This window comes from Pituophis catenifer, unplaced genomic scaffold, assembly GCF_029215685.1.
Source record: "Pituophis catenifer annectens isolate HBS135680 unplaced genomic scaffold, rPitCat1.0.hap2 SCAF_6, whole genome shotgun sequence".
Taxonomy (NCBI): domain Eukaryota; kingdom Metazoa; phylum Chordata; class Lepidosauria; order Squamata; family Colubridae; genus Pituophis; species Pituophis catenifer.
The window spans coordinates 54444744-54588922 of NW_027256886.1; the positions used below are offsets into that span (position 1 = coordinate 54444744).

General features: G+C 36.0%; 3 protein-coding genes across 8 annotated transcripts; 2 read left to right on the top strand and 1 right to left on the bottom strand.

Moving 5' to 3' along the window:
- Positions 1-7332: 7332 nt before the first annotated feature.
- Positions 7333-44661, top strand: INPP5F (inositol polyphosphate-5-phosphatase F). The gene is made up of 20 exons (XM_070946504.1): positions 7333-7429; positions 16129-16209; positions 22015-22151; positions 23010-23138; positions 26379-26546; positions 26752-26808; positions 29021-29219; positions 29804-29983; positions 32516-32583; positions 33759-33883; positions 34417-34494; positions 35106-35226; positions 35864-35992; positions 37083-37200; positions 37993-38191; positions 39440-39511; positions 39622-39695; positions 40276-40404; positions 41032-41119; positions 42165-44661. Exons 1-20 carry the CDS (start codon positions 7333-7335, stop codon positions 43315-43317), a joined length of 3402 nt encoding a protein of 1133 aa, XP_070802605.1. The 3' UTR covers positions 43318-44661.
- A 1312-nt stretch (positions 44662-45973) lies between these two features.
- Positions 45974-70422, bottom strand: MCMBP (minichromosome maintenance complex binding protein). The gene is made up of 16 exons (XM_070946505.1): positions 70163-70422; positions 66771-66856; positions 65488-65628; positions 64718-64759; positions 63135-63236; positions 61348-61477; positions 60244-60395; positions 59389-59489; positions 58285-58460; positions 55814-55937; positions 54974-55091; positions 53342-53507; positions 50424-50557; positions 49786-49950; positions 48667-48755; positions 45974-46343 (listed from the first exon to the last, which is right to left on the bottom strand). Exons 1-16 carry the CDS (start codon positions 70218-70220, stop codon positions 46217-46219), a joined length of 1911 nt encoding a protein of 636 aa, XP_070802606.1. The 5' UTR covers positions 70221-70422; the 3' UTR covers positions 45974-46216.
- Positions 70423-70530: 108 nt separating this feature from the next.
- SEC23IP (SEC23 interacting protein) lies at positions 70531-107766 on the top strand. Of its 6 annotated transcripts, none has more exons than XM_070945392.1 (19): positions 70531-70713; positions 72989-73527; positions 74232-74418; positions 76882-77075; positions 77834-77923; positions 79768-79888; positions 80728-80817; positions 81454-81595; positions 83317-83525; positions 83806-83918; positions 85919-86089; positions 88368-88463; positions 89196-89387; positions 89787-89942; positions 91786-91888; positions 92998-93183; positions 94354-94516; positions 99873-99981; positions 107111-107766. In XM_070945392.1, the coding sequence occupies exons 1-18, from the start codon at positions 70548-70550 to the stop codon at positions 99952-99954; spliced, it is 3000 nt and encodes a 999-aa protein (XP_070801493.1). In that variant the 5' UTR covers positions 70531-70547; the 3' UTR covers positions 99955-99981; positions 107111-107766. The 6 variants fall into 6 exon arrangements, with proteins under 6 accessions (XP_070801493.1, XP_070801496.1, XP_070801495.1 ...); XM_070945395.1 differs by having other exon boundaries at positions 94357-94516; XM_070945394.1 differs by lacking the exon at positions 107111-107766 and adding an exon at positions 104741-104825.
- Positions 107767-144179: the final 36413 nt, after the last annotated feature.

Consider the following 144179-nt stretch of genomic DNA (forward strand, 5'->3'; position numbering starts at 1 on the left):
TGAAGGTATTTGGCACCTTTCCAGATAGATCATAAATTAGAAATGATGTCATTCTTAAAATGACAAGAATAAAGAATGCAACCAAAGAGGTTTTCAAGGAAATGGAATGGTAGGAATGGTAATTTAGAAAATTTTGGCACCGGTGGGTTCAATGAAACACACACACACACACACACAATTTTTATTATAGTTTGTCCGTAGAGTAAAAACAATACAAATTTTGAGTTAAAGATAAGAGAAATTGGGAAAAGTATGTTAAGTCATAAATACTTTACACTGATTAGACTATCAATCTTGTTGCCTGCCAGCAGTCTATGAGTGTATATATATCTAATAAATAACAGGCAGTTCTGCTCCAGCTTTTAGTAGCTCTTGCTCATCTTTATGAAGACTGTAGTGCCAGATCTTGCAGCAATTAATCTTCCTTTTTTTCAGTCAAGAAAGAAAAAGCTTAGAGCCCATTATTTATGGTCTGGTGTCTGATCCTGGAGCTCTCCTGCAAAGATTTATTGCTTTATATGCCAAAACCTGTGTTAGTAAATGCTAAAGTGCAAATGTACCTTGAAGAAATAGGAAACAACATTACCTTCTTATACTAATCTCATCAACACCTGTACCTTAGCTTGACTGGAACTAGCAAGTCAAAAGGATTTCAGATATCCCCCCACCCCTTTCCAGCCCCCCCCCCCATGTAGAATGTCAGCAGCCACCCACCCTCCTAGAGAATGAAATATTTTGGGGAATATTAAAAAGGCAAGATAGAATATTTCCCTTAAAGCAGAAATGGGAAAAAATCTTAAGGCAGAAACCAGCCTCAGTCTCTCTACAAGAAGCAGAAACTGAGGAGGCCAGCTTTTAGAAATGCAGTTTTGGTAATCCATTCAGAAAGACTGGACAGATACTCCAGATAAGCAATACAATTAGGCAAGCTAAATATTGACAAGATTAGCTCAGACAAACACCTAGGATTTGCATTTTCCCTTCTGCCTTTAGAGCAGGGGTGTCAAACACGTGTCCTCAGGGCATCGTCACCTGACTTATTGCGACTTCCCACCTTCACTAAACTGGGCATGGCCAGCACATGATGCTTCCAGCCCGCGGGCCACGAGTTTGACACCCCTGCTATAGAGCCAGCCATGACCCCATAGGAATCTGACAACAGCCATTAGAATATTAAAGGACATGTTCTTGCACAGGAACAGGAATCTCAAATACAAAGTCCACAGACGGTATAGAAACCCACCCACTCTTAATTCCATTTTGCCAGCTGCCCCAGAACTGCACACTGTGTGGGTGTGTTGATTCTATTCACCAATAAACAGAATCTTTCTTTTCAATTAGCCTCCATTTTATTCCCAGCTTGGACCTGGAGCTGGATATTTCTTCCAACACCTGCCACTGCTTAGGTGATTTGAGAGAAAAAGTGCAAAATTAAAATAATCTGCTCATAGCATTCCGTGTGGAATGCTATGCTTCCTCTGCCATTGCTATACACACCCTCAAAATTATTTTTAATTGAGTGATTTGATGAAGACTTTGCCCTTTCTGCATTTAGTTCTATACATTGGTTTTAGCTGCAGCTGCTCAAGCAGTGACTTGCATTGCCAAAATATCATTCTATTTCTGATAAGAGTAGCAGAGTTGCTTAGCTGATGTGTTGAATGTGTACCCCTTAAGGAAATATACTTCAATAAATATGCATTTGTTTCTCCCCTTGCCTATTGAAATACTCATGGCTAGAGGAGGGGGCTTTATTCTATTATATTGCAACATGGCTGAGACTTTCACACCACTTCTATAAACTACAAGATGTATTGTTCATGTGTGCTGGAGTGTACTAGAGGCACATTTTAGTTAATGTTTTAACAATTCAATATTTACAGAAGTAAATTCTTTGTAGCTTTCTATTGTGTATTATCATGCAAGTTTCGGTAAGGACACAGGTTATAACAGGCTCCTAGCGAAGGGCATTACCAAACAAAGTGACCCAGCCTCTAAGATTACTAGTGGTTTTGAATTTCTTTAAAAGGAAGAGGATGCCAGCTGAGATTGCTCTGCATATTTGTAGCATATGTTTTGGAGGACAAAGGACATTAGCAGGCATTCTAGGGCAATCATACTGTAGTTGGCTGCAGGAACCTTTTCTCAGTGGTAGCGAGAAGATACTAAAACAGCCCACCCTTTACTGCCATTGAAGTTGTCCATATTAATTAATATTTATTTACATTTATTACAAGTGCAACTCCAATGAACTCTGGGTGGCATAGAAAAATACATAAAACAGCTAAAATATTAAATCAGACAACCAAGTCTAAAATTATTTAATAAACAACAAAAGCAGTTTGGGTCTTAGACAAATAATAATAGTCAGCCCTAGGCCTGGAACTAAATAGGTCAACTGCCCAATACTGTATAAAGGGCTGCTACAGGGAAGTCGGCCATATTTAGTAATACTTTCTCACTGTTTCCATAATGGTACTGTGATTACTGCAGATTGTAATGGTATTACTATCCTGCATTTCTTAATGAAAATCTAAGATCTGAGCTTTGGTTGGTATTTTATTACTTATCTTATAAATCTATCTTCAGCTACTGTTCTTTGTATTGTAGGAAATTAGCACCCACCCCTCTCCTAGAAGAATGAAATATTCTAGGAAATATTAAAAAGGCAGACTATTTTACTTCCCTGGATGAGAAAAGGAGAAACATACTCTTGGAAAGCTTTGCTAATAACCCCAGAAAGGCTGGGCCAGCTTATCTACAACACAAAAGACCTTCACCTTCAGGACATAATAGGAATAACCCTCTACCCATCTCACCACATGACACCTGAGAAGATTACATCACCCAGCAAGATTCAACCAAGCCTGGAACTCAAGACAACCTACAAAGTTACCCCTGCATGGCTCCATGGGATTCTGACAACCTATCAGGATACATTTCTTGCTACAGAAACAGAAAGCAAGTTCAAAACCCAACAGAGGATATAAATCTCTCTCCCTCTCTCACCCAGGTGCTCTTTTGCCCAGGACCTCAAACCATGTGGTCCTGTCCACCATTAAACCATCTTTCCAAGCAGTCTCCATGTTTCCAGTGTCTTCCTTCCCACTTGGAAATGAACCCAGATGGACATTTTTTCCAACAGTATTATCAAATAGCAAAGGTTTTACTCTCTCGATATGGAGGAAAATTGCCTCACATTCAATACCTTTATTTTTATTTTTGTCAACAGAGAATCAAATGTTGGAGCTCAGAGTTTGCATATATTTATTTACAGGCTCCTGCAATAACCTATTGGCAAATATTCATTAAATGTACCAGGTGCCTACAAAGACAGTCTGGTGTGCATATCATCTTTGAACTGACTACTAACATTGCCTGAAGCTTGGTGAGCCTTTGGAAACATCTGTAACTTTGACCTGTTCCTGAATCTTGATTCATTTGAACACCAATCTCTTTTTTCACAGTATTATTCTACTGAGAAGTTAATTAGAGAATGCAATTAGCTATTAGCCTTTTCAAAGTAATCAAATGTTATTATTTTTGTTATGCATTTCAAATTATAAGATCCTTTCCTTTAAATATCAAGGTTTAACTTTCCAGCACTTGAAATATTAAATCTGACTGCATAAACAAAATTGAAAGATTTTTACATTGAATCGCAACTCATGTTAGTAAGGATAGTATTTTTAGCAAAAGTGGGAAAACATAGAATAGCTGTCATAATCATGTCTATTTTTGGCTGGAGACAAATTCATGTTTGCATGATTAGGCAATTTCATCATATTCTATACAGATAATAGACATTATTAATGGGTTGGTACTGCTAATTAATGAAGAGAAGGATTAGGAAGCATCATAAGCTGGGAACTGCTGATAATATAAGGAAGTTTCCATTTGTGCCTGAAGATTGTGGAATTTCCTAACTCGGTGTATTGAAAACAAGGAATGATGTTGAAATCTCACAGCTAAAGATAAGTGTCAGCTGCAAATAAGCCTGGTCCACACATGAAGGTCCAATTGAATTGATTTATTGCTAAAAGTCTTACACGCAGGAATATTGTCAGCTAACAGCCTCTGCTTTAAGTTAGATAAGGGTCAATGGAATTCAAGGGGGGGGGGTTAGTTCACTTGTGCTAAGTAGAGACTCTAGGCTGATATTTTAACTCTGCTCCCGCTTCTGCCATTCCTTCTCTTATGTTGGAAGAAAAATCCATCTTGTTCAGTTCCAAGCTGGGAGAAAGGCACCGGAAATAAAAGGGAGGCTGACTGGAAAAAAAGTTTATTGATGAGCAGAACCACAGCGTGCAGTTCTGGGGTAGCTGACAAATTAGCTTGATGAGTGCAAGGATTCTTATACAGTTTACAATATTTTGTAATTTTGAGATTTGTTTGTGTGCTTTTATTATTTGATTGGTTTTACTTGTTTAGCAAAACTCATGATGTGTCTTAATTATCAGCTTCAGCTTCCTGTCCAAACCCAGTCAGGCATGTGTAATTGGATTTTATCCTGTTATCTATTGCCTCTAGCCTGCCTTTCTTAATGGACGGGTATTGTTTCCACCTTTCTCAATCAATGGGGTTAAAGTCATGTCCTGTCCTTTATCCCATCACTGGAGGTGAAAGTGTTTTATTTGTGAATAGGCTTGACCCAGGATTTCTTAATGGGCATCTGCTTAATAAGAAAGACTGGGGGCTGCTTTCTGCCTCTAAGAACATGTTTCTCTACATTTCCTTTGGGGAAATATAATATTCTATCTCTTTTAATATTCCCCAAAATATTTCATTCTCTAGGAGTGGGGGGGGGGGGGGGCTTCCCACACTTATAATAAACAAACTTGAAGGAATTAAAAATAAGTATGTAAAAATAGCTGAACAGGAATGTTCAGGGAAGCATTATTATAATGCTTATAATATTACAGATTATATGACTATAATATTACAGATTATATGATTATAAATATGTATGGCCAAGGTGCTCTTAGAGCTGGAAAGCAATAGAGTACACCTGGTTCATTTCTTAATATATTACCTTTACACTTTAGCTCTTGTGTTCATGCTCTTAAATTTTATCTTTATATTATTGTTTGCCCTGATCTTTGGACCAGGAAGTAACATTTGTTGTTGTTGAGAGGACCAAATATTCAAGGACAATGCTATGTAAAATTTGAAAGAGCAAAGAAGTGTTGTATAAAGGAAATATCCAATTGGAATACATATGTTTTTGAATAAATTAATATTACATATATGAATATGCAGAGATTTGTGCTGTACATTTGGTTTTAGTTTCTAGTGTCATTGTTTGCAGTGGATTCAATTCCTCAAGAATTCTCTGAGAATAAGCATCATTTATTTCAGGCAATAGAAAAAGATTTTAATCTTCAGATCTCTCCTCTATTCCAGCTGAAATAAACAAACTATCCTTTACTTTGCTTTGCTTGCTGAGAAGGAAAAGATTAAAGAGATTATTTCCAGTAAGGAACATATGACTCAGACTGAAAGTAAAACGGAGTAGGGAGAATGGAGAAAAGGGTCTTATTAAATGAAAAAAACCAGAGAAGAATAATGAAAATGCTCAATCTTTATGTATTTTTCACAGATACCTATGTTGTTGATATGAATCAATTTCACTATTGTACCAACTAATTCATGTTCAATAACCTTGCTAATATATGTATTCTGCAGATATATAAATTGACTTAAACATGCATAATTCAAGTTTATAGGAACACGTTCAGTTGTGGCAAAAAGAAAAAAAGTTTTCCGAGAAAAACTGCATTTTAGACCTTCTGAGAATATAAACTCTAACCATGACTAGATAGCAAAATTTGTGTTTTATATGGTTTCTATTTGAAAATCAATAACTGGCAATTTTGTTTTTAATTGGCAAAAGCAGTTGATTTGGGATAAGGAAAATAGAAATCAAAAGGGTGCTGATTCATTGTTATTCCAAGCAGAGTCTGAGGGGCAGGGTGGGGCTTCAATCGCAAGGTATAACAGGTAGTCTTCAACTTACACAGTTCATTTAGTGACATTCAAAGTTACAACGGCACTGAAAAAAGTGAGTTATGATTGGTTTTCACTTATGATTGTTGCAGCAGTCACATGATCAAAATCTAGATGCTTGGCAACTGGTTCATATTTGTGATGGTTGCAATGTCCTGGGCTCATGTGATCAGTTTTTGCGACCTTCTGATGAGCAAAGTCAATGGGGAAGCCAGATTCACTTAACAACCAGCTTACCAATTTACCAGTTTAGCTACTGTGACAAGAAAGGTCGTAAAATGGGGCAAAGCTTACTTATGTCTCACTTAACAACATAAATTTTGGGCTCAATTATAATAAAGTCAACAACTACCTGCAGTAGTCGCTGGATTGAGTTTTCCGACCTCACCCAAGTCAGCCCACCTACCTCACGGAGCTGATATTCTGAGAAAAAATAAAAGCAATGGAGCTCTACCTACTCCGCCTTAAGCTCCCCAAGGGAAGAGGGATACAGATAGTCCTCAACTTACCACAATCAAGCCCAAAATTTATGTTGTTAAGTGAGACATTTGCTAAGTGAGTTTGCTCTATTTCACGACTTTCCTCATCACATTTGTTAAGTGAATCCCTGCAGTTCTTAAATTAGCAACACGGTTGTTAAGCGAATCTGATTTCCCCATTGACTTTTGCTTGTCAGGTGGTTGCGGAAGGGGATCACATGACTCCCGAACGCCACAACGGACATAAATATGAGTCAGCTGCCAAACGTCTGAATTTTGATCAGGTGACCATGGGGATGGAGCAACGGTCGTAAGTGTGAAAAACGGTTATCCATCACTTAACACCCCCCCTTGTAACTTTGAATGGTCACTAAATGAACTGTTGCAAGCAGAGAACTACCCTTAAGCCCCGCCTAACCAATCAACCAAGACACGGAAAAAGATCGATTTATTTTGTCCCCCGCCTCCCCTCCCCGTCCGAATTCTCTTCACGTGAAGCCGCTCGGCGAGTAAGACGGCGCTCTCTCTTTAAACGGAAAAAAAAGGGGGGAGGGAAAGGGACGGTCACGTGTCCACCGGTATGCGCGCGCCGGAACCCGTCCGGCCGGAGGAGAACCAACAAGCTCGGCGGCGGCGGCGGTGGCGGCGGCGGCGGCGGGTGTCGCGCGCGTCTCCGCGGCTCTTCCCGGAATAGCCGCCCTTTAAGAGGGCTGGGTCTTGCCCGGTTTCGGCGGCGGGGGAGGTCCGGTTGGGTTTGGCTGCCGTTTCTCCGGCAGCGGCTTGCCTGAGCGCGGCGGTCGTTGTCTTGCCTTGCCTTTGCTTCCTGCCTTCCATTGGCTGCCCCGCCATGGAGCTTTTCCAAGCCAAGGATCACTACATCTTGCAACAGGAGAACCGGTCGCTCTGGTGTAGCCGCGTCGACGGCAGCCTTCAGCTCCGAGCCGGTGAGTTCGTGGGCAGACGGGGGCCCGGACCGAGCCACCCCGCTGGGCGAAAGGGGCGGGGAGTGGCAGCGGCAGCGAGAACTCTTTACCAGGAGATAAACCTGGCATCGGCGGGACTTTGCCGGCTCGAACAAGGGGAAGAGAGGTCGGGGTGGCTACGGGATAGGTGGGAGGAGGAAGGGCATCTGTTGAGGGGCGCCCGAAGGGAGGGAGGGCGGTTGATCCCCTGGGCGAAGGAGTGCAGGGTGACTCACCTGGAAGTGTCCCGTGTTACCTGAGGGAGGAGGGGGAGGGGGGAGCCTGGTGACAAGTGCAACACCTGCAAATAGAGGAGGGGGAAAGTCCTCTCTGCTTCTCCTGAAGTGGAGAAATGACCACATACAGGGATGTTCAGGGGAGGCCATGTTCGGTCCCGAAGGGTTTTTTTTTTTTTTTTTAATTCCTGAAGTCCTCAACTTACGATCACAGTTGAGCCCAAAATTTATGTTGCCGAGTGAGACACTTGTTAGGTGAGTTTTTACCCCATTTTATGACCTTTCTTGCTACATTTGTTAAACGGATTGCTGCAGTTGTTGAATTTGTAACCCAGTTTGTTAAGTGAATCTGGTTTTCCCCATTGACTTGGCTTGTCAGAAGGTTGCAGAAGGTGATGACATGATCCCGGGACACTGTAACGGCCATAATTATGAGTCAGTTGTCAAGCGATCAGATGACCGTGGGGATGCTGCAATGGTCATAAGTGCAAAAAATGGTCATAGGTTACTTTTTTCAGTGCCGTTGTAACTTTGAACAGTCACTAAACAAACTGTTGTAAGTCGAGGACTACCTGTACTTTACAGAGTAAACCAGTAAAGGGCCTTGGGATACATTGGATCTTGCGGAAGCTGTGGCAGTTTAATCCTTCCCTAATACCTTCTCTCAGGATGGTAACATTTGTCCCATCCTATCCTGCCTTTTTCTACTGTGGGCTGTGGATTTCCTGTGCAAATATCTCTGGGCTTGTTGAATTTGACATTTAAGAGAGTTAAAGGAAGTGGGTTCTGGGGTTTAGTGTGGATATATCCAACGGCCTGTTCGAAATATTGGTATATGGCCTTTTTTTCTTTCTTCTTCCTGTTTTAGTGCTTGAATTGTAACAGGTTATTTCAACAACGGGATTAAAGTTGAGACCTGGTTTAATGGATGTAATGTTACATCAAATGGTTTGGCTTACCGATAATCAGTTCAATATACGCGTAAGAGATTTTGCACACCATTTGAAAAAGATCTGGGGGTGGGGGCTATGCTTGTAGCAGTGATAAAGTGCTATCCACCCGTCTTTGGGATGATAGTATGCTGTACCATCATAGGATTAGTTTCCATTGCTAAATTGCTAATTCTGCATTCTTCCTTTTATTGCCATATGGTAGTGTGCTGTTTGTGTAACTGTAGTGTGTCACTATAAGCAATGTAAGTAAAATCCTCTTTTTCTTGACATCATCAGCAGATGGAAATCCATCTATCAATCAGACTGATGTGAAAATGAGTTTTGAAAGATGGCTGATCCACGTCTTCTTCCTATGTAGGTCAAAGCAGGAGTGAAACCTGGGGGAGATGCCTAGTAAAACAGAAGAACCAGTTCTCTCAAAACCCAGCAGCTCTCTCCTGTGATGATCAGCTCTGCTGCTTTAGTTAGAGCTGCCCAGCTTTTTGCAGGGCTGGGGTTTTTGAAAGAGTAATCACTTTTCATTTGCTTCCCAACTTCCCCCACTGCTGATCAGCTATTGGCAGGCTGGTGGGTGAGGGAACCTACTGGATTTTTAAATAGGTGTCTCTCTCACTTTATCACACATCTTCTCTGTATAATGATATATGGGGATGACTTTGGGAGGCAGAGCCAAGATATGCTGCCTAGGGAATGGTTAGATAAGAGACAGCGTAGTCTATAGATGTATAATGGGCAGGGTGAGAGACTGAGAAGAAACCCTCCCTAATTTCTTGGGTTGTAAAGGAGAGTGGCAGAATTGCATAATAAAGTAGAATTAGCTCATCTGATCATGTTTTCTTTGTGATCTACTGGTAAGGCTGACATCAGCTGTGGTTGATCAGCTGTGGTTCTCCCCGCCCACTGGCCAGATATAAAATGGGAGAGGGTGCCCCACTGCACTTTCCTCATTGTTTTGATCAGCTCTTTTGCAGACTTCTTTACACAACAGATTTAGTGCTCAGCCATTGGTAAACTGACAAAGCCAGAACAGTTAGCCTACTTACCGTCATACAGAGAATAAAATTAAGTGTTGGTGAAGAGTATGAAGTTCTAAAAATATGTTCATTTAGGAGAATTATGGTGATTTTAGTATATTAATAGCAAAATCCTTTGTAGAACAAGAGGAAAGTATGCTCCTGGAAAATGATGTAGCCACATAGTTTATTATTCTACTTTAGGGATGAAGTTGGTTAGAGAAGGTTGATAAAGAAATTGGGGTACTTGACACATAGTAAAATGGCAAGATAAAGTCTTCAGATAAGCCTTGAATGGATTATTTCATTTTTCATGGTTTTTTTAAAGGTTCTCAACATACAAGTATACAGTTGTGTTTTTTTAACCTTTTATCTCTGTTATAATTCAGATAGGTGAGACCTACCAGTCTCATGATTTGAAGAAGTGCCAATAATGGATTGCTGATATGCCATACAAAGAGCTCTTGACGGTAGCTTTGCTGCTCTTTTTCTGACATTGTTCCAAGCTGGTTTCTGAACATTTTAAGAAGAATCATAGCTATATTGTCTGTGACAGGAGATTTGACTAAGCATTGAATTCCTGCTGATTGAGCAGAGTCATGAGTAAGAGAGTGAAACACATATTGAAATGACAATATGCTCGTTTTTTATTATCCTTGTCTGAAGATATTTTTTACTTCAATGACAATCTGAATGACAATCTGTTCACATTTTCTATTTTTGAGTTTAGAGTTTGTGTTAATGAAGTAACCAGAGTGAAAGCTAAAATGGTTGGTTTGTTTATTTGTGGCATTATGTAGCAAAGTTTGCTTTCTTGGCTTTTTCAAACTGTGTAAGCAGTTTAACAACTATGGCCAAATTTGCCAGTTATATACAAGTAATCCTAGACTTTCATGACCGTTGCAGCATCCCCATGGTCATGTAATCAAAATTTGGATGCTTGACAACTGGTTCATATTTATGACAGTTGCAGTCTCCTGAGATCAGCTTTTGCGACCTTCTGACAAGCAAAGTCAATGGTGAAGCCAGATTCACTTAACCATGTTAGTAATTTAACAATTACAATGATTCATTTAACAACTGTGGCAAGAAAGGTCATAAAATGGGGCAAAACTCACTTAAAATTGTCTCAGCAACATACATTTTGGGCTCAGTTGTGGTGGTAAGTCAAGGCTTACCTGTAATTTATCCACAACAATTTTAAGTTGATATATTTGGGGTGTATATTTTTATTCTTTTTTTTCCAGGTTTGTCTAATTAAATTTGTGACTAAAGAAAGAATTCCTAATACTGTAGATATTCAAACATTCCTTGGTAATAAGTTATTAGAAAAAGTATTTCTTGAAGGTAATTTTTTTTTTTTTAAAATTTGATTTATATGCTGCCCTTCTCCGGAGACTCAGGGCGGCTTACAATGCACTAAGCAATAGCAATATTTTCTAAAATATTGGAAAATCACGGTCAAATTAATGCATTTGCTAGAATTTTAAACATACCTTGAAGATTGAGTTTTGAAATTCTGTAATAAGAACTACATTGCCATTTTCTTTGAAGGAAATACAGCATTAGGAAGTTTTTTTGGTCTTCTCTGATGCCTGGAAGGATTTTCTTTGATACTATACTGATTTTGGAGATACTTGAAAAGTAGCAGAACCTTCTGATGTATTCTTTCCAGTGTGGATAAAAATTGATGATTTTTTAAAAAAAATAAAAAAAATCAGATTTTTAAAATTTAAATCGGATTTTTTTTATTTTTATCAAGTTTATTTTAATAAAATGCTTTTGGAGTAAAAAATCTAAAGAATTTCAAATTGCATAGGGATCCTCTTTCCCCTTGGTTTCATTTTGGAATCCCTTGGATTGTCATTTTTAAGAGGTGTTTGAAAATGTGGAAAGCTATTTACATTGAAACAGATAATTTCTGTAATTATTTGCCTTTTGTGTTTCTGCTTTCAAGTCAGTCTTGACTACTGAGAACTATATGGACAAATCCATATATGGACACTTTTTTCAGCAATCTTTTCAGAGGTGGTAACTGACCTGAAATTGTCCAGTTGGCTTAGTGCCTAGGTCGTAGTCTTCTTCCAGTTGGCTTAGTGCCTAGGCAAGACTAGAATTCTCAGTCTTCCAATTTCTAGCTCTATGTCTTTAACCTTAACTTCAAAGTAGCTTTCAATTTGCTAGTGGTTGAAATTAAATCAGATTCCATTTCTCCCTACTTTTGGAATGTGTCTCTTTGACTATTGACCATGACCCATAATTTGAAAAAAAATGTGTATTCCTGCCATAGGGTATCATGCTGTGGCCAGTTTATTTTACATTCATGAAGTGAAACATTTAAAACTAGATGATTATGAGTTCTCTTGCTGTGATTCCCATTTATCACATACAACTGTAACTTCTGTGTTCTCTATCAATCATTTCTTTGCCAAATGTCTAAGACTATATCCAATCAACAATTTTTATGTTACACGTAGTTTGGTCTGAAACATATTGACATTTGTACCTTGTCCTTCTGATGGTTCTTTTGGTTTTACCTTAAAATAAGCTATGGGAGTTTATTTGAACTGTGTATGGTAAAAGCTGTAAAGAAGGTACAGTGCTCTGTAACTCTGTAAGGCTACCTTTGTAATTAAGTTTAAGTCTGTGTTAAGTGGATTGTTTAAATGAGTTTTCAGAGCTATTTTTGTGCATTTACTTTTGTTGGAAATTCTTTTTCTAGATTGAACAATTATACTTCTTTTATAATGTAGTTTACTCCTGGGCTTTGAATTAAGTAAAAATATCTTTGTTAATCTTAGTCAACTTTAGTCATATGTGTCAAAAGAGCAACTTGTAGAAATTTCTTATAAGGAATCTTAAAATCTGAACATAGAGGGAGTCCATTTTTATGATTCACATTTCAAAGTAGTGAATATTTGGTACCCATTTTCTTCTTCCTAAAAATTTCTTGTCTCTGTTGTATCTCCCCATTGTGGACACACTTCAAGAGAATTAAAGATCAGCAAGGAACTCAACAAAATCTTTCTGTCCTCATAGTATAATGATAAAATTTGTGTTTGACCTACAACTGTTTGATGGCTTCATAATTGGCTGAATGACCTCAGCTACAGTTCTTATAAACGGTTCTGCATTAGCTGAATAGCAATGAATAGGGTGCTTAGGGTTCTTTTCTTTGTTGTTCAACATTTGTATTTCAGTCATTTATATGCCTTCTGACTCCCAGCAACTCTAGGAGATTTACAAATAGTTTTAAAATATTTTTTAAAAAATAAGAGTACAAAAATACAAACAAGACAGCAAAGAAAACCTGGATGGAACAAGGGAAAGGATGAAAGGAAGCATAAATTATCCTTACCAAATAGCTGGGTGAAGAGCCTTGTCTTCAAAATATAACTGGGTGGGGGATTTTTGAATCCTGAGGTGAACCCTTCCAGAAGGGTTTTGCCATGTTAGGCTTCCCTTCCAGAAGTTCTTTGCCATGTTAGGCTTTAGAGATAATGACCAGCTCCTTGAATTCACATAGAAGCAAAGTGGCAACCAAAGCAGGTGTCACACTTAAACCATTAAAAGGAAAGGGAAGGTTGGACACTGGTTAATAGATATTGAAGACTAATTTATTGGATTTAATGGTGGGCTCTTGAGAAATATACCACCACCTCTTTTAAGACTGGGGCACTGCCCCTTCTGTCAGAGAGGCTGCTATTATGACCCAGAAAGCAGCTGGATCAGTGAACAAATGACAGTATAGGGAGCCATGATCATTTCCTCAGGAGTTACCATCATAAACCTATCCCAGATCACACTACTAGACTGTACTTCAGGCACACTGGCTTGACACAATCAGAGTCCAAGGCTGAGTGAATCTGTGTGATTTTATCTTACAGCCAGCAGAATAATCTAAAAAAAAAATGCCTCAGATGTTCTGGATGGGGCCCTCCTTACCCAGTACGACTGGGTTATCAGCAGATGCAATAAGAGTGGAGAAATACTGGCATTTTGCCAAACACATTGCGATGAGGTAATGCCTGATATGGCTCTTTACACTGTGGCTGGTCAAATTCACTTTGAGTTTTCTTCCAATTGCAGAAGACTTCCTCCTACTGGCATCTCTTCTAGCACTTCATTTCCCAGAGCTGTTAATAAACTAGTTGTACTTGAATTGGCATACAGGAAGAGGCCATATAGGAGTGATACAATCCAAGGCTCCACCCACCCATCTATTGCAGGCAGCAACTTTATCAGATCCTACAACTAGACTAGTTGATTTCTGATCATATTTTCCAGCTGTAAGATTCTATGATCTCTCTGGCTGTGATGCACTGTAAGAAAATGTTTTCTTGTCTTATTACGTACCACATTCATGATATTGACATACTAACTTTCACATACGAGCTTTGAGAAATTTGGAGAACTAGCAAAGTGCCAGGAGGAGAACAAATGCCCCTATCTTTTAACAATAAGAAAAGGAAAATACAGAGAGTTATATACCAGTCAGTCTGACAATACTGTTTGGGAAGATTCTTAAGTAAATCATAAAATGGTTGATTAAAAGCACCGTGAAACCATTCTGTTAATTACTAGAAGTCAGTGTGGATAGGAAAATAATAATTCTTGACAATTTTTTTGCTTTCTGATAAGGCAATTTCCTTAGTTAGTTGTAAGCATAATAGACAATTGATTTTAAAGCATTTGATAATGTGCATCATATGTTTCGATTAGCAAGCTAGTTAAATATGGACTGCATGATATGAGAATTAAGAGGATATATAACTGAGATGAAAATTATGCTCAAAGAAAGATTTCTTTAAACTGGAGCAAAATATTGAGATGTCACAGGCTTTAGCTTGCTATCCCCAGTCTTTAATATTTTTATTAATATTTTTAAGGGAAGGGAATGCGTTCTCAAGTTTCACAAAACTTTGGATGGAAAACAAATTCAAAATACTTTTGAGAAGTTAGAGAAATGGTATAAACAACAGAATAAAAATAACAGAGGCAACCAAAGTTCTTCACTTAGGAAATTATGCATAAGAAAGGGTTTGGAAATATGTGGTTCATTAATACTGCTTGTGAAAAAATGGGAATATTAGTTGATTACAAACTGAATATGTGTCAGCAGGATGATGTGGCTATAAAATAATCAAGTGCAGTTTTTGGCTTTATCAAGAGGAGCACTATTTCCAAACAGCTCAATTTTATTCCAGTTTGGACAGACCTAATCATGAGCATTGTGTTCAGTTGTGGGGATCATACTTGAAAAATTAGGAGAACTTGAAACAAATTCAGAAAAAGACAATGAAGATGATCAGGGGATTAGTAATTAGGTCCTATAGAATGAAATGGAAGAATGTTTAGCCTTGAAACAAAGGAACAATGGAAAGATAGCACTCTTCGGGTATTTGAATAACATGGAAAAATGGATTTAAATTATGAAAAGGCAGTGAATGTAGGTAAGAGAAGTTTGACAGTAGAGCCAATTACCTGGAGAGGTAGTTGGCTCCCTGTCACTGGAGGGGTTCAAGCAGAGATTAAAGAGTTTTATAGACATCTGTCTGTGATGTTGGATTTCTGTAGTGGGCAGGATGTTAAATTTGATGGCATCATTCATCTCTATAATTCAATAATTCTCAAGAGCTGCTTGTGTAAGCTGGTAATAACTATTGATTTTATTTAGATTCTCTGAAGTGCTGTTTTTCTTGGTTCCCAATAAAATGCACTTTTATTTCTAGAGTTTGGGCATCAATGGTTTTAAAGAATATTTAATTAAACTACAAAAGTATAGTGATAAAAATTAGGGGAAACTTTGCCAATTGAGTATTGTTTCATCATGTATTGAGTTCCTTGGAGCCACCTGAAGGAAGAATTCAGAACTCAGAATCACCCACATATATGATTTCTGCTAGCAATATTAAACATGTTAGGTGGTAAATAAAAACATTGGCAGAACTTTTATAGACAATCTAAAACTTGTTGGTTCTCCAGGTATCTTATTTTGTTTAATATTTTGTAGAAATTGTTGAATTCCATTTTCTTTATTCTGAAGAGGGCGGCCCAGCCAGGAAACAGTACTATGTACATTTCCTCATAACAGAATTAGGAAATAATGAATATATTTTCTTATTATGAAATTGAACTTTCCAAGGAGTTAATCCTACTTTGATTAAGAACCACTATCTTGTTGGTAAAGGGATTTGGAAGCTTTTGAATTGGTCTTCCTAAGGTTTTGGCTGGGGAAAAAAAAATCAAACTTAATTTTAGTCAGGGTATTTCCGGTAGATCAAGAAATATATATTTTCTTAAAAGGAATTGTTCTTAACTAGATGGAGTAATATGTACCTAGCATGTTTACACGATCATCTTGCCTAGTAGAAACCCAGTTTTTCCAGATAAATAATAAAACAAGAAATGTGAATTTGAATTATATGGCTAAAACAGTTTATCGTTACGTGTCTAACTCACCTCCTCTTCCTCTGCAGCTACTGATCTTCTTTTGGCTTGGAATCCAATTTGTCTGGGTTTGATCGAAGGAATTATTGGCAAAATTCAGCTTCATACAGGTATGGACAATAAAATCTTTCTATAGCTTGAAGAAATAGTTAAAATAATGCTCAGTTTGTTATGCCTATTGGGTTAGGAACCTCCACTCTAAAATTACCTATGACTGACAAAATATATCTGATCTTTCCCAATGCTTCTATCAATGTAATGTGTCACTTTTTTGTTGAATTAATAAAGAATTGGAAAGCAAATGGCTGTTTAAAACTATGTCATAGTTCTTGATGAATTGTGTTTTTGTGATTTATCAAATGACATTAGGAAAGAAAAATATACATATATGAATGAAATATATACACATTCACAAAAGTACTATGAAAGATTGAAATGGTTTAAGTTCAGCCATTAGTAATTTATGTGTAATGTATTAGTAATATGTGGCTGTAAAATATTAATGAGAATTCTTATAACTGTAAATTTAGTTTGGAATTATAAATAAAACTGCTGAATTGAAAATTCTGGAAGAAACATGGGAATATCACCAATATTATATGAAAAGGCAGCTTTTCGAAGAGCCGGGGCTCTATAAAGCATTTAAAAGAGATGCCTTACAAAGTGTGAGTATAGTACTTTTCTTGAGAGCTTTATAGCTTTGAAAGGTGTTTCTGGATTTCTGCTCTGTGTTTATATACATATTCTTTGCTAGTAATCACATCAGAAGTGCCTAGGTATGCACATACATGCAGAGGTGCTTTGGGGACAACTTTTGAAACTTTTGTATGATACTCCAAAGGATAACAATTGCTTTTATGCTCTGAAGAAAGGTGCTTCATTTGTGCTAGCATGCTTTGTGTATCACTTTTTCCTCCAAATGGTTTGCACAATCTTAGTTACTACAATTTATTAAAGATTTCCTTCTCTTAAGTGGTTTCATGTGCTTTATGTTATTGTAAAAGCTAAATGAGTTGTCTGTGGTAGTGGCCCCTAACCTTTTGGGCACCAGGGACTAGTTCCATGGAATGAGGTTTTCCTGCTGACTGGAGGGTATGTGGTTTTGCATGCTGCCTGCATCCCACTGATGGGGCTTCACTTGTTTGTGCGACCGGGTCTCTGGCATTCCGCGGACCAGGGCCAGTCTACAGACTGAGGGTTTGGGACCCCTGGTCTGAGGAGATTCTCAATCATTCACATCATGGTTGTCCCAAAGATGCTTTTTTTTACTCAAAAGGCAATTGAAAAGAAAGTCCAGTTGCCTTGGTGGTGGGGGGAGTATCTTTCGGAGCTAGGCAAGTTTGTTCTTCATTAAGGAAATAACGTTGGACGTACTGCTGAAAAAGAGAGATAATAGTACTGTATGCACAATTTAAATATTTCAAAAGTAAAGTCAGCTTGTTTTAGATTCTCTTGGCTTGTCCTCTGGCTTTCTTTACCTCATTTTTAAATAAGACTTAGACAAGCAATATTTTTTATGAATTGGTTTGTGGTGATTATTACAGATGGGTTAATACAATTATTTCTCACAAACCAAATTAAGGCATAAAATTCAAGCTAATCTCAAATAAAAAATGGTCTACACATTTTACTTTCATTTGTCTGGCTTGTTCCAGTATTTTGAAAGAAAGATAGTTATGAGAAACTACAATATGCTATATTTGTCATAATATGCTGCTTAAAGTTTATTTTTTTAGCATCAGCAAGCTAGATTTTATTCTAGAACCTGAAACCTGTATATAGGTTTTATAATTTGTATTTTATATCCATAAAGTACTGATTACTAATATTGATGCTATGTGGAAATAAGTTTAAATGAAATCTGAATGTTGGTGTCTCATGTATAGCATTTTACACAGGTATGAACTTGTGAACAAGCTTTCATCGATAATTGGCTTCAGTACCTCCTTTATCCTGTTAGACAGCTATAAAGAAAGTAAGAATAGTGGAGTGTACCTAGAGAAGCAATACAGAATTTTAAGATACTCCCCCCCCTTTTTGGGAGTGTTCGTGTGAGGCAATTTCTCCCCACCCCTCACAATCTAGTCCAATTTTTCTGCTGTATCCTGCAAAAACCTAATGGGAATGTAACACTTTTTAGAGATAATAGAGCCTGTTTCAGAAAATGCAACAGGGAACTACTATTGACTGTTTTTGTAAGTCTATTTTGCAGAGATAGCTTAGTTCTCTGTGGCCTTAAACTGAGCAAGCTGTACTTTGTGAACGTTTCCTCTGCCAGTTATGGGTGGAAAATCTATCCCACTGTTGTTTCTTCATCCTCTTTCTGAAAAAAACCTAAGAGGATAGTGTTACTTCCTTTAGAATTTTAGAAAAGCAAAGAATTGCTGCTGCTACTATTTTTTTTTATAAGTTCTCGTTCATAAGAAAAAAATTAAAGGAAGAAAGGAAACTTTATTTTTAGATAAGTATGTTTATTGTAGCAAAGAGGTTTGTTGCGTAAGGATCAGTCAGAATCCCCAGGAATTCCTGCCAATGGAAAAGTAGGACTGTAGTCGAGGATAGCATTGGGTACTTTGCAAAGGAAGAATGGTGTTACACACTATTTTATAGGAAGTATATGAGAATTCTATGGGATAATCTAAAATATTCCTTGATATTTTAAAGATTTATTATGGAAATGTAATTGAGAGTTTGAAGCTCTTTCTAGCAGCAGAAATTGAATTTTGTAAAGTCATTGTGTGTATATGGTTTAAAACAGTTCTTCAGAAATTTCAGTTTACAGCATGTTTTGCTGTAAAAGCAAGTATTCAACTGAAAGAGAGACTGTTTTTCAAATAATTTACCTTCAAAATCAAATAAAAATTAAATACTTCACAATTACAGTAACATAGTCACATATTTTTGAATATATGAAGTTTTGAATATTTTAAATATCGTACATTTATATATAATGAATAAATAATAATCTAGGTACTATCGTATTCGAAATCTGTTTGAACAAATTACTTCTGAAAATATATTCATATCTGTTTTTCCCTTCCTTTCTGGAAGCAGATTAGTAGAAGGGACTGCATTGTGATTGGATACAAAGAGTATTTAGTTGGAACATTAGAGATAAAAAGGGTTTTCATTTTTTTTTTTTTGGCAGCAAAATTGTTTTCTAGATGCTGCAGATAAAATACAAAAACCAATTGTCAACACTGTCATTGAACTGTGTATATAAACAATTGTAGCATTAGTAACAGCTTGCTTCATCTTGCCTGGTATGGGGTTTGCTCCTATCTTTGAAAGATGGGCATGTATTCTGGCTATTAGTCAAAACAAGAGAAATATCCACTGTGTTTTGAGGTGGGTGGAGCCGTAATTTTTTTTGCTTGTTTCTTCCTGGCTGTAAATACTGCTTTCTCCCAGACCCAGCATCATCCATGATTATGAGGAATACTTTCACTTACATTTGAATGAATGCAATAAAACAAGGTCTAAAACAGAAGAAACAGGAAGCATGCTTGAAGAAGATCTCATGAATGGTTCCATTGTTCTTTTAAGATCTTCAGATACTTGAGAGAAGGCCTGAACAAAATGCTCAATGGGACACAGCAGATAGATTAGTAGACTTGTTTTTATGTAACTTATGCCATTCAAGCTGGATCTTTCTTTTATTTGTGCAATGACCTATTTTTGTTAAAAAAAAATCTTGCTTATGCTTTGTAATATGTTTTTAATCAGATAAGCAGAGTTGCCCAGTAGAAAATTAGATATTTTCTTTATCCTCAATAAAAAATAATTTAACATGGATTTCTCAAAATAGGCAAGTAAATAATAAAAAAAAGACCAAAAATCCTTTGAAATACCTATGTATAAATCTGGTTTTCTGTCTCCAAATGAAAACTTGGAGATTTTACCATTCCAATAAATCTCTGTGTATGGCCATGTAGGTGTAGACACAAACACACATATACAGACACACACCTGACCTGAAACCCTACTCCAGAAGAAAACAGGGCCAGAACAACAGCAAACTGGAATGGATATTTACTCATCAAAATATTGCCTATAAAAATGAAATGATAAAAGTCATTGATCTTTCTTCCTCTTGCCAAATACAACATTTCTCTCATACAAACCACTGTCATAAAGGAAAACATGTATAGAAACACCTCATCTTTTCTTCTTCAGCTGAAATTAGTTATGAAACAACATTACATAAATGGAAGTCTGTTTGCATGATTGCGTTTTCTTCACCTCACAGGAACTGCAAAGAATATTCTTCTCCCAATCCCAACAGCAAATTTGAGAACATATAGGCTGGTTGATAGATTGTGATGTCATAAAGCATTTGTAAATGCAACACTTGGGGAATCTATTTCTTTTGTGGATGGAAGGGTTCTTTTCATTTGTGGAAGACCCTGAGATTAAGTTGCTTCCTTTTGAAAGATGTGATGGAACTATTTTTCACCAATTCCCTATTCAGCCCCCTGCCATTTTCCATTTTTTTTTTGAAACAGCTTGTCACAGGCTATAAGAAGCTTAAAGGGCAAGGGGGAATTATTCTTCCTGTAGATTTTTTTTCTTTTGCTGTTAGAGCATCTCTTAAATGGAGTTGTACAGCTGTAACTATGGATATACGCTGTTTGAGATTTTTAAATCTTATTTAACTCAGCATTGAAACGAACAAATACATTCAGCTACTAAAATAAAGCCACTATTGATGCTGACCATGACAAACTAATATTAGCATAAAAATTATCTTTTAGTAACAGTGTATTTTACTGTTCAATGAATGAAGTTGTAATTACACGAGTTATCTATTCTGATTCTGGTTTTGGGCTGTATTACAATGATAGTATGCTACAGTATCACTCCCTTTTAAAATATTTGAAAAAAAGTAAACTGGAAGTATTTAATTTTGAATCTTCAGAACAAGTTTAATGCTTATTGGCATGCATTGTCATTGAATGTTATATAGTCTTCATAAGGACTGAAAAACATGCTGCCTTTTTCTACAAAAATCATCAAAATATGTTTTTGTTATTGTATCCTTTGATTCAGTGGAATATTCAAGATAAGTAACAGTGATTAAGATGCAGACCATAAACTAAAACATAACTGGAATCGGCAATAACAGATATAGCAAAAGAGCTATAGATAATGTTAATCAGATGTGGCTCTCTTGAGAGTGTATGCTGTGGCCTGGATATTATGCAGTAACTCTGATTTTACATTTCAATTTAAAAAATCCCCCTACCTGGTGAATAGGTTGCTATTTATTGGATTTAAATCCCATTTTTTGGGGAGCTCAAATCAGTGCTATATATGGTCTCTTTCCTCATTTTATCATAGCCTGGGTTAAGAATGATTGGTCCAAAGCTCCCCAATAAGCAACATGGCTCCATAGGATTCACAGTCTAACATATTAACTTGATTAATAAGTTATCTAATAGCATTGTAAACCAGATTCTATATGCAGTGTTAGCATGGTTAGGCAAGTGTCAGGGCACAAGAAGAATAATTAGGATGAACTTAAATTAAAATTGAAAAACATAAACATTTTTTTTTAAAAAGCCTATTATTTGGTTATGGTAGTGTACTCTTTCTGCAAATAAAATGTTTTATTTTTTATTTTAACCACCATGTTCATTATTAGAAAAATACCAAAAATTAAATCTGTCTTAGGAAGGGACAGATACTGGATTGTTCTAGTGAAAGAAAAATGTTCCCCCCACTTTCCCAATTTTTCCATCTCTGGGGTTCTGTAACCCTAATTCCCTACTGAGAAGAGGCTTTTTCTCTTAAGTGTTAGGCTGTAATTTTGTTAGCCTGATGAAGAGAATATATAAATTGAAAGGTTGCTATTCATGTGGTTAAAATTACAATTGAAACTTCTCTTTCCAAACTTAGATTTGTATTTCTTACAGATTTGCCTTGGTGGTTGCTTCTAATTCGCCAAAAAGTAGTTGTTGGCAAGCTTCCAGGAGATCATGATGTATGTAAAATTACGAAAATTGTCGCAATACCACTTTCTGAAGCAGAACCTCAGGATCTGGACTTGGAGGTAAGATGGAATCCCAGCAATTCATAAAAGGAGTGCTCCAGCCAACTTAATATGATTGGAATGATATTTAAGTGGAAATGCAGGTTACATGATCAAATCAGGTAGCCATGCTGAATAACAATTTTTAGGTAAACATTTATCATGTGATCATTAACATCAGGGTTGACTCAGCCTTCCATCCTTCCGAGGTCAGTAAAATGAGGACCCAGATTGTTGGGGGCAATATGCTGACTATGTAAACCACTTAGAGAAGGCTGTAAAGCGGTATATAAGTCTAAGTGCTATTGCTATTATTTGACCCAATGGATAACTGGATAGTAAGTGGATGTAAACATTTCTTATCAAACATTTGGAAAAATTCTTTCTTTCCATCTCTCAATTGCTCTCTTTTACTGTGCGGTTTATTTACTGCATTTATATCTTGTTTCTTCTGTACAGACATTTGCATTGTATCAGATATCTTTTTAATGAGATGTCTCTGCTGTGATTAGATATACAAATGACAATTAGTTTTGCCAAAACTCTTACTCCAGCTGACTAGTTAATTAAATCTTTGTGACCTTTCTCAAGGTTAGACAGTAGATGGGGTAGAAAAAGCTTTTTAAAATGTGGAACCTTATAATTTTTAGCAGATACTAGATAATACTTCAGTGATAGCTAGAATGAATTCTATACAACTTTTCCAGGTTTTTTTTTTTTTTTTTGCTATTTATTATCCTTGTTTTATTGTAAGTATATAGAATACGAAGAACAGTTAGCTTTTATTTAATGTTCTTAGAAGAATATTAATCAGTGAATTCATATTTTATATAACTAAATTCATTAAGCATCTTTTTAACAAAATATATTGCTTTTCAGCCCTGTAAAAAACATCATTTTGGAATATATAAAACAGAGAAAATTACACAGTCTCCAGATGATTCTAAATTTCTGCTGAGAACCTTCACTCAGATAAAAACAAATGTTTCCTCTTCTAATAAAAAGAAGGTGAGAATTATTTATTAGATTTTTAAGAATTTTTGATGGTAGACACCGTAAACACTATTCACCTATTTATTTAATTTTGTACTTTGCTCCAGTGAGTTGATTAATATAGTCACAAATATTTAAGCATATTTTTATTTCACTTGTTTTGGAAATTTCTTGATTAAATTGTCCCTTTCACGTTGTCTTCCACTGTTTATTTCTGATGCCTTTTTTTTTCCTGTTATACTTCTGAACTTTGCTAAAATTCCCACAAGCATAATCAAGGGCACTTTACTTTATCTGCCAGATCAATTTTTTATCTCCTATTTTCACCCTGCTTAGATACAATCTACCAAACTTTACTACTTGAAGCTCTTTATGCCTTTATATGATTTGACTGGTTCCATCCCCATTTGTCAGATTCAGTTCTAATAGAGTCTTTACCTTTTTCTTTCTTTCTCCTTGGGCCGCCAAATATATGTGTTTACTATTCTCACTTGGAATTTTATGTGCACTGTCTTTTAGAATTTCATGTGAGTTTGAAACTCTGCTCTATTCCTCATAATTTCTAACTGGACAATTGTATAGCTCTAAAGATATCTTTCATATTACTACTTGGACATGTTATCACCATTTCAATCAATATGTTCAATACTGCTTCTAATCTCTCTTCTAAAATTCTTCTCCAAATATGCCCCTGTCTGCCTGCATCTGTTTTCCCCATGAAAGAATTTCTAGGAACACTTTAAATAATGTATTGTTTTTATCAGTTGCAAAACCTTGGATTCATTTGCCTTTTTTGTTTCCTACATTCAGTTTGTGATTGACTTCCCTATGTTACTATTGAACTTTGCAACAAATGTTTAGTTCCCCCCCCCCTCCCCGTTCTCAGAATTTCAGCTTTCTATTTGGTTTTCTATAGTCATATTTTTGTCTTCTTGTGTCTGGCTACAATTGTATGCTGATATTCATATGGTCATTCATGCTGGTATCAACAGTAATCTCAGTATTGTTTCCCCCCTGTGTTTTAAAATACAGATTAAATTTATTATCCTTAATTGCCATAGGTTTTATATGATTTTAACCCACAAATTTCCAGCTTTGCAACTCAATCATGCTTTTCTCATAAGTGGCTATATTATTTTGTCTTTTTAAATTAGCTGTACCTGGTTTGCTGTCAGTATGCCCGGGTGATTCTCTGTTGTTTTTTTAACTTAAAGGAGGTCAGTCCACATGAAAAAGAAATTAAAAAAATAATTCCCTCCTGATTGTGTTTAGGAACTGAAATATAGTGCAAATATAGTGCAGTACAGAATATGATAACATTTACTACTTTATGTTTCAAATGACAATTAGTCTGATTCTGCACTAATTTTGTCTACGAATTAGTGTTTCATACATTAAACCTTGTTATGAAAAAAAATATATACAGAATTTCAGGATACTAGTTTCTAGATAATGAACAGCAAGGGCAATAAAGGACATCCTACAATTAACTGGACGCCCTTGTGCAATATAAGATGCTGATACTTTGCTGATGATGTGAAACCAAAAGAAATATTGAAAACGTAGTAAGGGAAAGGGTGAAAATCAAATACTAAAACTATTACTGCATACATAGTAATTAGTAGCATCAATTCTTATAACATCAATTCTCATTCAACATCTTCCCTATTAAAGCATATAACAAAAACAAAATGTTGACTACTGAAGAAAAAAAATACAACTCATGATACAAATGCTTTGATATGCACATCAATAAATATTACATACGAAACCACATTAATAGCCATGGTCTATAGAGCATATAAGAATGTAGACTAAAATGTTATTTTGAAACACAAATGGGTTTAAATCAAAGTTGCTTTGCCTCCATTATTATAGTTCCTCAATAAATACAGTTCTCAACATAAATTTATAAGCTGTAGTTGCTTTGAATACTTTCCAGTAATGCTGATGTAGAAAATGTTTTTAATGCAATATTAGCATACATCTTACATTTATATGGGACTTTCCTTGAAATGTATTCAGAAGCTTCAACTGGTACAAGTGCAGCAGCACAATTAGTCTTTGTGACCCATAGAGTGACCCAAGTTGCACCACTGTTTCGCAGGCTGCCAGTTTGCTTCTGGGTGCAGTTCAAAATGTTGGTTATGATTTTCAAAACCCTACATAGGCTAGATCCAGATTACTTGATGAACCATCTTGTCCTTCTAAGACAAACCCGTTGGTCAAGAAACTCCAACTGATAGGACCAGGAGAATGGGATCTCTGCTGTAGCCTTCTGGAACATTCTGCCCTCTGGGATGAGGTTTGCCCTCACCCTATTTTTCCACAAGGGCCTGAAGACCTGACCCACCTCTCCCCTGCACTTCTTGTTCTCCCCCGCCCATCTTTTTAATTTCATGTTATTGTACTTCCATTATTTACTGTTTTATTCCTTTGCTATTGTTTACATTTTTTATTTTTCCCCCCATTTTATTGTTGTAAACTATCCAGAGTAGTCCCATGGCAAGATGTAAATTTAACAAATAAGTAAATAATTAAATACCAACCTCACAAGTGATCTTAATAGATCATGTCTTCACTTATAAAGTCATCAATTAAATATTAATTGCTGTATTTTGAAGCAATAGATTTTGTGGTTCAGGAGAAGAAATTATATTTACAATTGGAACTTTTGAAGTGCTTTATTTATGAATGGCCATTTGCAGTAAGCATCTAGAGATTTGTCTTTTAAAGTTGTGTATACAAAGGATTTAAAGCTTATTATGAGCAGTACTTTAAAAAAAAATAGGAGATGTGATGCCCTTTCTTTCATTAAATAAAAATAGTACCTTTTACATTTTTTTATTATTTAGGACACTGTTGGAATATGTTTGAGTTACATTATGTAATATGTAGAACTAGTACAATCCTATATCTAATGAAGATTCTGTGCAGCATGTGGTCTTTCCTCCTGTAACTCTAGATGTTTCTTCATTCTATTCTTGGTCATAAATTTGGTAGGTAACTTTACTTGAAGTGTTATTTCTCAGCGTTGTAGAATATAATAATAACAGCATATTTTATCTGGAAAACGTATCTGCAAAGTTGTAATTCTCGCTGTGTTTGTTTGAAAAGACCTAATCTATGAAAGATTTATATTGCTTTTATTTAAACAAAAGCAAATGGTTGATGGTACATTATGAAAAATCATGTTTAGGTTTTGACAGATATCCAACTCACTGTACTGAAATAGAACATTCTACCCTTTTGTAGGTTAAAGAAAGTAAAGAGAAAGAAAGACTGGAGAGACGTCTATTGGAAGAACTGTTCAAAATGTTTATGGATGCTGATTCTTTTTATTATAGTTTGACTTATGATTTAACAAACTCTGTACAAAGGCAAAGTGCATGTGAGAAGACTAACTTGCCCCTCTGGAAAAAGGTAATAATATGTCTCTTGAAAGATCAGCCATAGGTACATATGGGCATCTATTTTAAGGAAAGAAATATTAGTGTTTTCTTATCTTTCACAAATGAAGTTCTTGTTCCTGAACTGTTCTGATCAATATAGATTTTTCTGTAGTCTTCGAAATTTCAGAGTTTTCTGTAATATTTGGATACAAAAAGTTTACTTTTATATGTTTCAGGTTGATGATAGATTCTTTTGGAATAAGCACATGATTGAAGATCTGATAAACCTTGGAGTAAGTAATATTCCATATACTTATGGTTCCTTGAGAATTTCAATGAATTAGTGGTGTTTTCTTGATACCATTTAGTCTCAAGAGATCATTATTGTTTCATGTAACTTATCCTAATTTTCTGTGACACAAACATTTAGGGTTCTACTATTGCTTCCATTTAAGTCACAAGTGGAACTGTTACTGACTTTCAAAGACATTCCTCCATGATTTCAGCTTTCTTAAGATACGTGATTTCTGATGTTCCCTGCTAGCTTTCCACAAGGAAACTCAATGGGCAGGCTGGCAGGAAGTTGGAAGTTGCTCTTGCTCCAACTGTTTTTTTGCCCGCCCATGTTCATTGTGTTTCTTTGCTTAAGTAAGGAAATACCTTTGAAACAATGACTCAGTGGCACACAGGTTGTCTAGTAGAATTATATAGGCTAAAGTCTGAGCAAAAAAGAAAATATTGCAATAAAGCATCAAATAGAGAAATTGTACAGTGTCTAAGATTGGGAATATCTTCCAGCTATATAAGCCTATAGAAATAAAGAATCTAACAATCATATAGTTTTTATCGTGAAGCACAGTATATTTTTTATAAAAATTTATTAAATTAAAAAAAAAATCTGAAGAGTTGGTCTGGTTTTTTTTCTTGGGTTTGTCATCATCCATGAAGTTATGATACCTGGATTAGCAATAAGCATTACCACATGTTATTTTTTTTTGTAAACAAGTTTTATTAGAATTTTTCTTTCATCATACATATTTTATGAACAGAGTGTTAACCGGGCCACATCTTATACATCTTATACATAATGATCTTTATAATCTATTCTAATCTTCCCATTTTTTCCATATTCATCTCTTTTATATAATCCTTTATCACAAATTAATCATTTTTCACCATATCTTATTATTTCAGCTTCTGCCATGTTGTTCTCTTTTCAAATCCATTTTACATCATATTTCTGTTTCCAATTTCAGCCGTAATATTCTTTCCATATTTTCTTTATCTTATCTTATTTTCTTCTTAATACATAAATATTACTAATTGCCCTTAATTCCTAATCTCTTACACTAACATCAGTTATCTTATTTCTCCATTACTAGATTTATTTCTCAAATTCCCCATCCCACTTTTTAACATTTCAACTTCATCTCTCACTTTAAATTGTCTTCAAAATTAAACCAAATTGCCATTTCACATTCCATCTGCTGTTCTGTTTTACTGTGAGCAATATACATCATCATATTCAAATCTTGCATAAAAACCCTTTAACTTGGTTGACTATCCACAGTTAATAATATGAATACAATTCCCTTAAATCTACTAATATATACCTTATTATCCTTCCTCCTTTCCATTAATCTTCCCTTCTTTAACCATTTTCTCTTGGTCTCCCAAAAATTCCACTTCTTGATGATTTTCTCCTTTTATTCCATTCTCTTAATTTGAGGTGAATGAAAACATCATTCATCTCAAGCAGGAAAAAGTAGATTAAAAAAAAACAAAGTTGGTAACACTTAAAATTACTTTGTGTAGAATTGTGTAGAACAAAAATATTTCCACAGTCCATCTAAAGTACAATTTATAAAACTATATGCAAGTTTCATTCTGTCTCTCTGTTGCCATCATTTGTTGTACAACTTGGTTGGAAAAGGGATATTGAATATTCATTATTAATCTTCACAGTTATTCACAGTTTCCTTTAGACTGAGGAAGAGAAACTTCCAAATAACTCCTTTTTATGACCCTGTAATCCCTTATAAGCATTTATAATTCCCACTAAGCGGTTGCTTGGTGTTTTCCATCTAATTTTATTAACTCATATTGGTAAGCTTCAAATTGTCAGCTATCCAAGTAAACCTGGGTTATTTTGAATTGTCTATTAAATTTGTTTTCTTAATTTTTAATTGTTATTTTAAGTTTAGCTATGTAGTAAAATTATTATTATGCAATATAATTTCATAATATATTAAATATAGTAATAAATGAAACTGCCCAGAATTGCTGCAACAATAAGATGGGTGTCATATAAATTAAATAAATATATTAAATTAAGGAGCAAAAAATTGCTTAGCTATTTTATTGTAATCTATAGTAAGATATTTATTAATTTGACAAATGCAAAATTTAAAATAAGAACTTTGTATACTACTGCTGCAGCTATTTTCATTTATTTAATTTTTGGGTTCTATAAATGGCATGTATATGTCTTTTAATGTCCTGCAGCAATCTGAGGTGGACTTTTGGATTATCCCAGTCATCCAGGGATTTGTACAAATTGAAGAACTTGTAGTTAATTATAATGAAACATCAGATGAGGAGAAAAGCAGCCCTGAAACACCATCTCAGGAGCCTGTTTGTGTAGATTACATTCATCCAAGTTTTCTTGTGGCACTTATCTCACGGAGGAGCCGTCACAGAGCGGGTAAGTTTATTCAGTATAGTCTAGAGACCAAAAAGCTTTAGTGATTATTTTTATGGAAACAAGTACTTCCTATTTGCATTTCTATACAGAAATTAAAATACTCACTTAAGACCATAAGAAGCACTTGAAAAATTGGACAAAACTTGACTTCTTTCAGACAATATCCCTTCCATCCCATATATTCAGAAAGCAGGACTTACTTCTTTCTTTGTGGGATGAGGGTAGAATGAAGGGAATGTTCATGCTAAGGATATTATATGCTTGCCTATGTTGTAATGAATTTCACCAGTTAATTATAAGTGTATGTATTGAAGCAATTATTTCCTGTTCTACATCTATAAATCAGATTTGTCCTATAAGAGAAAGATAAGTACTAAATTTCTCCTTGTCCATATTTTCCATGCTTCTATTACAATCCATCCTTAGACATTTTTATCAAACTCAAGAGTCCCAAATATTCTAAGCCTTTTGTCATATGGAAGATATTTGAATCCCATGATGATATTGGTTCTACAGTTGTGATGTGAGCTTTTGAACATGCAAATTCAATTTCTTTTCTGAAATTCTTTGATTTTTCTCCCTAGGGATGCGTTACAAACGAAGAGGAGTGGATAAAAATGGGAATGTAGCAAATTATGTAGAGACTGAACAGTTGATCCATGTTCATAATCACACACTATCTTTTGTTCAGACAAGAGGCTCTGTGCCTGTTTTTTGGAGTCAGGTTGGTTATAGATACAACCCACGGCCACGTCTTGATAAATGTAAGTATTCATATGATATATAATGCAATTACAACATTATTCAATCATCTTTCAAATTAGTGTGGTAACTTTTATCACAAAGTGATTTTTAAAAAATATTTTCTGCTTATGTTTCCCTAATGTATCTAGGCGGTCATTGTCATGTTCATGGTTATTTTTATATCAATGTAGTTACATGATAAATAAAGATTTTCTTGGTTTTTTTATTAAAAAACCCAACTGTATTTGATAGAAATACTATAACCTGAATTTGAATTTAGTTGAATGTTTTACAAATATTTAACTTTATTTTCTTAGAATGACATGATATTCCAAGTAAATGTACATCTATTTATGTTGGTGTATATATTTGTAGCCTTCATGTTTTTCTAGAGAAGTAACCTTAACAACTACTTAACCTAGTCATAACTTCTAGTAGTTTTCTTTCCTTTCTGACAAGATATGAATAGGGTTAAAAGGCACTATTTTGGTACTACATTGTCTTCACCCACTTTTGTCAGAAAATCGCTATTGAGCAATTTACTGGATATGACCTGTCCCTTCCTCATTCCTCAAACAAGTGGCAGTGAGAATGGAAAGGAAAGGAAAGAAAAAATGGTAGTTCCTTAAGCCCTGATTTACAGAAAACCTGCTTATTCTGATTATCAGACTTTAGTCCTCTTTTCACTGTTTCTTCTTTTCGAATACCTCTCTTCTGTTCCCAACCCCACCATGCTATATTCATTTCTTCAATCTTATTCAACAGCCAATTAGGAATAGTGGTAAAGACAACAGGCTAGAAAGGGGGGATTTTTTTTCTCCACAATAACAACTCTGTGAAATACATTGGGCAGCCAAAAGTCACCAATGACCTCACATGACTTAGGGTGGACTTGGATTTGTGTCTCTCTAGTCCTAGTCTAACATTTCAGCTTCTATACTACAGTTGGGTTATTGGGTTAATCCGAACTACAAGAAAACGTATGCCTGTTGTCTTGACTTTATTTGATGTACTATTCTTGAAATGTTATAAAGAGTCACTTTAAATAGGGTATTAGTGTGACTCCATACAGTATATCTTAGTACAGTCAAATCTGGAATTGAAATTTTATGGTTGTTTGTTAAGATATGTCAGTTTATAACTTGCTATTTTGGAATACTATTGAGATGTGTTGAAAGACTGAATCTGAATTACATCCTCTCATTGAATATTGCATTACCATCCTCTTTTCTATAAATTACAACCTTTAGAATAATTACTAAATTCTTACATGGTCATTTGAAGATCTTATTTATTTATTTGTTTTAATCTCAAGTAATTTTGGATGGATAGAAATACAGTCAAATCTCCCCCCCCCCAAAAAAAATTGATAATTGGCAGCCAAAATAAAAACAACAGTAACAAAATCAATTATAAGTAGACATATAGTACAAATATTTCAATAAAATTAATATAATTCCAAATCTGGGAACCCAGCCATTTCTTCAGGACCTTGGGAAAGGCCAACAGGTTTTAATAAATGTTAAAATATATAAGACCTTGCTGAGATTCATTTTTTAAAAAGGTTCTTGTGTATTGGAAAGATGAAATTGCAGATTTGTCTTAGAGGATTAGATATAGTGATTTAATGCATCTGGTTTTTACTAACCAACGGGTGGTGAAGATGGATTTTATTAAGGGTTTGAAAGGGACCAACGTAGTAATATAAGACCTTCCATGGTTCTTCAATGATAGCAGCACATTCTTTGTGCTCTCCGAAGAAAAAGACGCTCCTCCAAATGTTTTCTTTACTCTATCTCTAACATTAATGGTATGAAATCAAACACAGTCCCTTCAGTGTCATTTTTTGGGTGATCCTAAAGATTGAATGATCTTAAACATTTGGAAATTTTGCTTTTGGGGAGGTAGGTGAAGTTAAGAGCCAAAATGGCTGCTTTAAGCTTTTCAAATGTTTAAGGCAATCATTTAACTCCTTAAACTATGAAAGTGCCACCTCAAATGTGTCTTAGTCTTGTCCAGTGTTTGAATTGTGGCTGTTGATATAACTGTGCCTGAAAACCTCTTGAAAAGATGATATTTGTGCAACGGTATTGTATTGGGTCAGAGGACCACATCAACTTCCAGCCTGCTGGGATGCTGCTGATGTCTCTTTCTGCTACTATTTTTTTAAAAGAAAAAATTGCTTTACTATAATATAGTTATTTTGCTGAATTTTGGCAGAATGTAATTGTTGTCAAGTGATTTGGCAGTTGTAATTGATGTATTCAAATGGCATGCTGCTCCATAGTCTCATGAAGACTTATACACACAGATCAGCATTTAAAAAACTGCAGTTAAAAATGTGTAGCTACAAAAAGATCTCCCATTATTTATTTGCTGACATACATTGCTTAATGATTATTTGTAAATGTTATTGCATTGAATTCTAGAATCTATAATAATTCTTTAAAACATTTTAATTACATCTCTTAATTCAGTCCAGTGATATGCTGTTCCAATCTAATACTGCTGCTTTTCATGGAGCGGTCAACCAATATATCTTTCTTTTGTAGGTGAGAAGGAAACTGTTACTTACTTCTGTGCACATTTTGAAGAACAATTAAACATTTATAAAAAGCAGGTAGGTTTCATCATCTTATAAGACCATGTTAAATTATTGACAGTTTGGCAATTTTATACAGTACAGATAGTCCTTAATTTACATCTGTTCAGTTAACAACGATTCAATGTTCCAGTAGTCTCAAAAAGTGACTTTATGACCTGCTGTCCAAGTTACAACTATTGCACCACCGCCATACTTACATAATCGTAGTTTGGGCGCTTGGCAACCAGCTAACATTTATGATAGTTTCCCAGTCTTCCAATCTCATGATTGTGATTTGCAGCCTTCTGAGTTTGCTTCCAATAAGCACAGTCAATTGGGGAAGATGAATTCACTTAATGACAGTGTGATTAAGGTAATAATAGCAGTGATTTACTTAAAAACCTCAGTAAAATTGGTTGTAAAATCAGGTTGGGTCACATGATAACTCGCTTAATGACCACATCACTTAAGTAATCAAAATTTCAGTCCCAAATGAGGCTATAAGTTAAGGACTACCTATACTGTGCTTTAATGTTTTGAAAAAAAGCAAATAAGATTTTGGCAATATCTAGTACTTTGTGAATTATAAAAATTTGCTTATCATGTAATTCTGGATTTTCTCTAATGGTGGTTTTGTGTTAGTGGAAAGCATTTTGATTTATGTTTACTGAGGCAGCAAACATTGCTGAATATTCCCGTTTTTCCTGCATTTACTGTCTTATGTGAAATAGGAGTTTTCTGGGGCAATCTTTTGGGGTGAGGAAAAATTTCTAGAAACTGAAAAGGCAGCTGAGTGCCTCATGTTACATAAGCAAAAATATATCCCTTTAAGGCAGTGTTTCTCAACTCTGTCACTTTAAGATGGGTGGACTTCAACTCCCATAATTCCTCAGCCAGGGTGGATGGGTTCACCCATCTTAAAATTGCCAAGATTGAGAAACACTGGTTTAGAGTGAAGCATTTAGTGAACATAACTATCCATTTACTGCATTTCTTCTGACTGATAAAAAATGGGGGAGTAAATACTATAGAATGATTTTTAAGAAACTAGTGAAGCTTTTAATATTCATTGACTGAATGCTTCCTAGCAATCATTTAGAAAACAAGCCCTTAAAAATTAAAATAAGAACCGCTTCTGTACTTCCAAGTGGAATTAAGACATGTACATTCATATTTTAAAACATGTTTTATATTTTCCTATCTTTAAACAGATTATCATTAACCTAGTGGATCAGACTGGACGAGAAAAAATTATTGGTGATGCTTATCTTAAACAAGTTTTATTGTATAATAATCCAAGCCTTACTTATGTTTCATTTGATTTCCATGAACATTGGTAAGACTATGAAAGAATCTTAACCTAACAAATATTGGAATGTACAGTCTATTGCTATATTTGATATTATATGATACATGATGACAGAAATTCTTCATAGCTAAGATTTGGGGGTTTACCACGTGAGTTTTCATGGGTGAAGGATTATAAGTTTTTTGTAAACTTTCAATTTTTTCAAAAAGGGCCTTAATAAAAAATGTATTCCTGTATGTGTGTGCATGTATGTCAGTGGTGAAATCTAAAATTTGTTACTACCAGTTCTGTGGGCGTAGCTTGGTGGGTGGGGGGTAATGTGACTGGGTGGTGTGGCCAATTTTTTTTTAACTTTTAAAACCATTTTTTCTACAACCTCTTCGGCGAAGAGGTTGTAAAAAAATGCTTTCAAAAGGCTCTGATGTATGTGTATATTAAAAATGTCTGTCTTGATTAATCTGGGTTATTTGGTTGCAGATTGTATAAAAAGGAGGAAAAGTAGCATATTCTTTTAGTACAATAAAAAAATTACAGCAAACTGCCTTCTTTCTACTTTTTAGCCGTGGAATGAAGTTTGAAAATGTTCAAACCCTTACGGATGCCATTTCTGACATAATCACTGATGTAAAGTGGTGCTGGTAGGTATCCTTTGTTTGGATCAGGAATGAGGGGAAAGCTTGGCAAGTAAAAGGCAAAATGAATCCAAAACAATTTTCATTCAGAGTTTTCTGTTTTCCATGAGAGATTCTGCAAACAGAGATACGTTGGGCATTGATATGATTAACAGTAACTCATTCTGTATATAAGCACCAAAAACTTTTTATTTTATACAATAAGAGTATGAATATATACAGTGGTACCTCGGTACTCATCATTGATTGGTTCTGGGAGGTGTGATGAAAACCAAAAACAATGAGTACCAAACAGATTTATCCCATAAGAAATAATGTAGTGAGTCGCAAAGCAGCTGACATTGACAAGTTCTAACTTGTGTGTTGAGTACCAAACAATCAATGAGTACTGAGCCAAAATGGGTTGAGTACCAAACTCAATGAGTTTTCAAAGCAGTTGAGTACCAGTGTGTGTGTGTGTGTGTGTGTGTGTGTGTGTGTGTGTGTGTGTGTATGTCAGGGTTCCACCGATAATAAAAGCAGGAGCCCCAAACCATTTAGCAAGAAAAATATGCATGTAGAGAATAGCCATTTTAAAAAAAACGTTTTTCAATTATTTTATGTTGCTTTTTTGGAAGGGTGGACCAAGCTGGTGTTATTTGTAAACAGGAAGGAATTTTCCGTGTTAACTGTATGGATTGTCTGGATCGAACCAATGTTGTTCAAGCAGCAATTGCTCGTGCCATTATGGAACAGCAGGTATAACAGTGTAAACTATAGTGATTGCCCTTAAAGAAAACACTAGTATAGGGATTTGGAAAAGTCTGCTTATCTTTAAGTTGCTTCTGAATAATTCATATAGAAGAGCTGAACTTACTGAAGAAAAATAGCTATAGTAATAGCTATTTTCTGGAATTTGTTTTCTAAAAGTTGTATAGATAATGCTAAAATTCAAAATTTAAATGTACCTTTACACTGATGCTTTTCAGTAAAATGATTTAAAATGCCTTTTTTGATTTTAGCCTGGTCATGCAAATTAAGTACAAAGTCATAAGTTCCCTGTTAAAGAGGAAAACGAATAAGGAACTTGCAGCAGTGAATACACATTCTCAGTAGCAGGATCTTATTATTTCTAGAAAGTACCGGTAGTATAATTTGGATTATTTGGGAGATTTCATCTAAAAATTGTTACAAGAACACAGAAAGCTTTCCCCCGTTTGGTGCTCTCTGTATGTATTAAACTATAACTTTTATTATATAAAGAGAATTGTTATCTGATACATTTTGAGGTAATTGGATAAGAGAAGACTGGTTGGAAGTTTTCATTATTTTATTTTTCATTTTATAGTTTTCAGTAAAACAAATGACCATTAATAATAAATGCATTAAATTTTAGCTAAAGAAATTAGGTGTGATGCCCCCAGAACAAGCATTGCCAGTGAAGTGCAATAGAATTTATCAGATCATATGGGCTAACAACGGTGATGCCATAAGCAGACAGTATGCTGGAACAGCAGCTCTAAAGGTAATTTATTTATTTTTTTGATATAAGGAAAAGGAAAGAAGATTCTTCAGGAATAAACGTGAATTGTCTTATATTTTGAAGTCACTGTCCATAGCATCACTTTTGAATAAAATAATTGAGATCCTGTGGATGTCAATGCTAAAAAGGTAGTTTTTCAAAATTAGAAAAATAAATATATGGCCCTTATAGTGGATTGAAATTCTGATTTATAAATGAGTTACTTATAGACATTGATTGTGGATTATTACAATAAAATAATGCCCTTCTTTTATTGAAACTGTTGTATAATGTTTCATGCTTGTATGGATAAAAGACTCAGCCTTGCCTGCATTGTACGGTACATTAGACAAATTGTTCTGCACAATTTCAGTTCAGTGTTTATAATTTTTGTTATTTTCTTTTGCTAAAGGTTGTTTTGTTCATTTTATTACATAAAAGTAATATGAGTCATACCAAAGTCAATAGAAATATAGAAGGGCTGTGTTTATACATTACATAAAAGCAGAAATTATGATTTATTAATTCCATTGGCTTGGTTTCCTAAAATACTAAACCAAAATCAAACAAATCACAATCTGATTTAGCATTCTATGTGAATCTAGCAAAAAAGTCTTCATTTTTATATTGACACTGCTTATATACCAGACATAACCTATTTACCAGATTTACTCATTTTTCCTTATTTGCATAATATATTGAACATGGAATACGTTCTGATAACTATACATGTAAAGAAATCATAGTTGTTCGTTCTAGGGTTTACATTTGCAATGTCTTGTTCTTAAATTGGCCTGCTTAAGTATGTTGTGTGAATATAGCCACTGTTCATTTATGATTTACATTTATTATTTGGAGAACTGGGGGGGGGGCTGTTTTCAGGGTAGATGGGAATATATTTAAGGTTGAAGAACTTTAACACATTCCTTTCCAGCCCTAATTTTTGTTAACAAGGCAACACAATTTGAGGAATGTTTTGAGGCCAAAACGTGAAGCTGTAGTATTGCAATATTCCAATATTGCAATATTGAAAGGAGAACTTTTTCTAAATGATATGTAAACTGAATATTCAGAGATACATTTTATATAATAGGGTGACTTCACAAGGACTGGTGAAAGGAAGCTGGCAGGAGTTATGAAAGATGGTGTTAACTCTGCAAATAGATACTACTTAAACCGCTTCAGAGATGCTTATAGACAAGCAGTCATAGGTAAGACAGTTGCCTCCATTTTTACACCAAATAGATAAAGTATTTGTGTTATTTATAAATGAACAAAGCACTGGGATGTATTCCTCATCATTCCTAATTGGCAATTCATGCTTGTAGAAATGACTGAGCAAATCTTTTTTCTTCATTTCACTTCCTACAGAAAGCAGTAAATCAGTGATCTTGATATGCATGTATATGCATGTATCATATATTATTTAAATATAGTTTTGTGGTTCATTGTGAGCTGATTCTTCTTGAAATATTAAAACAAATCCCTTCTAATATTAGCATATTTATTTTTAAGTTGCATTGATGATATTTTTTTCAAATATGGCTAAAAGGAGGATATAACTGTACTCCAGATTTTCTCCAGTTATGATTTGGAGGTTAGAAAAGCACGACAAATGCTTAAGGAAGCAGCCTATCTTCCTCCATCAACAATTAAGTAAATAATTAAACTAAATATAGTTTTGTGGTTCATTGTGAGCTGATTCTTCTTGAAATATTAAAACAAATCCCTTCTAATATTAGCATATTTATTTTTAAGTTGCATTGATGATATTTTTTTTCAAATATGGCTAAAAGGAGGGTATAACTGTACTCCAGATTTTCTCCAGTTATGATTTGGAGGTTAGAAAAGCACGACAAATGCTTAAGGAAGCAGCCTATCTTCCTCCATCAACAATTAAGTATTATTTTTAATACATTGAATATTTAAAACGGAATTTTCATGGTGCAACTGTTTTCTGTGCCTAACCCTCATTTAATCATATGCACTCTGTGTTTGTCTAGATTTAATGCAGGGTAATCCTGTGACAGAAGATCTCTATTCCATATTTACCAAAGAAAAAGAGCATGAAGCCTTGCACAAGGAAAATTTGAGGACTCATCAGGAATTGATTAGCCAATTATTGCAGAGTTACATGAAATTGCTTTTACCAGATGATGAAAAATTTCATGGTGGTTGGGCACTGATTGACTGTGACCCCAGGTATGCAGAGTCTAAAATATTTGATTATAAAATGCTACATTTTTCTGCAGTTTGTCCTAAGACAGTACAGTGAGAATAAAATATTTGAATTGTAATCATTCTTTTATGCAACTCTTATTAGTTTATTACGAATTCTAAGTGAGTAGAGTAAGAAAGTTGATAATACGAATACTGTTGAGTCAACAGTATTCAACAGTATTCAACAGTGTTGACAAACAAAATCAGATTAATGTAAGAACTTTTTGTAAAATCAAAAACTTACTACTTTCAGTGTTAGGCAGATAGAATTTTTAATAATTATTTTTTCAGTATGGTTGGTACTTTTATGTATACTGGGTTCACTCATAGAAATTTTAGTAATATCCATTACTAATTTTGAAATCTCAAGTGGATTCAAAATAGGATAATCAGTTAATGTTTTTGACCTTTAAAGAACTTTAAAGTTTGGAATCTTTATACTGATGGACTGCTTATCCTGCTGAGATTTATTTATTTGTTGCTTATTCTGGTTGCTTAGCATAAAATATTCAAAGGATTAATTCTTTGGTTGGGGGGGTATTCAATATCTTTAGGCTTAGTAAATGGTATTAGGGAAATTATATTTTCAATAACACAGCTATAGAAAGTTTTGGCTAGAAAGTTTTTTTGTGTTTACTTTATGGTCCATGTTTGGTGCTAGAGAAAGTACTTTTTCCATCATATTTTCTGAGCTTCAGGTTTTATTTTGTTTTTGGTTCTGCTGTTAGTGATTTTTAAGCAATTCTTTAATCACTTTTGTTTTTCATTGTGTGCTTTAGCATTCATGAATGTTTGTTAAATAAAATCATTATAATGCTTACAGCCCTTGTAATTATTTACATGAGACTGCTATATCATGATTGCAACTCCTTGGGTTTAGCTGATGCTAGCATAACAATAACTTATATTGCATTTAGTTAATGAAGTATGATATAATTATGGGCATTTACTCTCTAACGGACATCAACATTAGGAAAGTAGTTCTTTAGCAGATAAAGGAGAAGTTGAACTGTGGGAGGTGAATCCAGTGGAATGAATGTGCTCAGAACAGGAATCTCACAATGTGGGGCAGGAGGCCAAGCCTCCTCCTGTTTGGCTCAGGAATCAGGAACTGTGTTTATGATTTATTAATAAATGTTTTCATCCTAACTAAGAAATAGAAAAATCTTCAAAAAGTGTTTATGAGATTTCTGCTTCAATATTTTTGTTATTACTGTCTTTTTATTTTAGCCTTATTGATGCTACTCATAGAGATGTGGATGTTCTTCTTCTACTTTCTAACATTGCATACTACGTAGCCTAGTAAGTAATAATTTTTATTTCACATTGTAGAGAAAGTTATCAGAACTGCATTATTCAGGGTTTGACTATGAGTGAAGATTTAATTCTAGGCACTTTTCCCCCCCTTGCAGCTATGATGATGAAATAGATAAAGTCAATCAGTATCAAAGGCTGAGCCTTGAAAATTTGGAAAAGATAGAAATAGGTATGTATTTTGCATTCTATATCCCTATTTCTTGCCAAGGCAATTGTAGCATATCGGTAATTGGGAAAACTTGAAAAATCTTTCTCTTTTGTATAATGATTGTAATTCTTTGTCATGAAACAAATGAACAAATACTTTGTTTCCAATTTGAGAAAACAAACTCATGAATAGTGGCTCTGAAGTTTAGCCAAACTGTTTTGAGCAGGTTGCAATTAGCTGAAGTCAATCCAGGAACATCTTAGTTGTTCCAGCTTGTGGCCTAGGTAAATTCTGGAGAACCTTAATCAGGTGAGTAAGCAAAGATGGTGCATTTTTCTCTTTTTCTCTCTGCTCCCCCTCTGTGTCACCTGTGAACTAATTTGTCCATGGATCACAAAATCCATGGGATTAATCTTTTAATGGTGTATAACTGAAGCTCTAGAACAGAATTCACAGCATAGAGTTCAGGGATAAGTGGAACCCAATAGTAGTTCATCCCAGTTGAACTAGGAAAGTCTTTGTTCCTGGTGGATATAATGAAGTGTGTTGTTTAAAAAGTAGACTCAGCATTCCTGAATTATTACTGCTTTTTTTAAACAAGGACCCGAACCAACATTTTTTGGAAAACCCAAGTTCTCGTGCATGAGGCTTCATCATAAATACAAAGATACAAGTGGGTACTTCCATACACTTAGAGCTGTGGTGCGCAGCCCTGAAGAGGATGGAAAAGGTAAGTATCTACTTTTTTTGGAATGAATAGAATCAGTTTAGATGTTTCTGAGCAATTACAATTTAGCTATGAAAATGAAATGGGACATTTAAATAGTTGAATAAGAAAATAACTTGCTTGAAAATAAACTGTATCTTAAATTAATTAGTCAATTTAATTACTGAATTACTGACACCAGAACTCTGCCCATTTTTACCAAAATCAGTCCTTCTACTGGTTTTTGAGCAGGTCTCTGGAGGGGCAGCATACACTTTCAAGAGAATTTGGTACATTTATGTCCTTCCAATTATACTTCACTAATTATACCATGCATTTGCAGTATGTCTCAGACTACAGATGTACCATTCCAATGAGTAGTACAACATAGTGTCTAGTACAAATCATTTTTATTTTATATCAAGGATAAAAATGAATCTTTGTAACTGAAAATGGCTTAATTCTTTGCTTTTTGCTTAAGTACTTCTCTTTATTAATATATTCATTTGATGTAAAATGAAGGTGAACCTTTCATGTTAGTACATAAGACATACATTATTTTGGAAGGCAAATCTATAAATAAACTGTCATTAGCATCTAATGAAAAATACGATCTTTTCAGGAATTCTGGATTAATTCTTTGAATTTCAGACACTCTTCAGTGCATTGCAGAAATGCTGCGAATCACCAAGCAAGCCATAGGATTAGATGTCACCATTATTGAGAAAAAACTGGAGAGGTGAATTTTAATTTTTTTATGTTCATAAATTCCCCGATACCTAATCCACTTTAAGCTACAACACTTTTGGTATGTATTACAGATAGTCAGTCCTCAACTTATAACCACAATTGAAACCAGTACTTCCTTTGCTAAGCAAGGCAGTTGTTAATGCGCCTGATTTTACCATATATTTTTTTTTGGCATATTGGTTGAGCGAATCACTGCAGTTAAGCGAACCACGTGATTGTTAAACAAATCCAGCTTTCCCTTTAACTTTGCTTTTCGGAAGCCAGCTGGGAAGGTCGCAACCTTAGGGATCCAGCAACCATTGTAAATAGATGCCAGTTGCCAACCACCTGAATTTTCACATGATTGTGGGAATGCTGCGACAGTTGTAAATGTGAGGACTGGCTGTAAGTCACTTTTTTCAGTGCTGTTGTAGCTTCTAATGGTCACTAAAGGAATAGTTGTAAGTCGATGACTACCTATATACCAGCCATCTATTGGTATTAACGATTCATTATCTGCTTTTATGTAAATAAAATATGTCAATTTGGATACTTTGCTTTTGAGGTTGAGTAGCACCGAGTAGTTACCTAGCTGAATACTGAAACATTCGCAAGAAAACATTCCAAGTTCAGAGGGCACCAAGGACTCCAAAAAGTTAAATTTTTATATTACCTCAAGATTCTGCCTTGCAATACTGAGGATGCTGAGTGCCTCGGTACAAATAAACCCCAATAAAAAAAGGAATTATTATATATATATCCAGGGTGCACCAAAAGTCAGACCCTCTAAACCAATCAGAATGCTTTATTGATATCTTTTTTTTTTGCCATAGAAAATGTGACTGTACCTTGGAATGCTTAAAGGTCATACATCAAATGAGTAAGGTGTATTTAAAAGAAAATGGTAACGAATTCAAACATTTAATGTAATTTATGTAATAAATTGTGAAGCCTGATTTTTGGTACACCCTGTGTAATAAAAGAAGGGATCAAAAGCGGCTCTGTTTTTATTGTACAAGTAACAAAGGATGTTATTAGTTTTCTCACTTTTTCAGGAAGAGCAGCAAACCACATGAGGACATCATTGGAATCAGATCCCAGAATAGAGGTTCTTTGGCCCTGGGAAAGAATTACTTAATGAACAAGTTTTCATCTCTTAATCAGAAAGTGAAACAAACCAAATCCAATGTAAATATCAGCAATCTTAGAAAACTAGGAAACTTTACAAAGCCTGAAATGAAAGTCAATTTCTTAAAGCCCAATCTGAAAGTAAATCTTTGGAAATCTGATAGTAGTCTTGAAACCATGGAAAATGCCATGACTGATACTAATGCCAATATAGAATCGGATATTGAGATCTCATCTGATAATGACTCGTTCCATTCAGATGATTTCCTGACAAATTCCAGATCTGACGATGACCAGCAATTCCTGGACTCTTTAGAGAACGGACAGATAGATTATGTCTTACCTAGTTGTGGTATCATTGCATCTGCTCCTCGGTTAAATAGTCGGTCCCAATCTGTGAGTAGCACTGATGTCAATATTAGCATTCCTGTTCCATCAGACATCCATGTTACACAATCTGGATACCAAATGAACAATGAACGTGAAGGCAAAACTTTTCAAGAAGCTCTTTCTGCTGAAAATACAACACTAGATGTCACTAAACAGATTGATGTTTACTGTCACAGATTTGTCCAGGATGCTAAAATTAAGATGAACAACAGTGTTTCAGAATGTGAGAGGGGTTCTGAAGAATTCCCAGAAGTGGCGCATAATATTAGCAATAATGCTCCTAAAGCAGCTGATTGTCTGGGAACTAATAAGGCTCCTTCTAGACCATCTAAACTGGATGTATCATTTTCAGAGACAGGACCACAATATTTAGTGGTTGAACAGATGAATTTATATGAGTCTCATAAAAGCCCAGGCTCCTCTATTGTTCTTGAAGCTGAGCCAGGGTTTCATGCGACTCCTTCACCAGCAGAGAATAATGGTAGCAGGGCCGTCTCTCCCTTTGCAAAAATACGCAATTCAATGGCACAGGTAGCTAACATTACACAAGCTGGCTTAACCCAAGGAATCAACTTTGCTGTGGCTAAAGTCCAGAAGAGCCCAGCTGAACCAGAAACTATTAATGAAAGTCAGCAAAATGAATTGAAAGAAATGTTTACCCAGTGTCAAACACGAATAATTCAGATTTAGAGCTCAAGATCCCATTGTATATACTATTGAACAAATATTGTGTGTAACATAAATTCTAGAGAAGGGCAAACTGAGTATTGTTATTAAGAATACCAGTAACAATGTTTACAGAAACCGATGAGAGAAATTAGTTAGGTTTTGAACAGGTTTCAGAACTGTTTTGTAGCAAGTGAGTGACAGTAAATTATACTAAACAGGTAACTCGCACAGCAATTGTTGAAGTGCATGCTATTTGTTTAGGTGATCGGATGCACAATTATATCTTTTGGGGCAAGTTTTTTATAACTCTTCAGATTTGTGTAGAATATTTATATTAAGGGTCTGGTACTAAACACCTGTTACCTTATTAATCTTGCACTGTACCAGTGAATATTTTACTCATAGATGGCATTCTATTTATTTTTCTCCAGATTTTTTTAATTTAATTTTTTAAACATTTGTGTTCCTTGAACAGGTTTCATTCCTAAGGAAATGGTCACTGCAGAGGGAGTATTAAAAAAAATGCTTAGGCATTTATTCTCCCTTTCCTTCACCAGTTCCTTGCTTCTTTCTACCTCTGTTGGTTTAGTAGTTATGGTGTCTAGAAGTATGTTTGTTAAAGCTTTCAGGGCAGCTGCTGAAAGGGCTTTTCTACTGAAAAAAATAATCCCCTTTTAAAAATAAAATCAATGTGTCTGGAAACCATAATGCATTATTTTCCAAGAAACTAGTTGCATATTCTTAGAGCGTAGTCTTTTCTGGAACAAAGCAAAATTCTTAAGCTTGATATCAAATTCTGATTAAAAATGTATCCATATGAGAAGATATTACCTAAACATATGCAAGGGATCATCTTCAGTAATATAACTGACATATTCCTCCATAATACCTTACCTTACTCTCCTGTCTAAAATGTGATCAGTGCAACGTGTTTCAGAAGTTACTGTAGCTATAATCTTAACATCAGAGAAATGAATTTATGTTTAAATACTAGCTCATTTCTTAGAAGCATGCTGTTGCCCAGAACAGTCTTGTGATGAACTACAAAAGAATGTAGCAGCAGAAACAACACTGAATGCAATCTTGTTCCTTCATAACCTGTCCTTATTCTAGAAGTTGGGTTTCTGTTAGTACACGTGTACTATAGCTAGATTGCATGTAGTGTTCTGAACAGTTGAGTCAATTATAATATGTCTGAGTGTCTCTATTATATCAGAAGTGATAACTTACTTAAGCTGTCTTTTGTGTGATACTTTTGTACTGTTTGTATTTTGTTATTTATTAATACTTTAATGTTTGTTCTTTTGAGAGTACCTATACATTTAAGTATATTTAGAATAAAATTGTATTGTTTTAATGTGGGAGACGAGCTATTTTAATAAAAAAATAAAATACTATGCATTTTGGCTTATATGGTTCAAGATACTAAGGATCTTTGTCGATTCATTTACAAGACTAAAACTGCTTCTCCGCTCATTTTTTCCTCCTTAGACATCTTTATTTTTTGGGTAGCAACATAGTTTAGTAAAAAAAGTTCTGAGGATGCTGTTTTGATACAGTGATTATATCAGAGGAGCAACTGCACAGATCTGTCTGGGGCCATGAGAAATAGGATGTTAATGTATTTGGTAACAGATTGAAGGGATGTCTAAATAATTACCATAAATACTTGGCTACTACTTTTCCTCAAGGTAGAGGGAATTGGAGATACCAGACTGCTAGCTGATCAGCCATAAAAGCTGATATGTCTCATATTTAAAAGTTTGCTTCTCTGGTAACATTAGACTGTTATTTTTACAGAAGAGAGTTTACCCTTTTTTTTTCCTGCTGAATGTTCCAGAGTTACATATTCTGAAAATACCAGTTGGTCAAATTCATCTTTCTGAGGATTCAAATCAGTAATGGGACACACATTTCTTCGAAATCTTATTCTGTAGTGTCTTTCCTTGCTGTATGTTATCTGTACTTATTCTAAAGTTCAGAAAGTATGGCCTGTGTATACTCATGAAATGCTACCCTGGATACATTGTAAACTCATAGTGAATAAAATTGTGGGTTTCCACAAAAGTATGTTTAACAAAACTCAGCATTGTCACTTAACTTAGGTTGTATTTTTGATATAAAACTCTTAATTTTAATAGATAGTGCAAGGACATAATCTGCAGAGCTGTCTGCCTTGGAATATAGGAGGCAGGAATATTGTTTGCTGTTTTGAGTTTTGGATACACACACACACACACACACAAATAAAAATAATGGTGGGACAAAATAATAATTCAAAATAACCACTGAGGAACTTAATTATTATCCTGGCACGTTAAAGAGTTAACTAGCAATGCTAACATAAGTAGTTATGACACATACATTAAATACAATCTCCATTTTGATGGGCTTAAATAAAGATGACAAAGATATAGATAACTATACTGATTTTACACTTTTACATTCTGGGTAAATAGTAATTACCGGTAGTAAATTTATAACTATTTAGGATATATTCACACAGCTAAACTTGATGAAAAGTAATCATTTATGGAACCAATTGTAAGTGGAGAGCCATTTTCAACAAATTGTACTTTCTACTATGACTTTTAGGCCAATCCCATTAAAATCTAGTATGTGTTCTAATGCCATAAAGTGTTTATCTGTTATAATAATTCTTAGTAGAAGTGTGACATCATTTTTATAGTAAATCTTTAATATCAAACAGATTTTCCATAGTTGCTAATTTGGTTACAAAACGAGCTCCAAAATTTATCAGTGTTAATCTGAACACCATAAATTGGGTTCATTTGAGAAAAGAGCCATAACTTTTGATATAAATTATCTACAAAACCCGGTATAAACATAAGCTCTGTTCATATCAGTTCTACAAATGTTAGGCATGTTTACAGTCTTAATGAACATGGGTACTGTTGTCCTAAAGTTCATTTCCATTTACAGATTTTTGCGGCTGTAATCTGGCTTTACGTAATGCCTCCAATTGCTTTGCTCTTAGCCACCTCTCTCTTGATAGTGTTGTCTGCCCAGCACTGAGAGAAAGGAACCTGTGGACAAGAAACCGAGATAAGCCTCTAGAATCCATATAGTACTAAAACTTTGATTCCTGTAACCTTTAACTGGGTCAAAATGGTGCATCATAGGACAAAACATTTTGAACCAAGGTTCTTCTAATGAGTTAACTTATAGAACTCATTCAAAATCTAGGAGCTATGATTCCTGTGGAATTGAAATTTGGCAAAATTTTATAAAAGGCTTCCTGGGCTATTGTTTGACTATGCTGTATAGTTCAACTTGAGCTATTTTCAAGGCAGATACATCTCTGAATGTATCCCAGCTTTTCTGCTGAAGGCGATATATTAGAAAGTCTGTCATTGTTAGACATGGAGGAATCTGGTAAGGAAGTATCTCTGAAATGACCAATGAGGAACAGGATGTGGTGCAAACAAAAACCTTTACTATAATCAAAATGAGGCAAATATAGGAAGCCTATATATAAGGGGTGTCAAACTTGCGATCTGCGGCCCGAATGCGTCACACACTGGTCATGCCTATCCCCCGTTTAGTGAAGGGGAAAAAGTTGCAATACGTTGTGATGACATGTCGGGAGTTTGACATCCCCGATATAAATAATGAAACCATGAGTACAGAGAAAGTCATACCCTGAAGCTCTTTTTTTTTTTTTTTAATTTGATTTATATGCCGCCCTTCTCCGGAGACTCAGGGCGGCTTACAATGCGCTAAGCAATAGATTTAAGAATTCCCTTCAAGTCCAGCTCAACTGTTGGTGATTACAGGAATACTTCTCTGCACTTGTCTTGGCAACAGCAAGGGGCTTGTTTATTTCTGGGATTGGGTCATGATTTCCTGTCTAGCCAACGCCCTGGAATTCTCTGGTAATTCCTTCCAAATACTAACCAGGCCTGAAAATGTTTAGATCCTGCCGTTGGTTGAGACAAAGCTCCTTTGAGCTTTGCAAATAAGCTTAATTTGTGGAATCAGATACTTAATGGAGCCCTGAAAGCAACCTGATGAATTAATCTCATTTGATCTCAACCATAGCATCTAAACGACTGCAACATAGAATGTTACAGGATATATGGTAAAGAGTATGAAATAATGAAAGAAAAATAATATAGCCATTCCTTGTTTAGTGGCTCCCAAAGTTCATTTTCTTGCCAATACACACATTTAGACAATTTTTTGCACCTGCCAAAAGCCTTCAAGGTGAAACTTATTAAAGTCTGATGAGTTTCAGGCAGACTTCCAAGCAGGTGGGAGAGTTCTAATCTAATCAAGGTTGCAGAGCCCTTTATCTAAATGAGAGAGCAGATCTTATGGAAAGAGAGAGGAGGAGGACAGGACTTGCTTTTAAAATCTCCAGGCCGATTTCCAGAAAAACAACCGGAGGAGGTGGAAAATAATGTCTATTCTCTTACTCTTCCTGTGACATGAATGAGAAAAATTCATGGTCTTAGCTACAAAAGCTTCTGGGTAATCTTGGGCCAGTTGCTCTATCCAACCTACCTCTCAGGATTGTTGTGGGAAAATAGGAAGAGGAAGGTGTGTTGGATATGTTTTTTTTTAAAAAAAATTTGATTTATATGCTGCCCTTCTCCGGAGACTCAGGGCGGCTTAAAAAAAGTTAAGCAATAGCCTTCATACTTTTGTATATTTATACAAAGTCAGCTTATTGCCCCCACAAACTGGGTCATCAATTTACCTACCTTAGAAAGGATGGAAGGCTGAGTCAACCTTGAGCCTGGTGAGATTTGAACTTACAGTAATTGCAGACAGCTGGTGTTAATCACAATGCTATCAGTCTGCTGAGCCACCAGGCCCTGATCACCATCTTGAGTTATTTGTAAAAACAACAGTTGGGATACAAAAAAAAATGCACCCTTTCCAAACCTTGCATAGTTTTCTATGCAATCATTATTTAATACAGCTCTTACTTAAAAAAAAATTAAAGCACTGTTGGAGGAGGATTATTTGTTTTTCTACCTTCTTTCTGCTGTTCTAGTCTTTTTTTTCATGATTCCTGGGATGCATTTTCATTAGCAAAGATAAATTAGTTTCTGAATTTGGGATGATGTTCCTATATGCAAGACCTGTCTGATCTAGCAACAACCGGGACAAATTGCCCTATTACTATTTTTCTACTGTTTCAACCACACTTTGTTTGTACGGCTGGAGCCATTTTCTATGCAGCTTGGTCCATAAGTCCTGACTTCTTGTGCATTATTATGCATTTTCTTTCACTGAAAATCAAAGCCTGAGCTGTCATATGTCACATCAGCATCGACACATGTCCTTGTTTTTGATTGTAAGTGATAACTTAAGTAAACTATTTAACATTTGTGCCCTTACCTTGCTACCAGTAGAGTTCTGTGAAGATCATCTGCTGTTATACTCTCAGGATCATTTTTACGCATTTCTACAAAATCATCTTCTACTGCCTGTTGAAGAAATTGATTAAAGCTTCATCATTTAACTTAGATTTGCCTCCCAAAGTCCAGAAGAAGATTGGACTATAATTTTCTCCCTTGAAATGCTAAATTTTAGCCAGTGTTTTTGCATGTGATAGTGCCATGTTAAAGAAATTTTCTACCATATGAACATATGCTCTTCAGGCATAAAATATTTTCACATCCTACATTTCCATTAAAAGAAGTAGAGTTTACCAATCTATATAGTGCCAAGATCTAGCTGTGATTTCACAATGGCCAGGGAAGAACCATACAATAAATTTCCATTGCAATGCAAGACCATACAAGAAAGATTCCTTGATAATAATTAAAATGCTGAATTTAGTCTCAAGTTTTTTTTAAAAAAATTCATTGTCAATGACAGTTTTTTCAGATGGTGTGCCTTGTCTTATCTAAAATTTGGCACTTTTTAAACATTTAAGTATTTCAAATTGGCACTTTTTAAATATTTCAATGGAACAAAGCTTCTAATGTTTTAATGTTCCACCATACTGATAGTAATAGAAATTCAAAACAAGCCTCTTCCTCCCAGAAGTTTCATTTTAGATGAGAGGGGGTTGAGTGCTTCCTTAGCATACATCCTAATGCAGGGGTATCAAACTCAAGGCCTGGTGGCCGGATCTGACATGGGGTACTGAGATCTGGCCTGCAGGACCGCCCTAGAAACAGTGAAAGACCAGCCTGCGGTGCTTCTGCCAGTGAAAACAGGTTCCCTAGCTCCATTTTCAGCTGCCACGGCCTCCTGCAACCTCCATTTTCACTAGCAGAGGGTTGGAGGAAGCCCTGGCAGCCAAAAAGGAGCCCGTTCTTGCTGGCAGAGCACTCGGCCCACCACAGGCACCCCCGACATGAGTGACATCAAGCTGGCCCACTTCGCCCTTCCAGGTCAAACACAACCCTGATGTGTCCCTCAATGAAATTGAGTTTGACACCCCTGTCGTAATGCTAATAGAATTTTGTCCCAATCTGAACACTTAACAATAAATGATGATTTCTATACCTTTGTGACTTCATCCGATATGCTATAATCCAGCAGTCTCAACAAACTTAGATAGATGCGGAACTTGTTGAGGATTGATGGCAGCACAGCTGTGAGAAGGCTGTTCATGTGCTCCTCCATATTAGGGGGAAGGAGCTCCGGCTGTAGATGGACTTGGCAATCTGACTGTGGGAAAAAAGTTTAAATCATTATTTCACATTTCAGTTATTAATACAAAGAAAGGTAGCAGTCTTCATTAAGGCAATTTTTTTCATATTGGCTCTGAAAGTGTCTACATGCTATATAGAGTTCTCTCTGACAAATTAGATAACAAGAATTAGCTGAAAAGTCTTTTTAATCCAATCCGTTTACTTACCTACAAATGCAATTGTATCCTAATGATTGCGGATTTTAAAAATAACATCCAAAATCATACACTTAAAAGATTTATTGATCTATATGTATGAATGTTGTTTACAGACACTATTTTTGTTCCTTCTAAGGTTTATACTGCCAAATTTTCACAGAAAAGCAATGTATTGCTCAAGTACAGCATCCAGTATGAACCACAGATGTACAGCACAGTTAGTTATCTTTGTATCCTTTCATTCTTCTTTAAGAAATTACAAAGAAGGAAGGTCAGGGAAGCTTTGCTATACCGGTAGGAGTGATCTGCCCTCTGAAGTGATAAGAACATTAATGTTGCATGGGAATTCCATCTGATGGTAACTGAAGTCATAATCCACTTTCTGCCAAGTTATCAAGTGGCCCAGGGCTTTTACATTGTGTACACCTACAAACACAATAATGAAAAAAGAAAAAAAAATATGGTTTATTATCAAAGATTCAGATATAAAATAAAATATAGTATTTTAATTTTTAGTTTCAAGAATTCTGTCCTATGAATTAATATGTAAACCTAGTTCCTAGGTAAAATTCCTTTAGGAGTTAAGAAGTTGAGCAAATGATCATTGGGAACTAGAAGAAATTCTAGAAAAATATTTTTTCTTGCACAATCAAGTATGTAAATCTAATATAAATCAAAGAGAAATTATAAATTATTACAACAAGTATTACAATGCAATACCTTTAATATGTTTTAGAAGTTAAAAAATTAAAAAGAGCTTCCCTCCCCCTAAAAAGTAAACCTCATTGTTAGTCCTAGGGTAGCTGTTCTGAAAGGGAAACAGCGACCTGGGTTAACTATAATTTAAAGAAGACATTATCTTTGCAACAACATTAGTAAATTGATGTTTGCTTTTCTTAACTAGCTTCCAGAGTAATTTGATATCTAAGTGACTAATATACAGTCATTCCTCTAACCAGGAATATGGCTAGGTGGTTTGCATTCAGAAGAAATCCTGTTTCACTTATTTCCTTTCCCACCATGACTACATAGTGACTCAAGAATCATGGACAAACTTGATATTAAATGGATTTTGCTCATTCTTGAGACAGAAGCAGGTATAAAACATGGAAAAGTGGAAGGAGGCCTGCAGGTTCTAGCAATACTACCCTATGTGACAATCAATAGCTTTTGCACTAGTTTTATCTCACCATTACCCAGGCCACACAGAACACTTCTATACAATCCAGCTGCTGACGGACATTAATCCTTCTACAACATATATTGCTAGCTTCTTCACTAGTTTCTACCACAATTGGACTGTGATAGATTTAATTAGATATATATTAGCTTTTATGCTCCCCTGCATTTATTTAAAGTACTTATCTACCTTGTGCAATTTTTGTTTTTATATCTTTTAACTTTTTAAAAATTGCTTGTATCCCATTCACTGTCCTAGTTAGATCACAAGAATGTGTTGTTACATGTGTTGTTAATGATGTGTTGTTACATCATTAATTTCTTTCTTAAGATTTAGTATGCTTATCTATACTATACTTATCTTTACTAAAAAGATAGTAAAATCAAACCAAAACATTAATCATGGCTTGTAATGCATCAGAAATAACTTTAGTTTTTCTTAAAATAAATTCTTCTAAAAATACACCATTCAGTTTATTTTTTGGTTCACTGTATTTAACAAATTAATTGTTTCAAGAACATGTCTGTATGCTTGCCAGAATGTAAGTTAATAATTAATAAGCTAGGGAAAGCATGCCAAAACTAGTTTCTGGAGTTTTTCCTATTATCTTTAATATAGTATAGTCAAATGGGAAAGACTGGGAAACTTCTATACAGTCAGGTCTGGGTGGATATGACTATGAGAGCTTAGAATGGAACAATTGCCAATATTTCTAGCAGCTACCCAATTCACAGAGCTGTAACAGGGACTTTTCTTCTGGAATATTTTTCTCTGCCATGATGTAATGTAGTCCATTTTTGAATTTTTGCCCATTTTCTTTCCTACACCAAGTTTTATCTTGCTCTGCCCTGTTTTCATAGATCCTTGTGAATGATAGAGAAAGATAGATAGTGTTACAAGACTACGTAACTTCTGTCCAACATTCAATTGGAATGGAAATATAAAAAAATAAGCAAAAGCCCTATTTAAATATCAAACTTTTAATTCTTATGAACATGAATAGGGATCAGAATGTCCTGACTGATGGGTGACTCATGCCACAATCACCACTCAGTTGGATAATTCCTGCACAAATTTCATGATGTTGCTTTTGAAGATGATCCAGAAACTGAAGTTAGAAGGTCATCTCTGCAGAAAGCCCCACATTTCAAGATGTACTCGCACCAAGAAGTAACTACTTATTAAAATTCAATAATTCTGTTTTATTTCAGCATTCTTTGGGGAGTCTCTATCTTGGTTTTGGGATGTTGGATTTTCTCTTCTATTAATTGTTTATGATGATTTTTACATAATCAAATATTTATTGATTTGATGTTCTCCACTGTTGTGAATTATAAGTATGGTGAATCATCAGAATTAAGACATGGGCGGAAAAGCAGAAAAACAGCCTAAGAAAGATTTAGGTCCATTGACAGCAGAAGACAACTGGGAAGCAGCATGACTGAGGTAACATCCTTCAACAATAGATGGATGAAAATCCCACTTTTTTGAATAAAAAAGAGTAACTTCTGGTGAGTTAATTGAACTAAATGGACCTAAAAAGGGGGGCAGGCTTTATATGCCTATACTATTATTCCTGTGAAGAAGGTAATCCAAATCAAAAACTGCATAGTTTCTGCCTTTCTCTGGATGTAAGATAACTTACATTTCAGAAGATGAATTTGATGTTAAATCTGCAAAGATAAAGGAAATTTTATCTGTGTTTTAAATTGGGATTAGTTTATTTTCAGTTAGATTAATTTATTTTCCCCAAACTCACACAATACCTTTTATAGTAACTAAGCAAATATACTAAGCATCCTTCTGATCTTATATCTTTCTTTACTTAGTTGCTTGATTTATTGTTTATAATGCATTTACAATTTTAACATTTATAACTGATGATCTCAGATGACAAAATAAGCATGTATATGCTTATATAATGTAAGATAAAAGAATCAGAGAGGCAACTGTCTTTTTGCTTCAATCATGTTTTTTTAACATTTATTTATCAATATATTTGAACCGAAACGGTATCCATGAATACTAACCTTTTGTGTCAAGCTGTCCTTGCTCTAGCAAGGTTTCATCTATGACAAAAGAGGTACTGTTGGCCAGCTGTAGTATTCCACTGACTAAGCGATTAGCTGTGTAGTCCTTGTGTGGGTTAAACTTTAAGCTGTTCATATTCTCTATGGTCATCTGTAAGCGATACGTCTGTCAAAAAAAAGAAAAAGAAATCACTATAATGAATTGTCATACGGAACATGTACCTAATAAAGAATTAAGTTACTACATTTCACTAAAACTGACGTAAGGGGTTAACGATTTAATAAAAATCAAGGAATCATGTAATTGCAGATATTCTGGCTAAAGACACACAATTCTTCCACAGTACAAGAAATATACTCTTTCTTTCATAAGTTAGTAAATATTTTCAAAAATCAGATGTGTAATAAAATTTATGCAAATTGGTTTTAAAAGACAGAATCTTAAAAATATTCCATTATCCTTTAAAGCATCAAACTTACATAACATTGCTTGAAAAAAATGTATTATATACATATGAAGAAATGTTTAATTACACTTTATTTTTTTCTTTTGTCATTATAACTAAGCATACTGGCAGGCATAAGCAAGGGCAGAAACCATATTGTTAAAATTATGGCATCTGTATTTCCTTGAGCCATAGAGGAATTAAAGATAAACTGTCTTATTGGGTACAGATCCATCATTCTGGATATGTCATGCAAGCAGTCGTGCATTGATGACATATAGGTAGGCTTATGACAGCAATCGGGACCAGAATTTCCATCGCAAACCTATATAAAGTGAGACTGTACTACATAGTGATGGCAATCCCAGCAGTCTTGGTTGCCACCGTTAATTAAATCCCAGGCAGCTTTCTGCTGGCTTCCCTTAAATCAGTGGAGAGGCTGGCAAGAAGGTGAAAGTACCAGGAGGCTCCCAGGCAGGACAGCAGGCAATAAGTGACTGCTGCCAGATGGGGAAGGGCATGAGGAGGTGCAAGAGAGGCAAGGCGTGGTGTGCAAAGGTGTAGTGAGAGTTGGGTGTGATGAGGATGCAAGAGTGTGAGACGGAACAGTAAAGCTTGGGGAGAATTCACAAGCAGTAAGAGAAGCTTGGGAGGGTATGCGGGGATATGTGAGTGATTGGTGCAGTGCAAGCACTGGGAGAGGATATGTACGTGGGGAAGATTCATCCCAGAAACTTGAGACCCTGCTGTCTTCTCAATGACTTTCTGGGAAAGCTGACAAGAAAGGTCACAAATGGTGATTATGTGATTGCGGGGTACTGCAACCACTTTTAACTCTTGAGACAGTTGCCAGCACCCAAAGGGCAAGGGTGCTAGGATGGGCAGAACAAACGATCATAAATTGAGGACTATCAACCCTACAGAGGACTACCTGTATACAAAGAACTCTCAATCTCTCACACATACGCACACACACTTCTCAACTGTCCATTTAAATACCCAATCAGAAGTATGGTAAATTGATTAAGCAATTTTACACATTGCATTAAGACATAAACTGTGGTTTACAAATGGCTGCATTGATAGTATTGAAAGCCACATTCATTACAACTTAATGTGACAGGTGAACCCAGATACTGACATGAAGGAGCAGTTAAGGTACACAGCTTATAAATGTAATTCTTACTGCAGGAACAAGCTGCTGAATAATACGGTATACATGCTCTGTGAAGACACTGTTTCTTGGACAGCCACTTAAATTCAGGGTGAATTTTCCTAGAGGAAGGACATCTCTTCTCGCATAGCTAGATAACACAAAGGATAGAAATATAAGGCTATGAGCAAGAACTTCCATTGCTGAACTTTATAAACCATTTTATGCTAGGAATGTTTTTAGCTAAAGAGCAATATTGACTTTGAAAGGATGTATACAGTGAAATTAGTAGAACAATTATGAACAAGCACCAACGAAGATATAGTATTTGAAGATAGTTTAAAACTGTGATAGGAATATCATTTTGGAAATATAAGGAGCCCACTAAGAAAACCAGTTCCCTGGTTTGGTCTGTTGCGATTTGCAGGAATTTCTTGTTGCAGGAAATTATTTTTCTTTCTTCCCCTCCTCCCTTTTAATTTAGGAAAGGCTAGGAGTAGGAAACTGAAGATAAAGAAAAGCTAGCTAGAAGGAGTTAAACATTTTTATATTAACAATTGTTATATTATTCCTTCTAGACTGCTTTTTTTATCTTCAACCCAGTGATTAAGTTTAGCAATTTTATGGTAAGAGAGTGATTCAAACTGTGAAAGATCGTTAAAGAAGGTATCTAAATAAATATGCAAGCAATTGAGATTACATCAAAATCACCACATATTGAAAAAAACAAATTATTTTACTTTACCTGCAGGATAAAAATTAGAACAATTTTAGGTGGCAGAATAATACTGTATGTCTTAATTAGATACTTTCTGCCCTTTACCTCTTCTCCCACAGGATCAGATACGTTAAACAGGTGAATTTGTTACTTACACTGTGGAAATGAGGTGTAATATAACGTATTCAGCAGCCAAGCTGTCTCCCAAAAAGGCATGACTGAGGAAGCCAAGAAGCTCTGCTCTAACTGGTGATAGTTCAGACATAAAACTAGAGACAACTAAAATAGACAGCATAGGCAAGAATCAGAAATAACACATGCATTTTTCTATACAGGTAATCTTCAATTTATAGCCATTTGTTTAGTAATTGTTCAAAGTTACAACAGCACTGAAAAGTGTGTCTTATGATTGTTTTTCACACTTGCAAAATCCCCATGGTCACGTGATCAAAATTCAGGTGCTTGGCAACTGGCGTGTATTTGACAGTTGCACTGCCTTGGGGATATGTGATCATAGTTTGTACCCTTCCCAGCTGGCATTCAATAAAATTACTTAAGATTCACTTAACAACCATATGACTCACTTAACAACTGCAGTGATTCATTCAACAACTGTGGGAAAATAGGTCATAAAATGGGACACAACTCACTTAACAGCTGTCTTGCTTAGCAACAGAAATTTGATGCTCCATTGTTGTTGTAAGTCTACCTGTACTGTGCAGGTAGTCCTCAACTTATGCCTGGTTGCTTAATGACCATTCCAAACGACAATGGACCTCCCCAAAACTATTTACAACCTATTTTGGTATCCTTACAATTTATACTGATATTCTTTCCTGATTGCTTATTTGTAACCTATGACTATCATTAAGTGTTGTACCTTATGATTCTTGATGAACATATCTATTCTATTCTATTCTATTCTATTCTATTCTATTCTATTCTATTCTATTCTATTCTATTCTATTCTATTCTATACTATACTATACTATACTATACTATACTATACTATACTATACTATACTATACTATACTATACTATACTATACTATACTATACTATACTATTCTGTTGGTTTCCCCCTCTGCAATCATGAGATCACATTTGTTTGGCACTTGACAACTGGTTTACCTTTATGGCCATTTGCTGTATTCGGCAACACATGACTGTGTTTTTTTTGTTGGTTTCTGTGGTTTATTTCTGGTGTCCCAACAAAAAATGCATTTGCTTAACGACTGTTGTTAAAAAAATGGTCATAACTTTGCATGAGGTCACAAAATGCCTCAACTTATAAATGCAATGATTTATGATTGTAATTCTGAACTCCATTATGGTCATAAATTGAGGATTACCTGTACACTTAATTATCATTTGCAGAAGACAGTTAATGATATACAACTTTGCACCAACCATACATATATTTTAACTTTTTTAGCTGAGTGTCGTATTGACAACAGATTTTAATGCTGTATTTAAAAATGACAAGTGACACACAAAATAAATAATTTAAATAGCTAAGGAATGTATCCCACACTAGTTATCGACTATGTTATTAATTCATTAAATTTCATCTTTAAATCAAAGGAACTCTTATTATTACCATGAAACTGAGGAAATTCTTCTTTTATGAGTCTAAGGGCCTGGACAAGTTCTGAAGGAATGTTGACACTGATGATGCAGAATATGGAGGGGTATGACCTAATAAAGTATGATTTGACTTTATGGTGTGAAGGAAATTTAACTTGCTTGCATGATTAGCTTAAAAGTCAGATATTTTCTTTCTTCATAGCATCATGATTGTTTTGGCCATGTATTATCTTCAAAAAGAATTGTTTCCCTAAAATATGAGAATTCCAGAAGTAATATTTTATTGTAGCTTCAAATGCTAGCTAATTTTAGGCGTCAGTATAGCTGCCAGGTGTCCATTTGAAAGAAGCCAATTTTGTCAAAGATTAGCTCAATGTTTCTATCAAATAAGAAAAACTAATCAGCAAGATTGAAAATTGCTGAAAATTGGCTTGAAGTCACACCAACTCTGTCAGTAGGCAATTAAAAATTGGAAGCCATATTTAATCTATTATAGGTGCATATAATTTACTCTTTATCTCTTCTCTTTAAAAGATACCATTAGGGCAATTGTTACAATATTCAGAATTTTTCCATAAATCACTTTATAGGTAATCTGGACTTCAAAAGCAAAAATAATTTTACAAGCTAAAATGAACACTATTGTTGTCACATACTGTACATGTAGTCTACAGGATTTTCGGGAACATATTTGTACAGTACACAGAGATGTATTTGGCAAGAGCATTACTACTATGAGAAAAGGAAGGGTGGTGCCTTATATTGAACAATTTCCTGTGCTATTTAGAATCTCTATCAAGCAAGATGGACACTTTTGATTATTACATGGATGCCATAAGACACGGGTGTCAAACTTGCTGTGTCACAATGGGGGAGCAAAATGACTTATACAACATTTACTAATGTCCTTTATGCTTTAAATACTAAGGACGTAGGAACAAACTGACCTTTTTGTGTACAAAGAAGTGGAAACAATAAAAACCACTTCAGGCATCTGATAGTAACAAGGTAATCTTCCCTAAATAGTTGAAATACTTACAGCTCTTGCTTTCTTCTTCATTAAGGCAAGCAGGCAACAATGGATTTATGTGCTGAAGTTTCTGTGCCAGAATTACATGGATTCTGGGAACTAATGATGCTGGAGGACTATGAACTCTCTGTTCTTCCACAGTATCCATACAATCCATAGACTCCACTGGAGAGGAGGAATTTTCCCTAAAACATAAAAGTACCTGTATTTAGGCACACTTAATTTCAAAATTACATGCAACATTATTTCCTGCTAAAGAAAAAGGTATTTTATTGAAATATGAAATGTCAGCACAGATAGTCCTCGACTTATGACCACAATTCAGCCCAACTTTTCTCTTGTTAAGTGAGACATTTGTTAAGTTTTGCCCCATTTTATGACTTTTCTAGCCATAGTTAACTGCAGTTTATAAGTTAGTAACATAGTTAAGTGAATCTTGCTTCCCTATTGATTTTGCTTGTCAAAAGGTTGCAAAACATGATCACATGACCTTGGGACAGAGCAATGGTTATAAGTATGAACCAGTTGCCAAGCATCTGAATTTTTATCACATCATGCCGATGATACAAAGGTCATAAGTGTGGAAAACAATCATGACTCACTTTTTTCAGTGCCACTGTAACTTTGAATGTTCACTAAATGAACTGTTGTAAATCAAGGACTACCTGTATCATTAACAAAATAAATTAAGTTCTTCAATTTATTTCATACTTTTGCAGCAATCATAGTAAAGTCCTCAGTTATATCTTTTAAAAATGCTCCTGAATATAAAGAACTGACATCACCTTTTTATTTTTTACATGGGTACAATGAACTATTTATTTATTTATTTATTTATTATTTATTTAGAATTGGGACAAATTCAGATCTCTAAAATTTAGTTATAAATTCAACACTGTTAAGTAGCAATTTGTGGGTTAGCATTAATCTTCCAAACTTTTTGGGTATTATTGTTCAGTTTTTCTGAAACACACTGACAAAGAAGAAAACCTAATATTGCTGCTAATCTTTTATAGAAACTTTACAAATTACCTATTATTTGTGGACCAAATATGTGAATTTCTTGAGTCACAATGATGGCAAATTTGCATTTTATCATCACTAAAATGTTACCTTTCTTCATTGTTCAGCATGTTCAGGACAGGATCGACAGACAAAATCCCATACACCTCAAGAATATCATTGACTTTGAAACTGTCCCCATTTTCATATATCTGCCACAAACAGAACATGTTTAAGAGGAGAAATTGCAGTAAGACAATATGAAGTACTATAAAAGCAATAGCTACTTGAACATACTAATAAATTATGGTTTGGTATTATGGGAGAAGATTTGTATCATAACTGTCCTTCATAACTTTCTACTTCAATAAAAAATTGTAGCTGTGCAGAATTAGTGTTCTAAATTCTAACAATATACAGTCACTTAATATACCCTTCAGTGACAGACAGGCTTTGTGCAACTGTCAGGCTATATTTACATGAAGCAGAGTGATATATAATTAAACACAGGTAGTCCTCGACTTACAACCACAATTGAGCCCAGAATTTCCATTGCCGTGTGAAAAAGTTAAGTGAATTTAGCCCCATCTTACAATCTTTCTTGCCACAGTTAAATGCAGCTATTCAGTCACTGCAGCTATTCAGTTAGTAACATGGTTGTTAGGTGAATCTGGCTTCCTTTGACTTTGCTTGTCAAAAGATCACAAAAGGTGATTACATGACACCGGACTACTGCAATCGTCATAAATATGAGTTGGATGTGTGAAAAATGATCATAAGTCACTTTTTTTTTCAGCGCCATTGTATCTTTGAATGGTCACTAAATGAACTGTTGTAAGTCGAAGACTACCTGTATATGATTCACGGCTTTATGTACCAGTTCTAAATGTAAATTACAACAAATCTCTACACCTCTAACACGTGTAAAAGCGATCCTGTTTCAGATACTGCTTAAGATATTATTACCTTCACAAGACATGCAGGGCCCTTTTCTCCTGGGAGTGGAAAATTCAGATCTAGTGGAGATGAACAGTTTAAGGAAATCATCTGATGCCTTGCAGAAGCTTCTGTTTCTAATCGCTTTGGCTCTCCACTTCCCTGGATATCGGGCACATTTCCTAGAATTAAAACCACAACAACAACAGTTTCCACTACCTTAAAACTCATTTGAGATTAATATTTATTGCTGCTTTTTGAAAAAAAATTACATCATGCTGAGTCACAAGTGCATGTTGCAAACACTGGAGCTTAGATTCTTTTCAGAATAGTAATTCCCCAAAAGTATTTTAAGTCCTAGATGAAACCAAGCAAATGAGTACACTTCAGAATACTATGAAGGGTAGGAAAAAGAAGTAGAAATGACTAGAAACAAAAGGGGGAAGCTGTTATTTTATTTGTTTTGTACACTTTCTTTTCTCCCTGACCTCAACATCTGGCATTAGTGGACTGGAATAAAGTGCTTATTTCTGGACACTATATATAGTGTTTTTAAAATTATGTTAGAAGAACAAAAATATAGATGACTCTGCAAATGGCGCACCTCTGATTTAACTCAGCATATTTTTTTCAATAAATGTGAGCCAAATAAAGAGAACCAGGAAGTTCATAATCCACTTCATTATTTTTCTGCTGCATCTGGCATTCAGTTATACCGGTATATTGTTCTATTTATTTTCATGGCTAACAATTAATGTATCATTTCTCCATGAGTTTTCTCTTTCTTTTTCTATAAATCAAAATCATCCTTGATTTTCAAGAATTTAGTATTTGCAAATACTAGTTTGTAGTATTCATATAGTATTCATATACAGATATTCATATATCTGTAGCTACAAACTGACCCATGGATAACACATTAGACCAATGGTACATTCAGAAACTTGCTCTTTTTGCAACTATACCTGAACTCATCTAATTATTTCAAAAACCAGATAATTATATATAAAATCATATTCTAAATCTATTCTAAGCCAACAAGGCATAAATCACTTCAGTGCAAATGGATACACCACAATATTAATTCTAAAAAATAAGTGATTTTCAAGAGAAAGACATTATCTCAACTAATACCGAGGTGCTGTTCTCTTTGTTTTGATGGATGCAACTCCATGTCTTCATCATCCTCATAACTCCTCTTATGGCGACTTGGTGTGTATGATGTTGATGGACAAACTCGAGCTTGACTTGCACTATTATAAGCGTAAGTTTTAAGTTAAGGACAGAATCATTCTGATAAGATGAATAAACTTATCTGGAAATTTAATTAAACATTTAATTTAAAATTAAAGCAATGCTCTCATTTCCAAAGATGAGGGAAAAGATAATAGCATTTTGTAAGTTTAACATATGATTACATCATATAATGTTTCATATTCTATAGAATTTTAAAAATAGTTCTGTAAAAATATTGAAGAATGAACATAAACGAATTAAAAAAAGAATACCACATGTGCTAGCAGACTGTGGCAATAAGGAAAGAGCGTGATTTGGCTTACAACAGCAGGTCATTCATCTGTAAATGTTATTGTATATATGTATGTATTTATTTGTTTCAGAAATTTCTAATGCCTTTACAACCCTGTAAACCAGAGGTCTTCAAACTTGGCAGCTTTAAGACTTGTGGACTTGAATTCTTAAAGCTTCCAAGTTTGAAGAACCCTGCTGTAAACCCTTAAATCGGGGTATGGCTGCCTATCTTAATATCTAACCCGGGGCAAAAAGAAATGCAGAAAACAATGCAATCTGTATCAAAAAGTACAACAGTTAAAATATAATACCATAAACAAGGTACCATACTGATAGCAGTTTAGAAATGCCGCACCATAAAAAATCCATATTAGAAAAGCAATTAAAATGGCTAAATTGCTTAATACATGCTATTTCGCTATAAATTATCTCCTTTTCTCCTTATTACAATTATTTATCACTTGACATAGAGAAATATCTCACTATCACAATCAGCTCAGAAGAGATGTTTTTAATCTCAACTCATGCACATGATCCAAAAACAAAAACCCGTCCCAAATGTGCTTCCTTGCCAAGGATTCAGAAAATCCTGATTCTACTATTATAGCTAAGAAAAGCTCTTTAAAAGGTTACTTTTATTAAGGCTTCTTCAAATAACCATTTTGTTCAACATCTGCAGCTTTTTTGGTGGAGTCAAAAGGTAAACTCTGAAACTCAAACTCTAATCTATCTATATCAGGGCTGTCAAACTCCCGGCCAGTGTCATGTGCTGGCCACGCCCACACCCAGTTTAGCAAAGGAGAAAAAAAGTCCTGATACGTCACGTGACGCCGCTATGACACCTTGAGTTTGACACTCCTGATCTATATCTACAAGTATTAGAGTTCTGCAAGAAATTATTTTCCCCGTAATACTCTGAAAGCAAACACTGGACTTTGAAGAAGCAGGATAGAAAGAGTACTCTGCTTGCTGTTGAAGTATACCATAGATAACCAAGGAAATAAATGAATGGATAATAGAACAAATCAATCCAGAATTTTCACTGGAGATGATATCAAATTATCATATTTTGGATATATGATGCAAAGACTTAACTGCCCTAAGACTTCTTAGGCTGGTAAATCTGGAGAAGAGTCTAACCAGAAGCAAGGTGGTTGGATTTAATTACAGCAGCAATAGTTGCAATACTGGAAGACCTGGTTTGGAACAGACTGTAGAGGAAATCCATCTCGGTGGTCATTAAGAGTTGACACAATTTGATGGCATAGAACCAAGCAACCAATCAATACTTTTCTATCAAGTGTTAAAGAGCTTGCATTATCAGTATTACCACTACTATTTTTCTATTTTTTTATATACCAGTCCACAATATAATAAGCTACAAAGGATATTTCTTTTACCCACGCTGATTCTCCTGGCACTGGAACACAATAAAAAGTCTGTCTATCTGCAGTTACGATTTGTTTAGGATTTAAATCTATTTCTTGATGAGGCTAGAAGAAGAGATATTATACATCACTAGCATACGATAAAAAGAAAAAATATTGTAGTTATAAACATGAAATACATTTGATTTTTTTAAAAGGGAAGCAATCTTAAAATAAATTTATAATTAGTGTGCTAGAAAATAATATCTATCCTAAGGAATTACAAGGAATGACTAATCTCTGTGGATTAAAAGTTCCAGTAACAACTTTTTTGACATATCTAAAATAATGAAATGCTGATTCTGGTTTTTTATATCAACAATAGCACAGTGCTAGTTTGAACTGTACCAGTTGAAGCAAGACATTTCCTTGTTAGCAATATAGTATTCAAGTAGAAGCACTAGTGAAATGTATGGAGCCAAATTTAAATTAAATCCATGTCTACACAACATATATTAATGTATGCTATTGATCAATCCATTTCTAAGTGTTTTTAATGTCATCAATACAGCACCAAATATCTATAAGTAAGTGACATAAGCATATAAATTGGTAGGTGTGACCCCAAAACAAGTCTTACAAGAAAACTATCTGGAAGAGATCCCAGAACACTCCTAGCAACAGATGTAGAATATATGTTTGGAAAGCAGAGGAACAGAACATCCCACAAAAAGGGTAATAATTAGCATACAGATCTCCTGCACAGAAATACAATACACTGTAAAATCTAATTTTTTTTTACTACAACCTGTATGCTTCCGTCTTAGACTTACAGTATTTTATAATATTTATTGTTAAATATTAAAATGGCAATGCTAAAAATACACATTCATATAGCCTTAACGTAAGTCCATGTATCTGATAAGGGTGGGTTTTTCTTCCCTGATAAAATATTACAATGTGTGAGGGATTAGTAAAACCCACTGACACTGGCATTGCTGCCTTCTACATTTAAAATAGAATAGAGGCACAGATTCTGCAGAAATAGGTTTAAGGAGGACTAGTTTTTGTCATTGATTCCATAAACTAAATGATAACATTAGTACAGATGATTGCTCAATTATATCTTTATTTTTTAAAAAAAAGCACAAGAGAAGGGTGTGGGAGGTACAATCTGTTCTATTCTATTCTATTCTATTCTATTCTATTCTATTCTATTCTATTCTATTCTATTCTATTCTATTCTATTCTATTCTATTCTATTCTATTCTACCCTTTATTAAAAAACAAATATTTATGTTGTGTGATTATTTATTATTACAAAAACTTGTGTTCATCTCTATTTTTTGATTGTACGACTTGCTTATAGTATTACTTTCAGAAGCTTTAAGACAAAAATTAATTAACACAATTATAACCAATAATCCAATGCACCACCATTTGAGCTTGCATGAATAAATTCATCCCCAAATGCCTTTTTGAAAAGCCATGTTTTTCAAGTTCTCAAAAAAGATATCCATAGAATCAGTGAAAGATAAAATAGAAAAAAAAAGATAAATATTATAGCAACTTAAATGTGTTGCCATAATTTCAGGAGCTGGACTTACCCCACATTCTGCTACATCTCTGTATTTTCCAAAATGCATAACCTGTTAAAAAACATAAAATCACTATTGTATTCCATGTTCTTTTTGGGGAGATTTGTGAGGATTTTGTAAATATTTACTCTTACTTCCTCACAAATTATCTTTTCTATGAACATACTGGTTCATAGAACAACGTAGAGCTCTGCCAAACTCAATATATTCTTTTTTTAATGTTTCATTCTGAAAAAGCTAACGGTTGATTTATCATATATTATTGGTTCCAGGCAAAGCATCTGTTCCACTCCAATATACATGAACAGAATTGCTAAGGAACTATTATCAGACGTGGATTGTTGATATTTCACTTAAGAATACACATAGAAAAACCTTAAGATTTCCTTTATTTCATGTGATACTCTAAGAGGTACTGGCTGTTCCTACAAAAATCCTATGTCACATGGAATAAAAAGGAAATGATGGACCTAGCAAAGATGGACAACCTTGTAGTGGGCAAGACCAAACTCAGGAAGGAAGAGAAGCTCACAAAGTGGTTAAGGCCACAGCACAAATATGGTAGTCCTGGAATTGTTTTGATAAAAGTTTGATGATTTGGTTTTGATGTTGTTCCTATTTTATACTACAGGGCATTTTTTATCACTCTAAACAACAATTTATGAAAAATTGCTCTAAATTTTCAACAATCATAGCAAGAGGAACAAGAACCACAAAAGGAACAATATGGCTGGGTAGGAGTATAGGTAATCAGAACCACAGTGAAGAAACCAACTTACACGTGATTTAGTAACTGTATCAACAGTTTCATAAACGTTCATATAAAATTCAGGATCAAACATATCTTGAACCATACAGCGAAATTTTACTAAGCTATTTGGCTTCAGATAATGTAAAGGAACATCATTCAATGATGGTACCTGTAAAACAAAATTCAATAATTATCAGCTTCATGAGGCAAGCAGAATTTTATATCTTTATTTTCAATTTTACTTTATTTACTTTATTTTAGATTTATATACCGCCCTACTCCCAAAGGACTCAGGGCGGTGAACAGCCAAAGGATAAAACATACATAATACAGAATTTAAAACAATGTAAAAACACATTAAATATTTTGGCCCATACAGATTAAAACACCCCTATTGTTTTAAAAACAAATTTAAAATTAACAATTAAAAAGAAGTTAGGCCAGGCCAGCCTGTTGAAATAAAAAGGTCTTGAGGGCACGGCAGAAAGTGCATAAATCCAGGATCCTCTACTTATATTTTAATTTAAGTAAGTCTGAAGATCTAATACCTACACAGAAAGGCTGATAGAATTTACATTTTATAAAAAAATTCTTAATAATCATTGAACTAAATATGATTTAATTCAGATATGCATATTTGAGATTTAGTCTATTAAGTAAATATACTCTATAGTACCTATAGAAACCTATAAAATGTTTAACAAGAAATTTAAAAATGGGCCAATCAATAAAATTCTATTTTTCAAACAGCTGATCAGTTACTGAAATAAAATGACTGACTAAATGATTATATACATTCCATACAATTTCTAATGAATCAGAATTCAATTTTCTGAATGTGTAGGTTTGATTTGTTCATCTCTTGGGATCAAGACTGAATTACTAAAATCTGTATTGTAAATGTTTGTATATTCCTTGCATCTTTGGTATTCTTTTTTCTTATTCAAACAAAAATATTTTATCATAAAATATGACAATGTATTCTATAATTAAATATGTATTGTCTTTAGGTTAGAGAAATTATAAAAAACACTAATGAAATTATCACACTATCACATACTCTTGAATGTGCAGAAAATTTACTCAGAATCAAAAATTTAAAGACTATATATTTAGAGATCTTCTATCCAATTCCAATAGCAATTTCCTGTTTTATTTCTCTATTGATATACTTAACTAGAAACTCAATTTATTTTATAATCCCTTTTAGCTCTACTGTATGCTTAAAGTTATTCAAGCCATCCTATACAAGTTGCCTGAAGATTTTGAACATTAAATAATTTAAGTTTTGATAACTAAATATAGTCTTACCCAGTTAGTTGCATTATTTTCTTTTAATTTCTCTTTGAAGTACTCTGTTACTTTCCTTTCCCATTCAAGATTTAGACTATTCTGAGCTAAACAAGACAAAAGATCAAGATTTTAAATTTTACTTTGCTAATACAGTATTTATTATTCAATAATTAATAAACAAATAGCATTTTAGGTTTTAAATACAGACACACACACATTATGGTAATTAAGTTTACTGAACCTCAAAGTGATAACAGTGATCTACGAATGGAAATAAAAAATAGACACTTGCTGGAATGGTTTGCTTTTAACAGTAGCATCCAAATCTAGTTCTGGGTTCCAACAGCCAATCAAAGTTGTCAGACAGTTCAAAGGTCAGGACTGCAGACAGGTGCTTGCAATAACGGATCATGGGTCAGGGTGCTCCTTAAATCAAACCCCAGCGAGCTGTAACTAATTAAGAGATTTACTCCCTTGCTTGGCAAGGAGCCTCAAATAACAGCTCTGTTCTGTTCCCTTTTCTACTCGCCTATTGCAGGGGCTGGGTGGCCTTCTCATCTAATTGCTCCAGTTGCCCAGGTAGTGCTTGTTTTTGGATCAGCCTCATGCGATACTTAGCTTGAGGACTCCTGAGGCTGACATTCCACAGATTCAGATTCTGAACCCTGAGCCTGGGCCTAGGCCCTAACAGTGAGGAACTTTTACTTAAAGCATTAAAGCAGACATATTTTTAGAAGGCTAAAAGTGGGTTGTGATGGGTCGGACATGACTTCACAACTAACAAAAACAACTTCCCTAGTAGTAATAGAAATGTCAGGTTCTGTGCAGGATTAACAATGTCACAAATCATGGCATAGATCCACTACAATAAATTCGTCTTTCAGACATAACTATAGTGTAAGATTTGTTTCTTTTATATGCTATTTTGAGATTTAAAACTTTATAAATGAAAAAAATTAAGCTAAACGTACTGCAGTTTGTTTCAGCAATTTCTGATCTCAAGCTTCCATCTCAGTGGTGGGAGACCATGGAAATTATTTTTAGGGTACAGAGTCTTGATTCAATTGTCACTGAGATGGCCCATTATGTAAGTAGTGAATATTCTGTAGCTATTACATTCAGAGAGGTAGTGTACGTAGAATGCCTTTGTAGCTATTCTTGCCAATCCTAGCTTTAGCATTTTAAATATGAGCCAGCAGCATGCAGCAGCAGCCAAAAAAGCCAATGCAATCCTAGGTTGCATAAGCAGAGGGATAGAATCAAGATCATGTGAAGTATTAGTACCACTTTATTAAAACCTCAATAAGACCACACTTGGAATACTGCATCCACCACATTATAAAAAAGATGTTGAGACTCTGGAAAGAGGGTAGAGAAGAACAATAAAGATGATTAAGGGCCTGGAAACTAAAACATACGAAGAACGGTTGCAGGAATTGGGTATGGCTAGTGAAAAGAAGGATTAGGTTTGACATGATAACAGTATTCCAATATTTCAGGGGTTGCCACTCTTCTTTGTGGCACCAGAATGCAAGACAAGAAACAAGGAAGGAAACTAATCAAGAACAGAAGCAACCAAGAACCAAGGATAAATTTCCTAACAGTGAGAACAATGAACTAGTGGAATGGCTTGCCTTCAGAAGTTGTGGATGTTCCATCACTGAAGCTTTTAAGAAAAGACTGGACAGCCACTTGTCTGAAATGGGATAGATCTCCTGCTTGAGCAGGGGGTTGGATTAAATGACCTCCAAAGTCCCTCCCAACTCTGTTATTTTGTTACTGTGAAGTGGCTGAGAGCCAGAGCAGTTAGGAATCAGATTTCTGGGTGTACCCAGTAAGTTTTTATAGTTGAAAGTAGACTGCCTAACTCAACATCTTCACCTTCAATGTTCACTTACATTGCACTGTCTCTTCCATGTTATGAAGTATAACTTCTTCTGTCCAAAAATTGATCTTTGTTGTAGAAATTTTCAAGCAGCTGGTTTTCAATTAAAGAATATCATCTTGGTGGGACTCAGGAGAAACACCTACTCTGACAATTCCTATTCTCTGGAATGAGTTCCACCAGAGAATGTATGGTTCCCACCCTTCTGTTGTTTAGGAAATTCCTAAACACTGGATGAGCACCTAGATTGTGTGTGTGTGTGTGTGGGGGGGGGGGGGAATATGCTGACCACTTAAGAGAGGGGCTGTAAAGCACTAGTCTAAGTGTTATTGCTATTGTTCCAATTAGCCTCTAAGACAGACTGATTCTGAAGTTCCTATTTTGTTTCACTGGTTTGATTTATTCTGGTTTTGTTATGGTATTTTGCTCTTCCTGTTAGCTGTATTTTCCAAATGTTGGTTTTTCAGTTATATGAGCTAAGCACAGTCTCTTGGGAGCCTGCCAATTAATTAATATTTTGCTTGTAAGGTTAACAAAAACAATTAGACAATTATTCAGATGTGCTCAGAGATTTTAGGATTAACTTTGGATCACATTTAACCAAGAGTTGGTTCAATTGCAAATAATTGTGTTAAAAAAGATATATAGCAAACCATTTTGCTAAAAAACAAAATAGAAAAGAACATAACAACTTGGGTTTAGAAAGCCACTCATAAATTACAAACACACCAATTAGATACAAGAGCAATTGATAGCCACAGAAAACCAGAAGATTCCTGTTCAGTTTTGAGCCCAAGCCTAATAATACCATGCCCTCACCCTGTTCTTTTTAATTACAAAGTACAGCAGTAAAGTAGTAATTAAGCACTCAAAAGAAGGACGCCAGGCCTGACATTTAATAGGAAAAATCCCCTTCAATGCCTTTAAGAATTGTTATTCTCTCACTCAGCCGCCCTTCCCTGCCGCCCGCCCCGAGAAGCCGAAAGAAACATCACAGCGCACATGCTCAGGAACACTCTTCTTCTTCCCACGAGGGTTCCAACTTTCGGCGTGCAGAAGAACTGCCCTTCCCGCAGCCAAGTTTGCCTCACAACACAACTCCGAGGCTGCTTTTCACTCCGCTCGGCCCAGCGGGCTCCCGACTTTGCCAGGCCAAACTCGGTTATTAGCTTTGTCGCCGGGGGTCAGTCCCACTTTGCCCGGGATAGGCCCGCTACTTCCTAACCCCCCCCCGACTCCAACCCGTTCCGCAAGGAGTGGCGAGGTGCCGCCGTCTCTCTCTTTTTCCCGGTCGTCTCCGGTCCCAGAGCTCGTTCTTAGCCATGCCGCCGTCTTCTCTTTCCTTTCGTGCTTTTTTTTTTTTTTTTTTTTTGGGGGGGGGGACTCGGCCGACTTCCCCTCTGCCTGTCCGCGTCGTACCCGGGGGTTGCTCAGGCCGCTTCCCCGCCGCCTTGACCTGCCTTACAGCTTCTCACGTTTCCGTGCTTTACCACCCCCACTGCAGCCCTCCCAAGCCCGGTCTCACCGAAAATGCCCTGCACGATACTGAGAGGGCAGTTCAGCCAGTCCGCCACACACGGCATCTTTTCGGTTCTTCGACGCGTTTAAAAGGCCAGGAGAGACACGCCGAAGAGAGGTCTCCCTTCAGAGGACCTGCTTTTCCGGAGGCCGGGCGGAGAGCGCTTTTAAGATAGCGGGCGGGTCGGGCGTTCCAAGCTGGGCTGAAAGCGGCGCAAAGCCAGGCCGGAGCGGACTTCAAGCCTGACTTCACTTCGCTCTAAGCGCGGGCTCGGGTTGGCGGGAGAAGAGGGAAGAGAGCGCCGCCGCCGCCATCTTAGAGCCGGGCGGAAAGGGCGGGGCCTTGTCGGGGAGGGCTCCAGAGAGTCGGGAGACGTGGAAGTCCCTCAGTCATGGCTGCCCCCAAAACCTCCGCCACGGGCGGCATCTCTTCGACGAGCGGCGGCACTAACTTGCTCTTCTCCTCCTCGGCCACCGAGTTCAATTTCACCGTCCCTTTCATCCCCGTCAGCCAAACCCCTCCTGTGGCCGGTACGGGACCTGGCCTCCTTCCCGCAGGTAATGGTCGTGGGGTGGGGTGGGGGGGCAATGGGGGGGGCAGTTGAAATCCCCGATTGGAAACCATTTTCGCTGCCCCCTCCCCCCCCGCTTCGTTTTGATGGGCGGCTCTAACGCATTTTAGGGGGCTTTAGGCAAAAAAAAAAAAAAAAAAAAATCCCAGCCGTAGGTCTGCGATAACGACGCCTGCAAGCTCTTGAAGATCGGAGGTTTGTAACCTCCAGGAACCTGCGACGGACGGGAGGATGAATGGAGGGGTTTGAGAAAGTGGGATATTCCAGGGATGTGACATTTATTAATTTATAACGGGAAACGGATGTATTGTTGCCGTTGGCCTGCATTTCTTTATAGGGGGGGGGTTGAAATTGAGTTATATTACTGGTGAGATTCCCGAATTTCCTGGTTTGCTGCCCCCTCACCCCCTTTTCCAATCCTCTTTACGGTCTTTTTGACAGTTTAGGGCAGCACTCCATGCCCTTGAAGGCTTTAGGGCACAAAAAAATGTATGTTTTCACAGCCTTGGTGCTGCAATCTTATTACTGACAAGGCAGAGAAAGTTCCTACCAAGACTTACTTGCCCAATCAGTGGGAATGATGATTTCTTGGTTCATGTGACCTGTTGCATTTCTTTTTCTTGCAATTAAGCTTCCTGAAAGTTTAGTTGTTTGGAGATAACTACAGGTAGTCCTTGACTTACAACAGTTTACTTAGTGACAACGGCACTGTAAAAAGGAGCATTTTTCTCATTTATGACCCTTGCAGCATATGCATGGTCACGTGATTTATGTTCGGATGTTTGGCAACTGACTCACATTTATGATGGTTGCGGTATTCCGGAGTCATGTAATCACCTTTTGTAACTTTCTGACAGGCAAAGTCAATGGGGAAACCAGATTCACTTAACAGTGGTGTTACTAATTTAACAGCTGCAGCTGCACTTCACAAATGTGGCAAGAAAAGTCGTAAAATGGGGCAAACCTCGTTTAACAAATTTCTCATTTAGTAGCATAAATTTTGAGCTCAGTTGTGGTTGTAAGTTGAGGACTACCTGTAGTAACGTGGAAGAACATAATGTTGGTGTCTTTCTTGGGTAGAAGCATAGCAGGCAAGATTTGGAGGGATCAATTTATTAGGATGTTGATTGGAGACAGGTGTAAGGCACCAGCTGATGGTAGTGAAAATCAGTGACATCAGATGGGAGAGAAAAAAATGTGTCATTCAAAAGAGGTTTTGTAGCATTAACCTAATTCACACATTCGTATTTCTCCTATAATTCCCATATTTATTTATTTATTTGGTAAATTTATAAACCTGCCAATCTCACGAACTTGACTCTTAAGCAGTGTATACAAAGTTAAAACCATAAAAATGATGCAACAAAGTAACCAAAAGAATCGTAGCAAAAATTATAAAACGTTAGAAATATTAAATTTGCAGAAGGGCACACTCAATTTCCCTGGTAATAAATCCCTTTGTAGGCTCCATACCCATACACACTATTGGATCCCAGGCCAAATGGCAAAGACATGTTTTCAGATCTTTCTGGAAGTTCAGCAAAATCAGTTTGGGATTTGCTGCCTGTTTATATGCAGTAGCTTAGTTCTCATTTTGCCATTGAAGAACATCCTCAAAAATTAGGCAGAGTTAAGGAAAGAAATGGTCCTATCACTAAGAGAAAATGAGCAGAGCCACAGTAAAAATGGTGGTGTTAATTTTATCAAATACAGAATAGATTAATCAATAAACTGATTAAGTAATATTCTTACCTAAATTAAGCCCTAAAATAGGATTCATGCTATCAAAAATTAACTTTCTCAATCACTTCCAAAACTGAAAGATTCTGTGCCCATCCATGTCTATATTATACACAGTTTATCTTGCATTTTGTCCCATTTTTGAGAAATAATGCTCTCCCCCATTCCTTTGTTAAATGTAGCCTATAGCCATCAAAGGAAAGTTCACCTGCTTATAGATTAACTGATGGCGCCTTGATAGTTTAAAAAGCTGGCTGATATATTAGTGTTAATATTCCAAGTTGGCTACTGTATTGAGTGAACATCCTTATTGGGATAATGAAAGCTTGCCAAAAAAAGAAATTACTATCTTATTGAGGTAATACAAATACTGTAGCTGAGCAGAAAGGCTTGAAAATGGTAGAGATGTTTGTTGCTGAAATGCAACAGTGAACTATAGCACTGTTGATTTTTGGTTGATGTTATGGAGGAGGTGCCATTCTTTCATATTTTTATTGATCCTACTGTATTCTTTAATGCAGATGATAACACAGATGTTGGTGAAGAAGACAGCTTCCTAGGCCAGACATCAACAAATGTGAACCCTCCATCTACGTTCAGTTATTTCTCTCAAATTCCTAGCAGTAGTGATCCCTTTGGAAGCATTGGACAACCACCCTTAGGGGTGGCAACCTCAACCCAAGCTGGAACATCTGTTTTCTCTAAACCTCCAGTTTCTTTCCCTCTTCTGCCTTCATCACAAGATGGGCCAAATGTATTTTCAGCTTCTGCTTCCAAATCACAGTCTTTTAATACTCCTTCTACTTCAGTACAAGGAATTGGAACTTATCAAACACCTCAGCAAAGTGGTCCACCATCAGCAGTCTTTTCAACACCACCTCAGGGAGCATCACAACAAGGTTATAACCCCTATCGTCATACTACCTTAAGTAGTAGAGCCAATCCTTACATCACTCCCCCCCAGCTGCAACCGACACAAGCACCTGCCCAGAATCTGCAGCCTTCACCTTCTGTACCATCTATCCAGAAGTATCCAACTCCTGCAGGACCAATGCCACCGGTAGGAAGTTTACCTTTCAGTATATTGCAATTACTATAAAAAGTTTAAGGACTCAATATCGTAGTTTGTTGTTCCTCTTAACAATTATCGTTTCACACTCTCACATTTTCTAGGAGCTCAATAACAATGATTTATGATTTGTTTAATATGTTTTGTAACTTGATTTAACTGAGAAAGGAAAATTTAACAAAATTAAAACAAAAGCATTTGAGACACTTGTTGCCCTTAAAATAAAGTTATATGCATTTGCTATCTTAGCCCTTGATTATTATTTTGCATGAAAACAAAAATGAAATGTTTTGATATTAGAATTTTTGACACTGTTTAATTATATCAAGTAAAGAGTTTATTGGTTTATTGGTCATATCTGAATGTAAAATATTTGCAAAATTATGAAACTGATTAGTTTTTGTATTTAATTTGAAAGTTTTGAAAGCTATATTGAATAGAGTTTTGATTAGGATTCAGTTGTGAAACCTAATGTCCGCCACCTAGATCAAGTTTGATAATAATTGACAATCAGATATACAAAATTACGACACAACTCCCATATTGCTTTTTCTTGCTATGCTAATTCAAAATCTATAAGAATAATGTATTCTTGTAATTGAGAATGGAATTAATTGTACATAATTAAGACCTGTATCTAAACATCAAGTAAAACTTTGAAATATTAAGGAAACTTTCTCTTTTTTTCATTCTAGCCAGCCCTATTACCTCAGACATCAATGTCAGCAGGCCCACTTGTGAAGGCACCACCTCTCTTATTACAAAACCAGTATGAATCAGTTCAGCCACATTGGTTTTACTGTAAGGAAGTGGAAAACAAGGAGCTATGGATGCCGTTCAGTGATCTAGATTCTACAACTCTAGAGAAGGTTTATAATTCTGGTAAGATTTAAGGATTGTCCTTTGTGTAATAATGTGTGCTTTTGGACATAAAGAGAATAGATAAGCATAATATTTAATATAAGGATCATTTTTACAGTGAGATATGATTTGCATATATTTAAAGGCTTTTTTTTAGTGAAAATATGAGATCTGATAGTTCCTTGTTTGGAGACAAATAATGTTTGTTCAGAAACTCTATGTGCTGTTTTGCTTTTCCTGTTATTTTCTGAGAACTGTCCTGGAAATGATCAAACAGAGCATTCCTCACAGATGCCATAGCTTAAAGAGTTATCAGAAAATACCAACTTGTTAAATATAGGTATATCACCATGTTTCTCCAAAAATAAGACCGGGTCTTATTTTCTTTTGGGCTCCAAAATAAGCACTAGGACTTATTTTTGGGGGTGTCTTTCCCCCCCATGTACAGGAGGCCCACTTCTTCTGCTTGCTCGCGGCAGGGCAGGAGGTCGCGTGGCATACCAGTGTCACTGCCACCGGAAGGTAGGGGGTTGGAAGTAACTCTGCACTGGCATACCTCAGGTCTCCCACAGCTAGGCCACCCACACCCCAATACCTCCCTTGCCTCACGGCTGCAGCTCCACAAACTCCATCCACAAGGACCCTGCATGGCTGCCAGCCCACTTCTGCTTGCGGCCACAATGGAGCAGGAGGCTAAGCAACACAGGTCCTACGGCCATGAGATGAGAGGGGAGGGGATGGAGCTGCCCCAGATGCCCCTCACCGGCTGTCATGCCTCCATCGGAGTCTGAATCTGTGGGGGAAGACGAGCTGGAACCTGAGCCGACAGAGATTGAGGTGGTGGCTTCTTTGGCTTTGGAGGGAAATGGGGAAGGGCAGGACCAGTCAGGCTGGGGCATTTCAGGATTAGAACAGCTTGTAGACAGGGAGAAACGGGCAGGATGAACATGAGAGACATAGCTCAGACGAGGAGCAAGGATGGCCCTCCTGATCCGAGAGCACAGAGAGTGGAGAGAAGGCAAGAACAGCACAGACTGTTGGGAGGAGCTACTTGGGAGGAGAGTTCCCCATCCATCTTCACAAGGCACACCTGGGTAATGAGACTTAAGGAGATGCTGTGAGGAAGTGCATTTGTTGAGAACAAATGCTAAGTTCCTGAAGTGTTAAGTGCTGACGTTTGAACTTTCCAAGAGTCCTTGCATTCTTTCTGGCTTTCTAGACTAATTAGCTGGATCCTTGCTTCCTGAACTCCTTGATTTGCCCTGCTAAATTTATTGCTGTGCAGTTCTGGGGTACACAGTGCTGGACCGGGCTATTTGCAACTGCTTGAGGTGTGTGTGGGGGTTTGTCATCACTTTGCTCTGGGAGTTGCCAGAAACGTGGGAGAGTTTGGGGAAATAAAGAGTTTGGAGCAATAAAGGGCTGATTTGAACTGCGAGCTGCCTATGTTATCTCTGTGCTGTGCCCCAGGTCATCACACCGGCTTACCTTAGGGCTCCTCAGCCAGGCCATCCATGTCCGACACTTGCCTCACCTCACAGTCGCGGTACCAGCACACCACTCGGTCTCCTGCTCCATTGCGGCCGTGAGCAAGCAGAAGAAGTAGGCTAGTGGCCATGTGGGTTCCTGCTGCACATGGCTGTTGGTGCTGCCACCATGAAGGCAGGTGTCGGGGCATGGATGGCCTGGCTGCGGGGGCCCTGAGGTAAACCAGTGCAGGGCATGTGGTGCAGTTACACCCGCCTCGCCTCGTGGCTGTGACACAGCGAGCAACCAAATGGAATGAGCTGCTGGCTGGCTCCACAGGCTCTTTAAGACTTATTTTGGGGGTAGGTCTTATTTTCAGGGAAACTGTATGTACATTTTTTACCTGTCATACTACAGTATTTGATTTATATAAAATATTTAATGATCTTGATGACAGTTATTCATGTAATCAAGATTAAGTGGCCAATTCTATAAGAGAGATTTTTGTTCACTTTTTTACTTACTTTTTAAGTAAACCTTAAGCAAGTTTACTACAGAAGGTTCCATAAAATCATACATTTGAGTAATGAGGAGTAATTCTGTCACGATTCTTTAGAAAAAACTCTCTAGTCATTTCAAAATAACAAGATTGGATACTGAATACTTCATTACTCAAGGAGGATTTCCCTCTAGTTTTCAGATTATTTCTCCTGTTTCTTGTTTTTCTCTATGGTATCTACTGAACTTTTCTATTGTATCCATGCTGGTGTATTTTTTTATATATTGTCTGATTCTGATATCACCAATGAGCAAAGTGGAACAACTGTTGAAAGAGATTCAACAGTAAATCTAGAAAACTTTCCAACTTGTCCTCATTTTCCGATAGAAGCTTTAGTTCAGAAACAAAATATCACTGTTCAGCGTAAAATTTGAAGCTTTCTCATTTCCAGTATTCACAGGTTTAGATGACAAAGGGAGAAAGGTTGATAAAGTAATAACTTTCTTCTTAATCTTTAGTGCAACCTGATCCAGAGAGTGTAGTCTTGAGTACTGATGGAGGACGTTATGATGTTTATCTATATGACCGTGTGAGGAAAGCTGTATATTGGGAAGAACAACAGTCTGAAGTAAGACGATGTACTTGGTTTTATAAGGGAGATAAGGACAGCAGATTTATTCCTTATACGGAAGATTTCAGTGAAAAACTGGAGGTGAGTATTTTTAAAAAGGAAGGCAACAATGTTAGCTATAGATTTTTTTAAAATCCCAAATTCAAAAGTAAAATTTCTTTTGAATAATAAAATAATGTACTACCACATCCTTATCATTATCATCAGTTCCTTTTGTGTGAAGTGCATAGGGCAGCAAGCTTTTCCCAATGAATCTATTTTAAAAATCATTTTATTATTTTGTGGCCTTTGAGTTATAAAAATGTTGCTGTAATATTAATTTTAAACCAGAATTTGAGTAGAAAGTAAAAAATGTTGAAAATTGGGTTTTTATTATTATTTTTTAAATGCAAAATTACTTTATACTGAATAGATTATATATGGCAAATATATGTTAATTATTATTACTATACAATCTAGATTATTTCATTTTACAGCCAATATGATTTGAAACTAGAGCATTCTATGCTGCATTAGCTGAAAATAGAATTTCATATTGTTAGTATCTGACTTTCATTGTGGCTTCTTGGGGGCAAGTGCCATTTAGAACATACTAGGCATGAAACACTATGGGAAAAACATCTTTGTCTTCCTAGTTTTAATTATATTTAAATAGTGACTGCCTTTAGAAATTTGATTAATTGGTAGGAAATGCATAGTCTCTATAAACAATTTGTGGGATGTGGGAACAATTTGAGGTTTAATATAATATTAAAAATGAAATGAAATTGCATTCTTGTCACATTGTCCTTTGATGTGGTTTCTTGATATTCAAGTTGTATCATTTATGTTTGTTGTAGGCTGAGTATAAGAAAGCTGTTACCACAAATCAATGGCATCGGCGATTAGAATTTCCAGGTGGAGAAACTTTCGTTATGCATAATCCTAAGGTAATGAGAATGTTGCTTAATTAGATACTCTGGAGAGCATCAGTAATGTATTGGTATTATCACTTTGGAGGACGATCATAATAGGATATAGAAGTAGGACCCTGTTTGGGCAAAAAGGGAAGGTTGAAATGTCTTCAGGTGGTTTAGGGTAGTTTTAAGGGTAGATTATGGAGGTTTAAGGAAGAGAATTGGAATGTTTTGACTGCCAGAGGCCTCCTGTTACAATTTCCATTCTAAACCCTGAAAAGTACTAACATTGGAAAAAAATATTCAACACCCAATTAGTTTAAAGTGGTTGGAAAGCACGCTGGTAAAATTCCACTAGTTTTTAATGATTTGGGGTTGTGGGAGGTTGCTCCTATTTGGGGCCTAAAATGGTGCCATTTTGCTTTTTAAAGAGCAGTTAATCATATCTGTCTATCAATCACCATACTTTAAGGGATAGCTGATTCATCTTAGAGCCCACCTTATCTACCGTATGTTTCCTGGTGAAATACATGGGAAAATCCCAATGGGGAGTAAATTGACTCAGGGTTATCATTAAGTCTTCATGAATTCAAAGAGCAAAATGATACTGCTAACAGATTTGTAGTGCTTTGATATCCTAGGGAGGGCGCTGAGTTTTCCAGCCTACCTTATCTATGTTTCCTGATAAAATAAATGGGAAAAAGCCATTGGTGAGCAAATACATATAGGGTTAGAGTTAGGTCTCCATGAATTTGGACAGCAAAATGGACATCTCCAATGGATTTGTAGTTTGTTGTATGCTTAGGGTCGGGCTAACTTTTCGAGCCAGCAGTATCTACTTTTCCCGGTAAAATACATGGGAAAATCCCTTTGAGGGGCCAAATATACCTAGTGTTAGGGTTAAGTGTCCATGAATTCGGATATCAAAATGAACATCTCCAATGGATTTGTAGTGCATTGGTATGCTTAGGAGGGGGCTGAATTCTGAAACCTCTGTTATCTACATTTCCTGGTAAAATGCATGGGAAAATCCCATTGGGGGGAAAATCCACTTAGGGTTAGGTCTCCATGAATGTGGGCAGGGTTAGGTCTCCATGAATTTGGACATTGCCAATGGATTTGTAGTGTGTTAGTATGGCACTTTCAAGCCAGCATTATCTATTTTCCTTGTAAAATATATGGAAAAATCCTATTTATTTATTTATTTTTTATATGCCGCCCTTTTCCGGAGACTCAGGGCGGCTTACACTGCGTTAAGCAATAGCCTTCATACTTTTGTATATTTTATACAAAGTCAGCTTATTGCCCCCACAAACCGGGTCCTCATTTTACCCACCTTAGAAAGGATGGAAGGCTGAGTCGACCTTGAGCCTGGTGAGAATTGAACTCGCAGTAATTGCAGGCAGTTGGATGTTAAATGCTACCTTATAGGAGGCATTAGCCTCCTACGCCACTCAGGCTCTGTTTTGAGAAGGATTGGTCCCTCTGTATTGAGGGACCAATCCACTTAGGGCTATGTCTCCACAAATTTAGGCAGCAAAATGGACATCCCCAATAAATTTACAGCATGTCCAACACAATCTTATATTAGGAGGCATATTGGATGTTTTTTTCAACAGTGCAGTTTAACTTTTTGAATAAAGTGCTGTCACAAATCATTATTTCAGGGGTTGTGAATCTTTTAAATCAATTTGGAAATTGAAATATAAACTTAATTTTTGTCTAGTATATGCTAAACAATCTTATGCCATTTTTTTCTTGGCAAAAAATCTGTAGTAACTATGAATTTAATCCACATAAGCTATAGCATATATTTATTGCATAATATTGCAGTATGTTAAATTGGGTATACATATAATACACTGATTTTATCTCAGGTTATAGTTCAGTTCCAGCCTTCTTCAGTACCAGATGAATGGGGCACCACACAAGATGATCAGACCAGACCAAGAGTAGTTAAACGTGGAATTGATGATGATCATGAGGATATACCAGATGGTAAATTGTACAGGATTTCATACAAAATATTCCCTTACAGCCTCTTGCTTTCTCCTCACATGCCAGGATGATAAATATGTTTTGGTTGAATAATATATTGGCTCCCAGCAAGCTTCTGAATATTGACTGTATAGATGCTGGTAATGGGTAAGGCTGGGTAAACACTTTTCCTCTGGATATCTAGTATCCAGTAGCCTCTCACCGACCAGTTCGCTCCCATAGAGAGGGGCTCCTCAGGGTGCCGTCAGCCAAACAATGTCGACTGGCGGCCCCCAGGGGGAGAGCCTTCTCTGTGGGGGCACCTGCCATCTGGAACGAGCTCCCCCCGGAGATACGGAGGATCCAAGACTTACGCATCTTCCGCCGCGCCCTAAAAACGTTTTTATTCCAACAGGCTGGTCTGGCCTAACTCTCCCTTTTAAATTGGCTTTTAAATTGGGTTTTAAATGTTTTTTTAGATAAATTGGATGTTTTAATTTGTTTTCTGAGCCTAAATTATTTAATCTGTTTTTAATAGTTTCTTAACTTTTGTATGTCTTTGTATTTTATCTTGGCTGTTCACCGCCCTGAGTCCTTCGGGAGTAGGGCGGTATACAAATATGATAGATAGATAGATAGATAGATAGATAGATAGATAGATAGATAGATAGATAGATAGATAAATTTACCTTGAGATGTCTGAGAGACTATTTCTTCATTTTGAGATCACAAGGGATGCCTTAAAATGCCTTCAAAGTTGAATAGAAAAACATTGCAAATATATAGAAATATTTAAATTGGAAAGAATGTCTTGTAGTATTTATGAATGTAACTGATGGTATTTATTTTTATTTTTATAGGTGAAGTGTCTCAAATTGATCATTTGGTATTTATGGTCCATGGAATTGGCCCGGTCTGCGATCTGCGCTTCAGAAGCATTGTTGAATGTGGTAGGATTATTTAAATATGGATACAGGAATGCATTCCTTGTTCCTTTTTTCAGCTAGTACCTTACTATGTTCTTAGACCTTTATTTAGAGTTGTTTGTAAAATCACTTAGTCTAATACACTAAAGCATTTAGGCTGGTCTTTAAATTGGATTTCAAATCACAGCAGTTGTTGTATCAGAAATATAAACATACAAATTAAATGTGGCTAAGAAGATAATGGAATGAATAAACTGCTCTAAAGGTATAATCCTCTTAAAAGGTATTCAAATAAATGATATATTAGTTTTAAAAGCTATTAGTGAAATAAAACAGAATTATAAACTATTATTATTGATAATATTTAAAAGTCAAGCTTTCCCATCAGGAGAGATGAAAAGTAGTAAATTGCTTCTGATGCTTTATCCAAATCAATTGCTTATATATTTTCTAATGACTTGGAAGGTGAACACTCTAGAACTTGCTGGGGTTTTAAAAAATCAAAATAAGTGGAGTATACAAAATTTTAGCTTATGTTTTTATAAGTCCACCTGCAGTGTTTGGACTAGAAAATATTTATTTTCAGAAATTAGAAATTCTGTTAGAGTCAGTATGCACATAATTACTATAAACTTAATACTTTTCTCCCTTTTTAAAAAGTTGATGACTTTCGGACAGTATCCCTGAAATTGCTGCAAACACATTTTAAGAAATCGATAGAAGAACATAAAGTGAGTAGAGTCGAATTCCTGCCAGTTCATTGGCATAATGCTTTGCATGGAGATGCAACAGGGGTGGATAGGTAGGTCTACTGTACTCACTTATTTTAAGAAAGTAGAATTGTTCTTTGATCATTGATTACTATCTCAAAGTTGATCAGTTATGTCTTTAAGTGTATAATTTTGGTGACTTTTTAGTTTAGAATTACTAAATGTTCCTATGAAAAAGTATCACATACTGAGAATTTATATCAATACTAACTTTTTCATTAGAATAAAAAAAAGGTAGTGATTTTCCCCCAGCATTTTATTCCGTTTTTCATAAGTGTATTTTATTGTACTATAACTGATTTGTCTGAAATAAGTCAAAGTTATACCATAGTTTTGAAATTAGCTTGATCCAACTGTGTTTAAGGCTGATCACACTTTAGAGCTTATACAAGGATGGGGAAAATAGAAAATAGATTTAATAACTCTTGTTCTTGCCATACTAAATATTTGCTAATTGTAATATTTGAATGCAACCAGTGTGGTTCCTTGAATATTTGAACCAGTCATTCTAGGACCGTGATGGCGAACCTATAGCATGTGTGCCCAAAGTGTCACGTGAAGCCATGTTGCCCGGCATGCACAGCCTTGCCTGTTTGTTTTCCGGGTTTCTGGCATGCATGTGCGCACGACAATCAGCTGTCCTTCACGCGCACAGCAGTGCTGAAAACCGGTGTGCGCATGCGTGATGGCCAGCTGATTGTCGGGTGAGCATGCGCACCAGAAGTGCGCGATCTGGAGCGCGATCCCTTTACACGCATGGCAGTGTCGAGAATCGGTGCGTGCATGCATGCCAGCTGATCATCGGGCGCGCATGCATGCGAACCCGGAAGTTCAACTTTTCCGGAGAGCGGCCCTGATGAGTGCACACAATGTTTCCACGCGACAAGGTTCCCTATCACTGTTCTAGGATAATAGAGCTAAATGACTGTTGCACTAGTTAAGTGTTTTTAAATAATTCATCTGAGATAATGGAAGTGCAAATTGTGGTATGACAGCGTGATACACTGTGGCATACTTCATATCACTATGTTTAACGTAACTTGCAGGCTATGTAATAATCTGTTTATGGTGTATGAAGGGAACAAATTTGTCTCTGTCTGGTACATTGATTAGATTCATTCATTCATTTTCCACTTTTATTATTTTTATAAATAACTGAAGATGACTCCTTTGTCCTATTTCCCTCATAACAATAATCCTGTGAAGGTGGGTTAGGTTGAGAGAGAGTGACTGGCCCAAAGTCACCCTGCTGACTTTCTTGCCTAAAGCGGGACTAAAATTCACAGTATCTTAGTTTCTAGCTTGGAGTCTTAGCTGCTAGACCAAACTGGTGCGTTGCATACTGCATTCATAGTTTGCCTAACTATGGGTTATTGAATACATCATCACTAATTAGGTTCACACGAAGTGAAACCTCAGTTTATTGAACCTTGATACAACAGACCAAATTTGTGACAATTTAAGTGATGATAGCATCAAAGTTAATCTCTATGATGGTGTAACTTTCAATTCAACAGAGGATCATGATTAACAAACTTCTTTTTCCTAAATGGTCTGTTAAATTCGGACAAGGCTGTTACAATGGAGTAGAGAAGCCACAAGGAAGATAATATCAGTGACCACGGTTGCTTTATAGACTTGAAAAATGATTTGTGAAAATTGCTTTGCCAATTTTTACTCTCAAGTTTCTTAGTTTTAGCAAAGTTTATTTGAAATCACTTTTTAATAACCTGTGTAATTGTGTTTTTTTAAGGAATATTAAAAAAATAACGTTGCCAACTATTGGACGTCTCCGCCACTTCACCAATGAGACACTACTTGATATCCTGTTTTACAATAGCCCCACTTACTGCCAAACAGTTGTGGAGAAAGTAACAGTAGAGATGAACCATCTTTATGCACTATTCTTGAGCAGAAACCCTGACTTTAAAGGTGGAATCTCTGTTGCTGGCCACAGTTTGGGTAATGCAACATCTTAATATGATGATTAATTCAATGTACCATTTTGTATAACGCTTGAGAACTGTTGTCTAAATGGGGGGTTTAATTCTTAAAGTTGTAGTTATATTTTTGTCCTAGAAACGTCTCTAGTATTCTGACATTGGGAATATCTGTCTATTTTGTTAGGCAAAGGGAAGTTTGGAAACTATACTTAAGAGGTCAATGTGTAATTACTGTTTAAACTCAGACTGTTTAGATACCTCAAAATTCTATTTCTAACAATAGAGTTTGTATCTCCTAGGATCCTTGGTTCTATTTGACATACTGTCCAATCAGAAGGATTGGACGTCTGCAGTTAATTCTACTCCTGTTGCTTCCAATGGTGCTGTGAAAGATGTGACAGATGACCAGCAGGTATTTGTATTACCAAACAATCTTCCTTAACATTTGTGTGATTGCTAAAAAAAACTTCAAACGATCACTGCAATATTCAGAACGTTAGAAATATATAACCTAATCAAATTACACAGTAGTGCTTATCATAATTTACTGAATGTCTTCTTCCAAGTATATTGCTTTCTCTCATAAATGACCAGTTCATAAGAATGGTTACACTACATTAATCAAGGAAAAACATTTTCTACATGCCAACATACCGTATTTTTCGGACCGGACTATAAGACACATCTTAGATTGGGGAGGAGAATAAGAAAAAAGCTGATTGGTGGGTGGATCGGCCTCCCGGAATAATCCTAATCAGCTGTTTCCAGAGGTGAATTTTAGCAACAGGTTCGTTGGTTGTGAGCTCTGTGCCTTGCTTTTTTTTCTGCCTCTGAAAATTCTGAAAAACTGTTTCAGGAAAAACTTTTTTTTTCTGCCTCTGAAAGCCTCTGAAGCAGAGCTTCAGAAAAAAAGGCTTTTTTAGCCTCTTTCAGAGGCTTTTATTCTGAAGGACTAATGTACTCTGTTCAATCTCCTTTCTTTGGTATTGGTATGTAGATTAACCTCTTCTGATCTGGTGGTTATTGTGTCATTCTCCAGATTTGTTAACTTAGTTTGGTTAGAACCTTTACTGATTCTTCTTTTGTTGCTTGCCATATTATTTTAGATAAAAGCCTTTCAGAGGCTTTTTTTCTGAAGCTTCGTTTCTGAGGCTTTTTTTCTGAAACTTCTTTCAGAGGCTTCTTTCAGCCTCTGAAATCTCCGTTTGCGAGGCTGGGCAGGGCTACATTTGGAGTATAAGACACCCCCAGATTTTCACCCTCTTTTTTGGGGAAAAAAGGTGCGTCTTATACTCCGAAAAATATGGTATGCATACATGGTGTATGGTAATTAACCAGGTTTCTAAAAGGTCCTCTGTATTTTTCTTTAGAATCTTAGCTTTTATTGTTAAAAAGAATTGTCATAAATACCCTGTTTCCCCGAAAATAATTCCCAACCGTAAAACAAGTCCTAGCATGATTTTTCAGGATGCTCACAATATACCATATATACTCGTGTATAAACCGAGTTTTTCAGCACATTTTTTATGCTGAAAAAGCACCCCTCGGCTTATACTCGAGTGCGAGAGTTCTTCGGTCTCTCCCGCTCATCTGCGGGTGCCTAAAGCCTCTGTGGGTGGTCCGATAACTGCTGATATCACCGCTCTTCTTTTCTCCTGCACATCGGCAGCCACTATGTTGTCGGTCTTACCTGTGCTTGGTCACGCCCCCTTGCTCCGCCCAAGCATTGCTGAATACAAGTACTGGTGTATCTCTGGTCTTGGATATACAGTACGTTTATTTACAGTACTTAGTCTGCTATATTTTATTTTTGAAATTTACCAGTAGCTGCTGCATTTCTCTTATTGACTCGTACTCGAGTCAATAAGTTTTCCCAGTTTTTTGTGATAAAATTAGGCGCCTCGGTTTATATTCGGGTCGGCTTATACTCGAGTATATGCGGTAAGCCCTATCCTCAAAATAAGCCCCAGTTAAGATTGTCAGCCAGATGGATGCATTTAGTACCATATTTTCCCCAAAATAAGACCTAACCAGAAAATAAGCCTAATGCGTCTTTTGGAGCAAAAATTAATATAAGACCCGGTCTTATTTTTGGAGAAACGTGGTAGTTGTATTGTCGCTATTGCAGAATATATTTTTTTTCTGTATGAGTTTTTACAATCCTTTAATGCCTTTGAGAGTTAACTCTAATTAGTGCTTAATCCCAGTGTTTTTTAGATACAAACTAGATCTTCTGCAATCTAGGTTGGGATTCTCTTTGTGACATGGTGGATTAAAGTGAGCACCAAACATACACTCACTCTATGAGATTTATTTTTGAGCTATCCACATACTCATTAGTGAGTGATTTATTTTGACTTTCCTTTGGTTTTAAATTTTATAATCTAATTCAGATTTTTTTTTCCTTTCAAGGGATCATTGAATTCTAATTCTGCTGGTTGCTTACTGTCTCATTTAAATGATGAACATGGGGATCATGACGATGAGGATGATATTCCAACCTTGCAAAGAACTTTGGAAACACTTAGTTTGTCAGAGTATATCAGTACTTTTGAAAAGGAGAAGATTGACATGGAATCTCTGGTATAGTAAACATTTAAAAAAATATCATGGCTTGTTTGAATTCAAAACAACATTCCCATTTTATGCACATCCTGAAGTATCTATTGACCCGGGAATCACGGTTATCCAGAGGAATTTATAAGCATACAGTAATACGTTCGTGAACATGAGATCATTACCACCCCTCCCCACTTCCTCTTGATCATTCAATGCCTGAAATTTTTGCACCCTCTAAAATAATTTTAGGATAGTACAACGATGATAAATCCTTGAGAAGAATAAGTATTATTTTAGTGTTTGCACGGAAGTTGTCATAGATTACTGAATTTTCAGTTCAGTAGCCAATTCTAGTGAATAAAAAAAGACAAGAGAAGAAACACTGGCACAAAATATAGAAGTATACAAATTTCTCAGTGGGCATCAGCACACTTCAGAGTATGTGTTATTAACAGGAAGCAGCTGCTTAATTTTTTAGTTTTACAATTTCATCTGGGTTTTTTTGGTGGGAGGGGGAGGTTGGCTTCTTGTGAAAAAGGATTTCGTATTGCCCCAAAACACCAATGAAAGCAGGATCCTCATATTTAGCAATCAACCAACAGTACTCCGTGAGAGCAGCCATATGGCATCATATGTTGCCAAATGTCATTTTGCTAGAGTTGGCATTGGTGTTTACCTAGTGAAGGCCATAGCTCTTGTGAGTGAAAGACAAGCCAATGTATGAAGTTGAACTAATCCCAGGAAACTATATGCTTGAATTACAAACCTTGGAGTACATTCTTTGGTGTATAAAGGAGTCATTGGAATGGGTATTATTTAGGTCAACAGAATATGTAGTTTTTACCTTTGGTGAGAGTTGAGCAGGAAGTAGGAAAGACCCTTTCAATATACTCATTGAAGTTTCATGATCAGTGGCCAGGGATTTGAGAAAGAATTGAGCTGCAATTGGCATAAGATGTTTCCTGTACGTTAGGGGCCAGTGTCCCGGCATGTTGAAACTGAGAAATTAATTGGCTATGCCTTTGTCACTGCTACTCCGGGACTAAATTATCCAAAACAAACTCTTGATATTGGAAAGAGCTTGTTTTAAATTGAGTCTTTTCCAAATAATAACCTGTTCTTTCAGAGTGGAGAGGATGTAGAAAAATAAAAGCTTAATTTCCGGAGATAAATTAAAATGAATTAAAAACTAAAATTAAACATAAGATAATGATGCTGCAACTACATTGCTATCACAGTGGTAAGCTGAATGAGTACGATATATTGGTCACGATAACCTACTTAGGATTTCTCTGTGATGACATTTGGGGAATTTATTTATTAGTTCAATTTATATGCCGCCCTCCTCCGAAGACTCAGGGCAGCTTACAATGCACCTATAGCAATAGCCTTCATTCTTTTGAATATACCTGCTTATTAGGGCTTTTGGCTCCCCCATAAGCAGTGTTTCTACAAAGTCAGCTTATTGCCCCCACAATCCGGGTCCTCAATTTATCTACCTCGGAAGGATGGAAGACTGAGTCAACCTTGAGCCTGATGAGATTTGAACTCGCACTAATTGCAGGCAGCTGGCAGCTAAGTGCTACATAACAGCACTTAGTCCGCTGCACCACCAAGGCTCTGTAAACTAATAGATTAGGTTTACAGTATTTGTTTTTAACATGTATTTTGATCTATTTTTATAAACTCTGGCTCCTACTGCTTTCAATCTACAAAACAAGGATAAATGTGGGGAAATAGCTGTTCTTTCAATTACACTGACTTGGTTATACTGGAATATCTTGATTTACCTCCCAGGATTCATGGTAATTGTCACCAGTGCATATGCAAGTCCTTGACTAACAACTACAATTGAGCCCAACATTTCTGTTGCTAAGTGAGACATTCGTTAAGCACGTTTTGCCTCATTTTGCAACCTTGCCACAGTTGTTAAGTGAATCACTGAATCACTGCAGTTGTTAAGTTAGTAACATGGTTGTTAAGTGAATCTGGCTTTGCCATTGACTGAAGGTTGCAAAAGGTGATCACATGATCCCAGGCCACTGCAACCATCATAAATACAAGTCAGTTGCCAAGCATCTGAATTTTGATCATGTGACCAAGGTGATGTTGTAACAGTCATAGGCGTGAAAAACGGTCATAACTAATTTTTTTCAGTGCTGTTGTAAATTCGAATGGTGACTAAACGAATTGTTGTAAATCAAGGACTACCTGTACTACTAAAATGTTTATACTTCTTTTTGTATAACCAGATATTAAAAGAAAAATACAAAATCTGATTTACCTCATTTTATTTTGAAAGTTGCTGTGTACAATTGATGACCTGAAGGAAATGGGAATACCTCTTGGGCCTCGGAAGAAGATAGCAAACTTTGTAAAAGACAAAGCAGCCAAGCAGGTAGGAATAGTAGTTTTGCTTTGGGAAGCAATCTTATTTAATCTCTGTTTGAATATTAACATTTCATCACAGAAATGTGATAAAATACAAAATAAGCAACATAACATATTTTACTGACCCTATATGTGGAAAAAACACCTTTTGTCAAAGTATTATGAACAAATATTTAACAGTCAGCTCCTAGTTAGAATTTTGTATGAGAGCCAGTTTGGGGTAATGGTTAAGTGGAAAGCCGTGAAAAACCTTACCAAGAAATTGGCAGCGATTTAAACCCTTAAAGCTATAGAGAGAATGGGTTATAAATAATCCATCAGAAAAGTTGCAAAGCAAAATGAGGCAAGGAGAGGCTCATTAGATCAAATGAAAGAGAAAGAAATTAGCCAGAAATATTATGCACACATTTGAATAAATGGAAAAAATTGAAGATTCTATAGGGCATCTTAGGAGAGAAATTAAGTGCATTTTTAATGTGAAAATTTTAGCAAGTAAAGCAGAAATAATAAACAGTTGAAAAAGGACTTAGACAATTTGGCTTTCCTGGAATTGAAAGAAAAAATAAAAAAAAGAATTCTGCCTGATATTCTGAGCAGTTACAGAAGATCCTGAAGAAAAGCTAATTGAACCCCTAACAAAATTAGTGTGTGTATGTGTGTGTGTACACAAATACAAATGCACATTTATTTAAGATTAATTCTTTGATTCTTCAGTTTTTAAAAATCTTTGTTTCAATAGGAACAAAAAAAGGCATTACTAGAGAAAAAGGCTGCAATGGAAGAAGTTGCTCAGACGGTTAAGTTTTCTTCGGCTACTGCATCTTCAGAACCTGCCATTCCTCAGGACACATCCAAACGAAAAAGCCCATTTGGAACATCTGTTTCATCTGCACACATAGACTATGAATTTTTTGAAGTGGGAACAGGCCAGGTATGATATATATATATATATAACGTAAAGGAATACATTTTGTTTGCAACTGGTATAATTGTCTTCTTTTGGACCACAGTTTTTTCTGCTTAGCCTATGCAGTTACAGATAAAGGATTGTGTATTAGAGAATAAAATGAAAATATAAAGTAGTCCTCAGAAACTGCAGTACAGATGATATAATGTGCATATGGTTTGTTATGAACCTACTCATAGAGCATCAATTTCACATAAAACTCTTACAATGAAAGGCATTTTGCAATTTGCTATTTCCAAAATCAACTTTGTTATATCCAGTCTGGGGATACATGTAATAAATAGGCTGAAAGTGAAGTAGCTGACATACAAACAGATTATTATTCCTTTTCTTTTAAAAAATAAAATACTTTCTGTCTTGTAGGTGTCCGTGGTATACAACATGCTTGATTTTGAACCAGATATTTTCTTTGCTTTGGGTTCTCCAATTGGTGTATTTCTCACTGTAAGAGGAGTGGAAAAAATTGATGAAAGCTACAGGCTGCCAACCTGCAAGGGATTTTTTAACATATATCATCCGGTTAGTGAGAAGAATAGGTTTTCAATTACATTTAGTGAAAGTAATATTGTATCTTATGTATTTATATTCTAACTAACTTTTTTTAAAACTAAGAAAATTTATTTCTATGGCATTAATTTCTGACATATTTTTATCGTATTTTATAGTTTTAAAAGATTGCATTGTTTATTTAGGGTTAGAGAGAAAATTGAATATTTGAAATCCTGAGTTATCATGCAAATCAGAGGAAGTTTAGAATTTTATATGGGTAGTTGTTGACTTACAACCATTTGTTTAGTTACCATTCAGAGTTATAGTGGCACTGAAGAAAATGACTTACGATTCTGATTCTGATTTCAACCTTCAACCTTCATAGCATCCACATAGTCACTTGATAAAAACTGTGCTTGGCAACTGATATGTATTTATGAACGTTGCAATGTCCCAGGGTCATGTGACTGCCATTTGTGACCTTCCCAGCCATCTTCCAGCAAGGAAAAGTCAATGGGGGAAAGCAAATTTACTGAACAACCGCCTGTATCATTTAACAATGGCAATGATTTGCTTAACCACCATTGCAAAAAGTTGTAGAACTGGATGTGACTCATTTAACAACCACCTTGCTTAACAACAGAAATTCAGATCCCAATTGTGGTTGTAAATCGAGGACTACATGTATTTCTACCCTGGATTGTCTACTTTTTGATTTATTAAATATTTTGGGGTGAATAAGTTTCTGTTTGTGTTAGTTTGGGGTGAAAAGAGCCATGGTGGTGCAGTGGTTAGAATGCAGCATTGCAGACTAATTCTGCCAACTACCAGCAGTTTGATCCTGACTAGTTCAAGGTTGACTCAGCTTTCCATCCTTCCAAGGTCAGTAAAATGAGGACCCAGATTGTTGGGACCAATATGCTGACTCTGTAAACCGCTTAGAGAGGGCTGTAAAGCATTATGAAACGGTATATGAGTCTTAAGTGCTATTAATATCTCAGAATATTTTATAATTGTTCTCTATTTGTTCCTAAAGAGGAGCTACCTTCTGTTTTTCAAATGACCAAGATCTACACTGCTCAAAAAAAATAAAGGGAACACAAGCAAAAGACATCCGAGATCTTATTAAATACTTTGTTCGTTACATACAGTAGTTTTGTGTTCCCTTTAGTTGTATGAGCAGCGTATAAACTACTGTATGTAAAGAACAAAGTATTTAATAGGGCTATTTCATTCATTCAGATCTCGCATGTCTTCTGCTTGCGTTCCCTTTGTTTTTTTGAGCAGTATATTTATCTTCCTATTCTAGTTCTCTGAAATTACAGATCAAAACTTTAGGCTTCTTGTAAGCATGAACAGAGGATATATTTCTGTGTTTCATTTAACAACATACGTATTATTAGGATTTACTGTCTTAATTATTACAGAAGCACCTTTCTGAAAAAAGGTAGTGTACTCAATTTGTGTAGGATTCTATTTGTACACTAGAAACCTTGTATGTGTAATTTCTTTGTAAATTGAATGTGATATTCTGTAGCATAATTGAGTATTGAATGTTTAAAACCCGATGTTTCATTGTTTATCAATATACTAATTATACATGATCTCATGCATGATAATGTGTTTGCAAATAAATTAAATCTACAAATAAATAACATGTGAACAAATAGAAATAGAAAAGCTTTGTTAAGAATAATACTTTATTTTAGATATTGCATCTGCAACCATTTTCATGTACTTTCTTTCCCAACTATGTATTCTATGTTGGACCTCTGGCTGCTATTGGGAAATCAGTCCAATCTTTTTGTGTGAAAATAGTTGTGCAGTTCTGTGTTTAAACCTGAAAGCTTATGTTGTATTTTTTATTATTTAGCTTGATCCAGTGGCATACAGGCTAGAACCTATGATTATTTCTGATTTTGATGTGAAACCAGTCCTCATTCCACACCACAAAGGCAGAAAAAGACTCCACCTTGGTAAATAAAGCAAATTAAAATATTTTCCAATATCTGACTTGAAGATAAACCTAGTATGTATGTTATAAAGCAAAAAGAAGAAGCTTGCAAAGAGAGAAAGCAGCAACATACCAAGATATAAAATATTCATTATCAATTGATTGGACATTGTATGAGAAAAATATTTTATAAAGCTTTCCCTCCAAACTGCTGTTTTTTGCACATTGGTAATTTTGGAATGACTAGTGGTAAGGAATGCTACTATTTCTAACAGTGTCTGCCATTTAGTCTGTGTCTTTAACCTGACATCACAATGTGTAAAGGCAGGAAATGAGTTGTTGAAGTAGAGAATGAACAAAAAAAATAAATAGGACAGAATTAAAGCGGTTATATAAATAGTTTATTGCAACAGTAGTAAAATACATATTTATCTATGTGGCAACGAATAGGTGCCTAAGTATAAAATGAAATAGGCAGAGCTGAAATACAGTGATGCTTAACAGTTTGTGAATCTTTTTGAATTTTCAATATTTCTGCATAAATATGACCTAAACTGTGATCTGCAAGTCCTAAAAGTAAAGGAACCTAAATAAACAATGACTCAAAAATGAATAAAAATACAATTTTTCATTAATTAATTAGGGAAAATGATCCATATCTACATATCACAGATTTTTAAGGACCACTTTAGGACAGTTACTGTACTAGTTGGACCTCATCTGAAATTAAGAATCAACCTCATCTGAAATTAAGAATCTTATAAAAATATTGTTGGTTACTTTTTCCTGACTCTCAGAAAAATAAGTGGTCACTACACATGGTTACAATTATATGTTTAGTATAATGCAGCTACAGGTAGTCCTTGGTTAATAATGACTGGATACAGAGTTTTGGTTGCTAAGTGATATGGACAGCCGCATAAATGTGATTGATAAATAAATATGGTGATTTTAAAGTTTCATACTCCAATCTTTAAGGAGCCTGCTTAGATTGATTGTTGTTGTTTAATTGAAGCTGTATTCTGTATTTATTTTTAGGTAACTATTTAACGTGTATTTAACAAAGTGATTGCTTTTTAAACTTGCAGTGGTTGGATCAAATTTATTTTTTCTATCTTTCTTTTTTATTAGAATTGAAAGATTCTCTCTCTCGGATGGGATCAGACTTGAAACAAGGCTTTCTCAGCTCTTTGAAAAGTGCTTGGCAAACCCTTAATGAATTTGCACGTGCCCATACCTCTTCTTCCCAACTCCAAGCAGAATTGGAGAAAGTGGCCCACCAGATTAAAGCAGAAGAGGAAAAAGATGAGGCAGAAGGTTAGTTGATACAAGCATATCCTTTTCAGTAACTGCTCAATGTGATAAAACTGAAATGTGTTTCTATCTCTTTGCTTGTAGGATTGAAGTCTAGAATCTCATGTTAGGAACTCGCGTCTCATACCATGAAACTTGATAAAGTTTGAGATAGTTTTCTCCAATATGCAGACTTTCATTTTTATCCTGGAGAGAATAAAAGTTACAAGTTTTCTTAGGGAAATAGTTATAGGTAGTCCTCAACTTACATCCATTTGTTTAATGACAGTTTATTATGTTACCATGATTTCGGAAAGTTACTTATGACCCATGTTGAAGTTGTGACTGTCACAATATCTCTGCAAGCACATGATTGCAATTTTGGTGCTTGGAAGTGACTCACATTTATGACAGTTGCAGCATCTTTTGTTCAATGAACACAAATTGTGACCTTCCCAACCTGCTTCTGATAAAGTCAATTGGGAAAACCAGCTTTGCTTAATGACTATGTGATTCATTTAACAATCACAGTAATGCACTTGATGATCACAGTAGAAATGTTTGTAAACCAAGTCCCAAATGTGGATATAAGTCAAGGGCAACCTGTTACTTCTAGTAAAAACCTTATGTTGCACATAATAAATGCATTTGTTTAATCAAATGCCATGACAAACAAAAATGCCATGACAAACAAAATTCTCTAAATAAAAACATTATAATTGCCTGGAGGTAATCAAATATTTTCTAGACAGAAAAAGTTTGTCTTTTATTCTATCTATTGAATTTTTTTACTTAATTTTTCTTAAATGATTAAAACTGAAATACTTTTATTGAAAAAAGAATCTGAAGTTATTGTTGCATTGAAACATAATTTGAGATTATCTTTGAAGCGCTCATCTCTTTATCTGCCTTATCATCATCTGCTGTTAGTTTTAAATTCCAGTGAATCAAGATAAAATGAGTATTCCTATTGTATTATGGACTAACTAAAACATATTCATATTCACATTCATATTCATATTCACAGAAGTGAATATATATCATTACACAGAAGTGTAAATATATCAAGAGAAAAATTGTAACTGTGTTATAAATAGGCCTAATAGTCAAATATTGTGGTAAAGAAAGAGAGAATGGCAAAAGGAGAATTCAACTTGTATTGTATTTTTCATACTCAATTTCTTTTCCCTGGAGCAGAAAAGATAGTGGAAAGCCCAGAACTTTCAAAGGATGAAGACTTAAGTATAAAAATTGGTTTGCTAAATGGAGGCCGTCGTATTGATTATGTTCTTCAAGAAAAACCTATAGAAAGTTTTAATGAGTATCTTTTCGCTCTACAGAGTCACTTGTGCTACTGGTAAGAATGTATTTATTTTTATAACAAACAGTGCCGCAAAATTTTGTTTCTTTAGATATCTCTCTTTTTCAGCTGTATTTTATCTTCTACATTTAGCATTCGCAGCAAAGGTGTATACTACATCATAGTTCAGCAAGTAAACAATCAATGCGTATATAAATTTCATATATAGGAGCCATGGTGGCGCAAATTTTAGAACGCAAATTTTAGAATTACAGGCTTATTCTGCCCACTGCCAGGAGTTTGATCCTGATCTGCTCAAGGTTGACTCAGCCTTCCATCTTTCTGAGGTTGGTAAGATGAGGAGCCAGATTGTTGGGGGAAATATGCTAACATTATAAATGGCCCAGAAAGTACTGTAAAGGACTATGGAGCAGTATATAAGTCTAAATACTATTGCTATATATTACTAGCACCTTTTTGCATGTGGAGTCTTGATACTTTCTGAGTTTGGGTGTTTGCTTGCAGATATTTTATTACCCAACTAGGTAACAGATCAGTACTGATGAGTATGGGCTCTGCTCCCTGCCATTGTTAATTGGGGCATGGTTTTCTCCTTCATAATTCCTTGATTAGGGTATGGTTTTCTGCTTGATTGTTTTTCTGGTGTTAATCCCTGCTTATCTGAATGTTGGTTGCTGGAGAGGATGTATTCTGACTGTTTGTTTCTTTCTTAGCTTGTTATTATCTCTTTTGAATGGCATGTTAATGTGGTTTATCTCTATGTGTCTATTGAGGGGAGTATGAAGCAAAAAGCAAAGTTAATCTCATGACATAGGGATAGAGCCATCTATAGTTTCAGCTAAAATCTATAAGCATCCTAAACTAAACTTCATCCAAAACGTTAGGGAATTCTTGGAAGCTTGTCATTTAATCAGCCATCAATAGGCATATAGATATAAATCAGCCATCAATAGGCATATAGATATAAACAACATTTACACGCTATTAAAAAATGAGAGTAAAAAGCTAAGGAGGAAACAAAAAAAGACCAGAACACATCCTTTTTAGTAACCAACATCCAGATAAACAGGAATTAATACCAGAAATCAAATCAAAGATCTTTATTATGATATTTGACCTACCTGTACAATAAAAAAAGAAAGTATTGTTGTAATACAACAACTCGTCGGGGAAAAGAAAATCAGTAAAACAATAAAACAACATATCTAATTAAAACGTTTTTACAATTATCACTTGATAAAAGTATTTGGACATCTGGTATGTGAGTGTAGAGTTATCATCTCTCAAAAAGTAATAAACAGAAAAACTATCAGTTTGACCCTCAAATTTGGAGATGATTGGACAAATCAGTGTACCGTATTTTCCGCTGTATAAGACGACTGGGCGTATAAGACGACCCCCTACTTTTCCTGTTAAAATATAGGGTTTGGGCTATACTCGCTGTATAAGACTATCCCTCTTCCAATGCACACCAAATAAAAATTAAAAAAACATCAGATTTGATTTCAATATGGTAATTTTAATTCAAATGCTTATGACATGCAGGTACTTAGCAGGGAAACTGTCACTTATAAACATATAATTGACTTGGCGTGGCCAAGTCAATGTCACTTCTTTGCCCTTTTTTAACCTACAAAATACAACACAACACAACTGGCTCACCCACAATGTAAAAGCAGCTGTGCTAGACTCAAAATGGCCTCTGCAACAAGCAGGAACCTCACACAGCCATAAAAAGCCCCAAAAAAACAACTTTCACACTTCACACACACAAAATTCTACATACAGCTTTGTGAGATTTTGTGTGTTTGTTCAGTTAGAGTGAAACACTACAGAAATACACTAAATCTCAGAAAGCTGGACAAATATTATTTTAATTTATTTTTATTTTAATATAAAAGCAGCTAAATTTAAAACTTCCAAAACTTTAAATGGGTAGGTCTAAAAAAATAACAACTAAAAAAAACCCCAATTAACTATTTTTTTTAAAGCTCCCAAAGGGGAAAAAAACTTACCCAATAGAATAGGGGTCTCCAACCTTGGCAACTTTAAGACTTGTGGACTTCAACTCCTAGAATTCCTCAGCCAGTTTTGCTGGGAGTTGAAGTCCACAAGTCTTAAAGTTGCCAAGGCAGGCAGGCAGATAGAGCTGCTCACCGTTGAGCTTGATTGCAGGCAGGGAGATTCAGTTGCTTGCTGATGCAATGGATTGCAGGTATTACAGCAAACGAAACAAGGCAGGTGTTGTGACCAGCAGCTAAAGTAAACAAGTTGGAGGCGGGGGGGGGGGGATTTTTGCTACCAGTTAGCAGGCAACTCAGTTGGGATCGTCAGGGCTTGGATCGTCAGAGCCATTTAAAAGAAAAAAACTAAATGGGTCTGACAATCCAAGCCTAGTTGCTTGATTAGCAGGCAACTCAGCTGGGATTGTCAGAGCTTGGCTCGTCAGAGCCATTTAAAAGAAAAAAAAGGCTCTGATGATCGTGCAGCTCAGCTGGGCATGGGGGGCGGGGGCTACCCGTTCTCTGAACGCCGTATACCGGCTTATAAGACGACACCCGGCGTATAAGATGACCCCCGACTTTTGAGAAGATTTTCATGTGTTAAAAAATTGTTTTATATGCCGGAAAATATGGTACATTTGGGGCATCATAAAAAGGACACTGAGGACATAAGAAAGAGTTTCTACTTCCCTGGATCCACAAGGGCAAAGTCTCTGAAAATGAGGAGTCCCATAAAATTTTTCCACCGATAATCCTGATGGGAAATATTAGAAAAACAATCAAGCCCAAACAAAACAAAAACAACTACTAAGGTGAAAACCACTCCCCAGCCTGTAGTGGTAGGGCAAACTACTGTATATAAACAGGATATGAGATACTCAGGTTACACTGCTGCATCAGTTTAAGAACAAAGGACCTGTTTACTGAAGTAATGCTACACAAAACCAAGAGCTTTGTTTCAGACCACAGGAGTGGGCAAATTCTTATACAACTAAAGTAGCCTTTGATATATTCCTATAATATTGACTTTATAGTACTTTGGTTTAAAAGATAAAATGAGGGCTATTACTTTGCTAAAAACTTTGATGTGGGAGTATTACATCTGGCATAATATGGAAATGTATTGTATTTGATATACTTTAGTAAAATATACCATCCTGCTATTTCTTATCAAATATTCTGCCACAGCATTTGCTAGCTTGATATCTACCAGGAGAAAACATGAAATTAGTGGTCTTCTTTCCTCTATTTTCCCAAAAAAATTATTCTCAATGAATTTAGTTTCCCACACTTTATAAATTTCTATATTGATTACCGTCACTATATCCTGAGATTGTAAATAATAGTAATTTATTCATTTTACGTGGCTTTTATTTTTGAAGTAAGGAGGCTTAGAATTTACGCCCCAGTTTGCCTGCTTATATTTTGCTTCAGAAATGTTCCAATTTCCTTTGCTTGGTCTGTGCTGGAAGGTTGTTAGATAAAATTTCCATAAGGTGGCACTCTTGCATTAAAGAAAATTCTGTTGACTAATAAGTGATAAAATTGTTAAGTTCTTTCATAGTAGGCTGAAGCCAAATACATCATATATTGCTGATTAATAAAACCTTGAGGTAGTAGACAAACAATATTTTTTCTATTAATAAGAAATAGAATTAATATAATAAATGATTTTTTGGTCTATATGCTGTTCTATTTCAGTATGATGGCTTAGTGTGCTCAAATAAATTATACAAAAATTCTTCTGGGATTAGCTCACCATTATATCCTTGCCTGAAATCTATTTGGACAACTTGAAGGTTATTTAATTATTTATAAAAATAGGAGAATTGTTGCATTTTGTAATATATCTGTTAGTTTCTACTGTAGCTTATATAGACTGATATTGTAGGATGGTGTGCTGGATTACAAATAAAAATTAGTCTTGGGTTTTTTTTGGTATAAATATACTCATTACATAATTTGGTATAAGATAAAGCCCAACCACCAACAAATAATTAGAAATAGCAATACATTAATACAGAGCCTGGCTCCCTGAACTTGCACAAACATTAAATTGGACTGCTGCTAACTGTATTATAAAAAAGTAAAAACATTTTGTTAGTATATTATTTTTACAATAGTGCATTAATAAACAAAATAAACATAGTTCTACTCTATGAATGGAATCAAATTTTGATTCTTTGTTTGATACTGTGAGCAAAAGGATCTATGTACCATTGCTTACAAATGCATTTTAGTCATACAATCATTTGTATGTCACATAAAAAATTATGGGTAACTTACAATTATAAAAAACAATAAGAAAAACACAACTAAAATCTCAGTAGTGCTTTCTACCACTACATTTTCATGCACCACATGCCTATGTGAAAGAGTGCCATTTTTACAATCTTCTAAATTTTAGCATGATGGAGGCTCTCCTGATTTGGGGATTCAGTGTTTCAGAGTACGGAGGTTGCTACTAAGAAAGCTATTCTGCAGACCCATCCACTCAATCTCTTACAGCTTCCTCCAAGCTTGAGCATGTTGGGTGGGGAGATTCTACCTGAATATATGATCCAAGAACTAGAAAGATAGAACATAAATTTTAATAATATAACAGCAATAACAATCTGTTCCCAGTTTCATTAGCAATGGATTCATTTTTGTAATATTGTTTAGGACAATCTTAATACACATTAATTAGAATTACAATAAACTTGAATCTATAAATGTCACCTGATCAAAAATGTAAAATAAGTGAAAAAGATGAATTTTATTAATAAAAGTTACAGAATACATCTGAGCAACTGTTCTTTTCCCTAATTGTAGCAGAGCTTAGAAACTGCTAATGTGATGTTATGGGATTTAAAATATATTTAATTTGCTGAGGAATTTGAGCTGCCAGCAATAGAATGCTTGTAGACCAATTGGTGGAAAGGAGACAAGATTAGTGAAAAAATGGTCAATTCAGTGGACATTAAAACTGAGCCTGAAATCATGATAGAAATAAAGTCTAAAATCAGAAGTTGTCTAAACGAATGAAGAAAATGGGCAATGAAGTGTGATATAAGAATTGGAACAAATATAGATGTAAATCATAGAGAGTAAATGAAGGGCAATTAATTATGTGTCAAAATGATTGATATGCTGTGTTTTGCATATTGATGTTAAAAACATAGCTGAAGACTTAAATGAGCTAAGTAAACTATTATCATGTTGCAGACACACATACGTTTGAGACATGTTGAAGAAATTAATTTGAAAAGCAGTCAAAGAAAAGCACCAGGATAGCAATTTTTCAAATCTGCATAGCTAGGTATTTGCCTCCTCTGCATTACAGAATAGAATAAGCTTGTTCAAATTAGGCAATTCACTGGAAATTAGCATGTTTTTTTAATCTGCAGGGAATCAGAAGATACGTCTTTACTTCTTCTAAAAGAAATCTATAGAACTATGAATGTTTATCCTGAACAACCACAACATTGATATCAGAACACCTGTAATATAAAATGTGTAAGTAATATCTAATATAAATAGAACACAATATTATTTCCTAAAAACTTCAGAATCCCTGGAATAGAAAGGTGTGACTATGCTTGAAATATATTTGTATCACGTTGTGAACAGGTAGTTCTTGGGTTACAACTACTCCTTCAGCAACCATTCAATGGTATGATGGCACTGAATAAGGGGTTATCATGTTATGAAGACAACTGGATTTGCTGTGGTGACGCAGTGGTTAGAGTGCAGTACTGCAGGCAACTTCTGCTGATCACTGGCTGCCAGCAATTTGGCAGTTTGGGTCTCACCGGCTCAAAGTTGCTTCAGCCTTCCATCCTTCCGATGTCGGTAAAATGAGAACCCAGATTGTTGGGGGCAATGTGCTGACTCTGTAAACCATTTAGAGAGGGCTTTAAAGCACCGTGAAGCAATATATAAGTCTAAGTGCTATTGCTATTGCTGGGAATACCATCGCAAAGCATATGATGTATGACCACATTGTTTAGCAAAATACAGTCATGTCCGTAAATGTTGGCACCCCTGAAATTTTTCCAGAAAATGAAGTATTTCTCACAGAAAAGTATTGCAGTAACACATTTTGCTATACACATGTTTATTCCCTTTGTGTGTATTGGAACAAAACCAAAAAAGGGAGGGAAAAAAACAAATTGGACATAATGTCACACAAAACTCCAAAAATGGGCTGGACAAAATCATTGGCACCCTTTACTTAATATTTGGTTGCACACCCTTTGGAATAAATAACTGAAATCAGTCGCTTCCAGTAACCATCAATAAGCTTCTTACACCTCTCACCCGGAATTTTGGACCACTCTTCCTTTGCAAACTGCTCCAGGACTCTCTTATTGGAAGGGCGCCTCTTCCCAACAGCAATGTTAAGATCTCTCCACAGGTGTTCAATGGGATTGAGATCTGGACTCATTGCTGGCCACTTCAGAACTCTCCAGCGCTTTGTTGCCATCCATTTCTGGGTGCTTTTTGATGTATGTTTGGGGTTATTGTCCTGCTGGAAGACCCAAGATCTCCGACGCAAACCCAGCTTTCTGACACTGGGCTCTACAGTGCGACCCAAAATCCGTTGGTAATCCTCAGATTTCATGATGCCTTGCACACATTCAAGGCACCCAGTGCCAGAGGCAGCAAAACAACCCCAAAACATCAGTGAACCTCCACCATATTTCACTGTAGGTACTGTGTTCTTTTCTTTGTAGGCCTCATTCCATTTGCGGTAAACAGTAGAATGATGTACTTTACCAAAAAGCCCTATCTTGGTCTCATCTGTCCACAAGATGTTTGCCCAGAAGGATTTTGGCTTACTCAAGTACATGTTGGCAAACTGTAGTCTTGCTTTTTTATGTCTCTGTCAGCAGTGGGGTCCTCCTGGGTCTCCTGCCATAGCGTTTCATTTCATTTAAATGTCGACGGATAGTTCATGCTGACACTGATGCTCCCTGAGCCTGCAGGACAGCTTGAATTACTCTGGAACTTGTTTGGGGCTGCTTATCCACCATCCGGACTAACCTTTCATCAATTTTTCTCTTCCGTCCACGCCCAGGGAGATTAGCTACAGTGTCATGGATTGCAAACTTCTTGATAATGTTGCACACTGTGGACAAAGGCAAATCTAGATCTTTGGAGATGGACTTGTAACCTTGAGATTGGTGATATTTTTCCACAATTTTGGTTCTCAAGTCCTCAGACAGTTCTCTTCTCTTCTTTCTGTTGTCCATGCTTAGTGTGGCACACACAGACACACAATGCAAAGACTAAGTGAACTTTTCTCCTTTTTATCTGCTTTCAGGTGTGAGTTTTATATTGCCCACACCTGTTACTTGCCCCAGGAGAGTATAAAGGAACATCACATGCTTGAAACAATCTTATTTATCCACAATTTTGAAAGGGTGCCAATGATTTTGTCCAGCCCATTTTTGGAGTTTTGTGTGACATTATGTCCAATTTGCTTTTTTCCCTCCCTTTTTTGGTTTTGTTCCAATACACACAAAGGGAATAAACGTGTATAGCAAAACATGTGTTACTGCAATACTTTTCTGTGAGAAATACTTCATTTTCTGGAAAAATTTCAGGAGTGCCAACATTTACGGCCATGACTGTAAGTTCTGATCCCAAATGAAGTTGCAATTCAAAGACTAACTCTGTGTTCCATTTTAAAACATTCATCTGTGGAATGAATTATTTTATGGTAATTTTTGTGAGCTTAGATGTTAGAAAAGCCCTAATTTAATTTTCTCCCCCATATCTCATCAGTAAATTTCATGAGTGTGATAATGTAAGTATTTTTTGTAATTTTTTCCAATTATGGCACAAAAAAATAACATCAGCTACCTGGCGAGCATAGTTACTTTCTCTTTCCAGTCACTTTGATAACATTGAAGTTGGAACTTTTATGTTTCCTTTCTAAGGTTAGCTTCATTAAAGATATGTCATGTTAAGAATATTTTTTAGTGCTAATGATGTAATCCCTCTTCTGCTTATAAAAAGTATGTTATCAAAAAATTTACATTTTTGAAATACTTTTTGCCTAATAGGCCCATGATTCTTATGATGAAACTCTGAGCAAATGAAACAATTCTGCTTATTAATATAAAATATATAACATATAATATAGCATATAATGGTTAGGGCTAATTTTATGTTCCTCATCTTTCAGCAGTTTGCAAACATCCTTCTGTTAGCAAATATATGTACATGTTAGAAAAGAAATAAATAATATTTTTCTCTTTTTAAATAACTATATGCAGGAAATAAAAAAGGAAAGAAATAATAAATACGTAGCTATCTTTATGGGATCAAATTCTGAAACACTGATGTCTGTTTAATCTGTTCAATGAATTGACAACATTTTCAGCTGATATACATTCAATTTTGATTAGAAAAATATGTATTGCAGAGTTTAGTTGAGCAATGAATGCGTTTTCTTTGTCTTAAATCATTTTAACTTGCATGAAGAATTTGTTATATGCTTCTGAATTACCGGTAGGTACTTCTGACCATTTAACATATTTTGGGTTCAATATATGTGAAATATTTATCACTGTTAGCAATTTTTCTTATGCATACACAGACATCCTATTGCAATTATAGTAAATAATACATAGCAGTAGAAATTATTTTAATTACTCCCAGAGTTTAGTAAATAATTTGCTCATATCATGCTGCTTCATGACATATTCATGCTTTGCTTGTTGAGAGAAGTTTTGTTTAAAATATACAGATAAATGCCTCTAATGTTCAGCACTTATAGAGATTGTAATTTAAATGTAAACTTCCCAAATGAGCCATCTGCAGAAATAACAAGTGGAGGACAATACTCCTGCAGTTGCCACTTGAACCATTGTCTAAAATGTTTATAGAAACATATTTGCCAAACTATGAAGGGAACATTCAAATTCTGCGATTTTATTGCATTATTTCAATGATACAGATATACTCTGTATGTTTGTTATGCAGTAGCTTCTATTTGAAAAATAATATATATTAACTTCCCTTTCTAATATGGTACATTACTCTAGCAGTACATCAGACTAGAATTTATACCTGGGGCATGATGCAATCTACCAGAACAGTCTGTGAACAATCCTTGAAGCTCTGTTTCCAAAGGCAATTCAGTTGGCCATTAGAAAGATGGGGTTTGTGCACATTTTCCACTTCCCAATACAGTTTTCCTTCTTTGCCTCAATATAGCATATCTATCATTCAACTATCGCATTTATTGCATCCACTAACATTACTTTGAGGAGAAACCTACTTACTTATGTATGAAAAGTCCTATTTTTGAGACAAATATGCAGATTTCCTAGCAAACTTTTCTGCAGTCAGTTACTAACTGATATGAACCCCTGGGACTTTTCACATGTAAGAAAATTGAAGTTCCAGAGGGAAAATTAGGTTGAATTTTTACTGTCTTCCATACCAAAATAGGAATAAGACTGTCATTGCCTCCAGATCTGTTTTAATACATTCTATAAATGACTTAATCCAACTTTAAGTGTTTGATTTTAATAGAAGCAAAAATCAAATAGGTCCTTTCTGTAGTCACCGAGCTAAACTTATTGAATTCTTGAATAAACTATTTCTGTGAAGTTAGGTGTAGAATTCTGTCAGAAGAGCATTTTAGAATCTTTTGATATTTTGGGGTAAGCGGGAAGTATTATTCCCTGGATGTTTGCTTTGTCATAATTTGACCATAATTAGGGGTAGGATTACTGTTTTTATGTTTTTAAATTTGTTTGCTGCCCACAATGGACTGAAAATACAATTATTAAAAAATAAATACATTTGCACAGATAGCTATGTTCTATGCTTAGTTCAAATTTGCATTGAGTTGTAAACCTTTGTAGCCTCTAAATCTGACTGAAAATATTTTTGTGTGTGGCCATTGTGTAAATGAAAAAAATGCTAAAAAGAAGTTATTTGATGAGATGGCTTCAGATTATATATCTTTTAGAAAATCTTATGGTATTAACATTAAAAAATAACAGAAAGATTACGATAATTACTGCTAAAGAAGTTGTATGACAGGGTTATGTCTTACACAGACCTTTTTTTTTCTCTCTCACACTCCTTTCTTCATTAGCACTGGTATGGGCAGAAAATGTCTTAGTAGAAGTTAAATGGATAGAGACATTCCTATATATTTTCAGTGATATTTTTACATTTCTTGGCAATCGTATTTGCAGTTAACGAAGTTTTCTATAGCTTACCCTCCTGTCTATTTTTGTTTTTTCAGCAGTTCTCATCTTTGTTTTGGCTTGCTAACAGCCTTTGAAGAAAAAGACAGCAATTCCCTATCCATAGATGACAGAAGTTGTTTCAGTCTGCAGCACTCTGTTTCTAAGCCACCTTTTTGGATCATTTAGAAAAGAAAACATCGGGTGTAGAAAAAAAAAAAGTTTTTTTAATAGAGCGTATATACTGTTTTCATAGCCTTGAATCACTTGTGGCATTTTTGCCAAACTTAAGTCATCTTTAAAAAAAGATACACGCAAATTAATAATTTCTAATCTGTCTTGGTTCATAACCTTATCAGGCCTGTGTTTTTGATCAGGATTCTATTTTTTAAAATAATATCTTCATGGTAAATAGCAATAATACTTTTATTTAATAAATCCATTTGGTCCAATTTCTTTTAAAATGTAAACTTAACATCAAATTTATTTAATGTACCTTTACCTCAAGCCATTATATTTGCAAAATAATTAGAATCAATTTCATGCAACATCAGACATACCATAACATTTTTATAAAAAAAACTTCTGAGCCTCTGAAAGAGATGCATTTTTATTTCTGTGACACGAACCTTTATTCTAAATTATATAGAGAATTGTTGTAAATTCAGCATTTGTACTTCTTGTTTATTTGTCTGCTTATTGAGTAGAGAACAATGAGCTAAATTTAGTTTGACATTGATGAACCTGTTGGATACATGACTTTATATGTGATATGAGGACTAGACCTAGAAAAATATCTGCATTTATGGTCCTGAGGGTGGAGGAATGCTTTAAAGATCAAATTTAGTTAGTCCTTTGACATTGCCTAGTTTTCATAGCAAAATATCTGAGAGTTTCATAAATAAATTTATCAACACTGGACTTCTGAAGCTTATTTTCTTTCATCACTTTTAATTCCCCCCCTGCATATTAAGCGATGGTTTCATTAAAGTGATATTGCAATGGCTACTTGCTATGAGTTAATTTAGATTTTTTTTTTCAAAAATATGATTTTGCTGGGTGCAGGAGGTGGTAATATTTATCCTGAAGCAGACATTATATGGTTCCTGAAAAGAAGAAACAAGAGATAAGATTTGTAATTTAATCATCTTCTGCCTGTTGTATGATCTATGCAATTAAAAAAATGTATATTTTTAAATTAACTGACGTAAATTCATTGCAGTGTATTATCACATAGCTATTTTATATACCTTTAAATACTGTAATATTAGTGGGCCTTTTGGGAAGGTTTTATGGTTCTTTTGGTATTTCTGATATTTTTCGAAAGCAACATTTCCCCCCCCCCCCCCCTTATTGTAAGTATTTGCTATGCTTCTTGTCATAATGAAATTGAACATGTTTCTGTTAAACCTGAGAAAATTCCAGCATAGAAATAGTGAATGAAGCAGCTTCTTATCATAGAATAACTGGAGAAGTCCTTCCATATTACTCAGATTAAATTTATCTCTGAACCAATGTTTCTCAACCTTAGCAGCTTTGAGGTGTGTGGATTTCATCTCCCAACATGCTGGCTGGGGAATTATGTGGATTGGAGTCCACTTAAAAGTTGGGAGGTTGAGAAACACTGCTCTAAACAGGTTTCAAAATTATAAGTTTGGTATTCCCAGTCATTCTGGTCACATATAAAGGAAAAAGACATGCAAAGGTTTTCAAGAATCAGCAACAGTATATAGAGTATGCTGAAGTGAAAATGTAAAGTGAGGTAAAATAAATGTATTGATTGCCACTATGAAAAATGCAGAAGTGTTTTATTATCAAGCTTAATTTAAAGAAATTCATTTTGTTTTTGGTTGAACATTGTTTATTGCCATGGAAATAAGTAGTGCAAACCTGATAAACTGTTTTTGGATGTTTGCGTAGAATTTAAGTTTGGTTTTGAATATTTTAAATTCATCAAAATATTTCAATTTCTGAAACTATGCCATAAGCTTTATTCATTTCAATATATGGATAAAGTTTAATTTGTTACAAATTATACATTTAGTTTGGGGATGCGGGTGTAAATATATAAAGTATAAAATATCTGAAATATAAAAACAATACTGTTATACTTCACATTAATTAACTACCTGCAGTGCACATTATCTGTCACTGCTATCCTTATATATTTTAATTAATAACTGGGTTTTATTCTCTGTCAGAAGTTTCAATAATTTATGAACAACATGCATTCAAACTAAGATTTTTGGTTTTCAAAATTAGAACCCAATTGTAAGTTTATAATTTAACCATCAGCAAAATCTCTGCTGCATTTCACCAGTCAGAGAAAAATGTGGAAGTAACAGCTGTGAGCATTTTCTTTCCACAGCTTGCTAACATTGACAGCAGTGCTGTGACTATTGGTTTATGCTGTTTTATGTGTTTTCTTGCAGAAAAGAGGAATAGATAGAAAAAACAAAGAATCAGGAATGGCCAAACCAGCATCTGCCTGTTATTGGTATTGTAGCCATAGCAATGGAGTCTTATTTTCCACAAATCCTTGTAGCACCTTTATACTGGGAGCATTTTTGGAAATTACGATGGTTGCTGCTGTGGTTAGATAAGCCTGAAGCGAAACTATTCCCTGATTGGGCTCTCAGAGCTGGAAGCAGATCTGTCATTTTCTCAAATGTATCTGCAATGATGTTTTATTTTTGTTTTCTTTTGAATTATGTACAGTTTTACTTTTGTGGAGTTGGTTAACCATACTGTCAACAAACTTCAATCCTTCACATTCTGTTTTGTAATCATATTTCTAGTTAATGTAAATATAAGACATAATGAAACCATAAGTCAAGTTCTTGAGGTTATGAAGAACCCGATTTATAATTTCATTCCCTCTTTACGTATTTTTTTAACTTAATTTTGCTTTCACTGTCTATGCTATTTTTATGTGCTTTGTAAAACAGCCAGATGATTTACATTTTGGCAAGGGTTTCTATCACTGTACCAAATTAATTCTTTAATGACTATATCAGTGGCTTATGATGAGTGTTTCTTGTTATTTTTTGAAATTTTAGTATTGAGATTAAAATTTCTGGCCTGTTCACTTAAGCCTTTTTTCTTCATCTTCTCTTTTTCTGAAATTGGCACAATTTACCAGGGATCCTACATAACCCTTTTATAGGGTTTTTATAGAAGGAGGTTCTCCCCCTCCTTCTACCCCCACATTTTTATATAACATAAGATGATAAACATACCTAATGTTCCTGTTTCCTATTTTCTCCACAACAACAACCTCATGAGTTAGGTTTGGCGTAGAGTTACCTGTTCATATTGTTATCATGATCTTTATCTGGGTAAAATGGTGGCACAGGAAAATAGTTTTTGAACCCAGGTACCTCAGATGGGTTAACTTACAGAATCTATCCAAAATCTGGGACCCATGACTCCCAAGGCATTGAATTACTTCATGGATCCTCAAGACAACATCAAATTGAGAATGAGTATGCTCCACAATGATGGAATTCAACATGAGATAGCTGAATTATTGCAGAAACTATAATGAAACTTGTGCAATGCATCCCTTCAACTTGCAAAAGTACAGATTCAAGACATGCAAGAAACTTCTATAATTATTGATCCTGCCTGGAGATCAGCATTTCAACATGAAAGAAGATTTAATGCACAAATTGTCAACAAAATTGTCGTTATTATACCAACACAAAAACTGAACCAACACCATAACACATCATATTGAAAGAACAGGTTGTCTTTCAACCTGGTCAATTGGAAGAATCTGAGCTAGCATTTTTGAAGATTTAAAAATGGAAAAGTTTTTTTTTTAATTGTGCCTTCTTTTGCTTAATTATCAGCTTGGAAAAGAATTTGCTGAATTCATGTTTTGCTTATTGCTTTAACATTTAGTTGCAGCATGTCTACTGCTGCTTTTAGGATATTTTTGTAGTGAGCCAATATAGCTATCTAGTTTTGATTTTATTGGATTCTGAATGTTCCCCAACCTGCGTTAAGGTATCTTTCAGTTTCCTAGAAAATAAATATTTTTAAAATGCAGCAAAAACCTCTGCTGTGTGTTGAAGTTTTAACCATTTATTGACTAGTAATTTTTAAAAATTTCCTCAGCATAGTGCTAATTACCCTCTTCTATTTACCCTCTGAAATAGGAACAGACATTTTTATCATTTTATTTTTTTAGCTTTATATGCTAAAATTAAATTAAAATTGACCACAAAATTGTCAGTCTGACAAGGAACCTATGATACTTTGGGGAAAAGTTGCTGTTCCAATTTATGTGATCAGGTACTGACATTGGAAAATATTCTGATCTTACTGAAATTTGGGGATATATTCTGCCTTCAAAAAAATATTGTTGGCATATACTGTTATACTGTATTTACAAAAATATTTTTGTCTTATGAAGTATGTAGAGAAATTATAACAGGCATTTTTGGGCCATTTATTGAAGTCAGAATTTTTAGAGCACTCTCACAAAATGATTACCATGGTAAGTGAAGTCAACTTTTTTTTAAAAAAATAATCCAAATGGTAAACATATGATGGGGATTTGAAAGAAACGGAGCTTTCCTACAAATACAAGTAATAGGGTTGCAAAATTTTTCAATAACGTCCATTTAGCAGATGAGACATTGCTGAGACTTAGCAAATATAACAAAACAAAACTCAATACAAGGCAGAGGAGATATAAAATGCTAAAAATTATATTCGATGCTACCAGATACAAGAAGAAGATTAGAAAGTTAAAAATAGCAGGAAAAAAATACCCACATCATCTTGAAGTTCAAGTTGCTACAGAAAGAGAAATTGGGAGCTTCATCTTACATGTTTCTCAAAAGATCCAATTTCAAAGATCTTGGAGAAGAATTAGATAGAAACTAATAGACTGAAATCCTCTCGTGAAAGTAAGTAATTTTGAGAATCTCTCAAAAATAACTGCAGTTATATACCATTTTGATGAGAAGAAAAAAAATGGGCACTTAGGAAAATGTTATGGATACATAGGGACATTTAGATTGCGCTAAGATTTAAAAGTAGCAGGCATAGGAAATGGAAAATGGGTGTAACCATGAAGTATATGTTCTAGTAAGTACATAATATCTGCAAAAAAAATACCTGCAGAAAGAAAGCAACACCCAAATTTATGCAAAAACTGAAATAGCAATTGGTAAGTACAAGTAGTCTTCAACTTATGACCACAATTGAGCCCAGAATTTCTGCTGCTAAATGAAACATTTGTTAAGTGCGTTTTGCCCTATTTTACAACTTTTCCTGCCACAGTTGGAGATAAAGGTGGAGATGAAACAGCGTACAGGGGGGAGGTTCAAAAACTATCCACATGGTGCTTAAAAAACAACCTGCACCTGAACATCAGCAAGACCAAGGAGATGGTGTTGGACTTCCGGAGGAAGAGAGAGGAACCTGCCCCACTTTATATCAAGGGGGGCTATGTAGAGAGTTTCCTCCTTTAAATTCCTGGGACTCCCAACTCAGCGAAGACCTCACCTGGAAAAACAACACAATCCAGGTGGCCAGGAAAGCCCAACAGAGACTCCATTTCCTTAGGGTCTTGCATAAAAACAGGGTGGAACAACAACTGATTACCTCCTTTTACTGGTCCACAATAGAAAGCGTCCTCACTTATTGCATCACGGTATGGCATGCTTGTTTGACAGCCGCGGATAGAAAAACATTACAGAGGGTGATGAGCACAGCACAAAACATCGTGGGCTGTCCCCTGATACCACTAGATGAGATTGCTAGAGCTCGCTGCCTTAGAAGAGTGAGGAAAATCCTCAGGAATGACTCACACCCTGGTCACCACTTCTTTATCTTCCTACCATCGGGAAGGAGATATAGAAGCGTAGCCAGCCACACAAACAGGCTGAAGAACAGTTTTTATCCATGGGCTGTCAGACTCCTGAATGCAAAATAACATAACTACGTAGTACGATGGACTTGCAGGGCCGGTGTAACGTGTAACATGTTCACACTGGTACAATAGGACTAGTGGTTTTTAATATGATTTATTGGGTTAGGTATTTTCTATCTTCACTGTGAGTTGTATTGTGTTGGGGAGGTACACTGAGGGAGCTCAACCAATCTCATTATACATACATTGTGCGCTGACAAAGATTTGAATGTGAGTTTTTAAGTGAATCATTACAGTTGGTAAATTAATAACTGTTAAGTGGATCTGGCTTCCCCATTGACTTTGCTTGTCAGAAGGTCGCAAAAGGGGATCACATGATCCTTGGACAATGCAACTATCATAAATATGAGTCAGTTGTCAAACATCTGAATTTTGACCATGGAGATACTGCGATGGTTGTAAGTGTGAAAAACAGTCATAAGTCACTTTTTTCAGTGAAGTAACTTTGGTTACTAAATGAACTGTTGTAAGTCCTGTAGTTTTGCTGAAATGGAAAGAAATGAGGGCTGGGGAAGACCAGCATGTGAATTTAATAGCTACAAGCTTGTTTTAACCATTCACATTTAAGTTTAACACACTTTATGTTTCAGATGATATACTTGAAGATAGTTAATTGAACATGGAAGAAGGAGCGTCTGATCTCATAGTCCTGTTAGGGAGAGGGAACACATAAGCTCAAAGTTTACACAAGCACAGTTTTATAAAATTAAATTCTGTTTTAGTATTATATTGCTGATTGCCATTTCTGTAGTACTTTAGGGAAATTGTATAGAAAGGGAAGGGTTAAAATTTTAGTGTTTGTGGTTGCATGGAATATGTATCCTTGCATGTATCTGAAAAATCACAAGTCTGGAAAAGGAGATTGTAAAGTTTAGTTAGACAATTGAAGAGTCATTACACTCAAAGGACTCATTCAATACGAATTGTGGTCATTATTTTGAGTTGACTGAAGTCTTCTCATCCAATTATTTGCCAGTTGTTAAGCAACCTCTCAATACTGTAATATGGAATCAATAGGAAACCTACCACATGGCCCAAATACAACTTGTATTCCAGATGGTTGAAGTGAGACAACAATGCACTTATAAATTTAATCTTGCGGTCAAGTATTTACAGAACAGTATTTATTTGCTTGTTTTTAATTGGGACATATAGTTTAGGAACATTTAATAGTTACAGTCAGGTCCATAAGTATTGGGACATTGACACAATTCTAACATCTTTGGCTCTATACACCACCACCATGGAGTTGGAATGAAACAAACACAATGTGGTTTAACTGCAGACTGTCAGCTTTAATTTGAGGGTATGTACATCCAAGTCGGGTGAACGGTGTAGGACTTACAGCAGTTTGTATATGTGCCTCCCACTTTTTAAGGAACCAAAAGTAATGGGACAATTGGCTTCTCAGCTGTTCCATGGCCAGGTGTGTGATATTCCCTCATTACCCCAATTACAATGTGCAGATAAAAGGCCCAGAGTTCATTTCAAGTGTGCTATTTGCATTTGGAATCTGTTGCTGTCAACTCTCAAGATGAGATCCAAAGAGCTGTCACTATCAGTGAAGCAAGCCATCATTAGGCTGAAGAAACAAAACAAACCCATCAGAGAGATAGCAAGAACATTAGGCGTGGCCAAAACAACTGTTTGAAACATTCTCAAAAAGAAGAAATGCACCGGTGAGCTCAGCAACACCAAAAGACCCGAGAGACCACGGAAAACAAGTGTGGTGGATGACCGAAGAATTCTTTCCCTGGTGAAGAAAACATCCTTCACAACAGTTGGCCAGATCAAGAACACTCTCCAGGAGGTAGGTGTATGTGTGTCAAAGTCAACAATCAAGAGAAGACTTCACCAGAGTGAATACAGAGGGTTCACCACAAGATGTAAACCATTGGTGAGCCTCAAAAACAGGAAGGCCAGATTAGAGTTTGCCAAACAACATCTAACAAAGCCTTCACAGTTCTGGAACAAGATCCTATGGACAGATGAGACCAAGATCAACTTGTACCAGAGTGATGGGAAGAGAAGAGTATGGAGAAGGAAAGGAACTGCTCATGATCCTAAGCATACCACCTTATCAGTGAAGCATGGTGGTGGTAGTGTCATGGCGTGGGCATGTATGGCTGCCAATGGAACTGGTTCTCTTGTATTTATTGATGATGTGACTGCTGACAAAAGCAGCAGGATGAATTCTGAAGTGTTTTGGGCAATATTATCTGCTCACATTCAGCCAAATGCTGCAGAACTCATTGGATAGCGCTTCACAGTGCAGGTGGACAATGACCCAAAGCATACTGCAAAAGCAACCAAAGAGTTTTTGAACGGACAGAAGTGGAATGTTATGCAATGGCCAAGTCAATCACCTGACCTGAATTCCATTGAGCATGCATTTCACTTGCTGAAGACAAAACTGAAGGGAAAATGCCCCAAGAACAAGCAGGAACTGAAGACAGTTGCAGTAGAGGCCTAGCAGAGCATCACCAGAGATGAAACCCAGCGTCTGGTGATGTCTATGCGTTCCAGACTTCAGGCTGTGATTGACTGCAAAGGATTTGCAACCAAATATTAAGAAGGGAAAGTTTGATTTATGATTATTATTCTGTCCCATTACTTTTGGTCCCTTAACAAGTGGGAGGCACATATGCAAACTGCTGTAAGTCCTACACCGTTCACCTGAGTTGGATGTACATACCCTTAAATTAAAGCTGACAGTCTGCAGTTAAAGCACATTGTGTTTGTTTCATTCCAACTCCATTGTGGTGGTGTATAGAGCCAAAGATGTTAGAATTGTGTCGATGTCCCAATATTTCTGGACCTGACTGTATATGCTTTTACATTTAATATATATGCTTAGTTGTTTAGATCTTGTTTTATAAGCCATAATTAGAACAGATTCCTCTGAAGTTTTTTTTTAAAGGTTTATTAAAAATACAATAAGATGAGCTTGAATTTGATCTGAATCGGATCAAAGACCTGGATACTATTTATACCTTAGCACCAAGTAGAGACAAAGTGTTTCTAATTTCAAAGCATGTTTTTCGTATCCAATGGACAATTTGGTAGTTCTGTAGGAATGTTAGGCAACCTGTACTATCATATATTTTAGATTATACATCCAGTGGCCTCTGAATGCAGCAACTTAGTTGAGTTGTAGGGGAAAACGTCCAGAGAACATAAAGTATGAACTGAGGTTCTACACCAGCAAAGCAAACCTCAATGAGAATTACATTAGTTTTGGAAGCATGCTGAAGGCTGCATGCTAAAAGATGATGAAGTCTGGACCTCACTTTTTGAGTTTTAGACTTTAGTTTCAGAAAAGCTTTACACATCCATTTCACTCCAAACTACTTCGAAAAACAAAAATAAAACAGGATGTATTTTTGGCCCCATTCTCTCTGGGTCAACTGAGCACTTCAAAAGGACTATGTTTTTAAAACATCCAGGCTCTACATCAAGCCTTATACTGAGTTTTTAGGCTTGCTTAAAGTGAATGGGAACAAATTTTTGAATAGAACAAACATAACTGGCCCTGTAAAAACAGCAGCTTATCTGATATCGATTTCTTGTTTATGTTTTAAAGAACTGTTGTAATTCTGACAATTTATTAAGACAATTTGAAAGTTATGGTTTTAAATGTACTAACCTCTGCAGTAAATTTTACAAGGGAATCAATAGAATATCCAGGAGACAAAAAGAAGCCAACTGAAAATAGCAGCAGTGGACACTTAATTGGCACAAAACTTATTTTTCTTAGGCCTTCCTAGATGGTTTTGATAATTTATTTCTGGAGTATATAAAACAAAATATGACCAAATTTCTGAGAGCATCATATAACAAGAAGCCATTGTTCATGATAAAGTTGTATAGACAAACAAACAAAAAATAAATCTGCCTGTCTTTCTCCCATTCCGTTGTGAAGTTTCTAAAGATGTGTATTTTAATGAAATGAAAAAGTGGGATAACATAAGCAGGGAGACATTATGGATGCCCAAAGAAATTCATGAAATTGATTCTACTGTTAAATAATTGAATTTTAGGATAGATCCTTTACAATGGCGATACCTTATGCCACTGTGACATCCACCAAGGGAACTAGAAGTTTCAGCTGTAGACAGAACCCTCTGATAAGACCTGTGCTACAAAGATTACACCAGTTCTGAAAACCGGTGCTGCCAAAAATTGATAGAAAATCATGAGTGGCATCAGAATGATGCCCACAGTTATTTCAACTATGGTGTTCCACTACCCCCATTATGCTAGATTCTGTACTTCTACATTGGGACTGCAGAGATACTTCTGGCTCCACAGATGAACTTCACAACAGTATGTCTTCTTTGAACCCAAAGGAATACCTATATCCTAAGTAAAAGTGATGGAGAGGAGACTAGGAATATATTTTGTGTGTGATATGCTCAGGGTTAAGTCTCAACATGTTTGTCTGTCTTAACAGATATTAGTAAACATACAGGGATGCAAGAGTATCTGTTTATCTTTCAGATACTAGTAAACATAAAGGAGTGCAAGAACATAAGGGTGTGCATATGTCAAAATATGTAAGATGTTGGGTGTGACATCACAATCCAAGCTCTGCTGCTTTTCAATGTAAATAAAGAGAAAGTGAAGATTTTCATGATTTCTTTCTAGATAACATATTTTTAACTATGCAAAACTATTGACAAGATCTACAGTCATCAACACTGTCTCTTAAAATAAATGGAATAACTTATTGAATTTAGCCTAAAAGAACCTTTGCTACTCAATAATTTAAATCTTTTCAGGTTACGTGGCATCAGATAATTTTTGTGCTCATAAATTGATAAGAAAGTTATATTAATACAGTAATTGAATCTTGACTGCATACAGTACCAAACATAGCAAAACCAAATGAGATGATATTTTCCCACTGTTACCAATAAGAGTTATAAGAATATTGTTTTTTAAACAAGCAAATACTTTCATGCAATTCTGTGCAGAGAAGATTTTTCTCTTGATTATTTATGAGGAAGCAGCATTTAAATGAAAAAGGCACTGTTTTAAAGAGAAAAGTATCATCAGATAAAACCTTGATTATTTATCGGCCCCTGTTCCATTTGTTTAGTCACTCTGATCATAATTTAGAGAAAGGCAGGATATATATTCAATAATAGTGACTGTGAGTTCCTGGACCACCAGTTTGAGTGACTTCCTACCTTTGGGTTTGAATGTGCTACACTTCCCAATTTGGCACTGTTAAGCAATCTGGGAGGCCTTCCTAAACTTCACCTCCTGCCCAAGGAACAAGTGGCAGATCGCCAGAAAGGCTTTTGGCCAGATCCATCTTGTGTGCTAATGGTACCCATTCCTGGAATGTATCTCCTTATTACAATCACTGGTCACCTTGTGTCTGGACTATTCAATGAGCTATATATGGTATTGTCCTTGTAGATCACTCAGAAGCTACAATTAATGCAGAACACATTATGCAGACTGTTAATAGCTATAGATAAATCTCATAATGCTCCTATAACATTTCCGCTGTGTGATATCTGCTTATTACCAATACACTTCTAGATCCATGATTTCTGCACATCCTATATCAGGGGTGTCAAACTCGATTTCATTGAGGGCCACATCAGGGTTGTGTTTGACTTTGGAGGGGCCGGAGAGGGCCGTGGCCAAGGTGAGCATGGCCAGCTCAATGTCACTCATGTCAGGGGCACCTGTGGTAGCCCAAGCACTCTACCAGTGAAAATGGGTTCCCGAGCTCCGTTTTTGGCTGCAACGGCCTTCTGCAATCCTCTGCCAGTGAAAGTGGAGCTTGGGAGGGCTGCGGGAGGCCCTCCCAAGCTTCATTTTCATGGCAGAGGCACCGTGGGCTAGTCCTTCATTGTTTCCAGGGCGGCCCCGCGGGCCAGATCTAACCACCCATGGGCCGGATCCAACTCAGGGCCTTGAGTTTTACACCCCTGTCCTATATGATCAGACAGAGTTGGTACATTCCAGATTCCATCTCCAAAGACATGTCTTCTAGCAGGACCCTTCTCTGTCCCAATGCCTGTTCTTCTGCACACTCCCTCCCCAGTAGAAACTGGGCAAGTATTGTTCTTTGATAATGTTTCTTCTTTTTAATTTGAAAGCTACCCAAAATGGCTCTAGAATTGGGCAACCCTAGAAATGTGTTTTGATTATACATAATAAAACAATGTTCTTTTCAACAATTTTTTATGTCCTTCTTTGTCTTTTTCAAACATGAGATAGGATTGATAGCCAAATCAACCTTGGAAGAAATGGAAAGGAATGGAAAATATAATATTTAGTTCATCTAACAAGATCAGCTAATTGCCTAATGCTTGCTATTTTCCCAAAGAAATCAAGCATTTTCCACTGTGCAAAAAATGTTGGGTAGATAGTCATTTATATTTGCATGCTCATTTATTGTATGTTTTACTAGTTTGGAGCTCTGGTTTCAAACTCACTCAGTGACTGAAAACAAACTCCCTTATTGTGAAAGATAAATCTATTGCAATCCATGGCTGGTGTGCAATAAAGTCTCCCTCATTTATGATTTCATTGTTGATGAGAGGGCTGATGTGCCATGTATTAGCGAGACCTGGCTGGGCTTAAAAGGGGAGCAACTTCCCTCAGCACCTTGAATCCACATCTGGGTTGGCAGTGGAGTTTCCCAGACTTATGGTTCTGGGAGACTTCAATCTGTCTTTCCTAGGAATGAGATTGGAGGTAACCCATTCCTAGGGAGTTCATGGCCACCATGATAGCCATCCCACATTATCCAGAGCCTGGCTTAGGGTGATGGTCACGCTCTGAATCCAGTATTCATGTTGGAGCAGTGGCTATGTGATGTGAACTTGGGGGAACTTTTGGTGTCTCTCTTGTCATGGTCAGATCATGCCTTGATTTCTATGAGATTCTCTAGTGTCATTATGCACTATAGGGAATGTTGACCTATTAAATTAGACTGGTGACTAATGGATTTGGATGGGTTTCAGAAGAAGCTGGGAGTTGTTCCTACTAGTCTGCTGCACTGTTCATCTGAAGCTTTGGTTGTCACTGGAAATAAGGGGGCAGCTGACGTGTTGGATAAAATGCAACTTTTTCCCTCTTGGGGATCCTCCCCGTAATTTATGGAGGAACTGACAGAGATAAAGTGGGAGATGAGATATCTAAAGTGTTGCTGGCACTCAACCAGGGATGAACTCAACTGAACACAGATTTATAGACACTATTAAGGGCTACCTTGTGATAGTAAGGGTGGTGTCATCTTTCCCAAGTGAACTAGACAGAAAACAACTAGATGAACTAATTCTACTGTATTTTTCAAGAGGCAGCTAGTCTTTCTTTGTTTTTCCTTTAACAGGTTTTGCTTCTCATCCAAGAAGCTTATTAAGTTCACCTGAATAGGGTCACCTGAATAGTGCAAATGGGTGTGGCATGGGTCAATGTCATCATATGGCCCCCAAAAATCTGGGTCCTCATTTTACCGACCTCAGAAAGATGGAAGGCTGAGTCAACCTTGAGCGGGTGAGAAACGAACTCCTGGCTATGGGCAAAGTCAGCCTGAAATACTGTATTTTAACCACTGCTCTACCACAGCTCTTATATATGTAAGTATATATAAACAAAGAATCCAATTAAAGCTTATTTAGACAATTGATTTTCTCAAAAAAGTATAATTTTTAAAAGTGCAATATAAAAATGTAAAGACTGTTTATTTTATAGAATATTTTGGGGGGGGGGGCAGAAGAAAACATACCCTCGAAAGTACTGCAGAATGCAATAAACAAATTCAGAATTCAGAACCAGATCTTAATTTGCTGGTGACAAAGTTAATCTTATTGTATTTTCTCCTCTCATCCCTGAGTTGTTCATTTTATGCCAATGTGATAAAGATAGGCATTTCATATGAAACTACTTCTGCTGGCTACCAAATATCAAATCTGTTCATAATATTTAATTTCTTACCTGTCTATATAGCTTGAGGGTGAAGAAGATGAGGGAGGGGAAACTATAAAAGCTACTTCCTCTTTTAAGATCATGCCATGAATAGCAGCAATAACAGATCTTTTTTGATAATCTAATCATACAGGATTATATTTCAGTGATATAATGAGGCTGATGATATAATTATTCCCCCCCCCCAGGGATGTTTGCTTAGCACGTACATTGATGTCATTTTGCATCAAGCAAACACTTTTACTGTCTAAACTTTATATTATAAATTGTTTTTCCCTTGTGTCGTTCTTATGCTTTGTTTTGGGTGATGGGAGGGTTGGATCCTTTTGCATTTTAGGCATAATAGAATCATGGAGTTGTAATATTGGAAGGGTCCATAAGGATCATCTACTCCCACTGCCTGTAATATGTAAGAAAACAAATTACAACACCCAGAAAGATTAGCTGTTCAACCCCTTCTTAAAAACCTCCCTAGTTAGAAAACTCACAACTTTCACTGATATATTAATTCACTATTGTACAGAATTGTACCATCAGGATGTGATTCCTTTTTCTGAAATAAAATCTTGCAATTACACTATTACTGGTCTTCATCACTGTGACTATGGAAAATAATTACTGACCATTATAGCTGAATATAATTAAAATGTCAACTTTTTCTTCAGAGAGAGAATTGCAGTTTGGCTTAAGTGTCAGGGCAAAATTCACAATAAAATGCTAGGGAGAAAAAATTCCAAAGTAATTGCCTGCACAAAAAAGAAAGTTTGCTTTAATTTGCCTTAGTTGTATGTAATTTGATATATTTTATATTATTCCCCACAAGTGTAGTCCTTACTTAAACAGTGGTAGTTGGGCCTGGAATTATAATTGCTGAAGTAATGCAGTCATAAAATTTGACGTGACATTTATTTATTTATTTTATTTATTTATTTATTTATTTATTATTGAATTTCTATACCGCCCTTCTCCCTGAGGACTCAGGGCGGTGTACAGCCAGAATTAAAAAACATGCAGTACAAATATTAAAAAACAATTAAAAGATATATAAATTTGGCCCAATTAAAACTCACTACCAATTAAAACATTTAAAACATTTAAAAATTTCTTCTTAAGCCAGCCCGGCTTGCTTGAAAAAAATGGGTTTTAAGGGCACGACGGAAGGCACTGAGGTCTTGGATTCTCCTTATCTCTGGGGGCAGCTGATTCCAGAGGGTAGGTGCCCCCACAGAGAAGGCCCTCCCCCTGGGGGTCACCAGCCTGCACTGTTTGGCTGATGGCACCCCGAGGAGGCCCTCTCTGTGGGAGCGCACGGGTCGATGGGAAGTCGTCGGTAGCAGCAGGCGGTCTCGAAGATAGCTAGGCCCTATGCCATGGAGCACTTTAAAGGTGATAACCAACACCTTGAAGTGCACCCGGAAGACCACCGGGAGCCAGTGCAGCTCGCGCAGGAGCGGTGTTACATGGGAGTGTCATGCTGCTCCCGTCACTAGCTGCGCTGCTGCGTTCTGGACCAGCTGGAGCCTCCGGGTGCTCCTCAAGGGGAGCCCCATGTAGAGAGCGTTGCAGTAGTCAAGGCGAGAAGTGACGAGGGCATGAGTGACTGTGCACAGGGAATCCTGATCAAGAAAGGGCCGCAACTGGCGAATCAGGCGAACCTGACAAAAGGTCCCCCTGGTTACAGCTGTCAGATGTTCCTCCAAAGACAGCTGCATATCCAGGAGGACTCCCAGATTGCGAGCCCTCTCTGTGGGGGCCAACGACTTGCCCCCAATAGTCAGTGATGGAGTCAACTGACTATATTGGGATGCCGGGAGCCACAACCACTCAGTCTTGGAAGGGTTGAGCTTGAGCCTGTTCCTCCCCATCCAGATCCGCACAGCCTCCAGGCACTGGGACATCACTTCAAGGGCATTGTTGGGGTGGCCTGGGGTGGAGATGTACAGCTGGGTGTAATCAGCGTACTGGTGGTATCTCACCCCAAAGCCACGGATTATCTCACCCAGCGGCTTCACATAAATGTTGAACAGAAGGGGCGAGAGGACCGATCCCTGCGGCACTCCACAAATGAGAGGCCTTGAGGTCGACCTCTGCCCCCCTGCCAACACAAACTGCGACCGGTCGGAGAGAAAGGAGGAGAACCACCGTAACACGGTGCCTTCCACCCCCAACTTTTCCAGCCGGTGCAGCATGATACCATGGTCGATGGTATCAAAAGCCGCTGAGAGGTCTAACAGGACCAGAACAGAGGAGCAACCCCTGTCCTGAGCCCTCCAGAGATCATCAACCAACGCGACCAATGCCGTTTCCGTGCTGTGCCCAGACCTGAAACCCTACTGGAACGGATCTAGATAAGATGTTTCCTCCAGGAATTGCGGAAACTGTCGCGCGACCACACTCTCAACAACCTTCGCCATAAAGCGAAGGTTGGAGACAGGACGGTAGTTGGCCAATATTGCCGGATCCAGGGACGGGTCTTGAGGAGAGGCCTCACCACCGCCTCTTTCAAGGCTGACTGAAACATGACTGTTTCACTTAACAATGCAAATTCTGGCACTTCCAAATGCCATTGTTAAGCAAATCCTACAACATAGATAAACGTTACATCACCTGATCATCATTTGCAACTTCCTGCTGGCTTCTCCATTAACTTTCCTTGTAGGAAGCCAGCACAGAAGGTCACAAATGGCAATCCTGTGACTGCAGGATAATGCAACTGTTGTAAGTATGAGGATTGTACCACTTAATCAGTACCATCATGAGTTTGAATGGTCACTGAACAACTGATCATTAAAAAAGGATCACCTATTTCCTTTTTAATTTACGGTACATATTGAGGAAGGTCTTTTATCTGTGATACAAAACCAAAGATTTCTAAGAGCCACAGGTAGACAGAAGCTTCCAGATGTCTGCCTTCATTTTTAGTTAAATTTAAATAAGTGTGAAACCTCCTTTTTAAAGCATTTTTTAAAATTTCCAAATGTATAGAAATATATACGTAGAAGTATAAAAAATGTGCATTTTTATCATTTCATTAATATATTATTTTGCTATAAGTGACCACAGTGCAGCATACAAAATATCGATAATTTTGAATATTAACAGGTCCTTCATGATTATTGATGGGTTCCAAATTTCTATAAATGTGGGGAATATTTGCAGAACTCTTTTTCTTAAATTATTGTAAACATTGCCATCAGTGTAAAGACCCAGCTGTAGGATTTTCTTCTACAACTTCCTATCGCCTATTTTCTTTGTCATTGAAGCATTAGAATTATTCTGTGTAGCTTTTTAATTTTTTAAAAAATATCCCCCCCATCCCATACTGGTTCAGCTGCTGATTTCTGAGGTGAAGTAAACAAGACCATAAAATTTCATGACATATAGTATTAGATTGCTTCTAATATGAATATCAAACAAGTTGCTGTGTTAAGAAAAACTATTGAGACAGATGGACTTCATATGAAAAAAACTGAAGCGATCTAGTTATTATTTGAACATTTCAGCTTATACATTCATAAAAGACTTGACCTCAGCTTCTCTCCATCTGCTCAGCATTCAACTGATAAGGAAAATTATACTGAAAGAAATCTATGTTACTATACCATGTAACAAATGGTTATATCAGTTTAATAAGACTACTCCCATACTTAGAGAATATATAAAATTATTATCATTTTATTCCCAATGGAAGTTGGTCTTTAGAAGTAGTAGGCTAGTTTTCGAAGTTGAGAGAAATCAAAACAAATAAAATATTAGTTTTGTCACAGAATAGTGTTTTCCCCCTTAGGGAAGAAAATCAACTTACTAGAGCATCTTACATAAGACTAGTATGACTTACATAAGACCAGTCTTTCCATGGTAATGGTTTATCATGTAAAGTACAGCTATGCCTACATATCTGTTGATTTGGTTGCCAAATGGCAATTGCACAAATTGACATAATCTTACATTGCTGCTGAGACTGTTTGCCCATTGGCTTTTTTCCACTTTTCTGCCAATAGAACTAGATAAAAATTAAAATCACTTTGCTGTAATACAAGGCTGATGTAACATAGCTCAAGAATAGCAAACTGAGTCAATGATATAAAATCGATAGGTACTTTAGAGTCTTTTGAGAAGAAATTTAAAGAAGAAATTTATCTTTTGAAAGAAAAGAGTTTAGTAACTATTAACATTTATGGTGAAGGTACCCTTCAGGAAAAAAAGGTTTTTAATAATCACATGGACCAAAATTATAAAATTTGAGGTTCCAAAGCTATCTAGACTTTTCCTAACCCTTGATTATGATCCCAGAACTACCCCAATTTTTCATTCAAATCATAATTTTTGTTGATGCTAAGAGGAAAATGATTAAATCTACAACCATTATGTAGTTATTCAATCACAATGATTACATAATTACAATTAAATTAAAATGAACAGGAATGACATTTATTTTTGCGATGGCTAAACACGCTGTTTCTGGGAAACTGGCCCTTGATAGAGAATTGAAAGAATAAATGCATCTTTAGGCCCATGAAAAATACACCTCTGACCTGCACTTTTCCTAGACATTAAAGCAAGCACTTCCAGTTGTTCGCCTACCATCCTAAATCCATTTACCTAAAATTCAGCTTCTTAAAGTGAATTTATAAATAAAAGGCAGGGTTTTGTAAATGAACGTATCTGACAAGTAATTTCCCTTCTCACTATGATTAATTTCATGAAAAGCATTGCCGGATTCTTTAATTCAGAAGATTCTCAAAATAAATATACAATAGAAATCAGGAAGTTTTCTTTTAAGATTCTTGGATAAAAAAGTGGACAAAACTTTCAGAACTTTGTTATTATATATATGTTGACTACAGTGAGAATTTATATGTGCAAAGATGAAAAGGAGCATCAACTTCCACAATAGAAGAGTGGATTGAAAAAGTGATGGATTTGGAAGAGATGGCAAAGTTAACTTTTTTAATTAAGGAAAAGAACATAATGAGTACCTGGAAACCAGTTCTGGTTTTTTGCTCCAAAGAGATAAAAATTAAATTTTGAGTGAATTTATTTTGGGATGATTAAATAGGTTGTTGTTACAGAAATGACTAGTATTCTTATATATGTAAAAAGTTGATATTATTATTTCGCTATGAAATTTACTGCAGTGAAAAATAGTTGGAAGTCACTACCTTCTTTTCCTTTCTCTTTCCCTCAAATCTTTTCCCTTCCCCTTTTTCCTTTACCTATTTTTCCTATGGTCTTTATTTTACTTTGTATTTTATATTAAGAAATTTTAAAATAAATCTTATAATTTGTTTGATAAATTAATAAAGTAATAAGATGACATAGTTGGTAGTTTTGAAATAACTAAAAACCACTCAGCTGCTTCATTTGTGTACATGCATAAATACTCAGGTACCCTTAGCATGCTTGGTTTCAAAGTAATTGCAATTTTTAATATCATTTGTTAGTTTAAAAAGCATTAATGGGCTTTTAATCATATGGAGCAAAATATTATAATATAAAATAATGGTGGAGAAAGAAATCAAGCTCAACTCCTGTTGATTCTTGATACTTATAAAGTTGCATGTTTTCCCTACTTTCCAGTCTAGCCTACAAATCATTGGAATTTTCTGGTGGCATTTTCTGGCAAAATAACCTTGATCATCTTTCTGAGTTCATTCTAAACTGCGTGTCTAGCCTGTCATCCTAAATACAAAGCACATTGCATTGAACACAGAGACACAAATATTGATTGATTTATTATATTTATATAGCACAGTATGTAAAGAATGCTTGTAGGCAATAAGTATGGGATTTCAATTTAGAATCGCAAATATTTTGTTTTAACCAGTTAAAAGTAACATTGACCAAACATCACAAAAATTTTTTTCTAAATGTCTCACAAATATCTGACATTTTAAAACTAACTAGATCTCCAGATAGTTTTTCAGCTGATGCTTGGATCGATAGTTATATTTTTACATATGTTGCAAAAACTGAGTTTAAAACATTTAAAGTAACAGCAATGTTACATTCTTCTTGCTTTATGTCAATTATAAATGAAACTCTTATACAATATTTTGTAATAAATAAGAATAGCGAACAGAAAAATAAAGAAAGAATGACAGATGGATAAGACTAAATGTATAAGATAGAATTTTCACTATCTGTTGGAACTATGAAATGAGATTTCAAAGCAACTACTTTGCGTAAGACTTATAATGATGACCAGATCTTGTATTTTTTCCTGTCCACTCATGCTTCTACTTTACCAAGGGAGCATCTCAGAAAAAGCAGGTCTAACCCATATTCTCCATACCATTTGAGTACTGTATTTAGCCATGCCTTTGCATTTTCACAATAACTTACTCCTACCCTTTTCTTTAACCATATATAGGCTAGGAGCTACATCAAAGAACTGTTGACAATCCCAGTGCCTTCCTTTGTGGTGGATGAGCTACTAGCACAGCTGCTGCTCTTTCTGATAGCTTGATCTGAACAGTCTTTTAAATAATCTGAAAATTTCAAGGTACATAACATGGCAACCTGATGCTTCCCTCTGAGAAGGTCCCCAAGTGAAGCACTAGAGTTGGCACTAGAACTGGGGTCTTACAACCCCCCAGGCCAGGGACTGGTATTGGTCTGCAATACCAGTTAGGAACTGGGTTGGGCAGCTGAAGGTGAGTGGCGGGCGACCGAGCAAAACTGAAACCACCATCGCCCCTCTGGTACGTGGGAAAATTGTCTTCCATGAAAGCAATCCCTGGTTGGGGACCACTGCTGTATAGCACATGTCAGACCTAGGTGTGTTGCTGGGGGAACTGGCAGCAGGCAGAGTGTGGCTTTGGAATTCAACTGCAGGAAATACATAGCAGCTAGCTGAATTGACCAAGCTTCTTGGTTTGTAGGCATGCTTCTTTCCTTTTCTTTTCTTTCAAAATAATTGGGTCAGGTTCACTTCAACCACCACCACATTATGTCGTATGAACAATAGAAGGCATTAGACAATCTTTCTTTTACTTGGAGGCGATTTTGTGAGTGCATTTTCCTTGCCCTCAGCAGATGAAGAGCACAATTATTTATAGGATTGGATAATAAATCTAATATAGACAGTTTGTACTGACATGGACAAGAGGAAGGACAACACCAGGGAAGGAGGAATCATTGGTGAAACTGAAAGAAATCTACCGCACCACTCATAAGTTGCCTTTTATTGCATTTGTCTTCATTCTTCAAACTGAGGCTCTGTTGTGTCTTGATCAATTATGTCTCCATAGGAGTCAGATTTTAAGGTGTTGCAGTACAGAAAAAGTAATCAAAATGGGCATAAACCATTGTAAACTTTAGATGGTGTGCTCTTCCCAAAGTAGAACTGTTTCTCATTAATCTCAGCGAGCTGGACACATCATCCACATCCAGCAGAGTGTGGTTAATACTGATGATGTTTTATTTACAACTCATCCACTTCAAATCTTGGGGTCTGAAGCTAACTCTTTCACCAAATAACATTTACCATGAACTAAGTCTTAGGGTTTCATATTATACTAGATTAACAAGAAACAAAAGATGAAAAAAAACATGCAATGTCTTGGTAGTCATGACAATAAAGGAGAAAGGACTGTAGAAAGTGTTCAGGCTGAAAGCTTTCTGAAGATCTTTCATCACTGGTGATCCTTAGTAAAAGCTGTCCCTCGCTGTGGTGTTAGGAAGCGCTGCTGACATAATGATGCATTATTTCTGCTCTCTTCCCTTTCCTTTGCGGTTTTTTTTTGCTGCTGTCAGGCATTTTGTGGTACATTAAACAATGGGATACAGTGTCAATCATAGCTCAGGGACAAGATAAAGTCTGTGTTGTGGGGACATGAGGTAAAATTGGACTTGCTAAGATATTCCAGTGATGTTGTAAATCACTAATGAGGAAAAGCACTAAGACAAAATAAGGCATAGTTTGTGATGCCCAGACTCAACCGGAGTTTTTTAGAACATGTTTGATATGATGTGCATATTTTTCTGCCTGTTCTTAAAAAGTTAAACAAATCAGGTTTTGCTTATTTTAACCATTTCCAAATAACTATTTACTAATTTGATTATCTCAACAGAATACTTTAAAGAGCATAATGCTGAGCTGGTTGCATAATGTCTTTGGCACATTGTATTTTTTAACAGGTAAGCAAGGAATCTGAAATTTAAATTAATTTGGCATTCAGAACCTTTTTTTTCTGAATAGAATTATTTTAACTCTCACTCTCAGTTGTGCTCCATAGGTGAAGTAAAGTGATAAATTTTTATTTTTTAGCTTTTTCTAATTATCATTTAAAAGCAGGATTTCCTGGTATTTATTAGAGCCCCATTAGAGGCTTTAAAAAGTAAATCATAAAAAACAACAAATAAGAATATTTTATAGTTCAAAACTGTAAAAATGCTTAACAGTTCAAAATCTGCTGGCAAGGTCACCATTGCATTTGTTGTTTGTTCAAGGATTGTATGCTCTTGTTCATGATTAATCTATTTTTGGTTCATCACCTTTTTCATTCCAGAGATTAGGTGGGATTCATATCTCTTCCTGATACTTAAACGATAACGATAACAGGAGGATTGCATTGAATTTCAACATGGTTCTTGCCTGATGTGCTTTTTGATAGCACTAGAATAATTCTCTGTTCTCATTCCAAATAGGCTGAGAAGTATGTGGATTTTGTGGGCGCAGGAGACAGAGATTGCCATTCTGGTGAAAAGAAGTGTATTTATTGAATAGAACATACATTCTGTATATGACCATAGTTTCTTCCAATATGATCAAGTATATTTTAATTTAAATTATATGTATTCATTCTAAATTAACAACGATAGAGTCTGTAAGGCATTTTGGGAAAGTAGCTTATTTATTTATTTGTTTGTTTGTTTATTTATTTATTTATTTATTTATTTATTTGAACCTTTATTAGTTTTACAACAGCATCGAACATATCTAACACAACTTCCCCCTCCTATTTTCCCCACAAAAACACTCCTGTGACGTGGGTTGGACTGAGGGACTGACTGGTCCAAAGTCACCCAGCTGGTTTTCATGGCTAAGGCAGGACTTGAACTCACTTTCACTTGCTTTCTAACCTGGTGCCTTAACCGCTAGACTAAAAAAGGTAATTTCTTGGGGCAGTTCATAACTTGCTTTATCACCATGACGGTAACAAATTGTACTGAATAAATGTTCCATGTGTTTGTACAAGGTACTTTGCTCTGTTGAGAATTCATAAAGCGAATATATAACAGACAACTAAGATAGTTTCAAAGATGCTTGTAAGAACTGAACTGAATAAGCCAGAGAAATGGTCTTCTAGATGGATGTGCAGTTCCAATATTATTGCAGCAAATAAAGATTCACACCAATTGATTCACTTGATGAAGTCAGTGGGCATTTATCATCACACTTTTCCCATCATCTTCTAGGTATAGTAATATATAGATAATGTATAATACTGTATTATGTGGTATAGCTTCTTCTAGCTATAGTAATGAGATTTCTATCAAATGGAAAACTTCCATTTAAGCAAAGAATACAGGATGGGGCAGGGGTGGGTTCTATTTACCTTTACTACCGGTTCACAGCGCATGCACAGAAGCTTCCTGATGATGTCCAGGTCAGTGGGCAGACCTCCCGCCAGTTTTACTACCGGTTCTTGTGAACCGGTCCGAACCGGGGGCAACCCACTACTGGGATAAGGTCAATCTGCTGCCCTAACAAGCACTCAAAATATCTGTTTTTAAATATTGATATAGAGGTTAAAGGGATTTATATTTTGGCATGAAACTGAGAGGACTGATGAGTTCTTGTAGACTATACTTCTCTCCCTCTCCCCCAGTGGTGAAATGTAAAATTTGTTACTACCGGTTCTGTGGGCGTGGCTTGGTGGTGGGGGTAATGTGACTGAGTGGCCAACTTTTTTTTTTTTTACTTTTAAAAGCATTTTTTCAGCTGAAGAGGTTGTAAAAAAAATGCTTTTAAAAGGCTCTGATGATCCCAGCTGAGTTGCCTGATCGTCAGAGGCTTTTGTTTTCTTTTAAAAGAATTTTTTTTTGCTTTTAAAAGGAAAAAAATGCCTCTGACGATCAGGCAACTCAGCTGGGATCGTCAGAGTCTTTTAAAAGCATTTTTTTTTTTTACAATCTCTTCAACCAAAGGGGTTGTAGAAAAAATGCTTTTAAAAGGCTCTGACGATCCCAGCTGAGCCACACGATCATCAGAGGCTTTTTTTAATCTTTTAAAAGCATTTTTTCTACAACCTCTTCGGCCGAAGAGGTTTTAGAAAAAATGCTTTTAAAAGTAAAAAAAAAAAGCCTCTGATGATCGCATGGCTTAGCTGGGCATGGTGGGGGGCAGGGATTTTTGCTACCGGTTCTCCAAACCACCCACCACCATTGCTACCGGATTGGGCAATTCGGTCTGAACTGAGAGCATTTCACCCCTGCTCTCCCCCCTCTCTCTCACACACACAATAGCTGTCCACTTCAGTAGAATTATGGTAGACATAAATCATCAGAACAACCTGTTTAAACTCTGTCCAGGTTTTTTGTTAAGCAATGCAAAATATTCATATTGATACTGTCATTATCATAAACAACATGCATTTAACATGGAATTTTTGTTAGAGGAGAATCAATCATGGCATGTTGCTTAAAGAGCACAGGCTTTCACTTCACAAACAATAGCAACACATCCTTTCCTCACAGTAACCTCCTGTCAAATGAAATGAAAGAACAGACGCTAAAGAGCATGTCAGAGTTTCTGGTGAATGAATACAGTTATCGGTTGATGCCTTATAACACTGGAGATATTGTTTTTCTTTCCATGTTTTGTTATATACACAAATCTATCTCTGTTTCTGACTATCTCTAACTCTATCTCTGTCCTTTTATTCAAAGTCCACATCGGAATATAGCTTTTATACCAGTTATGGATTCAGCTAAAATCATGCACTGATTTCCTGCTTCATGTGTTACAGAAGGATGTCAGGGAAATAGACAAAGCAATTCTCTTTCACCTAAACAAGGACTAAGAGATCTGATCACAAATTTTTAAAGTTTTATCCCCCAGTGAAATCTGGCCGGATATATCTGGCTTGCGCAAACCAGTAGCACTGACGGCAGGAGGCTCCGCCCACCCACCGAGACATCATTACGTCCCATTTTTGACACTCTGCACATGCACAGAATGCTTTGCGCATGCACAGAAGTGCATGTGCGCGTAGCACGCACATGCTCCCATTCCCGAACCGGTAACGAAGGTAAGTGGATTTCACCGCTGGTCTCATCCTTAATCTATCTCTCTGTTGGTATAGAAAAATGAATGATAACTTCATGGTCCTTTGGGTCAAAGAAGACACACCATTGTGCAGTTCATTGTTTGACACAGAGGTGGCTCTGGAGCAACTAAGTTCAAAGTCTAGCACAATGGGGGAACTGGAAGTCCATTGTTATAATAACTGTGGGTGTTATTCTATGATGCCATTCATGACTTCCCATCAGTTTTCGGTGGCACCTGCTATGGTGTAGACTTCATAGCACAAGGCTTGCCAGCAGGTTCTGTCAATAGCTCTAGCTTCTAGTTCTCTGTCACTAGTTGTAGCTTCAAGTTCTCTAAGTCGAAGTGTCATAGGCTTTCCTTCACAGCATTTGTATGGATGGCCTTGAGGTCTCTTTTGGGTCATCATTTCACATAAAACAAATGGCAGGGCACACAGTGGTCATCCATTCTAATGATTTGTCCCACCCACTGCATCTGGGCTGTGATAATCAGAGTATCAGTGCTGGTGAACTCCGTAGGATCCAAGATCTCCTGGTTGTAGAAATGATCTTGCCAATGAAAGCCAAGGGTGGGGCAGAAACAACATAGGAAATTCCTCCAGTTGTTTGATGTGTCATCAGTAGAATGTCTAGGGTTCACATCTATATAGGAGAGAAGGGATAAGCATAACTGTCAATGACAGCATATGCACCAATAATTCCCAATTTATGATCTGGAGACCACTGATTATCTATTGGGCAGGTCATTCCATGTTTTTGCACAAATATTTTTTTAATTGGTCAAACTCTCAAAAGAAGTGGGTACTCTTCCTCCATATTTTTAGGTAGAAACACCAACATCTCAAGCAGTGATGAAATCCAAATTTTTTTACTACCGGTTCTGTGGGCGTGGCTTGGTAGGCATGGTGTGGCTTGGAGGGCATGGCAGGGGAAGGATACTGCAAAATCTCCATTCCCACTCCACTCCAGGGGAAGGATATTGCAAAATCTCCATTCCCACCCAATTCTGGGGCCAGCCAGAGGGTGTATTTGCTGGTTCTCCGAACTACTCAAAATTTCTCTTACTGGTTCTCTGAATTGCTCAAAATTTCTGCTACCAGTTCTCCAGAACCTGTCAGAACCTGCTGGATTTCACCCCTGATCTCAGGGCATTGGGAGATCTTATCAGTTACTTTTACATATTTTCTTAATTTACAATTCATTTTGTAACCCTGCAGATGTTGAGAGACATGTAAATCTAGTGCACTGGATTATCATCCTTTGGTTTATGGGTGGTGCTCAAAAGTTTTTGATTATTTGAAAATGAGCCACATGCAAGAAAAGTCTTGGAATCACTCTTGGAAACACAGTTAAGTAATCTGGGAACAAAAGAGATCCTTCTTTAGTGTTTCACTTTTTAGATTCATGATATATCCATATTGGAATAGCAGCAGCATGCTCAATAAAGGAAAGCAGGTTATTTTATCTACTCTCCTGACTCCCTCTTTGCATTAGTTTGCATCAGATCAATGCATTGCTATATTCAGTGTTTTAATTCTAATACAATCTCAGACAAAGGCATCACATCAAGGAGAGATTAAACATTACTATCTGCAGGGAGATCTAATAGTCCCCTTGAACACAATAAATGAAGATTTTCACTGCAAATATTTGTTAGGAGCAAGAACTCATTGTTACATTACCAAGAACAACAGGTTAGAATATCAGCTGCATTTTGCTCTTCCGTTTTTATCTTTCAGCTGTAATTAATAAGATCCTGTACTATTTATGCCAGCTTTGAACAGATGATTGAGCTCAGTGGCACTTGAGAGCCAAAATGCAGACAGTTCTACTTCAGTTCCTACTTGAAGAATCAAATTGTTCAGCGTACTAGGATATAATTGGTTCCAGTTGTAAGTTTCATTATGTATTCTCTGGATACAGGCAGCACAGTCATTAGCAGATTAAAAAGGAAAAGAAGCGACTCCTGTAACAATAACATTAGACCCTTATAAATCATTATGGAGAACTGGAATTTTATCAGTCATTTACCATATTATATATCCCTCCAGAGAGGCAATTTGGTGGACAGTAGTGTTTAAAGACTCCAGGGTAGAAACTGGGAGATTGTAAATTCTAGATCCACATTAGGCACAAAGCCAGCTAGGTGACCTTGGGCCACTCACTTTCTTTCGGGTCTAGGAAGCAGATCATGGCAACCACTTTGGAAATCTTGCCAAGAAAACTACAGGGACTTGTCCAGGTGGTTTTCAGGAGTCAAAGAAACCCCTCTGGTGCTTTAAACAAAGTGCTGAAATTTAGGACCATTAAATCTCAATATTGACAAATTGGAACAACAGTTTCATTTATTTTGTCAAATCCTGTACACATTTATTGAAAAATTCATTAGGGAAATCTTGGAACTTTAAAATGTTTGAATTTTAAGGCTATGGGATCCTTTTTCACAGACATACAGAGATTAAAAGAGGAGACACGAGATAATGGCATTCCGATAGACAATAGGTGTGTGCGTGCATGTTCAGGTTGGGGGGTAACAGTGACTACCAAGTCACTTACCTAGGGCAAGAAGGTGAGTCCAGGGTGAGAAGGCTGAGACTTTCAATTTTGCATCCTATTGGCTCCAACCATCTGCGTCAAGGATAGGTATGGAGGTCTGAGAGAGTAACAGAGGCACAATTTCTACAGAGGCACAATTGAGAACGTTTTAAAAAATTGCATCACTGTTTGGTTTGGTTGCAGCAGTGCCTCAGATAGAAAGTCCATACAGAGAGTGGTAAAGACAGTCAAGAAGTTTAGAGGATGCTCACTTCCCGTTATTAAGCAGTTATTAAGGATACTGCTTATAAGATCTATGTGCTTAAAGCCTGAAGCATTGTTAGAGATCCCACTCACCTGCTTCACAGTCTGATTCTGTTGCTCCTCTCTAGGAGGAGGTTTCGAAGTATTTCTAGCAGGACTACCAGATTCTGTGAGTTCTCACCATGTACATGTATACATCCGAACTAGACTGCGTTATTTCTCTGTGTCATATAAAATATGTGGGTATATGCATATGTATGTATGTATGTATGTATGTATGTATGTATGTATGTATGTATTTAGTCATGTTTATGTAGTGTATATTAGAGGTGGTGACCCTTTGAGAGCTGTATGCCACAAAATTTCATTTTAAAATATGCCGATTGGTGTACATTCAAAATGACAATAAAGTTTTCTAAGTCTAACACTCTGGAATGTCAACATCTAAGGCCTACAGAGACAAATACCTCATTAAGGTAAAGTGTGGAACAAGTTGTGGACCAACAAAGGAAATTAGTCAGGAGCAAAAACCAAACAAAACAAAAACCTGATCAGAAACAACTGTATGATCAGCTGGCCGGCAAAAATACAGGGGAGTGCAAACAGACAACCATCTCTAAATTGTGAGAAAAGATAACAGTAAAACCAGTGGTGAAATCTTCTGAAGTTTGCCACCAGTTCGCTCCACTTGCATGCGCCGTGCGCGCCAAGTGCACGCTGCGTGCACATGCACAGTGCACACGAAACACATGCGCATGCACACATGTGCAGTGCGCGCCAAACGTGCCAAACGCATGGAAAAAGGAGGCTTAAGAAGATAAGTAGAACAGTGAGGGGAGGAATAGCTGTGCCGCGCTATATAGATTCGCTAGAAAGCAGGATTTCCTGCTTTCTAGCGAATATAAATTGCGCGGCACAGCTGATCATTGGAAATATTGGTTCGGACAAACTAGTAGCTTTTATTACTACCGATTTACCCGAACTGGTGTGAACCGGTAGCATTTCACCCCAGAGTAAAACCCTGGAAAATGCAAAATATCTGCAACAGTAATATAAACTTGCCTTGGCAATTTGAATAACCATTAGAGACACAATGTTATATTCTCTTAGGCATGTAAACAATAATGGCAGAACAGAATTTGTTTCTAAGCATGAAACTGTAAAAGAAAGAGACATAAATATTTCAGAGTTTGCCAATAGAAAGGATGTTTCCATCTCTTACCATGGGATATTTTGTGCAGTCACAATCAGTTAAAATATGTGGAGAGAGGGGAGGAGAGGGAGGGAAGGAGGCAGGGAGAGAGAGAGAGAGAATATAACATAGTACTATGTCATATTTTGAGGTGAATATTTTAATTGTCTTAATAAATTCTTGTCAGTCCTCTAGGGGAGACAATTTCTCTGTGTTTGGAATAAAAAATAGGTTCAATAAAGTTCTATATTTTCCCCATGGCCCATAACTAGCTAAATTGTCAACAGGGCAAAGGCAATTCAAGAAATTAAGGAAAGAGGCAATTCAGCCATAGAATATTGAACTTCATTCAGGAAGGTGAGGATGAAAAAGAAGAGAATGTTCCAAATGTAAGCAGAACCATTGGCATTTAAAGGAAAATATTAGCTTTGTTATGGTTTACAATAAATCAGAGCAAAGCTACAAATTTATTGACTCATCTCCCCAAAACAGATAACATTGTAAAATCACTCAGTCACTGTTCTTGCCACAGTTGTTAAGTGAATCTGGCTTTCCTGTTGACTTCACTTGTCAAACGTTTGCAAAAAGTGATCACATGACACCAGGACTTGCAACCGTCATAAATATGAGTCAGTTCCAAGCATCTGAATTTTGATCACATGATCATGGCGATACTGCAACGGTCATAAGTTTGAAAAATGGTCAAGTCACTTTTTTCAGTGCCATTCTAACTTTGAATGGTCACTAAATGAAATGTTGTTAAGTCGAGGACTATGGTACCTCTATTAGCCAACATTCTGTCTTGCAAAGTGAGTATACATCACATAGGTCTGGAGGAGTTCTGACGTTGGTGAAACTAAAATTGGTGAAAAGGTTTGGTCAATTAAAAAATAAACTGATAATCCTTATTTTTAGGACTTTCACATTTATAGTTTTCCTGTGTTATTATAAAAATGCATGAAACTGCTTTAAATTTTCAGTAATCATGATTAGAGAATTTCAGGGCCATTAAAAAAAGAATATTATGACTATGGGTGATACCTGGGCCATGGATTGCCTCGCATTGATCTATCCTATCACTTTTTATTTTTACTACAATTAGGATAGCTTGTGTCGGATAAAAGCCACCTTTTATTATCAGCTCAATGCTAGAAGCCTCACTAATTACATTTTTTAGACTTCATGACTTTGAAAATTAAAGCATCAATTTAATGTGATCGGGATGTGAAAAACAACAACAACCCATCAACATGAATCAGAAGTCTTGTTTATTGTAGCTGCTGACAACAACTATTTTGCAGTTTTTATAAACATGGCTGATGTTTTGCTTTCTCTTAAGCTTAACGTTGCTTTGTATGTCTTTGGAATGGTTTGTTTCTTTACTACGAATTAAAATCCCAAAGATAAATTGCTTGAGAAATAACTCTAAAGGATAGACTAGACAAAAAAAGTGCGCCCTTCATGTAATAATTCGTTTTACATTTTTTTCACTCTAGGGAGCATATTAGAATTTGAATGGAATCCGGAAAGATTATCTTTCTTTCTCTTAACTCATATTTACATCACGAAATTGTGAGCGTTGAGAGCCTAATTGCTAGCGGTTGTGACCGCTTTGGATGCCTTGTCAAAGAATCCCAGGCAGATTGGTAATTCTCCCTACAAAGGTTGCTTAATAGGCAGTTTAGGAAAATCACTGGGCAGATGGAAGTAGCTTGATATGGGACTGGAAATATGGAATGGGCCAGGCCAGACTATTGATGGCCAACCAGGATGTAGCAACCCATTTTCCTTCCCTCAGTGTTTTGTGGGGGGTATGTGTAAATGAGGAACAGGACACAGAGTCCTGGTACAGATGGAAACTGTTCATAAATTAAAGCCCAATATAAGAGTAGCAGAGAGTCCTTACCTGAGTTTTGTTCTCAAGGTGTTGCTTCAATTTTCTTCAGGTGGAAATTCCATATTGTTCCCAACTTGAGGATACCATTTCTGAACGTTGATAGGATGTTGTGGAACTGTATTTATTTTATTTCCTCCCTTATGAATTGTAACTTATTCCCATTCTTATAGTGAAAAAGCTAGAAAGATATCATAATAAATTATCATCATAATAACAATTTCCCTACATCCTACTGTGCCAAAGAACAAGCCAAACACTCTATAAAGGTACAGTGGGAAGGAATTCAATCATGCCAGTCCCCAAAGTTTCTTAAACTTCCAACAGGGCTGGTGACATCTGATCTCAAGAGGAATATTGCTATTAGCCACGCAGAGTTGTGAATTTGAAATTGGTAATCACATAAATTAAATCAAGCAAATACATTACAAAACATGGACTAAGGATGCAGAGTTATAATGGTAAACAGAGTTAGCCTTAACTCTCTAAAGGCTAACTGCTTTTCTTGATTTTCATTTGAATTGAGAAGCTGATTGAAATAACTCTTGCTTAGACTTAGTTAAGGCTTTTTTCATGCTTGAGTAATTTTTTTAAAAGTAATGAATGAAATTTGAGAAAAACCTTGTGCTAATCTATTTTCCAATCACCAGCAGATGTTCTCAGATGCTTATGGGGGTTCCAGGTTCCAATGTACAGTCACTGAATCTTAAATGCTATAATGGTTTTAAAACTAACCTTATTTCTACATTGTTCTAATTTACTATATAAGATTTTGGCTCAATACTCAGAGCCTGGATAGCTCTGCAGACAAAAGCACTGTAATTTAACACCAGCTGTCTGCAATTAAAGTAAGTTGCCAGGCTCAAGGTTGACTCAGCCTTCCATCCTTTCTAAGGTAGGTAAATTGAGGACCCAGTTTGTGGGGGCAATAAGCTGACTTTGTATAAAATATACAAAAGTATGAAGGCTATTGCTTAACGCATTGTAAGCCGCCCTGAATCTCCGGAGAAGGGCGGCATATAAATCAAATTAAAAAAAAAATACTACTTGAGACCTAGAGTAGAGCAAGCAGCAGTTATATCTTGCTTTCATTCATCAAATGGCCGACTGGCTTACAGCATTGCACATATTAGAACTAAAGTTCTTGGACAATTTCTAGCTAAATTTAAAAGGGTAAAAATAAAATAATGTTATTATGTGATTTTATTGTAAAATTAAAATAATTTGATAATGTAAATATAAACGATCCTATAAAATGTAAGCAAAATATCTAATTATAGATCCCAAATATAATTTCTAACAAAGAAATGGAGGAATAATTGGTAACAGAAGTCTGAGTCTAATCTGCTGTTTTGCAAAACTTGGATATTTTATAAGTGACAGAATTTTTCTTATCTGATAGAAGAAAGGCAACATACTCAGAATAGTAACAGCATGTGAAGGATAGATGACCACAAGGGCAAGTTTGACTAGCAATTGGAAGTTTATTAGATTTTCCATATAGGAGTGCTGAGTGCATACTGAATCTGGCCCTAAAACAGAGCCTTGATTGTGGTGGAGTTGTAGATTAAGGTTCTAGCTTGGGGAAAAAGATGATCTTGCAAATGATGGACTCAGTTGGATGAATCATTAAAACTCACTTTGTTCCTGTTAAATGTTTTTGAGTAGCCAATATACGAATCACTAGGAAATCTCAGCTCAAGGCTAGATTGGGAAATTGAAAAATATCCTGGAAAAAGGCAGTGGAAAATTGTAATTGCCAAGGAAACTACACAGATGTGTCTTTGAAGTTATTAGGAGCTAAGCTTAAAGGAGAAATTATTGACTGATTAGCATTATATCAGTCACAAAGTTAATAATGAATGATTGCTGTCTCAGTAATGCAGAAAGTTTAATCTGATCATTATCTCACTGCCCTACCTCTTGAAAGAAAAAAAAAAGGATATACTACAGCTCGTTAAACTTGTCTTCTTACTGACACAGAATAACATAATCTCCATTCAAGCAGATATGCTAAACATTATCTTTGGTGGTTTTGGCTTTTTTAAACTTTTTTAAGAGGTGGGTTTGGATATCAGCAGTGAGATAATGACAACTAGCAATAATGGAATGATTATAAATGGGAGGTGGAATTTTATAATTCTGTGATAAACCCTCGTCTGGATATTCTTGTCCAAAAACAGTCCAGGATTGTTTTTTTTTTTTTTAAAAAAAAGAATTAAAGTGCAATATTCTAGGACAGTGCTGGCTAATCTTTTTGCAGTTGTGTGCCAAAAGCGTGGGGAGTGTGTGGGGATCACGTGTGTGCGTGTCCACACCCATAATATAATGCCCCTCCGCACATGAGCTCACAACCCCTCCGTTCCCCCGCCCCCACCCATGCATGTATGAGCTCCCCGGTGCATGCGTGTGTGCCTCCCACATGTGCCCGCCCCCACACCAGAGACCTGAAAACCAGCTGGCCGGCAGGAGGTGCGTACACATGCGCGGTGGAGCTGAGCTGAGCAACAGCTCACGTACCCGCAGAGAGGGCTCTGTGTACCACCTGTGGCACACATGCCATAGGTTCACCATCACGGTTCTAGGGGAAAATCAATCTACATCACCATTTTATGGGCATATAAGAATAGTTTGTTTCCATTTTATTCTATTTGTGATGATCACCAACTTTTATGCATAAAATAAGATTAACAAATGCATTGATTCCTTTGTAAACATTTGGAGAGACAGCACACACATGCATTTTTGATAGAGACTCACAGATAGAGTCATATGTAGACCTACGGTAATTTCTCTTGTTTCTGTTTTTGGGGTGATGGTGGTCCATATACTGTTTATTATGTCTGAGTAAAGATGTTTTTAAAAAGCTTTGATCAAGACTATATACACCATGTACAGCTAAGGATTAATGATTCAACATATTGATTTGACATCAGTTCTTTCACCAAGCGAGAGGTCAGCAGTGGGGGTGCTATTCAGCAGGTTCTGACAGATTCTGGATAATCGGTAGCGGAAATTTTGAGTAATTTGGAGAACCAGCAAATACCATCTCTGGCTGGGGAGGGAATGGGGATTTTGCAGTATTCTTCCCCTGGAGTGGAGTGGGAATGGAGATTTTGCAGTGTCCTTCCCCTGCCACGGCCACCAAGCCACAGAACCGGTAGTAAAAAAGCTTGAATTCCAACACTGATCAGCAGCGTTCTGGACTCATGGCTATGCTTGAAGAACAGGTGGTAGCTATGACAAGGAGAGCCAGTATGCCCATTCCTGGAAATGAAGGCCCTTCAGCTGACTACTCATGCCCCAGTTAGCTAATGAACGGATTACAGTAACACATTTGACATAGTGGTGCCCTTGAATTGGTGCACCAAAAAACTACAGGTGATTGAAAGAGCAGTAGCTTCCTAGGTACTCTCTGAGCTTGGTTATTTTATTTTCTTGCAGAAATTTCATTAGCCAAATAGGTAACATCATCAGTGCTAGAAGGGAAAGGAGTTTGCTCTCTGTTTATATATCAGAGGCTTGCCCTGTCAGTGTTAGTGGGAGTGTTTTTGGCAGTTTCTTGATTAGTGACTGTATCTTGATATGCCAACTTGCTATCATGCTGCATGGGTTGCCATTGCCTTTCAAGTATAATTCAAGATGCTAGTTGTCACTTATAAATTCCCTCATGGCATAAGCTTAGTTATTGGAGAAAATGTCTGTTTCCAATAGATTTTGTCAACCCTGTAAGATTGGGCAGAATGGGGATGCCCTGAAGTCATCCAATTAATTAACATCAACTAGTGGGATCCCCAAAGTACATCTTCATGTTTGTGGTGCTTCTTGTCTGCAACTGCATTCTCCCCAGAGATTTGCCTGGCTCCCACGCTACAAGGATTTATAAAAGGTGTTGTATTCGTGCTGTGTCTGGGTTTAGGTTGTTTATAAAGCTGAAACTCTTTGTAAAGTACTGTAAACTGTGAGATGGGTTTTCTCCCAGGCGTACAGTATATATTTACAGTATTCTCCTTTTAATTTATTTTTCTCTTTTTAATTAAGTACAGCAAGACGTCTAGAGTCACTTTAGAATTAGGCATCCATCTAATTAAACTTATGTAAAATAAATACATGCATAAATAATCATTTTTAAAAGCTTATTGTACTTTTGATTTGTTTTATATTGATTTTATAATAAAGTTTTTATGTATTGTTAGCCTGCACAGAGTTATTTGTTTGTTAGCAGTCATATACAATGAACAAGTAACCCCCTAAATGTTAAAAGCAATACAGAATGCAGAGTTATTTCTGATTCTTTCATTGAAATCAGAAGTTTTATGTTATAGTTTTTAAATATAGAGAACATTTTCAAATATTGATATAGAAAAGCAAATATCCTCCACTGTTAGTTATCACTTTTAAATTTCCCAACAGTGCCAAGATAAGTTGCAAAGAGAAGTCAATACATTTGGGAAGCTTATGTGTATTCACAACGCAAAGAAAAACAAGACTGAATATTTGCTATTAGACTGGCAAATATGAAAATTCATATAACTGAGTGAAGTCGGAGTGAACTTTACTTATCTCCTAACATCCAATAATGTTAACAGACATTTGTGCAGATGAGAGAACTATCTGTGCTTACACAAAGCTACCAAAATGTGGCAGGCATCACTAGTTGCTCTTAAATTATTATTTAATGAATGTAATTGTTCGTCAGGGCTTTTCTATATCTGTACTCTCTTGAACGTGTTGGCCTAATTAGAATGTGTGGCTTTCAAAAGAAAAGCTTATATGATGTATATAAAAATGCCATATAATAGCAAATCCATGTCAATATAGGACCCCAAAATTTGCCTAAGAAAGAATACTGTACTGACCATGATGGTGCCAGTTCAGGGGCAACTTTGAGCATCACGCCAATAAAATACACATATTCTGTCTCCTTTTCAACAAAGAAGTGCAGTTTACAAATTCAAAATATTGTTTAGCTTCATAAAGCTTTTCCACTGAAATAATGGGGATAGGAAACACACACACACACACACACACACACACACACACACACACACACACACACACACAAAATCAAGCATATATAAACACTGTCAGGCTTTATGGTGACATGTAAAGAGTTTTAAAATGTGCTGTTCCCTCTTGAAAGCAATTTTGGCATGCCTGTATTGTAATTCAGGACCTATCCAACTGAGCTTTATTGGCGTTAAATCGAGGAATGCTGCATCAGGAAATTGATCTATTTTAATTCTTCATTGAAATGATGTGAAAATATATAATGCAGGAAACAAATTTAGTAAAAAAGCATTTCAAATAGTAGAAGACAGGTGTTTATAAATTCAAAGGCATTTCTCATTGTTATTACAATGTTATGCTAAAATACTGGTTGGCATAATGGGGAATTGCAATTGTTTAATGGGAGGGGATATAAATCCCTTAATAAATAAATAATAGTGGATGAGATGCCTTACAGTCTGCTGAGAGGGATAATGTTGCAGAATGTATTGTAACAGAAAAGATATAATGACAGCCATGAGAAAACTCATTGCTGACAGTTCAGAATCTGCCATTGTTAGGTCCTTAAATTTTTGTTTTGACCTATGCACTCTTCACAAAGTATATAAACGAGGAAACAGAAATATATTCCCCTGATCTTTAGGGTCTATGTGTAAATTTCTTTTTGGCTGCTTAATAAACTGTCTTCAACCTAAAAACAATGGATTTATAATTCAGCCATAAACTCTTCATCCACTAAATAGTTTGTAATAATTTGTAATTTCCTTGGATAACAAAGACATTTCATGTGAAATTATTCTTTTAGAAATAGGTCAAAGTATCTGCCTTCCTTCATTAATAAAAAGAACAATAGTTGCATGGATTCTACTGCCAAATGGCATTGATTTGTGTCAAATATATCAAATGTACTGATAAATACATATAGAATACTCTTTAGCTATAAATAAACCTGTAATATGGGAAGGAAATTATCTATCTGTAGAAGGAATCTATAGAAGGAATTTGTGGAGCCCTTTCTTTCTGTAGCATAGACTCTCCAGAAGCCTTATTGTTGTCATGGAGTTATCCATATGTCAATGTCTGAATCATTTTAGTTTATGCAAATTTAGGAATTAAGGTGAAAAACAACTCCAAATACTGAGTGGAGTGGGGGAGCAGGTGAAGGAGGAAAAAAAACAACAACCCTTACAGTTTATTAAGCCTGAGCAGCGAGTCCAGAGGTGAAGGACTGGACCAACCAGGAAAAAGTCTTAGACCTCTGGAAACTGTACTTAGGAATTTTATCAAGATTTACAAAATTCCTGGAAAGATAGAAATGGACTGAGAGAATCTGACCAATCACAAACCAGGCTTAGTCTAATGGGATAGTGTATTCTAAAGCAGGGGTCTCCAACCTTGGCAACTTTAAGACTTGTGGACTTCAACTCCCAGAATTCCTCAGCCAGTTTTTCTGGCTGAGGAATTCTGAGTTGAAGTCCACAAGTCTTAAAGTTGCCAAGGTTGGAGACCCCTGTTCTAAAGTATATTCTTCCACTCAGAAGTGCCAGCATATCTTAAATTACAATTACAATTGTATTTTACAATTGTAATTGTAATTTACAATTACAATTTTACAATTGTAAAATTACAATTACAATTGTATATCTTAAATTACGGCTTACAATTGCTTAGCACATTGTAAGCCGCCCTGAGTCTCCGGAGAAGGGCGGCATATAAATCAAATTAAAAAATAATAAAAAAAAATTCTTGACAAATTGGAAGTGCATAGTTGGTGTTCCAGAGTTCTGGAAAAGATAGGAAAGATCCAGTCTGAGGTATTTGGAAGAACCTGCATAATTTGAGTCTTCAACTAAACAGGTTATCTACTTCTGAATTTACAAGAAGATTTTAGGTAGCATTATAAAAGCCACTGTATTATGAAAACAGTTAAATGAAAACTTTTTCTATCCCTTGATATGCTTGCTTGCACATCTCCTGATTTACTGAATAAAAAACAGAGATACTCTGGCAGTCCTAGTTTTTCTTTCCTTAAAGTCTCTAAAACCAAGTTGAAAATTGTGTGCTGAAAGCTGGGAATGGTTCTAAAACTTATAAAACTTTTAAAAAGAAGTTTTTAATGAGAGATTTTTTTTTTACCTAAAGATAAAACTATCACTAGAGTACATTTATTTAAGTCCACTAAGAATCAAAATCTTACCTCATCTGGCAGCATATTCTGTGAATTTTCTCCTGTCCAGAGAAAGGATCTTCTGCACTTCTGGGGAAATATGTACTGTAATTCTCAGAGTCTTTCCCAGTATTTTGAACATGAATTTTAATTAAAAGTTAGTCATATTTGCTTGAATTTAGAGTCTGATAGTGGTAAGAGGAAAAGAAATTAATTGATAAGAAATCAGAGGTCCACTGAAGTGCTTATTAGGTCCTTTTATTTTGCCATCTTGCTCCATTACTTCCCCTTCCATTTAAGTATGAAAATATCTGAACATAAAATGTCCGACTTGGCATCTAGACTCAGGAAATGGATACTTAAAGAGAGGATAATCATTGGTGAATTCATACTAGAAAATGTAGAACGCAATAACCGTGAACAGGACCATTCTGCTGGGCCCCATAGTAGACTAATCTGCCAGAGAACATGTAGCTTGCGTTCAGCACATAATAATATTACAGTTTGATTTACCATGATTTCCTAACCCAGGCTACAGATCAAGTAGTTTAAGATAATGAAGGAAAAGTAATTTAAACGCAATCTATAACCAATGCTTGCTGCAGATTACTAGCTATTACCAAAGGCCAGAAGGTCTCCTGAACTAGCATGTATAGTTTTCTTGGGATTAATTAGTCATTACTTTCCCAAGAAATTGCAACAACTGCTATTACATCTCCGCTCATTCAGCATTATTTTTCACACACTTTGGATGATGAGTACTTGAGGACAAGTATGTTTTCTTGTAACATTTGTAAGGCAAGGGCAATTTACAAGGGAAAACATTTTAGTCAATATGGACAATAAATAGGGACAAAATTTCATTGAATTTGTGTTACACTATAGAATTTTTCAAAGCTCTTTTAAATACTAGTGACTTAATAAAATATGTACTTTAGTTTTCTGGTGTTTTTCAATAAGAAACCTAGCACCTGAATTCATTTCATATGTTGCTTCAATTTACATGCATTAAAAAATTCAGAATAAACTGACTGCAGAACTCATTGTGAAGATTAATAGGGTGATTTCTTCACTATCTTCAAAAACTTTCAACAAAAAGGAATGACTAATTGAACACTACAGCAAAGATGGTAATACATACTAATTTGTTTACAAGCCCAGATGAGAAAGATTGCAATTTATGTGGTGTAATTTTAGCAGAGTATAATAACACCTACCCTTATTGTTAATTCTTGATGACTTGTTAAAATAAGTTTGCTCAT

Coding starts and splice junctions, on each gene's coding strand:
- INPP5F (XM_070946504.1), top strand. CDS start 7,333: ATGGAGCTTTTCCAAGCCAAGGATCACTACATCTTGCAACAGGAGAAC. Junction 29,984..32,515: donor ACGGCCACGTCTTGATAAAT/GTAAGTATTCAT, acceptor TTTCTTTTGTAG/GTGAGAAGGAAACTGTTACT. Junction 32,584..33,758: donor TAAACATTTATAAAAAGCAG/GTAGGTTTCATC, acceptor ATCTTTAAACAG/ATTATCATTAACCTAGTGGA.
- MCMBP (XM_070946505.1), bottom strand. CDS start 70,220: ATGCCGTGTGTGGCGGACTGGCTGAACTGCCCTCTCAGTATCGTGCAG. Junction 53,508..54,973: donor TTCAGCAGCTTGTTCCTGCA/GTAAGAATTACA, acceptor TTTTTTTGACAG/ACGTATCGCTTACAGATGAC. Junction 46,344..48,666: donor AGAACTCTACTGGTAGCAAG/GTAAGGGCACAA, acceptor TCTTGTCCACAG/GTTCCTTTCTCTCAGTGCTG.
- SEC23IP (XM_070945392.1), top strand. CDS start 70,548: ATGGCTGCCCCCAAAACCTCCGCCACGGGCGGCATCTCTTCGACGAGC. Junction 89,943..91,785: donor TTTTTAACATATATCATCCG/GTTAGTGAGAAG, acceptor TTTATTATTTAG/CTTGATCCAGTGGCATACAG. Junction 91,889..92,997: donor CAGAAAAAGACTCCACCTTG/GTAAATAAAGCA, acceptor CTTTTTTATTAG/AATTGAAAGATTCTCTCTCT.